Source organism: Tiliqua scincoides, chromosome 5 (genome assembly GCF_035046505.1).
Source record: "Tiliqua scincoides isolate rTilSci1 chromosome 5, rTilSci1.hap2, whole genome shotgun sequence".
NCBI classification, from domain to species: domain Eukaryota; kingdom Metazoa; phylum Chordata; class Lepidosauria; order Squamata; family Scincidae; genus Tiliqua; species Tiliqua scincoides.
In genome coordinates, this window is record NC_089825.1 from 118339747 (window position 1) to 118441446 (window position 101700).

The 101700-nt window shown below is 46.9% G+C and overlaps 6 protein-coding genes and 1 pseudogene across 10 annotated transcripts; all 7 read right to left on the bottom strand.

The window, feature by feature from the left end:
• Positions 1–2196: 2196 nt before the first annotated feature.
• On the bottom strand, positions 2197–29235 carry LOC136651699 (calcium-binding protein 5). 2 transcript variants are annotated; one of them, XM_066628325.1, is made up of 7 exons: positions 28883–29235; positions 14672–14801; positions 12847–12877; positions 9658–9801; positions 8918–9027; positions 6438–6585; positions 2197–4106 (listed from the first exon to the last, which is right to left on the bottom strand). In XM_066628325.1, exons 1-7 carry the CDS (start codon positions 28903–28905, stop codon positions 4081–4083), a joined length of 612 nt encoding a protein of 203 aa, XP_066484422.1. In that variant the 5' UTR covers positions 28906–29235; the 3' UTR covers positions 2197–4080. The 2 variants fall into 2 exon arrangements, with proteins under 2 accessions (XP_066484422.1, XP_066484423.1); XM_066628326.1 differs by lacking the exon at positions 28883–29235 and adding an exon at positions 25527–25600.
• On the bottom strand, positions 27035–27151 carry LOC136654570 (5S ribosomal RNA; annotated as a pseudogene).
• Positions 29236–30154: 919 nt separating the features above from the next.
• On the bottom strand, positions 30155–39863 carry LOC136651644 (ADP-ribosylhydrolase ARH1-like). Its single transcript, XM_066628229.1, has 8 exons — positions 39738–39863; positions 36873–37102; positions 34952–35050; positions 33158–33263; positions 32654–32733; positions 31687–31870; positions 30542–30756; positions 30155–30420 (listed from the first exon to the last, which is right to left on the bottom strand). The coding sequence occupies exons 1-8, from the start codon at positions 39746–39748 to the stop codon at positions 30257–30259; spliced, it is 1089 nt and encodes a 362-aa protein (XP_066484326.1). The 5' UTR covers positions 39749–39863; the 3' UTR covers positions 30155–30256.
• Positions 39864–43578: 3715 nt separating this feature from the next.
• Positions 43579–57067, bottom strand: LAT (linker for activation of T cells). 2 transcript variants are annotated; one of them, XM_066630927.1, is made up of 13 exons: positions 56948–57067; positions 52225–52424; positions 52074–52101; positions 50678–50730; positions 49063–49105; positions 48471–48526; positions 48011–48037; positions 47687–47717; positions 46664–46722; positions 45496–45564; positions 44270–44323; positions 44044–44112; positions 43579–43873 (listed from the first exon to the last, which is right to left on the bottom strand). In XM_066630927.1, the coding sequence occupies exons 2-12, from the start codon at positions 52316–52318 to the stop codon at positions 44045–44047; spliced, it is 582 nt and encodes a 193-aa protein (XP_066487024.1). In that variant the 5' UTR covers positions 52319–52424; positions 56948–57067; the 3' UTR covers positions 43579–43873; position 44044. The 2 variants fall into 2 exon arrangements, with proteins under 2 accessions (XP_066487024.1, XP_066487023.1); XM_066630926.1 differs by having other exon boundaries at positions 45496–45567.
• Positions 57068–60761: 3694 nt separating this feature from the next.
• Positions 60762–73923, bottom strand: SPNS1 (SPNS lysolipid transporter 1, lysophospholipid). Of its 2 annotated transcripts, none has more exons than XM_066627501.1 (13): positions 73902–73923; positions 72316–72563; positions 72067–72132; positions 71803–71939; positions 70566–70717; positions 70281–70347; positions 69936–70078; positions 66875–67012; positions 66321–66510; positions 66082–66147; positions 62453–62551; positions 61476–61647; positions 60762–61039 (listed from the first exon to the last, which is right to left on the bottom strand). In XM_066627501.1, the coding sequence occupies exons 2-13, from the start codon at positions 72539–72541 to the stop codon at positions 60945–60947; spliced, it is 1551 nt and encodes a 516-aa protein (XP_066483598.1). In that variant the 5' UTR covers positions 72542–72563; positions 73902–73923; the 3' UTR covers positions 60762–60944. The 2 variants fall into 2 exon arrangements, with proteins under 2 accessions (XP_066483598.1, XP_066483596.1); XM_066627499.1 differs by having other exon boundaries at positions 73837–73920.
• Positions 73924–77206: 3283 nt separating this feature from the next.
• NFATC2IP (nuclear factor of activated T cells 2 interacting protein) lies at positions 77207–83396 on the bottom strand. Its single transcript, XM_066628988.1, has 8 exons — positions 83306–83396; positions 83094–83216; positions 80272–80417; positions 80114–80179; positions 79153–79342; positions 78662–78806; positions 77668–77774; positions 77207–77587 (listed from the first exon to the last, which is right to left on the bottom strand). Exons 1-8 carry the CDS (start codon positions 83315–83317, stop codon positions 77429–77431), a joined length of 948 nt encoding a protein of 315 aa, XP_066485085.1. The 5' UTR covers positions 83318–83396; the 3' UTR covers positions 77207–77428.
• A 5056-nt stretch (positions 83397–88452) lies between these two features.
• LOC136654060 (programmed cell death 1 ligand 2-like) lies at positions 88453–98190 on the bottom strand. 2 transcript variants are annotated; one of them, XM_066630922.1, is made up of 6 exons: positions 98056–98190; positions 94761–95093; positions 93938–94237; positions 92059–92346; positions 91828–91950; positions 88453–90293 (listed from the first exon to the last, which is right to left on the bottom strand). In XM_066630922.1, exons 1-6 carry the CDS (start codon positions 98108–98110, stop codon positions 90229–90231), a joined length of 1164 nt encoding a protein of 387 aa, XP_066487019.1. In that variant the 5' UTR covers positions 98111–98190; the 3' UTR covers positions 88453–90228. The 2 variants fall into 2 exon arrangements, with proteins under 2 accessions (XP_066487019.1, XP_066487018.1); XM_066630921.1 differs by having other exon boundaries at positions 88464–90293; positions 91828–92346.
• Between the last annotated feature and the right edge of the window lie 3510 nt (positions 98191–101700).

The following is a 101700-nucleotide window of genomic DNA, read 5'->3' on the forward strand; positions in this document are numbered from 1 at the left end:
GTTTCCAATGAGCATGGACTGACTAACTCTTTTTCCAAATGCCACGAAAGAAATTGGGGGGCATCTCTTGTCAGAAGAGTGATTCACATACAGGAGTGTCTTCTGGCTCACCCCCTTTTTTTTTTGTTATCTTTAAACTATTGTATGCTGCAATTGTATAATTCACAACACAAGATGGGCTCAGATGCCTTTGCTCTGCCCTATGGATTATACCCTGATAAAAATGAACACTTCCATAAAGTTTAACTGCTTTCTATGGATTTTGTATTGATGGTGTTTTTGCCAGGGATTTTGGCAGTTGGGGCAATCAATCACCTTGTCTCCTCTATCCTGGGGCCATTCATTGGCGTCACTAAGGTTTGTGTCACCCGGTGCAGGAGATCAGCATGTCACCCTGTGGAGTTCTTTTCTCTCTCACACAACCCCTATAATGGACCTCCTCCCATGCAATGGGCACAGCAGTGCTCCGGGTAGTGGGAATGGTGCCATACCATTGCTCCGTCCCAACTGGATTTTTTTGGCTATAACTTTTGATAGAATATAGTTATTTCAACATGGTTTGTTTTCATTGCTTTTGGCATGAAATTATGCATTGAGTGATATATAACATGATAGAATTATCCAAAAATACCAAGACTTTAAACATTTTGGCAAGTAGTGGTGTCACCTGCTGTGCGTGTCACCCAGTGCGGCCCGCACCCCCCTAGCGATACCACTGCTGGCATTGAAAATGGGCCTCTGCTGAGTTGTCATGGTGATAGACTTGCCACTGCGGGCGCATTTCAGCTTTCTGTGGGCAGGGCCGCTGAGACCTTGCATTGGGCTTGGGGCAGGATGCTAGACTAGGCCCTCCCTTCCTAAATTTACCTCCCATGGATTTTGTCCCCCTTCCCTCCCTCTCCTCACTCCTGTCTGTGGGCAACTTATAAAGTAACACACATGCTGGGATGACTGGTGTGTGTGTGGGGGGGGGGTGTGAGGTTGACCCTTCAGTGGCTTTCTGGCCAGTGTATGTAGCTTGGTTTTTATGCTGGCCAATGCCTGGCTCAGGAATGCAGACTGAGCAGGGAGGGGAGTAGGAAGCTTGGGCTTTATATAATGGGCTTAATGACATTTGTACTGTAGCAAGCTAGGCTCCCACACATCCGGGAGGAATCAGTGAATTAAACCTGCACTCTCTCGAAGAGTTGTCTAAAGCCCTAGACAGCAGAGTGGGTCTTGAAAGCAGCCCTATCAGTCGTAGTGATAGGCAAGATGTCTAGGGTTTTCATGGAACAGGGAGACAAAGTGGGGTATGGACCCCACATTAGAGGGGCCCGGAGGGGGCAGTGTTCCCTTATCCACTATGACAGCCTTCTGAATTACTGTTTTTGGAAGGCTAATTGGGGGGGGGCATGATTGGACTATGAGCCCAATCCTATGCATGTCTACTCAGAAGTCCCATTATAGTTAGTGAAGCTTACTCCCAGGTAAGTTGGCTAGGATTGCAACCTTAAATAGAAAGGTCAAGTAGGGTGGAGTTCATTAAGGGCCCCCCATCTTTCCCCCATAATTTGAGCACTACCCTAGAGTAGTAGGTTCATGGTGGGGCTGGGAGGGATGACAGGCTCAGGGCCTTGAGGCAGAAGTGGAATGAAATGTGACTGCCCCGGAGTGACCCTGACCTGTCCTTGCTGCCCTGTTTGCCACTCTTCCTCCACCCACATGGGCATGGCGATTAGGGAGGTGGAGAGGTGGAAGCAGCTGCTTCGAGCCTCATGGCCGATAATCTGCAAAGTGTCATTTGGTAGAAACAAGCAGGTTATAATCCCTCAAATGGGTTACAGCTGCTGAGAAGCCAGGAGTCCTCGCCCCCCTCCCCCACTCTTGCAATATTTTGGACCTTCGCTTGTCTCCTTGAAACTGGTGATCCGACCCAGGTGTCCTGATTCCCAGCCCTGCTTCAAAGGTTTCGGTGCTCCTGCCCCAGACCCCATTTCCTCTGTAATCCCTTTATTCCTGCCCATATGTTGTTCTCCCAAGCAGCGATTAAATGGGATAATCTGCTTTTGGCAGGGTCAGACTTGAGCTGGCAAACTGTTTTTCTGACCTCTGTGAAGGCCAGCACAAAGGGCCATCCTGGCAGACAACTTTGAATTGTTGAGCAGCAAAGAAATGACTGCAAAGCCGGGAAGATCCTATACAAGAAAGCCTTTATTGCACATTTGGTGGGGGGGGGGGGTTGTTTGGGGGAAGAATGTTATGCAGGGGTGTATTCGGGTGGGGGGGGGGAAGTAGAATTCCAGGACTTCTGCTACAGCAGGAGCGCTTAAGCCTTTGAAACCTTTTTCAAAAGAACCTTAGCCAAGAAAAAACATCTGGCTCAGCAAGAGGAAAACTGATAAATATGCCTAGGGGCATCTATTAATTAGACCAGGGGTATCAAACATACAGCTGCTGTGGCCCACAGCCTGCCTGATAGCTGGGCTTTCCCACCACCACCACCACCACCAGCTGCTCTCGGCTGCTGAGCTATGAAGCGATGCATTGGCAAAAGCAGCACTACTGAAAGGGCAGCACTGAGAGAGCCCAATTACCATGCAGGCCACCCTTTCAGCAGCCCTGAGGTGTTATGGCTGAAAGTGTGGCCCACATGATAATTTATAATGAGCGCTGCCCTTTCAACAGTGCAACTTCTGCTTAGGTGCTGGAGAGAGAGACACGGAAGGAGGCCTCAGAAGGCGAAGAATAGTACGGGGGGGGGGAGGCAGACCAAGAGGTATGAGAAAGGTGAAAGATACTCTGAGGGAACTTAATTATCATGCAGGCCACCCATTCAGCAGCACTGCTTCTGCCAAGGCACCACTTTGCAGAGCTCCTCCCAGTGGCTAAGTCCTTCTGCTGAAAGGGTGGCCCATGTGATGATTAGGCTCTTCCATATCTTGAAAATATGATCAAGATTTGCATATCTTCCTCTTCTGTCACTTGCGGCTAATGCATTCCTAAGTAAGAAAAAAAGTACTTATTTCTGATCATCATCTGCTTAAAGATACCCATCACTTCTGTCATTAGCAGGAGCCATGAATGCTGTTTGGCCCATTGTATGAAACAGGTTTGACACCCCTAGTCTAGACCAGTGTTTCACAACCAGTGGTACAGATATCACCGGTGGTACATGAGGTGGTGTCTGGTGGTACATGCAGGACACCTGCCGCCCAGCAGCTAGACCAGGAATGTAACGCAACAAACAGCTGTAGGAGACTTGGTTCTGCAGACAGAGCTCCAGAACATGGTTTTCCACACTTGTAAAAGCCCTTCCATCCACCCTGAGCTTCTAACAGGTGTTTGTCACATCACGTTTGACCTCCCAACCTGGAAGTAATTGGCAATGATGTCATCACCAGTTACTTACAGTAGTAGTTCCAATAGGTGGACCGTGCAAAGTGGTATGACAGAGGACAAATGTTAAGAAACACTGGCTTAGACTATTGTCTTTCCCAAGGGCTGCCTGAAGGACAGTATGTAGGCTTATGTTAAGGCTACACTTCTATAAAAACTTAGTAAGTTCCATTGAACCCAGTGGGGCTTACAGCGATGTGCTGGAGTCACTGCACCCAAGTTGCGAGTCACCAACCACCTGACTTGACTCAACTCATGAGTCATGACAGGCGGCCATTACAACTTGGCCTGTGCCCCTTATAGAGTCATTTTTACTTGAGTCACAAGTCATTACGAGAAAAGAGTTGCGGCATGAGTCAGGCGTGACTTCACAGAGAAAACGGAGGTGCTGGTGGGTGTGTGTGTGTGTGTGTGTGTTGGAGAATGTGGTAAGTGAAACAGGACAGATTTGATGGGTGGAGTTAGATGAGAAAAGGAATGTCAGGTAGTCAGGAGGACTTTGCAAAGCTGTGTGTTTTTCCCCCCCTCATTAGGGAGGGAGTCTCTCTAAGGTGTCCCCCCCCACTCTGTCATCCTATTCTGTCTGATTTTTGACCTCATCTCTCAGCTGAGCCTGGGATTTGAAGATGATGTCCAGACTTTTTTTTTTTTTTCCAAGCAGCGTGGGTCTCATGTTTGGTCCTTGGACTGGAGGGAGAGCCATCAGCGTGACATCATTCTCACAAATTCTGCAAAGCAAGGATCATGAAGTACATCAGTCTGAGAGCTATTTAGAGTGATGGGCTAGCTAGGCCCAGAGAGAGTCGCCAAGACCCATTCTACACAGTACGCTGAGTGAGGTGGTAGAATTCTGGGCCATTCCACTTCTCAGATTGCAGGCGGGGTATCGATTTTAGACTGTTTCCCCATGCAAAACATTACTGATGGCTCACTGAATGTAGTAAATAAGTGCGTTGAAGGAATGATAAAGTGCATTTGGATTTGCTTGGTTTACACACAAGATGCTTTCTTCCTTGTCTTCGTTGTCGTCTTCTTCTTGCTGGCGGTAAGATTTGATAATATGTCTCCCCACCTGCAGTCTGAAGTAAGACAGTCCAGAATTCAACTGGTTACCATTTGCTCTTTGTAATGCACGGATTAGGTCTGACTCTCCACCATGAAGGTTGCATGGAAACTTTAAGCTAACCATTTTCCCTCAGCCTAGCCAACCTCACATAGGTGTTGTGAGGATAAACCACTGAGCTTAATGGCTGAGCAGAGACTTAAGACAAGGCTTTTCCCTGGCCTAATGAGACACTCCAACTACACAGGACTCTCCTATCTTTCTTCCATGGAATATATCCTGCTTTTCTTCCATCAACCTCAAGGCAATATAGGTGTGGTTCCCAAATCATCACCAATCCAGGCATTGACCTGTTTATTGGCAGCAAATGGCTGCATCCTGTACTTTAAAGATCATGCCCTGAGGCATATGTGATATATATATGCAAACCCTTCTGCAAAGTTCTCCTTCTGAGACTAGCTGTGTAGCCCCCATATTCTCATTACATCCTTAGCAAGTATGTCTACTACATGATTGAGAGACCTTTCTTTGCTGCACAGCAGACACCAACATTCCAAAACTCTGGAAGCCAGATTTTATCAGTGGGCTGAACAAATGACGCAGTTGCTTTTAATTGATGTAGAAATGACTCAATCCGTCAGGAACTGCAAGAGACCTGTACCCAACAGAAGTGGCCGCGGTCTGTTTGAGATAGCATAGCTACCACCATTTCACAAGAAACAGTTGGCCATGAGACCTGCCACAGCTCAGGCTGATTGGCAAGGAAGAGGGGAACAGAATGGAAGAGGATGCTTCCTCACATTATACCTTTTCTAATCCAGGTAGTAGGAGGAATAGGGTTACCAAATACAAAGGGGAACAGAGTGCTTCTACCTTTAACTATTGTATAGAAGAGGGAATTTTGGCAGGTGCAGTTCAACATGGAAGGGCTTAAAAAGCTGTACCTGCCAAAATTCCCTCTTCTATACAATGGTTCAAGGTAGAGGAACGCCGTACCATTTTGCATCTGGTAACCTTAAGGAGGAACAATAGTGGAGGCAGCAACTGGTGGATCACCAGATAAGGAGGTAGCATTTGCTGGGCTGCCTCAGGTGGTAATAGGTGGTCCTGAGGCTATGCTGGGCATTTGGCAGCCCTAATCTCATCACTAAGCTTTGACTGTCCCTCCATCTGTAAGATTTTTCTTGAAATCTGAGTTGATAACCCAATCCTTATATTTCTCCAGTTCTTTCTCAACAGTCCCTAACTGCAGCTCTAAAAATGGCCCTTGTTTCTGGTTCCCTGTCCCTGTTAAATCATGGTCCCTATTTGGTCTCATTTTTGCCTTTTGAAGATACCCAGTTTTGTTACTCTGGGCCAGTGGTGTAGCTAGAGGGGGTGCAAAGCACTAAGTTTTGCAGGCGCCTAAACATGCCATGCAAATGGCCCCTCCCGCTCCCTTTGGAGCCATTCTGGGAAGAGGGAGCCAACAGAGGTGTTTGCCTCTTACCTATACACATTTTCCTGAATGTGGGGCTTACCTATGCCCACTTTTCTGGATGTAAGCCCCATTGCGCTCAGTGGGGCTTACACATTCATAGGATTATGCTAAGTGTCATGTCAAAACATGTCACTTTAATCTGTGGAATGTCAGAATGTAGGCAACTCTTCACTCTGTAACTTTGGGATCCCTAAAAACATATTCAAGGGAACACTGAGCTTCTTCGTATTACCATAACCTTTGAGACCTCAACTGACTCTCGAGAGTGAAAAAAAACAGACTTATTTCAACCTTGTGCTGCAATCTTAATGTAATCTAATAACAGCAGATTAACCCTTAATAATAATACTAATAAAATTCTAACCCTATTATCCAAACCCATTTAAGCCTACATGCTGTAGCTCTATGCTCCTAAATCTCTCTCCTTAGACTTTTAATGCCTTAATTTTGCACCCTATATCCCCCTAAGCATATAATCTCTCTACATCAATCCTATACTCTCCAATCACATCTCACCCTCAAAATCCACCGTCCCATCTCCATTGACATCGGCTTCTTTCACTACATCAGCAATCTCCCGGTCGGTCAGGCGCTCACCCATCAGCCTTTGCATGGCCTGATACAACTCATCCAGAGTGATCTCCCCATCCCCATTGGTGTCAAACTGGAAAGGAAGAAGAGAGAGAACCATCACACTTTTTGCTTTTAAATCAGTGGAGGACAGCCTGTTTCAGAGAAAATGAATACAGCAGGGCAGCAGTGGCACCACTAGGCTTTGCAGCACCCAGTGTGGGAGGCCAGCTTGTCACTCCCATGATGGATAACTCTCTAAAGCACCAGGAGAGGCAGCTTTCCAGTTGCCTCAGGGGGTATGTCGCTCAGTTCCTCCTAGTCCCGAGTGGGGGAGGAAGATCTAGCTTTGATGAGAGGCATGGCCAGGGTCAGCAATGAACAGGTTTAGGTGCTTGTTGAGATCCAGAGCCTTTTGACAGATCCAGAATGGATCCCTGGCAGTGTGCACAGAGGGGCTGCAGTCTCCTCCATCCATACCAGCAGAGGAATTTTTGGTGCAATCCACAGGATTTCATAAATTTTGTAATTCATGCAGAAGGTGATGCATTATATGAGAGTTCCTAAATCCTCAACTCAGGTGCTTTCAGGCTAGTTGTGGTTACACGTGATTTGGCTGCTGAACCTACAGTAGACTGTGGAATTTAGGTTTGTAACTAATAGTGCAATCCTATGCAAGCTTACTCAGCTTTGAATGCATTGAATGCAATGAAACTTAAAGACCAGTCCTGCGCATGTCTACTCAAAAGTAAATCTCTTTAAAGCCAATGGGACCTACTCCCAGGTAAGTGTGTATAGGATTTCGGCCTTAGTTCCTCGTAAGTGTGTTTAGGATTGCAGCCTTAAATGGGCTATTGAGTTTTGTACAGCACTCTGGCAGGGCTCCTAAAGTTCTGCAGTAGGATATCTCTGATGTCAAGACAGGGAGAGGGGATCCTCGTGGTCTTTAAAGGGACAACGCACAGGTACCTCATTAAGTCTGAATAAGTGTAACAAAATTAAGTGGTGACGAAAAGCCTTTTGTATATTCTTTACTAACTGGGCAAAGAAGTAACTTTTAAAGTGGTTTCCTCTTATATTTAGCAGAGGGAGGGCAACTAAGAACATAAGAACATAAGAACAGCCCCACTGGATCAGGCCATAGGCCCATCTAGTCCAGCTTCCTGTATCTCACAGTGGCCCACCAAATGCCCCAGGGAGCACACCAGATAACAAGAGACCTCATCCTGGTGCCCTCCCTTGCATCTGGCATTCTGACATAGCCCATTTCTAAAATCAGGAGGTTGAGCATACACATCATGGCTTGTAGCCCGTAATGGATTTTTACCCCGTTACCCCGTAACTGTCCATCATCAACCCAGCACAATGTCTTTTCAGTGACTGTTGCTGGTGGGGTTTTTTTGCATCTTTTTTTTTTTTTTTTTTCAAATTGTGAGCCCTTTGAGGACAGGCAACTATTTATTTATGTAAATGTAAACCGCTATGTGATCTACTTTTTCTTATTAGTGTTATTTTCTTTTTGTATTCTCTACTTTTTGTTATTATTGTGATCTACTTTTGTAAAAAGGTTGATACTATTAAGGATACTTATATTCTTAATAATAACAGCCTTTTGTACATGCCTGGGAGTGAAACGGGACCAGGGAGCAAACTGACAGCCTCTTGCCCCAGGTATCTACAAAATAGTTCAGGAAGTTCTCATAAGAAGTCTGTGGGAGTGTTTCTTCCTTAGTGGTGGTCCAGTCCAGACAGGGATTATGGTAGGGGTAGAGGGTTACAGCAGCCCTCTTCAGCCCCACTGTTGCTCCAATCTTGATCAGGGCTCCAAGCAGCTGCTGTGCACACTTTAAAAAGCACAATCACACAAGCCCCAATAATATAGTAGGAGGCATATCATCTAGATCAGGGGTGCTCAATAGATGGATCGTGATCTACCGGTAGATCACGAGGCAAAATGAGTAGATTGCGGAGTAGATCTGGGAGGAAACGCTGGGAGTAAGGCCCATTGTACTCAATGGGGCTTACTCCCAGGTAAGTGTGGCTAGGATTGCAGCCTCACAGCCTAATCCTAGGCATGTCTACTCAGGAGTAAGTCCTGTTATACTCAGTGGGGCTCAAGGTACACCAACATACATTGTACACCTAAATGTTATATGTTATGATGGCGCGAACATTGTAAAAAAAAACTCTGGTAGATCTCCGGGCTTTGCTGGGTTTCAAAGTAGCTCTCGAGTCAAAAAAGTGTGAGCACCCCTGATCTAGATTGTTCTTTAGAAGAAGATGAGGAGTAGGATTGAATTATGGGGAGTGAGCGGGGCTGGGAGTCCTCAGGATATCGCAGAATGACAGTGGCAACTGCTGGTTCTTTACAAAGGAACGAATGGGTGAGCCTGGAAGCTGGGTCTCCTTTCTCCCTCATATCTCACCTCCTTGAAGGCGTCCCTCATTTCCTGAAGTCCGATCATGCCCGCCGTCTCTGCAAGCAGCTTTGGTGTCATCATCTCCACAAAGTCCTCAAAGTCCACACGCCCCCCAACTGCAATAAGGGGAGTCAAGTTGATGAGTTGCGGTAGACCGGAAAAGACCTCCAGCAAGAGAGCACGGCTGGCATGGCCTCTCCCATCCTGGATAAGGTTCTGTCACAGGGCCACTTCAAGGAGAGAGCAGGAGCTGGCAGGCCCAGGCGCAAAGCCCTGCCACCCCCAAACTGGCTGGTCAGCCCGTTTTTAATGATATTTGCATCCCACACTTCCTCCAAATGTCCCCTTCTATCTTCAAAATAGCCCCGTGAGGTACGGTCAGCAGAGCGAGAGCGGTCACCCAGTACGCTGAATGGAGATTTGAACCCAGGTCTTCCTGGTCCAAGACCTACACTCTAGTCACAATACGACATTGACAAGTCCACTTCCAACTCCTGTAATTCCCTACACACCTGTCTCAGGCCTCTAGAATGGCAGCTGGAGCAAGATTTACTCTAGGAGTTGCCAACTGCTATTCTCCAATACAGATCAAATTCCCTTGGAAGAACCAGAGAATAAAACCGGGAGGATTTCTTCCAAGCCCCCCCTCCCCACCACCCATATATCTTCACTCCCGTTAGTCCCATTTTTTTTACCCAGAAACTCCCTCCCTCCCTCACTCCCTCCCTCAGAAATGTGGCACTCACGATTCATGTTGATTTGCTGTGACAGTTCAATGAGCTCCATCTCTGTTGGCATGTACCCCATTGTCCTCATGAGGTTGCCCAAGTCTTTGCAGCTGATGTACCCGTCTTTGTCCTTGTCAAACTCGTCAAAGGCCTCCCGGAGCTCTGTGGGGTTTTTGTTTGTTTTTGCAAATAATAATAATAATAATTAATGCAGTCTCTTATTGCTAGCTTATGGACAACCCAAGTGGCTCAAAGCAAAGGCTTGCCTATTCAGCATCTTGCTTCCTGCCAAGGCCCACCTGTTGCCTCTGCAGGGTGTCTGAGAGAGATATTTTATCAGGGAGCACAAAGTTTCTTCTGGGCTCCTTTTGGGGGTACAAAGTTTCTTTCAGGCCCCTTCCCCATTGGATCCTAATTTCATATACCCATATGAATTATGATATATAAAACTGAAACAGAGATGCCTGCGTTGGCTCGGTCATGCCGTGAGAATGGATGATGGCCGGATCCCAAAGGATCTCCTCTATGGAGAACTCGTGCAAGGAAAGCACCCTACAGGTAGACCACAGCTGCGATACAAGGACATCTGCAAGAGGGATCTGAAGGCCTTAGGAGTGGACCTCAACAAGTGGGAAACCCTGGCCTCTGAGCGGCCCGCTTGGAGGCAGGCTGTGCAGGATGGCCTTTCCCAGTTTGAAGAGACACTTGGCCAACAGACCGAGGCAAAGAGGCAAAGAAGGAAGGGAGCCAGGGGAGACAGCCAGGGAGACAGACCAGGGACAGACTGCACTTGCTCCCGGTGTGGAAGGGATTGTCACTCCCAAATTGGCCTTTTCAGCCACACTAGACGCTGTTCCAGCCACCATTCAGAGCGCGATACCATAGTCTCTCGAGACTGAAGGTTGCCAACTACTATGTAAAACTTTGTAGACTTACGCAAAACACGAATGCTAGTCTTCACCCAAGGTATGCAAACATTTTCCAAGATCCTAGGAAATTTCCAGCTCCCCTCCTATGGTTCCCAAGCCACCTTTTTGACGCCATACCCAAGTATGATGTACCCCCTGCACACCCCTCTCATGGGCCCTGGTGGGATTAGAAAATGTAAGATTGCAGGAAATTTGGGGGATCCCTCCTTTGGTTCCTGGTCCCTCTTTCAGACCCTGGGCCAGGGTACAATTGACCCCCTGCACCCTCTGTCATGGGCACTGTGCCTCTGCAAAGCCCGGAAAGCCTCCACAAAGCCTCTCCTGTTCTTGTTGACCAACTACTGGTTGGAAATATATAACTGGGTTAGTAACTGGGTTTTATACTGCTCACTGGCAGGGCTTTTAACACAGGTCTGTAGCAGAGTTTCTCCTAAGCTCAGGAAAAGGAGACAAGAGGGATAAAGAGCCTGGACACTGGGTTAGCATTAAGCGGACAGGGCATGGTTAAGACCACACAGATGTGCATGCACACCAGTGCTCTCTAGGCACACTTCCCACTGGAATCTCCCATTTTCCTTTAACAACAAGCACATGGAGTTTGGATGGATCCCAGTCAGGACTACAGGGGAGAGGGAGGTTTGCTCTTCCCCATGCACCAGTTTCAAGCTGAAAATGGCCTCCTTGGCGTTTTGCTGCGGAAGCCCCACTTTTCACATATTGCTTCTTCAGGAGCAAATCATCACACTGATGATCACATCATAAGAACATAAGAACAGCCCCACTGGATCAGGCCATAGGCCCATCTAGTCCAGCTTCCCGTATCTCACAGCAGCCCACCAAATGCCCCAGGGAGCACACCAGATAACAAGAGACCTGCAAGGCTTCCTGGGAATTGTAGTTAAGAACATAAGAACAGCCCCACTGGATCAGGCCATAGGCCCATCTAGTCCAGCTTCCCGTATCTCACAGCGGCCCACCAAATGCCCCAGGTTGCACACCAGATAACAAGAGACCTCATCCTGGTGCCCTCCCTTGCATCTGGCATTCTGACATAGCCCATTTCTAAAATCGGAAGGTTGCACATGCACATCATGGCTTGTAACCCGTAATGGATTTTTCCTCCAGAAACTTGTCCAATCCCCTTTTAAAGGCGTCCAGGCCAGGTGCCATCACCACGTCCTGTGGCAAGGAGTTCCACAGACCAACCGCATGCTAAGTAAAGAAATATTTTCTTTTGTCTGTTCTAACTCTCCCAACACTCAATTTTAGTGGATGTCCCCTGGTTCTGGTGTTATGTGAGAGTGTAAAGAGCATCTCCCTATCCACTCTGTCCATCCCCTGCATAATTTTGAATGTCTCAGTCATGTCCCCCCTCAGGCGTCTCTTTTCTAGGCTGAAGAGGCCCAAAAGTCATAGCCTTTCCTCATAAGGAAAGTGCCCCAGCCCAGCAATCATCTTTGTTGCCCTCTTTTGCACCTTTTCCATTTCCACTATGTCTTTTTTGAGATGCGGTGACCAGAACTGGACACAATACTCCAGGTGTGGCCTTACCATCGATTTGTACAATGACATTATAATATTAGCCGTTTTGTTCTCAATACCTTTTCTAATGACCCCAAGCATAGAATCAAATGATGATTTCAGCTTGCAAATGACATTGGAGAAGAGCGAGCTTCCCCCTCCCCATGCATCCTGGTCCTGACCAGGGCCTCCACTCCCACTCTTCAGTAAAAGGTTAATGCTGAAGCACACCTGGATAGCAGCACATTTTAACCTTTAACTCACTGTGTGGGAATACCACCCAATCTGGTATTCTGTTCAGGGATGACAAGGGCACAGCCCTCTCCTGCTCTTGGAACTCAATAACTGGCTAGGAACTGAGTTCTAGCTCCCTGCCTCCTTCCTCTGAATCTGGAAATTCCTACATCTTGCCGCTACCTCATTGTTTTCAGCCTCTAGGTCTGTGATTTTCATAACTTTTCCTCCAGGGAAACATCCTACCACCAATGTCCTGTTGAGATGCACCTGAGCATCCCCTACAGAACTCCTCTGGGTAGCAGGGATCTGAGTCTGTTTTAGGGACTCACCATCACCCTACTAGGCTAAGAGCAGACCCAATACCTACTGCAGCTGCCTATGATGTAGATAGAGGAAGTTTGGTGGTGGTGATGGGCAAACTATCTTTCAGGGCAGCATATCTGCCATTGCTCATTGTGGAACCCCTTCTAAACGTCTTTAGAGGCTCAGAGTTGGAAAAACAAGCCACCAGCCATCTTACCTTCCATTTCGTCTGGTCCCAGTTCCCGTTCCTGCAGAAGAGATGCAAAAACATCCATTTTGAAGTGTGCATGGAGGGGGGGGGAAGCAAACCTCCAGAACTCCTGGCTCACAACCTCACCCAACCCCATGAGAAACTGCTCATTCTCCAAAGGGTGGAGAAATGTCCCGATTTCCACCCGACCTCCATCAACTCGGCCTGATTGGCTTCCCTGGGGCCAACCAACATTTTAACATTGAACGCTCCAAAGTCTCTGATGCTCCAATTGTTATCAGATCAATATTTAGTGGCAAAGAAAAGGACAAACCAAACCGGCTGATGAGCTGGAACTCTGCCCAGAACGACAGAACCAGCTTTCACAGCATCCCAGATCAAGGAAAGAGGGGGGAGACCCTATGTGATCCGACAGTTCAGTAGAACGAGATGGGACATGCAGAGTAAGAGTGTAGCTACAGAGATCTGGAGAGAGAGAGGCTGAGACCATTCCAGTAGCCTTTCTGATCCAGTGATCCACAGACTCATGAGATGCTTCCTCAGAACTTCAAGTAAGTTCCACCAAAGAAACCAGGAACATCAGTGATCCTTGAGACCCTCCAAGGCATCTTCAAGCTACCAAGTCCTAGAGAGTTTAGGGTGGTCTCTTAGGGTGATGTACCTTATATTTTTGTCGGGGGGAAAAGAGAAATACAGTTGTTTTTAAAAAGGGTGGACTGGCTGGGGTGGACAATGAATGCTGTTGGGGGAAAATTTAGAAGATGATTGGGGTGTCCAACCTCACGCAAAAAGCCACAACAGAAATCCTAGAGAGTTCAAACTATCTCCTATACACTTTGTCAGCATGTGGGTCAACCAAATTCCTTTCAATGTGTGGTTTGGCCCTGTCTGTAATAGCATGCAGAGGACAGCTCTTGTTGAACTATAGCAAGGGGGAAAGAGGGACTTTGGCCCCATGGTGGTCTCAGCCAGGAATTGCATCTCTACCCCACACAGGCTATCTGCATTGAAGAAAAAAATAGGCCCATGTGTGTAGCTGGGCCCATGTGTCCCAGGAGGCAGTGGTGTAGCTTTCCAACTGCCTTCAGCTTTCCAGAAGAAAAAAAAAAAGCATCAAATCTAACTCTCTGAATTATCTCTGACAAGAACCCAGGAGTTCTGATCCCCCATTGCCTCCCTCTCTGATGCACTGCCCTCTCCCTGGTGGAGTCTTGATTCCCGCACCTATTTCTAATATAGCATACTACACACACTAGACACGGAGTCCGATTCCTGGATTCCTACATCTTGGCATGGCCTACATTTTGACTACCATAATTCCCTTGAGAAAATGGAAGTCCAGGAGATTCTTGGCCTCTGCTTGGCATTCTAGATCAGTGGTTCCCAAACTTTTAACATCAGGACCCATTTTTGAAAATGACATTGTATTGGGACCCACCTAGGTTTACCAGACTTTTAAAAAAGGCTTTATTTTATTAAAAAATAAAGCAAAAAACAAATGCTTTATTTATTTACAAGTAATAATAATCAGAAAAAGATCATCAAAGATTTATCTCCCTATATTTACACATGCTTGCAAACTGCAGGCTCTCAGCTCCTTGCAGGGCAATTAGCAGCTATCTGATTTTTGAATAGCTTCAGGGCTTGAGGCAATTAGTTATCTGATCTTTTCATCACCCTTACAAGACCCACCAAAAATCAGGTTGCGACCCACCAGTAGGTCTGGACCCACAGTTTGGGAAGCACTGTTCTAGATCATTTGATCAGCCAACAAATAGGACTGCACATACACACACCCATCTCCCATCCTTCCACCCTTGGGTGTCCATACCCCTTGTTTCTCAGCAATGCCCTTCCGCAGAAAGATGCAGGCAGGTCCCAGAGTATTTTGCATGGTGCTCAGTGATGTGTATCCAGTCCAGTGCCTGTTTACCCACTGCGGTCTTCCTGATGCCAGTTCCCTTTAGCAGAAGGAGAGACAGCTCTTGACGAGGATGATTTATAAAGGGGAAAAGGGGATTATCTCTGCCCTGACTCTTGATCCACTCCCCCCTTCCAGGCCTTTTGCTCTCCTGGCTGTGACATCTGCTGAATAAGTTTCCCCTTCCCAGATTAACATCTGCCACATGGTAAAGGCTGGCAGATAAGACTCCTGGGTTCTTATGCTAGATGGGAGCCAAGGATCCAGAGAGGGAGAAGGGGAAGAAAATAGACAGTCAGGGGGACAGGAGTCTGTTATGCCTGCATGTCTAGGAAGGGGGAGTGAAGTTTAGGGGAGAGACAGTGGGTCTGATCCAGATGTCATGAGTCTTCTTGCTCCTTCTGCAACACCCACCACCAATGAGCAGATTTCAGAGTGGGGATTACTTAATGTGTGGCTGTCTTGTGGTTTCAGTGTGGTGGATGTTCTTTTAGAAGGCTGATGCTATGATCAGAGCTCAAGGGCTTTGGGTGGGAAAACTCAAGGAAGTGGCTCTGGGGGATACTAACCTGTCTCACAAACTAGTCTTATCTGATACAGAGATGAAGACACGTGGAAAGTTTCACCTGTTGAATAGCTATCTGCCATGTACCTAATAAAGACATAGGTAGTCTGCCAGGAAAATAGATTGTCATCCTGGGTGTGGGGAGATAATATAGGGCTGGAAGCAATTGGGGTGGGAGAGGTGGGAAGTTCTCTGTGTGTAGGGGGGAGAACAATCTTTTTCTTAAATTATGGTAACAACCATTCTGAAACAAAAAGAATTTTTTGTTTGTTTTTAGATGGGGTATTCACTCCTGTGAGAGAGAAAGAAGGGGGAGGAAACAATTAAAACATATTTGAATTCTGCTACCTAAGTAGTTGGGGGTGCCTTTTAAATTTGTCCGAAGGCCTTGAATAGGTTACTTTGAATAAATTATACATGGCAGCCCCAGTTACTATATGACAAAGATGCCAATCTGTTACAGCTTCTTGTGCACAGGCTGCCTCACCAAATGGACCCCTGGGAATCGGGCACCCCTTCCTACCAAGTCTTTGGAAGCTGGCTATATCTGATTTAACCGAAACATGGCGCATAACCATGGAGACGGTGGGATGAGTGCCAAATTTTGATCAAGCAGGCCATGGGGTGATGGTGGAGGGAAAGCAGTGGTGAGGGGACTAGATCCGGGGTTCCCCTGGTTCGCTCTGAACCATCCAGGTGCTGTGGTGAATGAGTCATAGGTAGAGGTGTTTGAAAATAGCATTATTTAATTTACTCAGAAGTAAGCCCATAGTGTTCTGTAAGACTTAGGTTGTAAACCTATCTTACTCACCAGAAACAAACACTTCTAGTCATAGGAGGACAGGAGTATGGGAAGTAGAGAGTGTCTGGATTGCCTGGATGCCAGGACTGTGGGAGTCAGTGCTTCTGAGTTCTTGAGAACCTTTGGCCTCCCTCCGTAGCCACCATGGTAACCAGGTGGGTTCTTCCATCTCCCTCTTTGGTTGCTAGGAGCTGGTGCAGAACCAGAGAGAGTGAGAGAGAGGAAGAGAGAGGGGGAGAGGCCAGTGCAGGGATGGGGGCAGCAGGGTTTGGGGGAGCTGGGAATATGGGGCTTGGGGATGGTGGGGCAGAAAGGTAATTTGTATGACCGGAGAGTTGCTGGTGGGCATTATGGATATGCATAAGAAGAAAGGGCATTGGACAGCGGGGGGAAAGTCTGAAAGTAACTACACAGAGGAGCAGGAAATGTCAGAGAAGTGTCCAGTAGATGGGAATATCAAAGAATCTCTAATATTGTCCCTTGCTTCCTTTAAGACCCGCACCCCGGGCCATGCAGTCCGCCGCACGCCGGGGCCGCCTGTCCACGGCAGGGCCAAGCAACACCCAAGATACTGTCACAAGCAGCCCCTCCATCTCTGGTGACCTTCGGCTCCTCCACACAATGTAGGTTACCAAGGGGACAAGGTAAAGGATGTGATGTACCCTCCTCCCCCCCCCTAAACTTGCAAAGACAATCTATGTATTTTGACTCCTTTTCTCCAACAGAGATTGTGGAGATCAGCTCCTCTGTTGCCAGTTCAATAACGACGGGTCACGGGTTGCTGCCGGCTTGCGCACTGGCACCATTAAGGTCAGTCTTGGGGGAGATTGTCTGAGCACCGCCCTGCAGAAAAGGCACCAGCCCTTCAGAGTACCCTCTTTGACCTCACTGTGATGCTTGAGACCCAGCCAGCACATGGTCAAGCAATGCCCCCCAGGAACGAGAAAGGAGTCACTTGGGAACCAGAATCCCAGGTAGACAAAGCAGAAATCCGTGCCATGATCTCAGCTCAGGATTACATGTATTAATAAGACTGGGGTCCTCAGGACCAACCTATGTATAAAGAAAATTGAAGCAGCTGCCTCAGGCAACAGATTGGTAGTGGATATCCACCTCCAGGATTCCTTCCTCTCATTCCTCTAACCTTAAAAGGTAAGAGGAGACACAGCAAAGGAGGTGTGAGAGGAGACACTCTAGCCATCACACTTCTCTCCTCCATACCTCCTCTTCTCCCCTCCCCTCCCCTCTTCCTTTTCCAGTTCGGGGTGGGTGGGAGGAGGAGTAGCTGGTGCACCACCAGATATGGGGAGGCTGGCTCCAGGTGCCAGGAAGTGTTGGACTGGCCCTAGATGTCATCATCAGTCACATAGCAGAATGTTTGGCCCTTTTGCTATGGAATGAAGCTCTAGATCAGGGGTTTCTAAACTTTTCAGCCGAAGGGCCGCATCAAATATCCGGCACAGTGTCAAGGGCCTGAAAAAAAATTAAATATAAAATTTGAATAAATACATTAGAGATGGAACTTAGACAAATGAATGGGCTCAAATGTCCATGATGTCTCCAAGCACCAACACAGCCCAAGAAATACACACTTTAATGGACCCCCATTTACCCACCCCCCAAGCACAGCTCCGGTTGTGTTTGGTCAACTGGCCAGAGCTCTCAGAAGATCAGAGGCTGGCTGTGGGCCGGACACAGGCTCGCTACAGGCCGCATCTGGCCCCCATGCTGGGGTTTGGAGACCCCCTGCTCTAGATGCTGAGTGGCTAAAGTAAAAAGGAAGCATCTTGATTGCTTACAACTGTGCACAGAGTGCAATGTCTTGTGTTCTGTAACATTCTGAACTAATGGTTAACTGGTGCTGACTTATTCAGGAGAGTCTGGGTTGTTGAGGAGCAATCTGAGGAAACTTTGACTCTTAAAGGGGCAAATGACCATGCTTAGAGAGATGCCTCCTTGCCTTCATGAGTTGAGGGGACTTTGATGTTTGCCTCCTGAGAGGAGTCGTGCCTGAGGCATGGAATACATTGGGACATTCAAGCCAGATGAGGAGGAGTTATAGCATCAGTCTCTCAGAGATGCAGTTTAAGATTCAAAATGAAGTTTAACCACACAAGCTGCCTACCTCAGTGTGATTTCGTAGATGGAACCGTGGCATCCAACATCCAAGAGACAAGTGCTACCTTCAGGGTATTGAACACACTTTGTTTGTCGTAGCTTAAAAACACCTTTCTTCCCTCATGTCTGAAACTGTAGGCAAACCTTATAGCAAACCTGATTCAAATTCCATAGAGCTACCGGGAATCGGATCTGGCTTGGAGGTCACATCTGGCCCACAGGCTGCTAGTTGGCCAAGACTGGTCAGTAATTATCTTTGCATTACTGATTGTGCCACAGCTGGGTTTTTGTATGTGTGGTGTGGTTTTTTTTGACTCCATAAAGAGCTCTGTTTCATGAGTTTGGCTTCCCTTTATTCCATGAAATGCCCCTGGCATGTGTTCAAGTGTACCACATATCACACATATCAATGCTGTGTGGCTTACAGAGCCATTTCTTGTGGGTTGCCCATCCACCTGGACTCCTGATATCTGTCTCTCCCCGATCAAGGTTTTTGCTGTCAGTGATGGATCCCTTCATCATGTTCTTGCTGACAGTGACACCGGGAAACGTGGGTTGCCCGCTACTTCCCTGCGGTACATGCCCCGTGGCCCTGCCCATAATGGAGATGTCCTGCTTACCACCTGTGAGTCATGTTTCTTGTCTACTATTCTTCCCCCTTCCTAGGCACCTGTGAAATGAGCTAGACCCTCTTTTCCATCTTGTGTCTCTCTTACTGGCCTGTCTCCCTGGCACTGAAATCTGTAGTCATTTTTTACACATGCCTGATCTTGTCTGATCTGGGAAGCTAAGCAGGGTCAGGCCTGGATAGTACTTGGATGGGAGACCGCCTGGGAATACCGTGTGCTGTAGGCTTATACCTACAAAGGAAGGAAGGAAGGAAGACCTCGCATTGATACCAGCAAGACCCGGGATCAGAGAAAAGTGGAGGAATTTGCACAAGCGCTTGAGGAATCTCTTCCAGGCCCGGCCGACGCAAACGCATCCAACAGATGGGAACATTTCAAGAATACCGTTTACAACACCGCCTTGTCCATATTCGGCAAGAAGACCAACAAGGCGGCAGACTGGTTTGAAGCCCACTCTGAGGAGTTGACACTAGTCATTGAGGAAAAGAGGAGAGCTCAAGCAGCATACAAGGCCTGTCCCAGTGAGCGCAACCTGCAGGTCCTCCGAACTGCTCGCAGCAAAGTCCAACAGACTGTCAGGAGATGTGCTAACGACTACTGGCTCCAGCTCTGTTCCGAAATACAGATAGCAGCTGACACGGGCAACATCAAGGGGATGTATGATGGTATCAAGCAGGCCCTAGGTCCAACACAGAAGAAAATTGCCCCTCTGAAGTCTGCCACAGGCGAGGTCATCCAGGATCGGGCGCAGCAGATGGAACGCTGGGTGCAGCACTACTCTGAGCTATATTCCAGAGAAAATGTAGTCACCGAAGAAGCACTGAACAACATTGAGTGCCTGCCTGTGCTGGAAGAGCTTGACAGTGAACCAACCCTAGAAGAACTTCACGTGGCCCTGGACTCCCTTGCCTTTGGCAAGGCACCTGGAAAAGACAGCATCCCTGCTGAAGTCCTAAAATGCTGCAAAGAGATCATAGTCACTGAGCTGCATGAAATCCTCTGTCTCTGCTGGAGAGAAGGTGGAGTACCTCAAGACATGAGGGATGCAAACATCATCACGCTGTACAAGAACAAAGGTGACAGGGGTGACTGCAACAACTACCGCGGCATCTCTCTCCTTAGCGTTGTAGGAAAGCTGTTTGCCCGAGTTGTACTAAAGAGGCTGCAGGTACTTGCAGAGAGCGTCTATCCAGAATCGCAGTGTGGATTCCGAGCCAACAGGTCCACCACTGATATGGTATTCTCCCTTAGACAACTGCAGGAGAAATGCAGGGAACAACGACAGCCACTCTTTATAGCCTTCATAGATCTCACAAAGGCTTTCGACCTGGTCAGCAGAGACGGCCTCTTCAAGATTCTCCCCAAGATTGGATGTCCACCCAGGCTCCTCAGCATCATCAGATCTTTCCACAAGGACATGAAGGGCACTGTTGTCTTCGATGGCTCCACATCAGACCCTTTTGACATCCAAAGCGGAGTGAAGCAGGGCTGTGTTCTTGCACCAACCTTGTTTGGGATTTTCTTCGCTGTCCTGCTGAAGCAGGCCTTTGGAACTGCAACAGAAGGCATCTATCTCCGGACCAGATCAGACGGAAAGCTCTTCAACCTCTCCAGACTGAGAGCAAAATCCAAAGTCCAGCTGAAATGTCTGCGTGACTTCCTCTTTGCCGACGATGCAGCTGTCACTACCCACTCTGCCAAAGATCTCCAGCAGCTCATGGATCGTTTTAGCAAGGCCTGCCAAGATTTTGGACTGACAATCAGCCTGAAGAAAACACAGGTCATGGTTCAGGATGTGGCCTCACCTCCCTGCATTACAATCTCTGAACATGAACTGGAGGTTGTCCATGACTTTGTGTACCTTGGCTCAACGATCTCCGACACACATTCTCTCGATACCGAGCTAAACAAGCGCATCGGTAAAGCAGCTACCACGTTTTCCAGACTCACAAAGAGAGTCTGGTCCAACAAGAAGCTGACGGAACATACCAAGATCCAGGTCTACGGAGCTTGCGTCCTGAGTACACTTCTGTACTGCAGCGAGTCATGGACTCTTCGCTCACAACAGGAGAGGAAACTGAGCGCTTTCCACATGCGCTGCCTCCGACGCATCCTCGGCATCACCTGGCAGGACAAAGTTCCAAACAACACAGTCCTGGAACGTGCTGGAATCCCTAGCATGTATTCACTGCTGAAACAGAGACGCCTGCGTTGGCTTGGTCATGTCGTGAGAATGGATGATGGCCGGATCCCAAAGGATCTCCTCTATGGAGAACTCGTGCAAGGAAAGCGCCCTACAGGTAGACCACAGCTGCGATACAAGGACATCTGCAAGAGGGATCTGAAGGCCTTAGGGATGGACCTCAACAAGTGGGAAACCCTGGCCTCTGAGCGGCCCGCTTGGAGGCAGGCTGTGCAGCATGGCCTTTCCCAGTTTGAAGAGACACTTTGCCAACAGTCTGAGGCTAAGAGGCAAAGAAGGAAGGCCCATAGCCAGGGAGACAGACCAGGGACAGACTGCACTTGCTCCCGGTGTGGAAGGGATTGTCACTCCCGGATTGGCCTTTTCAGCCACACTAGACGCTGTGCCAGAACCACCTTTCAGAGCGCGATACCATAGTCTTTCGAGACTGAAGGTTGCCAATACAAATAGGCTTATACCATAGTCTTTCGAGACTGAAGGTTGCCAACCAGTTTTTAAAAAATTCCAAATATTTATTTTGAAATTTGGTTTTGAAGGGCACTTTTTAAAAAAAATCCTTGACACTGAAGTCTCATGTGTTTGTTGATATATTTTAAAGCAATATTTGCCAAGCTGTGTATATGTTGCAATTCTACAGAAGCTGCAGAAGGTAATAGGAGGCCCAGAAATTAGCTTCCTGAGAATCGCACCATTCTTCTCTTGCCTCTGTTTTTCTAACAAGAAAGCAAGGGTTGTGGGCAAAGAAAGTTAGTCATGACTAAGTCCTATTGACATGAATGGGATTTCATTTGGTCATGACTAACTTGCCTAGTTGATTTCAATGGTGCTTAGTCGAGACTAACCTTCTTTCGATACAACCCAAAGTTTCTAGCCCCTATGGCTGCAAAGTATGTATAAAAGTGTCAGGGCAATGCCTGCTGAAATCTCAATAGCCAGACAGCTGACTGAGTAAGATTTTCATTGGTTGGAGGGTAGGGCTACACTGTCCCTTTTCCCACCTGAAATTACAGTATGCAAAACAACAAAAATTGTAGAATAAATTCTGCAAAACCAAATAAATTCTGTAAACTTGTATATTCAACACTCAGGATCCAGCATTTCTTGGTGCAGAAGCTGGATTCCAATGGTGCACATCTGTTTTTTCTTTTTATTTTATCTTTTTGAACATTATGAAGCACTGTTGCCAAGATCAGTGTTTACAGTCATCTGTTTGGTTTTTTACTCCCTCCTAAATCAAGCAGGCTTCCTTGCTGCAGAATGTTGTTTAGCCAGACCAAGTGGCATTTGAACTTTTGTTTGCTAAATCTAAGGAGGATAATTTGGCTTGAGAATTTTGTGCCCTCCACCCTTTCCTCTCCAAAAGGCCTTGGGGCTGCTCTGGACCTTGTAATAAACTCTGACCTCCCTGCCACTCACAGATTCTGGTGGGATGGTGAAGCTGTGGCACGTATCTTCCCGCACCTGTGTGCGCACCATGATAGAGGACCGCCAGTCAATGATTTGTTCCTTCAACCCCTCTGGCTCCAAGTTCATCACAGGTGGAGCAGGACCTGGGCTTTACATGTATGATACTCAGACCTGGGAGAGAATGCAAACCTTTCAGCCAAGGTAAGCTGATGGAAGCAGAATGGAAAGCATTGCCCACCAAAATTTGGTAGGAGTTGCCGTGGCTAGCTTCTGGTCCCCTAACAGTGTCCTCCTGTTTCCTTCAGTGACTCCCCAAACAAGATGGATGGGCACATGTCCCGGGTTTACGCCCTGACTTTCTTCCCCGAAAATGATGAACGTTTCGTCTCTGGAGGATGGGACGACACAGTGCAGGTGATGGGGGTAGCGTCTGTAACATGGGAAGTTGGGCAGAGGTGAGGGGGAGGTAAAAAGGATGGTGGGACTGTGTTGCAGGGGTTTGGAATAGGTGAAGGCGGTAGTGTAGCTACGGGGCTGGCGTGGTAAGTACTGCAAGCACCGCAATGCACCATGGAAGCGGCAACACAGTTGCCATTGGTGCCCAGAATGGCTCTGATGTCAAGTGGGAGGGGCCACTTACATGACATGTTGCAGCATCTGCAATACTTACCTTGCCGCCCCCAATAGCTATGCTATTGGATGATGGGAATTGGCAGGGCCAGCTCCAGAAGCTAGAGGGTAATGCCAGTGTCTCATGGCTAGCAAATGGCCCCCCAAAAAGATCAAAGGCAACAGGAGAGAATTATCATCTCCTGCCTCTGACAGTGCCATGCCCAAGGACTCCCAGATCCTGCCTTCTGGGGTGCACTCTTGGTTGGTCGGGGGGGGGGGGGAAGCTAACAAAATTATGGATGGTGTGTTGAGAAAGTGATGAGAGGTAAGTTTTTCTTCCTCTTCACTAGAAGTCAGGCATCATCCAATGAAACTGACCCACAGGAGATTCAGGACAGATAAGAGAAAGTACCTTGTCCCATGATGCATAATGCACTTCTGAGCTGCTGTGGTGATGGCCACAGATTCAGATCGTTTTGAAGGGAGAATTAAGCAATTTTATGGGGGAAGAGATCAATCCTTGGCTGCTTCATCATGATGGCTATGTGGAACCTTCATCTCTGAGGCTGTATATCTCTGACTACCAGTTGCTGGGTGGGGGAGCAACAGTGGGAGATGCTTATTGCCTTCAGCGTCTGTCCGGGGGCCAGTGGTTCCCAGAGGTATCTGGCTGGCATCTGTGAGGAACAGTTTGCTGGACTAAGTGAACCTTTGGGGTCTTCTTTTGTGGGTTTGGCCAGCACTGTGCATGAACTGAATTTGTGTCTTAGACTGGATCCCAGAATCCTTTGCAACACACAGCACTTTCCAGCCCTCCCACATGCTGAGAGGGTTACTTGAGGGCAAGAGTTTAAAAGCTGCTGCACTGTATCCCTCCCTGGGCACTAGGCAATGGCAATTTTTATCAGATGGGTATTGGACGAGAGAGCCCCATCTAACCTCAATTCTCTGGCTTCTGTCCCCCCAGTTTTGGAGTACGCAGTCATCACAGTCCCAACGGTACGCCTGCACATCACCCCCCAACTTTCCCTCTTGCTCTCCCTTTTCTTCTCACACTCTTTCTGTGTCCGCCCCACTGTCCTTCCTTCCTTTTGCTCTCCAGAGTCCTCAACCTTTTCTCCCCGTCTGCCTTGCTCTTATCTTGCTCTCACCTCCTCCTCTCACTTGCTCTGCCCTACTTGTAGGCGTATCTCTGGGCCTCACATCTGTGGTGATGCAGTCTCTATCGACAAAACTGGGACGCAGATCCTGACAGGCTCCTGGAGGCGGAACAACACCTTGCAGGTGAGAGCTGGGAGAAGGAAGCTGGACTAGATGGGCCTATGGCCTGATCCAGTGGGGCTGTTCTTATGTTCTTATGGAAGGGGTCTCAGAGGCACTAAACTCGGAAGGTGGGTTTTAAAGACCGAAAAGAGGGTCTGGGCCTGCTTTGGTGTCTAGAAGGGATGTGGGGCTAGTGGGTGAGAAGGATGAAGGGAGGAAAGCAAGTTCTCCTCGGTTTAGGAGGAAGTAACATATTTTTGCTCTGGACATCCTATGTCCATGAGCAGTGGCATAGCTAGTGGTGGCGGGGGGGTGAGTGCCACCTTTTGGGGGGTGACACCACTAGTGACCAAAATCATGAAAATCTTGGTTGTCAGGAATAATACCATCATGTTGTATTCCAGTTGATGAGTAATTTACAGCAGAATGCAATGAAACAAAACCAGAGTGAAATATCTCCATTCTATCAAAAGGATTAAGAGAGCTGTGACAACTGAGCTACTCTTGCTCCCCTCCCCCCCATTTCCTTCCCTTAAGAAAAGTCATCATGTAAGATTCAATAGGAAAGAGGCTTCCCTGAGACAGTTTAAATCAGTGCTATTGAAGAGAGACTGCATGGTTAAGCATTTTCTGGGTCTGTTGTCTTCTTCATCTGGGAGCAACCAAGACAATAGCCCCAGCCAGCCCACTTGCTGAGATTGGCTTGCACTAGCTGAGTGGGCTTCCAAACCCACCTCACCAAGTCTGAGGGCAGGTGGGGATGCCCAGATGCTCATAAATTACAAAGCCAGATCGATCAGCGACATCATCAACCTCCTGTTTCTAAAGGTCAAAGAAAAGGCTGCTTAGGTGTAGTTCAGGTCGGTTCCCTCAGAAATTGCACCTCTGTGTGGCGAACCCCTTACCCATGTCCTGGGGATCAGGCTCATATGATGGACTCCACAAGCTGATTTTGGACTAAGAACCAGTTACAGAACCATGTGATGTTTAGCAAACTATTCTGCTTTTTAAACGTGCCTGTTTTTGTGTGTGTGTGATTATCTTGCACCTGGTCACTGCCAGCACCCCAACCATCTCCCAAGGGTGTTTTATTCATCTCTCCTTATATTATCCAATTAGCTTGCATCTCTCTCTCTCTCTCTCTCTCTCTCTCTCTCTCTCTTTACCTGCTTCTTGTTGGCTGAATTCAGTCAGAGCCTTGTCCAAGTCCTTCTAGGTCTTGGGCTCCATGCTCCAGCCTAGATCTGTGGAGAATTAGCTACATAACTGGAAGGGTTTCAAGGATATCCTTTCTCTGAGTGGCCTTGTCTCCATGGTGGCAGTGAAGAGTCTCCTGATTTTGGCTCTGGCAGAGGGTCAGATCTGGGGAAAGAAAGGAAGCATCCCAAGGGCTTCTGACCACCACAAGTGCACCGCAAGTGCAATAGTTTTGTAATATTTGCTGAATTTACAAATACAGAATATAAGCAGAACAGAATTTAAGTAGAACATAAGTGGAGGCAAACCGCAGACACTCTGACAATCTGCTACTCCACCCAAGATCCTGAGAGAGATCTGGAGATGCTTTGCTTTCCTAACTCACCATTAGCTTCCACTGATGAACCACCTACCAATGATTCTGGGCCAGTGTTCTGCTTAACAAAGGAACGATCAGTCAGTTTGTACTATATAAGGGCCATTCCATATAGACTACCTTGCCAGGAGTAGAGAAAAGCTAGCCTTCCTTGCCCATTCTCCTTCTGGAATATTGCTTTTTTGTGGGTGTGCGGATTGCAGGCCCAAAGATTAGCAGCAGAGTCCACTGTGATAAAGCACCCCAGCCCTTAGTGAAGTTGGCAGGCTGACTTATGAGTAAATCCAGTGACTGGAAGACCCCTACCTTGCTGCTTGAAACCAAGCCCCTCCAGGCCAGCAGTTCTGCATCCAGTGAAGGGTCACAGTAGTTTTGGTGGTTCAGAAAGGTTCTATCTGTAGGGGGAGGTCAGTGTCCTTTTATTGATCTATTTGACTATGTAAATTGCTTTGTGAACTACGCCTGTTGACAAGCAGTATATAAATATTCGTAACAATACTAACAACTTCATTGAATTAGATGCTCTGGGGAAGGGGGCAGCATTATGGACTCCTGTTCACTAAACACTTGGAAAACAGGGCTCTTGGGTTATTTGGAACAAGATTTGGTGAGAGCTAGGGGTGGGCATTTGTGGGGCCAGCCACAGCATCTCTAAGGATCATGCTAGCTTTTCGAATATCTACCACACTGCAGTGTAATAAATGAACTAAACCTCCTCTTCTTCCCTAACCCAGATCTGGGAAGCCGAAACTGGTAACAAAATCATGGACATTCCAGAAGACTTCCGGGGGCACTCACAGGTTGGATTTCCTTTTCTGACCATTGCCTCAACCAATCCCCTCATCAGCCCACTTGCCATCATGATGCCTTCCACTATAAGGAAGTGACATAAAACATACTCAATGCACAGATGGCCTTATTCCCTATCTTTTCACCCTGAACTCTCTTGGATCTCCCATCCCTGGAATCTATTAGCTGCCCTTGTAGCTATTTATGTCCCCCACTCCGGTTTTGTGTCCCCCACTCCAGGTTTTGTGTCCCCCACTCCCCCAAATGTGACTTAATGGTTGACAACCTTCAGTCTCGAAAGACTATGGTATAAGCCTACAGCACCCGGTATTCCCAGGCAGTCTCCCATCCAAGTACTAACCAGGCCTGACCCTGCTTAGCTTCTGAGATCAGAAGAGATCAGGCTTGTGCAGGGTAACAGTTGCTAATGTGACTTAGCTCGCTTACTTAAACTGCACGGGGAGCTCACTGTGGTTTAGACTGCATAGAGTTGCAATCTGTGAAGGGCTGGGCTTTCCTTGCCGTATGGAATGATGCAATTCACCATTTCCCTTTTTGTTCCACCCAACTCTATGATTCTCCTTCCCTAGATTTATACCTGCCACTTCCTTGGCATGGACCACATAATATCTGGTGGGAGCCGGAACAACTTATGTCGGCTCATTGACAGGCGAATTCTCATGGTATGATTACTTAATGGGAATCACTTGTGGGAAGCAGCCATGACTCATTGGCAAAGTTATGTGCATTGTGTGCTTATGATCCCTGGATCAATCTCTCCCCATCTCCAGTTACATGATGCAAATAGTCCCTTGGAGGGGGGGATTTTCAGTGTGAAAACCATGGAAGGGGAAGTGTTAAACTCTCTTTGCCTTATATCAGTGTTTCTTAACCAGTGGTATGGATACCACCAGTGTACTTGAGGTGGCGTCTGGTGGTGTTTGTGGGACCCCTGGACACCTGTTGCCTGGCAGCGAGGCCAGAAACACAACAAACATAACAAACAGGGGTAGGAGACTCCAAAGCATACTTTTCCGTCCATGAAAAAGCCCTCGTGTCCATCCTGAGCCTCTTACTGGTGTTTGTAGTGTCACATCTGGCCTCCCAACCCAGAAGTAACTGGCAATGATGTAATCTTTTGGTGGTACTTCAAATAGGTGAGCCATGTAAAGTGGTATGGTGGAAGGCAGACATTGAGAATCACTGCTGTATATCATACTCCTGCACCAAATCAAGGACACCCCCTGTTTGGAGACTTAACTGGGCTGCTTCCAGTTCACTTCCTGCTATAAGTCCATTTCTTAAAGATGGTTTAATGTGTAATGAGACACTTACATAGAAAGATTAAAAAGCATCTCTGACTGAGGCCCTGAAGATCAGGTACCAGTCTCCGTTTGAGTTAGACAGGCCAGTGAGCTGCCTCATACACTTATAGAATATTAGTGCTAGAAGAGAACTTGGAAGTCACTCCCTTGCTCCATGTGGAGGACTGCAGTATACCCAAGAGGTGGCCATCCAGCCTCTGCTTGAAAACCTTCAAGAAAAAGACTGTTAAGGTAGCATCAAATGTGTAGCAAAGAGATAGGGCTGGAGGGGTCCAGAACACAATCATTAAAGCTAATGATTCCATGGCCCATCATGCACTAGGCCAGTTTGGAGGATACTTTTGGTACCAAACCAGCCCTGTTTGTTTAAAGATCTGCAGACTCACAGGGTGTACACTCCTTGGCCCCTCCCCTGGCACTTGGGCCAGTTTCCATAACGGTGTGTGTGAGTTAATCTACACACTTTGAAAAATGAACTTAATTTCACAGTGTGTAGAGGGGCCATTTGGATGAAGCCCATTAAGGAAACCTCCACATCCAGTGACAGTGTATCTCTGCATGTCAGATACTGGAGAAATACAACAGGGAATGGTTTTAGCTCGGGCTTGCTTGGGAACTTTCTGCTTGCAAGGGTCTAGTTGGCCACTCTTGGGAACGGACTAGAAAAGATGGACCTTCCAGGCTGCGCAATTTAATAATGATAGAAAGAAGGGATGCCTTCTGGGATAAAAGTTTGGGGGCAATGAAGAGGTTGGGTGAGAGAGTTACAGCCTTCTACTTCTCTGATGCTTTCTTTCCCTTTTCTGCCAGAGCACAGGGGTACTGAATGACTTACCAGGAGGTGTCTACAGCACCCATATCAGTTGTCGTGGGGTCCTAGCAGCTGCCTCTGGCAACAACCTTTATCTTGCACAGACTCCGGTCCGGCCCTGAATCCTTCCCAAAGAGAGCAGCAGCTCAGTACAGGCCTCCGACTATGACCGAGTGATGCCACAGACTTCTTCCCGCTCTGCTTCTAATGATTCTCACCAGCCTGCCTGTGGTTTTCCGAGCATCCTCGGCTTCTAGCGAAACCTTCCCATCATGCTCTGCCTCTTAAGGACATGTTAATGTGCCTGCTGCCTTCTCACAAGCCTCTGCTTCTGCAGACTCGCACGTCGTGCTCTGCCACCGAAAACAGATGCCTGACTGGATGTGGCCAATTCCATGTGCGGCTGACACTTCTTATCATGCTTTTCTACTTACAGTGCACACAATTGTGCTCAAAACCTTCCCATCAAGCATTGCAGCCTGAATACCTTTGATCCAATGCCAATTTAACTATGATTATGTCAACATTCTCTTCTTCCGTGGAACAGATGGTACCCAATCCCATTATTCCTATAGGCTGCGCTACCTGTCCCATCATGATCTGCTGCGGCTGGGATCAGCTCCATCATGACACATTGCCAGGGACCTGAATGCTGACTGTTGCAAAGTGACCCCTAATCCGGCTGGGATTGTTTCCAGGATACTCTGGATTTGAAACATTTCCCATAATTCCCTATTGTGGACAATCATGACAAATTAACAAGTGGCTCATCATCTTCCAGCAGCCAGAACTACCTTCCAATCACATGTATCTGTGCATGAATTTGCCACTGCTTCCAGGGGGTGAAGGTAGCAGGTACTTTTCTTTTCTCTCTCCATCTCTCTCTCACTCTCTCTCTGTTCTTCAGATCCCAGCTTGGCTACCCTAAAACACTGCTCGGTGCCAAATTAAACTATCTTGGCTGGGCCTCTATGTGTGTCCAGGACTCCTGGGTTATTTGGGAAAGGAATGGGACTTAGCCATATGGGAGTGGAGCAGATTTTCTAAACAAGTCGGGGGGGGGGTTCCCCCTTTGACAGGGCCTAGTCATGGAATATGTGAAGAAATAATAAAGAGAGTACTCTCTGGGCATGTGCAGAGTGCATTTCCCTCACTGCTGAATAATCACAGCTCTCCTCCACCCCTTTGAAATTAGGGGGAAGGTTTCCCAGAGCAACAGAAAACTTAAGCTCTGGCAAGTTTCTCTTTCAAAACTCAGCACCATTTCCCTCCTGCAACCCCAAGACACTCACAGAATTGTGAACAGAGCTTCAGTTTATTCTACAAATCGCAAATTTGCAAATCAACCTCAGATCCTCACCCCAGAAGTCTGGGATGCTAGATAGGGGGGATGATCTTTCAAACAGGATTCTGCCCCCAAGCAATATTATAGAGTTGATCAGCAACAGTCACCATCCTGTCTCGATATTCAAGCTTCATGTGGTTTCCCTCTGGGATGCCCTTGAATCCATGAGCAAGACCCCAACAGCATGCAGCAATCACCCCAGTAGAATCACTGTCCCCTGTGAAAGAGGAGGGGAACACGCAAGCACAGAAAAATGTGAGATGCAGCCAGTTCTGGGCTGGAGCATTTTTTAAAATGGGGTTCCCAATTGTTTTTTCTATGTTTGCCTTCTAACTCACCTCCATGAAACATGGCACGCCCACAGAGCTCATCCCAGCTGTCCCCTGCACCCAGCAGAGCATCATAGGCAATCATGGGAGCATCGTGACCACTCCGTCCAGCCCACCCATCCAGGCTGAAGGTTTTGTAGATGCCATCACGCTCAGTGGGGCCATAGGCAGGAGGAAACCGGGCGGGGCCTCGGCCATCAGCAAGACCCCGCTCTGAGAGGTACCTAAATGGAGGGAGTGGGAGCAGGTGACATTAACTGAAAAACCTGAAAGTCATCAACACTTTGTCACCTTCTTAACACAACAACCTACTACTCCTATATATATATGTGTGTGTGTGATATATATATCACAACAGAACTGAGATGAAGATATTTTTTCCCACAACAATGGAGAAAATATTTTCTAAATTCAATCTGAAATATTTTTTAAAATCAAAATAAACCCTCAATCTTGTTCTAAGGCAATCACACTGTGCAGTTAACTGGCCAGCATTTAAGCTTTCTTGTTTTGTTAAAAGCCCTAATTGAATTGTGTCCAAAAAAAGAGAGAAAATTGGAGGGGTATGGGGTGGTATCAATGCAAAATAAGTTCAAATGTTGGCATGCAAATCTTCAAATTTTCTTATCCTCCCTTACCCCAGATTCACTGCTGTTCTGAAATAATTATTGCAAGCTTCTGGATAATGTTGAGCTATCATTGACATCCATTTACACACAATTATTTGTGTGACTGCTAAACCACAGTCATGGCTGCTGTTCTATGATTATGGACTTCTTACATCTTTTATCTCACTCATCCTTTGTTCACGGAGCTCAGGGTAATGTACATGGTTGTCTCTACAACAAGGTTGTCCTCATAATTGCGAGGTAAGTTAGGCTGAATGAGAGTTGATTGACCCAAAGCTACTCAGGAACTTCATAACAAGGATCTGAATCCAGATCTAACCACTACACTGCACTGACTCTCAGTTCTTTGCAGAATCTGATGGACAACATTCTTTATTATTCAGATAAGCAAGTTTCTAGCCCTCTTGATGAAGGACCGCCTGAATGTAGAGCCTGAATCAGCTGCACCACTGGCCTTCGAACTCCATGATCTTAAAGGATTTTAAATCCTACTCTATTCCCCCAAATACTCCCCAAATTACTTACCATTCCCATTTCTCTTGGAAATAGGCCCAGGCCCCCACATTGGAGTCGCTCTCAGCTGCAGCAGTGCGAATGTACTCTAAGGCAATGGGTAAGGTCTTGAGCAGCTCTGACCCCCAGAGTTCAAGTGGGAGGCCCTGCACTGCATAAGCAGTAAACAGGGCGGAGGCCAAAGCACCCAGATACCCTGTAAGACAGGAGGAGGAAACCTGTCATCCTTCAGACCTGACGTTGTTGTACCCTACTCTTCCTCAAAGATGCTCAGGGAACCATTTGTGCAAGTATCTCATTTTAGACTCACAACAAGACAGGGAGCTTTCCAGAGTCACCAGTAAGTATCATGGATGAGGGCAGCTCAAAAGCACCCTTATCACTATGTTCATTTCTGAGAGACATAGTTATGTCACAGAGTGAGCTCTGAAAACTAAGTCTGGAAGTTTTATGTGGGTCAGTTTAATGGATAGTGCCTATTGCACAGTTCCTGTGAAATCACCAACACACCAACCTCCAATTCCCCAGGGCAGTCCTGTAACCTTTTTGAAAATGTTGGTCTATTTTCTTTGCGCTTAATGATATATGTTTCAGTGTGTATATGCCTATAAACACACATAAACTGCTTTAATTTTATTCCCCTAAAAACCAGCAGGTGACCCACCTGAAGCACAAGGCATGAACAAGGCATAAAACACAAGGAAGGGGCAAGTCTACTTACTGAACTAGCCTTCAGCTTGCTAGCATGTACTGTATGTGTGTTAACTGGACAAATGGATGATGAATCCATAATGAACATAGTTAAAATGTCACATCTGCCTTCATTCTCAGATCTACCTCAAAGCCCAATACTAGGCACAAAACCACCCACCCACACACCAGCCTCCCTTCCTGGACAAAGCCCCTAAAGTTCTTTTCTGCTTACCCCCTCCTGGAAGGCATCCCATTATATAGGGCTCTGCCCCACATATCCTTTTACCTGTGGGGTGATGATGCGTCATTCTTCCACTTTCTATGCTGACACAAACCAGGGTGGTCAAATCTGAGGGGCGTGGATACCTGGGAAATATGGTAGCAAGGGGTCAATCAGTTTGAAGTCTACAGAAGTGGTTCCCAAACTTTTTAGCACCAGGACCCACTTTTTAAAATGGCACTCCACTGGGACCCTCCCAGGCTTACCAGTCTTTAAAAAAGGAAATCTAGAAAGAAATAATATTTTTATTTAGTTTTTTTGTATTTATAAGTAATATTAACCAGAAAAAGACTCTCCAATATTTACACATGCTTGCAAACTGCAGGAGCTCAGCTTCTTGCTGTGCAGTTAGCAGCAATCCTGCAAGCTTGAGGCAATTACTTCTCCGATCTTTCCATCCCCACTGGTGACCCACCAAAAATCAGGTTGTGATCCACCAGAGGAGCCCGACCCACAGTTTGGGAACCACTGGTCTACAGCCATCCTCATTCACACTGTACACTATTTTACCTAAGCCCAATACACATGGATCTCATGGCAGCACCACAGCCTGTCGCAGTGGGGTTGAAAGGAATGCGGTATCCTCCCAGTTCTCCCGGTCGCAACTGGGAGGTCCCTGCAGGCAACAGCAGAAGAGTGGCATGAGATGCGCTGTTCAGGGGCCAAACTTCACATGACGCTCAGTTGTGTGCAGTTCAGTCTCAGTGTTCTTTCATTTTACAGTGCACCTATGAAGGCTGCAACTTAAAGCTGAAGACTTATGTTGGACTGGGAAAAGATGAAGAAGTCCTTTCATCTGCCCACCATCCTATGCAGGTCTTCCAGCTTAGATCAACATTCCATAATTGCAAAACTATGCTTTAGAAAGCAAACACATGCATTTGTGCATGCACGGGCAACACGCACACCATGGACAAACTACATGCAACCAAGTGTCTTGTGCAATTCGGCCCTCAATGTAGAGTTTGTGTGGCTGCAGTGACTCAGATTGCGAGCCCTGAGCCAGGAAGTCCCTGATTCAACTCTCGTCTCAACCACAAACTCATTATGTGGTTTTTAGGTCAGTTGGCTCTTTCCCACCCGCAGCCCTTCATCTGCAGTATGGTTGTAGAGGTAATAAGCCCAGTGACGTAGCTAGAGAAGGTGCAGAGGTAGCAATTGCACAGGGCTGCGGGCTGCCTAGGGGCAACAGTCTGGCCACCCACCTGTGCAATTCCCCACCCCGCAAACGCTGCTTGTGCCTCTTGCAAAAAGTGCCAGAAAAACGGCAGTCCTTGCAAGAGGGGCAGCGGGGATCACAGTCTCTAGCTGCCCGCTCTCCTTGCTCTGGGGGCTTGGAGGGAGATGGCAGAGCAAGGGGAGCATGTGGCCACAGACTCCAATCACTGCTTGCGCCTCTTGGGGGGGCAAGCAGGAGGGGAGCTGGGGGGGAGGTGCTGGATTTTTTTATTTTTCAATTTTAAAAAACGCAGGCGTGATGTCACACGTGGGTGTGATGAAGGGGGCATCTTTTTTAACTTTGCTTGGGTTCCAGGGTGGCTAGCTGCACCACTGAATAAGGCTGATCTGTTTTGTAGGGTTATTTGAAAGATTACTGAGGTACAGGATATGAAGTGCTTCTAATGCTTTGGAAAAGCGCTCTAAAAAGGAGGAGGGAAATCCAGAGATGCACAGGAGGTAACACCTCCAGCATTGACAAGTACCCAGCAGAGAGACTGCCACAGTTACTTTTACTTTCAGCCCATGCTGAGAAAAAAAGCCCATGCTGAGAAAAAAAAAGTAGCACTTATGCTATATTCTCTTGTATTAACAGAAAAGAAGAACAAACACTTGAAAAGAACCACCTTCCTGAGGGTAGGAGGGAAAATTGTCCTTCCACAAGAGGTTACATCTGAGTTACCTGAATAAACATTTCATAAATTCTTATAAAAACAGAACTAGTATCCAAACCTTATTTTCTAATTGAACTGGCTGTCTGCAACCAATGGTGTAGCCAAGGGGGCCAGGGGGGTACAGGATCATGGGTACCACACTTTGAGGGGTGTCAAGTTGCCTTCTCCTCCCCTGCCCCGGGCACTCGGAGCGGTCACAAGTCTCTCCAAATGGTTGTCCGCTTTTTCCGCAAAAAACCAGTCAGCTTCTCAGAGCGGCACACAACTGCTTCATGTGCTCACAACTCAGAAGTAATTGGTTGTGACATCATCAGGGCATGATAATTATTTCTGGGTCAGGCACTTCACGACCCTGGGTGCCAGAGGGGCCAGCTGCACCACTGCCTGCTTAGACAGCAGAGGTGGACATTACCTAGAATACTGGTGGGCCCCGGCTTCCTCCCTTCCATGTCATTCATGGCATCCACGTAGCGTCTGGCCAGCTCCTGGAATAGTGGCTCTCCATCTTTCCCTGAGTGGGGTATGGAAAACATAAATAAAAGCTGTTTTCTCTTTTAAAGTCTGCCCTCAATCTTTTGCCACCACCTACCCCTCATTTTGACCATTGGGTGAAAATCCATGATTTCCTCTATTTTTGGTCCTTTTTTCATCCACTTTAGACTTTCGCGGACACTGTCCTTTCCCAAGCTGATTGCACAGCCAGTGTTAATTCAGCAACAGTGTCCCAATTGTCAGTACTGTAAATCACTACAGTATTTTCTGACACTCAAGCTTCCATCAGCACTGTTAGGAAACCACAATTCTCACTTCAACAAGCGTGACCATGGGACAGCGACCACGCCACCATTGCCAGGAAAGTCATAAATCCCTTTCTCTTTATCAATTCTATGTCGAACAAGCAGCAATTTTTGAACTGCTTTTCTGATTTGGAAACTCACCTTTCCATAGCTCCAGCACATCTCATATAATGGAGCACAAACCAACCAACCCAGAATTCCAGTGCTCCAGAAGGGTATCACCCAGTGGCAAGGTTGAAGGGGGATCATCTGCACAGAGCTAGACCTGCTCATTAGGCAGTAGGCGGCAGCTGAATCATGAAGTGGTGGAGGGGACTTTAGTACTTCAGATATTGGACGGAGGCGCCATTGTAGTTTGCTCTCCCCTGTATCAAGCTTCTTGAAAGTTAAACAGCATCCCAACAACTAGCATATCAGGGGCAAAGGTTCTATCCCAGTCTGGTCCCTGCGGTACTACGCTTCTACTTGCAGAGAGCCTTTGCTATAGGAAAGCATTCAAAGATATGATCCCTGACCACAGTCTGAAATGATACCGTCCACTCCACCACCCTTGGGCCTTTTCTACCTTGTTACCACTTTATTCCTCTGCATGCCTGGACCAGCCCTGGCTGGCTCTCTGCATACAGCACAATGAGATGCTAAAAGTCTGGTTCTAGGACCAACCATTTGCCTGATGTGCTAGCTTTCTATCCACAATTTTTCCCCAACCCCTTGCAGTCTGGAGTAGTTCAGGCCAATCTACTAGCACTGTGGTTTTCAAACTCTCCCGGAGTTTGAAACCCACTGTAAGTCTTAGCAGGGGCGGGGGGGGGGGGAAGGCAGTGACACGATCCCCAGGATTGCATTGCTCAGGATGCACTCACCAGTCCCTGCAGCACACTGTCCCTGTGTGCGGGGAGCCCTGTGCGAGCGCCTGCAGGGCGCCCCAGGTCAGGGAAAGGGAGAGTGGAGCGATCTGCTCTGCCTCCACAAAAGCGGAAGCGGAGTGCGATCACCCCACTCTCCCTTTCCCTGACTTGGAGAGCTCTGCAGGCGCTCGCACAGGGCTCCCCGCACACAGGGATGGCTGCTGCAGGGACTGGAGGGTGCACCCCAGTCCCTGCAGCCCCGCCAGAAGGGAAAGCGGTGCAATCGTGCTCCGCTTCCGGTTTTGCGGAGTGGGGCGCGATCACTCTGCTTTCACTTTTCCTGACCAGGGGAGCCCTGCCGAAGGTTGCGCAGGGCTCCCCGTACCCCCGGGAGGCTTGGGCAAGTGCACCCAAGGCCCTGCAGCCCTGCTGAGTGGAGCGATCCTGCGGATCGTGCCGCTACCTTTCCCCTGTCTCCTGGCTGCCCCCGCCCCTTAAGGGGGCAGAGGCCAGGACCCACAGGCTGAGGTGTTGCGATGCCCCAGTTTGAATACCGCTGTACTAGCACCTCATTCTCTGCGCTGGGCCCTCGTAAAGTGATGCAAAAGAGAAAGCTGATTCCCCTAGGAAAAAGAGCATGCATGTCAAACAGGGCTGTAAACCTGCCAAGTCTTTTCCATCTACTCACCAGTGGCCAGGGCCTCAGCAGTGGCCAGGTGCAGCACAGTGTCATCACTGACAGGCCAATCAGGGAGGGCTACACAAACCTTGCCGAGCCCACCGAGTTCCTGGAGCTCCTGGTGGATCTGGGGCCCCGAGGTGCAGTACTCCCAGCGCTGGTTGCGATATCCAAGGGCGTCCCCTGCACCAGACAATACCATTGCAGCACGATAGACTTCTCTGGAGGGTGTTTGGAGGCTGCGGTGGCAAAGTATAGACTGAGAGCATGTAAGCCACTATCTACTCCAGGGGGGGGTCAAACTCGTTTCATACAGAGGGCCGAATAGCATTCATGATGCCTGTTAAGGGCCGGAAGTAATGTCATTAGGTAGGAAGTGATGTCATTAAACAGGTCTTAACCAAAAATAAGCACTTTTTCTCACTTAGGAACTCATTAACTGCAAATGACAGAAGAGAAAATACGCAAATATTTCAAGATATGGGAAAGCCCAATCTACATGTGGGCTGCCCTTTCAGCAGCAACACCTGAGTACTGCTCAGCAGCTTGAGAGCCTGAGGGCCAGATAAAGAGCTTCCGCGGGCCACATCCGGCCCCTGGGCCTTATGTTTGACACCCCTGATCTACTCTGTACTTGGAGAAAAAAAATCAAATTTTGTGCCAACAAAACAATTTAGTACACTACTTAATTCAGTGGCATCTATTTGCCTGTATGATTTATTCCATGTATAGGAAGCATGAGGAAGACACTACGCCTTGCTCCAAAGCCTGATCAGCCAATAGGTGCCACTGAGACACTGGTGTAATGGCCATTTGTACAGCATCAATTCCTATGATCACCACACCTCAGGGGGAAAAATGACAGGTGGCAGGACCAGCCTTAGGGCAATTTGACCAATTGGCCCGTAGCTGCAGCCAGTACCTAGCTCTGTAGCTGATAATCCAGCACAGTATTTTCCATGCCAAGGTGTTGCAAGGAGCGTGTGCCGCTCAATGGCCCTCCCTCTCTCCTCCCTCCCTCCCTCCAACCCCTGGGTCTGATTAGCTTGAAATTGCTCCCTCCAGAAGCAGTTGGCAGTGACATTGCTGACAGGTGCCTTGTGGCTGTCACTCATCCTTATGAGTAGGGGAGCATTGCAGGGGTGAGCCCCCCACGGAAATGCTTTATGTTGGGCCCTGCATGTCCTAAAGCTGGCCCTGCCAAAGGGTAGCCATGTTAAGTCTGTGGGAGAGGAAACCTTAATTCCAACTTAGTCCTAAATAATACAATCAATCTTGTTGATCAGTTCTAGAGCCCAGAGTTTCCTCTCCTCCACACTTCCTCTTCTGCTCCATTCCCCTCTTCCTTTTCTAATCAAGGGAGCGGGACAAAGAGTAGTAGTGGCAGGCCGGTGGATGGAGGTGAGCACCCTCTGTCAGTGTGCCATCAAAGGCAGCTACCTCCATCGGTTTAATGGTCCAGGATAGCTCTGGGCTCTGGAAGACACCAGTCTCTTTCTCTCTTTCTCAGCCTCGCCTACCTCACAGGATTGTTGTGGGGTACAAAAGGAGGGGAGGAACTATGTACACCACCCTGAACTTCTGGGAGGAAAAGTGGTATAAAAATGTGAAAAGTAAATAAATAAATGTGTACCCCAAGAACAACTCGTGTAATTTGCTGAGCTGCGTGAATGCATGTGAATACGGCAAAAAGCAGGACTGGCAAAAATGGAGTACAGCAAATGACAGAATACAACCCCTCCCATATGCCTCCTTCTAGAATGAGAGCTAGCCCAACCAAGACTACTACAATGTACAGTATATTCCTCCCCAGTCAACTCTCCTATGTCTTTAACACAGTGATTTTCAACTTTTTTTTTTCATCAGATTTTCAAGGCACACCATCAGTTTTTGGACAAATGACAAGGCACACCATGCAGCTGGTGGGAGACTCATATCCCCCAATGGTCCAATTAATAAATGACCCTCCACCAAACTCCCATGGCATACCTGGGGACCATTCGCGGCACACCAGTGTGCCACGGCACAGTGGTCGAAAATGGCTGCTTTAACAGTTGCACGGCAGGCAGGAATTGCACAGGCAACACTCTCCCCTATTAGAAGGAGAAATAACCCATTTCTGCCCAACCCACAGGTGTACACAGCCCAGATGGTGTACATAGCTCCTCCCTCCTTTTGTCCTCCACAACAACCCTGCGAGGGAGGCGAGGGAGGGAGGGAGAGAGAGAGACTGGTATCTTCTAGAGTTCATGGCTATCCTGGACCATGGAGGTAGCTGCCTTTGGTGGCACGCTGGTAGAGGGTGCTCACTTCCATCCACTGGCCTGCCACTACCTGATTCGATCCCAGTTGCGTATATGCAACGTTGCGTATATGCAACGTTCAGCCACACTAGACGCTGTGCCAGAACTACCTTTCAGAGCGCGATACCATAGTCTTTCGAGACTGAAGGTTGCCAATACAATACCAATACAATATGCAACGTTGGACAGAAATGGCTTTTAAAGGCACAAGAGCTCCAGAAAAAGAGGGCAGCTCTCCCCTTCTCTCTTCCCACCCAATCTTCCCTACTGATCAAGCCAAGCCAACACACCCGCCCCATTCTGAGTCTTTAGAGATCTAAGAGGCCAGAGTATTGCTTCCATTACGGTAAAAGGAACTCAGAACTACCAACTTCACATGCAGATCGTCACCCTTAGATAAGGGGGGGGCACCAACTCTGGTATACTTTTAGAGGTGCGCGTATTTCTGGCATTACGGCTGCGTCTCCAACACACCCCATCCTAGAAGCGCAGAGCGCAGGGAGCAAAAGGACGCGCCTGGCATCGCTCCCTTCAATGCAACAGGCAGGGGGGTTGCGATCAAGCTGCTTACGCTCCTTCCATGGTGGGGGCCTGGGGCGGCTGCACGGCCTGTGGTCAGTCCCTGCCAGGCAGCCCTTGCGGACACTCCCCCTTCCCTCCCACCAGCACCAGTTGCTGCCTCTGCATTTTCGCAGGCTATTGATGCCCTCCTTGGACCCTAGCCAGAGTCCAGGGGGAGGCTCTTAAAGAGAACGGACCCAGACAAGTAGAAGCCATGCGTGGTGTGAGAGGTTTAAAAAAAATGCCTCTGAACATGGGCAGAGTGTTTCTTACCACAGACTGCACAGCGCCCACAACAACCCATCCACACATCAGGAATGCCAAAGGGTTTGCTGAAAGTGTTCCAGCCTCTCCTTAAGCATTAATTTAGTACAGTGTTTCTCAAATTGTGAATCAGGACCCACTAGGTGGATCCATTTCTAATATATTAGACTTGATGCTACCATGGGGTGTGACTTTATTTGGGGAAATGTGACAGATCTGTACTTCGAACAGGCTACTATGTACAGTATATGCTTTTAACAATGATATTAAATGGGACTTACTCCTGGGTAAGTGCCGACAGGATTGCAGCCAAGGGGTGTTAAAAATTTTCCTGCTTGATGATGTCACTTCCGGTCATGACATCACTTCCAGTGGGGTCCAACAGATTTTCATTCTAAAAAATGGGTCCTAATGCTAAAAGCTTGAGAATCACTGATTTAGTGGATACTTCATTAGCCGCACTCAAAGCCCAGCTGGAATAAGCACACTTTGGGGGGGGGACGGGACAATGTGAAAAGAAACTCCAAAATACTCTTCAGTTCAGACTGCATGTTTATTTCAATGCAAGCATTCAAGTCTGAAACATGAAATAAATGAAAGCATCCCAATGAAAATATAATTGTCTTGCTAGTTCAAATCAAAGGCCCATCTTGTCCAGAACTGTCTCCGCAAGCAGCTGACTACATCCTCCTTGTGAGCTCATAAGCCCGGGTGGAGGTGAGAGGACACTGGTTAGCCCACACATTATTTGTCCCCTATTTTTGGAATTCATAGATAGTCTGCCTCTGAGTATGGAGGTTCAGTTAGCCTTTGTGGCTAATAGCCTCCTTGTAAATCCCTCCATGCCTTTTGACAGATTTCTTTTTGTTTTGTTTTGGTTTTTTTTTGAAGCCACTGATGCTAGCAACCATCACCACAAAGAGATTCATGCATTACTTCTCGCTGGACTTCCGTGAACCTACTACTGACAGTTTGGCTCTAGCAGAGAAAGAGAGAAACTTTCCAGGTCAATGCAGCTGTAATGCAGTCCTGAGGTAAGGGAACAAATGCTCCCCCCACAGCAGGATGCATCGCATGCCCCATTGGTACAACTGCAGTGGCCTGGAAAATTGAATAGGATTGTGCCCCAATTTGTCCCATTGTTTTCAATGGGACCCACAGTGTGCATGTGTGAGGTAAATCTCGCTGCTGGGGTTGGCAACGAGTTGCACAGAGGACTGTAGCCTTTTAATTGTGACTAAAATTTCACAGCCACATTTTTCTAAACGTTTTTCTAATTGAACTTCCAAGTTACACAGGAAATACAGTACATATCCTGTGCGATAGCATTTTCTGCAACTCATTGAACTTTTCTGCTGTATCTGTGGGGCTGTGACCTAATGCCTCCTGCGACACTCTTAAGAGACTGACAACAAAGCTTCCATTCATAGCAAACAGGGCAGTTTAACAGAGAACTCACGATTACATTAAAGCCAATAATATTATATATTTCTTAAGTGCCTAAAAAGAACACAGTGCTTTTACCATTCGTACAATAAGTTTAACAAAACCTTGATGGCAGGGATAGCAAACTAATGCATGCGCCACAAAGCTTCCTGGGTGACCTTGGGCTAGTCACTTTCTCTCAGCCTAACCTACCTCACAAGGTTGTTGTGAGGAAAAAAGGAGGGGAGCACATGTGTACACCGCCCTGAGCTCTTTGGAGGAAGGGCGGTATAAAAATGTGATAAATAAATAAATAAAAAGGAAGGCAGGTGGAATAAGGAAAGAGATTGGAGGAAGAGAGAGATTTAAGCCAAATCTCTGCACTGAAAGACTTCTGAGGATTAGAAATTTCTTCGGGTTCTTCTTAAAGAGATTGGATACTATGAATAACTGAAGGAAATGAGTTCCAACGATATGATGCCACCACAAGTGAACAGAAGTGCAAGAATCTTTGTGCTTTGCTCTCGGATACCCGAGCAGCTCTGTGTAACTCGAAAGCACAACCTCAAAAATGAACAACTTTCAGTGTTCAGTAAGACATGCATTTTGAGGGACTGGAGAGAAAAATCGTCCCCTCCTGCCCAGCAAAGAGTGCTGTATGGCAGGGAGGGGCAGGTCAGCTTTGTGGAATCTACTTTGTGGTTTTTAATTAGAATCTTGAGGTCCACCAAACGGAGCCAGATGCAAAACTATCTGTAGGGAGATAGGAACATGCACTTTGCATAGAGGAACAAGGTACCTACGAGCACAAGCTCTGCCTAGGAATAAGCTTTCAGTAGCAGATCAGAGCTCAAAGTCCTTTTGAAAATCAGCTCCTGCTTTTCCCCTGACACTTCCTTGATTTCAGCAACCTAATTCAGAAAAGGGGGGGGGGGAATCCTCTTATGGCAAGGAAAGGTGGTGTATAATTATTGTTTTACAGCTGCATTGTGCTACTGGCTCACTTTCATCCTGTGGTCCATTCAGACTCTTAGATCCTTTTCACATGTGCTGCTACCAAGCCAGGTTCTCTCATCCTGTCTTTGTGTCTCTGGTTTCCTGTACCTGTATGCAGGGCCTCTGATTTTAGTACCTAAATCTGCGCCAGCTCTGGGTAGATCTGCCCTGTTTTTCACCGATATCCACCTTTGACATCTGCTTTATTGTTTCATGGGTTAGAGATCGGAAACTGGGGCACAATTTAACCCTTAGCTGAGTCTGTGATCACAGAGAAGTCACCACACTGCCACCGCTATGCACCATTATTATGTCCTCCTGCATAGCAGTGAGACATAACCCAAGGGCACCTTCAGCTGCTTCTGCTTCCACACAAGCAAAACCAGGCTTTCAGAGAGGTCCCTACCTAGCTGCTCACTCCTGGGGCATGAGGGATGTCACAGGGAAACAGGAGGGCAAGGATGCAGAAGAGAATTTTGAGAACGCCTGTGTTGCTGTTCAGAGAGAGAAATACAGAGGTCTTCCCTTTACTGTGGCTCATGCATGAAGGAGCCAGTGGGCAGAATAAATGTTTAAATGCTCTTGCACAATTGAAAGAGACCTCCTGTTAAAAATTAGCTGCTGATGCCTGGGTTGGAGTTAGTTGAAGTTGCTTCCCCCCCCCATCCTAGCAAAGGAGAGGGGACAGAAATAGGTGAGGGAGGGAGGGAGAGAAGTTTGCAAGAGAAGTGCATGCTGGGAATGAAGGCATCTTGAGGGTGCCAGGTCTCTCTCTCAGTCATGTGTGGTTGTACCTTTGCTGCCTGATAGATGCACCTGATATTTGCTGCTGTTTAAATTCCACTCATTGATTGGTAAAGTGAATAGGGCAAGACATCTGCCATAAGTTTCCAGAGTTCTCCCATCCAAAGGAAACCAAACCCAGGTAGTACTGGTCCCTGGAACTTTTCCCCACTCAGTGAGTCCCTGACATTGATTTCATTTTAGAAAGACATTCATTCATTTTAGCAGAAACCATATCTTGGATTCCAAAGCACTGCTTTATGATTTCTGAGATTCATCCACCCAACAGATCCCACAGACTCTCGCTACCATTTGTTATTCCACCCAAGCCTCTCCCCATTCTTCACCCTGCCCCAATCCCCCCCTCCCCAAATACAACTCTGAAGGATTTCCTTGTTCTTTATTTAGCCAATTGTTTTGGGAGGGGTGTTACATGAGCAGATCCACTTGAACCATTAAGCTTTCCAAGTCTCAGTAGTGAGAAAAGCAGGGTCACAGGTCATTCTCAGGATGTGTCACAGTCAAAGTGCAAAGAAGGACAACAATAAGTTATGGCAACACTGGGGGTGATGGATTAGGGAGGGGGTCTCCTTAGGCCGACAAATTCAGTAGAAGTTCATCCTGCACAGAGACGACTGGTGTGACCACAGAATGCTGCCTTGAAATGAACCTTTCAGCCTGAGGGGGAAAAATACATGGCAGTTAAAACTCTACACATGCTCAGAGACACTCTCCTCATTACTACAAAATACACCACATGTATGTGCTGCCATTAAAACTTGATTCCAGGGTGGGGTTTTGCTCTGTCACAGATCCCCTTCTCAACTCCCTTCCCAGAGTCCAAATACCTCAAACTCCAGAGCAGACATTCTCATAGTCAGGAGTGTCATCTTCGCTTTCCCGATCACTGGTGCAAGCTGCAAAAAGGTAACAGAAGACATGATGCTGGGGTAACACTGAACACTTGTAGCCCTCAACAACTAGCAAAGGAGCATCTTGATAAAGGGAAATCAAGCATATTTCTGAAGAGAAAGAATTCCCTCCCAGCCCACACTGCAGATTTTTCTCACTTACTCAAAAACATATCCGAGACAGTGGCATCTGGTTCAAGTACATTGACGTATTCACCTTAGGCAGGGAGGGAGGCAGGAAGAAAAGAGGAAATTTTACATTAAGATTCTGAGATGAATTAGCAACATTCATGAGTTCAGCCAGGGACAGCCCAAGGTGACCTGCCACCTGCCTCTGCCGATGACACCCCCCAACCTACTGCAATGCACCCCTTCAAGATATTGGGTGGAAGACAGTGATCCAGCCCCCTACTTCCTCACCTTGCCACTTCTCATGCAGTCCCTTTAAACAAATCTGGAATGCTCCCAGCATGCCCTGCACTTCCAGATTTTTTAAAAAGGGAGAGTGAGAAAGCAGTGAGGTGAAGAGGTAGGGATCACACAGTGGCAGTAGCAACCTGCTTTCCTACCTCCTTACATTGCTCCTGCTTTGTGTGGACCCTTTAAATGAAACAGGAAGTGAGGGACCCACTGACATGTCTGCTCTTCCTGGTTTGTTTAAAGGGAGCACAAGAGAAAGGAGGAAAGTAAGGGGGTAGGGGACTGGATTGCCACCTCCTGTGTGATTTGGGGAGGGCAGATGGTGAAGAAGGGGGAAGCCGTATCACCCTTTTACCATCTTTTCCAGCCCAACTTGGAGATGCCAGGATCCCGCCCTGAATTTTATTTCATTTGTTAAGAGTAAGTCTCTATCCTATTTACATGTGGGGATTCAAAGGAAAGTTTACAGGAAGTATTTACATTTATGCAAGGGTATACACACCTACCACCTCATTGGAAGGTCTTGAGTAGGTCAGTGCAATGTGATTCCCCCAGTGTACGCCACTCTGAGATACTTGGAGGAAGCCCAGATTAGAAATGAGAACTTTGTATAATTTTCTTAAAAATTGACTGTGTTTTTAAAATTCATATCCAGAATTTCAAACATTCTGAATTTTTATCATAGAAGGCTAATTCTAAAAGACACCTCAGCTAAAACCACATCTTTGTTGATAAAGGCCAAGGCAATCCCTTTAAATTTATTAGATGTAACCCTTGATATTTTATTTTTCTGAAAACCCTTGAATCCAACTGTATTGGCCACTAGAAATGTTGTCAATGAAGAAGACAAAAGAAAGAAAACTAGCCAGCTAATTCAGTGTTCAATTATCTTGCCCATCCCCAGTTTCATCTGCAATGCAGCCTCTTGTGCCTTCCTTGCTTGCTCACCCAATCACTCTTCCCACTTACCAAGACTTTCAAGAGATTGCTGCAGAGATTCAGTCTCCGGCATATTTTCATACGGCTCCGCTATGGAACCTGCTGAAAAAATGAGGGGCAAGGTGCCCACATTTAGCCCAACATGACTGATAGGTGAACTTTGACAGTGCGAAAGTGTGATAATTACTCACTTTCATTAAGGGCCCAATCCTATTCCCCCGGCGCTGAGCTGCAGCACCAGGTGTTGCAAACATGCCATAAGGCATGTCTGTGGCACCTGAGGAGGAGGGGCTGCTGGTGCTGGGTCAGCGCCAATTGGTGGTAGGTCTCAGCACCGAGTAGAGACGCTGTGACAACGTTCGGGGGTAAGTCGCACTGCCAGGCAGCGATGCGGGTTTTCAGAGCGGGGAGAGGTGTTCCGAGGCAGGGGAAGGAACTGGTCTGGTAGGAGGGTGGGACAGGCAGAGGCCTGCTCTGTGGATTCTATCCTCCATGTCAGGCTGCAAAGTCCAACGTGGAGCTTCTCCAGTCGGCAAAAAGCCTGCACAGACTTGAGTACCCTCACTGCAGGGCCTGTGCTCCCATACGTTTTTTCATGGAAAGTTATAACAAGATGGAGAGGGACTTAAAGAAGGAAGGAAAGGTCTCCCTCTCACCAAAATAAAAAAAAAATGGGTAGAAGCACTATTCTCACTAAATTGCGCAGCTCAGAATCAAGTTCTGCCCAGCTCAGAGCTTGGCAACTAGGAAGTCCAGGGATTACATATGATGTCATCACTGAGCATCCAGTATGTAGCATGATAGTGATAGATAGCTGTAGGGCTCTCAAAAAAGCCCTCCCAACTGCCCTGAGCCTCTTCCCAGTGTTTGTTGCGCTGCATCTGAATTCTCAATCTGGAAGTAACTGGCGATGATATTCGGCCTCTCCACAGCTATTTCTTATGGAAAAATCAGGCATGCAGGACCCATTCATGCAACAGGCATATTTGCTAGCTTGACCCTAATCACATTCTAAGACTCAAGATCTCAGAAATTTCTGTTTAGAGACCACTCCTCAGATACACCCAGGAAGTTCTGAGTAGTTCTCCCTTTATTTACGTGACCTCCAACTTCAAGGAGGGTTAGCCCAGCTCTCTTTAACAGACCTGTCTCAGTCCCAATGCTAGGGTGAGTGGATTCATACCTGCTGCTAACTCACCTGAGGAAGCACAATCTCCATTTCCTTGATCTGTAGGTGGAGGATCAGGCAGTACCTCTCTGTGGTGGTGAAGGGAGACCCATTTAGAGCAGCACTGAATTATAATGTTATGAGCTGATGTCTTATGCTGAATCAGACCATTGGCCGGGGACAATCGCGCTTGAGGCCAGCTGAGGCACTTGCCTCAGGCAGCAGATTGGTGGGACACCCACCTCCATCTGCCCGCCCACCTCTATTGCCCTCCTTTCACTTCCTGGATGGGAAGAGGAAGAGTGGGGCAAAGACTGGTGGGCTAGAATAGCATCAGAGACACTCTAGCCCACCACTCTCTTCTCTTTCCCACTTCCTCTTCTGCTGTACCCCCTCTTTCTGTTCCAATTCAGGGACTAGGAGGAGGATGGACTGGCACATCACCAGGCAGCATTTGGCCCACCCTGCCATTGGCCCATCTAACCCAGTATTGTCTACTCCGACTGGTGGCAGCTTTCTAGGGTCAGGGCTATCCCTGTTTCTATCAGCTGGTTGGGACTAACTGCCACCCATTTCCCCTTCTCCTGTGTTTCTTTCTATTGGCAGCCATTCCTCCTGCCTGCAGTGGAAGGAGATGTGCGGCAGCCAGGCCCACTCCCATTGACTCAGCTGGCTCCTGGCCTCCCAGAGCTGCCTCCTGCAGTGGCTGCGGGGCCCAAATTTGCTCACATTCTTCTGCCCTTCCTATCCCTTTGAATTGCATGAGATGAAGGCACAAGCCATTATATTAAACAGCAAACAGCCTCACATGCATTCACATTAAGGCAGTACAGGAGATAAAAGTGTAGGAAATGAAATAAATAAAACTGATTTATAAAATAATTCATATAATTATAAATAAAAATAAAATTCATTATGCTTAGATTCCAGGAAACAAACTTGGCACTTATAGATGCAAAGTGTCTACTCTGCCAATGAGCTGCTACAGCCCATCCCTAGCTACGATCCTGTGGACAGAGCTAAACTGTCTTGGGGCCTGAGCCCAAAACTTACATGTATCCAGTGCCATCGTCACAGGCATCACCTGGAGGCAGGGAGACCAAAAAAGCATCAGTCATAAGCATCTTTAAGAAGCTGAAAGAGAATCCTAGGAGTCGGGTTGGAACAGCCCCATTCTCTCCCACCCCAACCCCAATCTCAAGATACTGGTAGTACAAGGTCACTTGCAGAGATCAGCTCACTGAGCTGAGGCAGAATGTACTGCCAAAAGAAGCCTGCAGAGGAGAGCCAATTGCTCCAGCTGGCTCCCGCACATGAGCCAAGCCACTGTTTTAGGAAAAGGGGGAAAGCTGATCATTCACACCGTTTGTTACTCACCCTCATTCTCATAACTGGGAACGCTTTCTGAGAAAATAAATTGCAAAAAAAAAAAAAAAAATTCACTGATTAAGCCATCGAAAATATCACCACTTTCCAATTCTATCCTTCTTGCCCTCCACCCCTGTTCAGCTTCATAGAACCAGATTCTCAAGCGTCAGATCATTCCAGGGTGGCCACTGTAGGGAGAGACTCTCTCCATGTTTAGCATTTGCAACCACAGGCATATGCTGGTTGTATGGAGGGGAGGGTGTGAAGCTAAGCACATGTGTCATCAATAGGGCTGGCAGAGGGGTATGCCGGGGCTCTCCATGCATTCTTATACACAGATTTGGGGTGTCTGAAGAGGGACCACGGTGGGGACAGCCTCCTATCTCATTTTAAAGGCTTCTGTTGGAAAAGAGGTCCTCGCTCTACCTTTACCACTTCGGTCCTCACATCTATTTGCTTTGCAACTCACCATTATCACCTTCATTCATCAGAATTGGAGTTGTGGCAAGGATTTGTGCGGGACATCTGCAGGGATCAAAGAGGGAGGGTTATTTTGTTGTTGGCAACCTTCAGTCTCGAAAGACTATGGTATTGCGCTCTGAATGGTGGTTCTGGAACAGCGTCTAGTGTGGCTGAAAAAGCACATTGGAAGGGGCCTGAAGATCTGTTGTCCCATCATTAGAAGGTGAGTGATAGGTCTCTCCCTTTCACATCAGGCCACTGAGTGAGAGGAGGAAAAGCAGTGGAAGTGAGTGGGTAGATGGAGGTGAGCACCCTTTGACAATCTGCTGCCTGAGGCAACCATCTCACCTGGCCTCATGGATGGGCCAACCTTTGCTGGACTGAATGATAATTCTAAACCAGCAGAACTAGTCTAATGTCCGTATATTCACATGCAAAAGAAAATTTCTGTGGGTAGACATACTGGCTGCAGAAGACTTCATGTCTGCTCCTTCACAACCTACACTTGCACACTCATACAAAAGCACAGGGTGGGACGGGGGGGAGAGAGAATGACAGACAACCAGCAGGCACCTGGCAAATGCTCAGGGGTTGCTCACCTCCGCAAGTCTGGCTGGGGCTGGATAGCAGACCAAGGCGGAGCTGCAGGATCAGGGGAAGGAAGAACACAGAAGCAATTAGCAGTGGGGGTGGGCAAGATCTTCCTTCCTTCCCTCCCATACCCAGAAGAAGAAGCAACAATATGAGATGAGATGGGGCCGAGGGGTGCATCTGGCCAAACAATGATCAGTTAAGCATTACAGGTTGGGAGGAGGGATCCCTATTGTGAAACACAATGCCACTCTCTAGTATCTCTGTATCATCCCATGGAGGTCTGTTTCAGGGCTAACCCATCACCTCTTGGCCCCGGAGGCTGTGCACCAAATTCCATCTCTCCTTACTCAGTGATGCCCTGGCTGCTGCCTCCACTTTTCCCTCTCCTGCTCTCTGGATTCAAACAGGAACTGGGAAAAAGAGTGGAAGTAGGAGGACTGAGCTAAAAAGAGGGGCAACAGTGGTGGAAGGTGCTCCCCACAAATCTGTTGCCTGAGCTCCCACTTCAGTTGGCCTCATGGATGGGCCAGCACTGCCTATTTGGCCCCAACACCTGACTTTTTCAGGCGGCAAGTAAAGACTTTTTCCAAATGTTTTTTGGGATCTTTACATTGATTGTGGCAAAGTGTCTTTTTGCTGGCTTTGAGATCGTTCAGTTTAGGATAATGGTTTTTAAAAAAAAATATTTTCTGCTGGTACTTGCTGTGTCATTTAATTTGTTGTACTTTGCCAAAGTTTGCTTTTCTTCATTTGTCTGTAATCTACTTTGGGCTATATATTAAAGTCAAATGGGATATATGCATTTTAAAATAAATTATGGAGGAATATTACAACCTAAAACAAGAATTTATGGGAGAAAAAAACACCCTAATTCAGTATTTGCACAGTAGTCTGTATGATGGATGCAGTAAGATGACTATGATATGGCTGTGTATGGACACCATTATTCTGCAGGAATTCAGGGGGAAAGTCAGACTAGGGTGTTGCTTGCAGAATTCAGCTTCCTGGAGGATATATACTGAAAGATCATTATGCAAAATATGAGGTTATACGAATTTGTTCAACTTGCATGGTTTATGGAAGCTCAAAAAACAGGAACATAAACTGTGGGTGCCACATTATTTTAGAGCAAATATATACTACATGCAATGAATTTGGCAAGTTACTAGCTAATATTGTTGTCTTAAAATATCATTAAGAGAGAGGTTTGCTCCATTTGAAGGATTTGTTTTACAAAGTGTTTTGTCATTTTTCTCACTGCAGTGGCCATCCATCAAAGTTTCCAGGTGTCAGATTTCAAAAAGTAAGCAAAATGTGGAGGAAGCCCAGCCAAATTGTGTACCATGAGAAAGGAAAAAAATATATAACAGCTTATATAACCTTTGTTCTCATGAACAAAGGTTCTTTGTTCTCATTAGTGTGATGAAGGCTGGCACATCATAGGAAGGTGTAGGGTTGGGGTCAGGAAAATTATGAAGGTTGTGACTCCAGTGCTGGACCCACTTTTGCTACCATTTGACATCCTAGACAATCTTTGTAGCAGCATCAAAAGTAATGCTACAGGAAATGAATCACTTCAAGGCTCCATTTTGAAAAAGAATAGAACAAACAGCTACTCACAGGGAGGGCGCCTCACCACCCTGAAGGTTGGGGAGCGATCACAAGTTTGGGGCCTGTGGGGATAACAATGGATCAGGGTCCGTTTCCAAGCACCAGGCTCTTACCTATCCCTCCCCCATGTACATTAACCCCACCAGAATTTGCTTTCACTCTACTGCTTTGGGTGGGACCCAGGGATCCAAAGTCTCTTCTGCACCCATTCCCTACCCGTCTACCAAACCCACAGAAGGTAGCCTTCACATATATGTTCTTCCAGTTCTTGGATCTAGCAGAGATGGAAACTTCTGTTGTTTTGTTTTAAAGATACTGTTATGCTGCAACAATACATACAAAAGTGATTTCTTCTCTCATTAGCTTTCATGTGTTACCCAGGCGTGGAAGTTTGTCTTGTGTACTCTCCTATATTGTCAAAGTTACAGCAGCATGGGAGTATGTTAGCTGATCATCAGTGAAGGAACAGCATTAATTACATCAGGTTTTTCCCTTTCTTGTGGCTTAATGTACCACTTGAGATAAAGCAACTCCCACATATGAGAGAGAGGGAGAGAAGAACATGTGCAAGGCATGCACACACACTTCTTTTAAAGCTGGGGCTGGTTGCTTGCACAAAGGGAAAAGTACTCTGCCTACATGCAGGGGCACTCCATCCAGATTACCAGGTTTCTTTTTAAATCAGCAGTTGACAAACTCATCCCTGCAACTGACAGGCACGCGTGGAGTGATGAGCTGTGGGTGTAGGCTCTTGGTCCTTTTCATAGGCCAAAGTGCTGCCAAAGTGCAGGAGTGCCCAGTTACATAATGAAGGCAAGGCAATGTGGCACAAGGATGCTCCTGCAGCAACCATGTCTGTGTGAATCAAGGAAGTGAACAAAACCAGCCTAGAGGAACCAAAGAAGGGGGTATGTCTTCAAATGAAAGTTCAGGTCCACAAGTTCTCCAGCCTAGTTCAAACTAGGCTGGAGAGGAGGTTGTGACATTCTCCCAGGACTGTACCACTAAGATGAGGGGAAATCCTATGCTTTGCTCTCTGATACCACATACTTTTGGATGATTCTGGCTTTCCTCTTCAAAAGCCTTAAGAAATGTCTTCTGAAAGCGGGTGGGATAGATGCAAAGATTTTAGGCAGGGTTCCTAAAGCCTTTTGGCTAGAACAGTTTCAGAACGTGCAACTTATAGGGAACAAGATGGCTGATCTTTGTGCAGAGACAGCTTATGAATCATCCCTGCTCTCTGCAAGAAAAGCTGCACCTCTGAAAAATGTTCTCTTCCACCAATATAGGAGTACTGTCTTTCTGCTGCAATTAGGCAGCCTAGGTGATACTTTTCCTTTTCAATCCACCTGATTTCTCCCCCCCCCCATTTTGCCCCAAGACAAACAGATAGAAATAGACTCACTTATATTGGTAATCATCAATAGGTGGTGCTGTTAAAAAAGAGAGAAAAGAGATATGCCAATGAAGTTAGGAGGCTCTCTACAGGTTCACTAGTAGCAGTCAAACTATCAGAAAGGAATGATTTGGCGAAGTGAGGGAGGAAGAGACTTAACTGTCTTGTTCAGGGTCCCGGCAGCCAATGCAAAGCACAAGGAGAACCACCAGAGCTGGGACACTAAGTGCCAACAACCAGAAGGAGGCATCCATGCCACCTGCAAGGGGGGCAGTACAGATACTGTGGTCTTGGGGCAGGTACAGACTCCGTAGGGAAGAGCAGCATCGAGCAGGCTAGAGAAGCACTGTACAAAAAGCCCTGTAGGAAACAGCCAAAGTCTCCACTCAGTTCGTTAACATTGATAGAAACCTGTGCAACTTTGTTTGCTTGTTAGAAAAATTATGCTATATATTTTTATTTTAGAAAACAAAAAATTTCATCTGCTTGCATATCTTGTTTTAGAACTCCACATTGTGTCTTCGCAGGACTTGGAGATTCAGGACAGAGAAAGAGCAAATAGAATTGGAGCCCTCAAGCACTGAATTGGCAAGGGGCCGGCAAGAGCATTGCAAATGCCCAGCCCCTAGGGTGGAATACATCTTAGTCCTTTTCTGCAATTGCCACTCTTTGTTCATTCATTTTATGAAATCATAGGTGGCTGTTTTGATCTGTTAGAAAAAGAAGCTCCACAGTCTGAAGTAAGAGAACACTTTTATCCTACCCAACCAAAAAGTCCCAAAATAGCATTTGCCTCCTATTGGCTTTGTCCTAAGGCTAGACAGTAAGCAAACAAAGAAAGGAATATAGTGGAAGCATGTTGTCCATCCCCTGCAAGTCGGCGATTTGTAAAATCACAAGATGGAGTTTAGGCAGAGTTTCTACAGACTTGCATCAGCCCTGGAGGGGTATAATATGGTTTCAATATGCACACACAGGACTGAGAATCTAGCTGTTGATAAAATGCATCTCACTGGTTTCTGTATCGTAAATACTAATATATTTTACAATAAAATGCAACTGTCCAATGTGGACAGGAAAAGAATTGTTAATTTTTAAAGCTAATGAGTCTAACTATAAACTTCTGCTTTGCTGATTCTGCTGGTTTTTGATTTGTGGTCAGTGCAGCTTAACAATTAACAGTGAATTCCCCCTCTATTAGTTTCTGTCCCTTGCTTTGAGTGGAGGGTTTCAATCACTAAGTTTCTTTGCAAAGTTTGCCCTTTCTGACTTTCATAGCAACAGTGCTATTTCTCTATAAAAATAAAGGACCAATGCCAGAAAAGTAGCCATTGAAGCTCTGCTTTGTAAGGAATACTGATTAAGGAGCAATAGTGATTAAGGGACAATTCATTATCCTTCAATCACACTGAACAGAAAGCAACAGTATGAGGCAAACCAACAAGAAGGGAAGTATTTTAATATTGCCAAGGACCTTGCTTAATGAGGCTTACTTGTAAGTAAGCATTACTTAATGTAGATACATTCTACAAATCCATTGGGGGGAAAAACATTGCTGGAATATAGTCTAATATAAAGTACTGTGCTGGAACGTCTTCTCATTACTAGCTAATTGGTGAAAAGCAGTCATGCTAAATAACCATGGTTGGGAAGCAAGCATTGAATGATGCACAACTTCCACGAGAACCATTAGGATGGTGAAAGAAAAGCAAGAGAAAGACAGACCGTCAAAATAGCAGATGTTCAGAAGAGGTTTGTTGGATTAAAATACACATGCCAAACACGTTTCAGCAATGACCTTCCTCAAGAGACCCCATGAAAAGAGAAAACCTGCATAGACAAATGCTTGCAGAACAAGCAACATTACACAAGTAACTCTGTGGAAAGGAACAATTTTTAATAAGTACAGTGAAAGCAGAACTAAAATTACATTCGGTAAGTTATGAACTAATCAAACATATCAAAATTATTGTGAAATCAGTAACTGATGCAAACAGTATCTCTTTATACATCCAATCAAATGTTTCAGGATACGTTTGATTGGAATATGTATTTATTTGTTCCCATTTCTTAGCAGATGCCTAAATGGAGGTGAGCGTGTGCATTACGTTTAACAGATCTTGCATTGAGCACTTACTTGAGGCTCTTCTGTTTCTCTCCCCCCCCCCCATTCACTCATTCTGCTGGCGCTGCCACCCCCCCTTTTCCCCTATAAGACAGAGCAGTAGCCTGGTGCCCATTCTCTCTCCAGTAGGTATTCTACAAGCAGCCAGACAGCGGCTCAACTTCTGTCCTTGGCCAATTGAAAACAGCCCTTTCTCAAATACCCTCGCTTTAGGGAAGCCATTGCTGCAGTCACCTACCTGCCAAGGAAACATGTGCATCCACCATGGTGCCCCTGCATGATGCAGAGTATTCTAGGAAGTGCAAAGTTTGATGCTGCTGCCCTAGGCAGTTTTTAGAAACTTAACCACTTAACACAGCATAACCAGGGCATATTGTGAGCTAGGTTGACTGGGATGCCCCCTTATTTTCATAACTAAATTGTAGTAATTTTAACTGCTGTGCTTCACATTCATTGGCCTGGGCTAAATACTAATTCCAGATCCTAGACATGAATAGATTAGAATCCCCAACATAACCTATATGTAGTCAGGTAGAGAGAAACCCCGGAATACTGGCAGCAGCTTGGGTAGGTGTGCCTGGAAGTTTAGAACCCTGGAACTAGGCCTGGGCCAGTCCAAGGGGTACGTTCTACAGCAAACTCACAGGACAGCATCTGGCCCTGCAAGGCTGCGTTGTCACACTACACAAACTAAAAGTGAGCCCACGCAAGATTTCCCAGCAATTGCACAGTCATAAGGGAGCAAGCAGCAATGGCAGGCGAACCACATTTCAGGAACTCTATCCACCATTACCAATCCCATTATTGAAGAATGCCAGAGTTTTCCACAATATCTTTGAACAGCAAAAGGGCCACATGCAGCAGAATTGGGGTTGAAGGAAAGGGGCTGTAGTATTCCTACTGAATCATGGATTCTATTCCACACATTAAGGGTTATTAATTAAGCAAAATGTTAGCCAGGCCCAGGGATTCTCAGCTGCAATAAGTGATACCTGTAAAGTGGTCAGAATTCTCAATAAAGTCAAGGCAAGGCAAACTTTGAAGATAAGATTTTTAGACAATGGCCAGAAATGTCCATGCTGATCACATGGGATGAGGAATACATGTGTGTCCAAAGAAACAGGAAGGTAGTTTTGCGGGAAAACTGAGCCACATCATTGGCCATGAAGTTTAGATAGTTGTAAAAGAAGGTTAAGAGCTATTGCCTTCATACCCTGGCCTCATGGAGACATCCAACTGGCTGCTATAGCAAACAGGTTACTTGCCTTAGGGCGCAATCCTAACCCCTTATGTCAGTGCTTTCCAGCACTGACATAAGGGCAATGCAGCTCCGAGGTAAGGGAACAAACATTCCCTTTGAGGATGCCTCCATGAGTGCCACCCAACTGTAGGTTGCAGCACATGTCCCATTGGCACCGCTATGCCAGTGCTGGAAAGCACTGACATAAGGGGTTAGGATTGAGCCCTTAGTTGACTTTTGCTCTGATCCAGTAGGGTTATTATGCCCTATGTTAAAGCAGGCAAATTGTTTGCTATGGTCTAGTCACTTTTGCCGATTCATTTACCAAATCAGACAGACCACTGGATACAACTACAGAAAATGGAAGCAGTTCCTCAGGGCAAGTGCGGTCTTGCTACTTGGATGCTTACATGCCCTATAGAAATTGCCTCTGTGCTTGGCAGAGACACTCCAGGCTAGGACTGCTAACTCCGGAGGGACAAAAGTCTCAAGCACATGTACCAGGTGTCATGATCCATGACACGTTTATTCATGCACTTGGGTACCAGAACTCACTTGGATAGGTTCTCTGGGAGGGTTCCTCACCCACCCACCCCCCTCCAAGAGTGTGGGAACAGTGGAGAGAGCAGGGGTGACTCATGCCGCAATACGACCCAAAGCCGGGTTTTGGTGCTTGCAAACAAGAGTGTTGCTCTGTGTTGTGGGTGTCGTGGGAGGGAAATTTGCAGCTGCGACTTAGCAGCTGCTAAGTTACACAGCCTGCTTGAAGGGAACGGAGGAGGGTGCCAAAACATGTCTTGTTCACCACACAGAAATAGTCATCTGTGCTGTAAATGGGAGGGGGTGGGAAGAAAGAGGTCCAGAGTTATAACCCTGGTTGTGGACCCCTGACAGCTTCAGACTCTGTACACACACCCAACCTCCCTAAGTTTACCCTGCTTGATCAGCACTGGCAACAGGCCAACGTAACCACAAACCACGGGTTCCGTTACAGGGCGGAAACGGGCACCACTTTGGGAGCTTGTTGGAGGGAAATGGGGCAAAACATAGAAGGGTCCTTCTGGCTAGAATACGAGGGACATCACTGTGGATGTTTTAATGCTCTACTCTGTCCACCTGTTCTTATATCCTATTCTCCAAGCTAGCCTCAGTTGTAGAGATGAGTATCTTAGAGCAAGAGAATGTGATCACAAGACAGGAAAAGAAGATTGTATCAGGACAGAGGGTGGGGGAGGCACAGAGGGAAGAGAGAAAACACTCAATAAAAACCCTTTGCCCCCTTCACCGAACTAGTTTACTCAGTATGATCTTGCCTCCCCTCAAAACATTGCACCACTGTAATCTTTCTTCTTATCCCCCAAACCATTACAGAAGCCCTAGATTCTGGGACAGCACTTCATTCTACAAAGGGCCCAGGACCACAATCTGGCAGCCAAGACTATAGCATTGCCAGCATAGCAGTCTGCTCCTAATTATCATCCACCCCACCTTGCTCTCATTCACGTCTGAGAAACTCACATCTGTGGTTCCAAGTTCCACGTCTGGAGGAAGACTTCTCGGCTGTCACACAGACGATGCTGCTGCTCAATTGCTCGAGCAGAAAGGAAATGCCACCGCCACCAGCAGGAAGTAAAGGCAGGTGCACTAGAAAACGACACAGGAACTCAAGGACCTGGGTGGGGTAGGGGAGAAGCCGATATACCATGGCACCTCTCTCAAGGAATCATACCAAGGCATCTAGGGGGTGCCATGAACTTTCACGACTCTCCAGAACATGCCCCATTTCTGTGGCTAGAGACATCAGCCATCCTCTCAAACAAGACCTCCAAGACTTTGCCAAGGCAGGAGTGTGTGGAGGGCCACATACTTACCAAAAGGTTCAGATAATTTTATTCTGTGCTCCAGTGCCTCTTGAGATGGTTAAGTCTGAGCAAGTACCACTTGCACATGGCGAGTAAAACATACCTCTGAGAGGAGGCAAGATTTTTCTTTGCTAGACTTACCCACCGTACATGTGCCTAATCAAAACTTTTAGAGAGGGAAATCAGGCTGCCTCCCAGCTCTCTGTTCCTATTTTGAAGTTGAAGTTGAGAAAAAAAATTGTTTTAATTCCTAAGGACTTAAATAATACAAAAAAGTAACAATCATAAAAGCCTTAAGTGTAATACATGGCATAAGATCCTATTACTGTATGGTGTTAAAATTCCTAAGGACTTTTAACACCATACAGTAATCGGATGTTATGCCATGTATTACACTTAAGGCTTTTATGATTGTTACTTTTTTGTTTTATTATTGTCCAAATTTGGACAATTATTATATATAACGTTTATTGTCTAATTTTGTTTGCAAGCTGCTTTGGCACGTTTGTTACTGGGGAAAAAAATTCTATATAAGCTTGTTGCAATCACCACATCCTATGGCAATGAAAGCCAAAAAATTAAAATTATTCCCAATTTAATGCAGGCTATTTACAGGCTGCTATTTATTAACAGGCTAAGGTGACCAAAACAGACACTGACAGAGTAACTGCATGCATATTTAATAAGAAACAAGTCCCATCAAGTTCACGGGGCTTACTCGCAGCTATCTGTGCTCAGGTTTGCAGTCTGAAGCATTTATTGGGGAGGATTCCTATGGAGGTGCCAAATCAAGTAAAAGTTATCTAGACTTGCACAACAGAGGCACTCCATCTAGGAAAGAAGCTGATACAAGAGAACACATGGAGAAGAAACCTTCACAAATCAGAGCCAAAGACTTTCACATGGAGGGAAGGCATGGTTTTCAGGCACAGAAGCAGGGACTAGCAAGCTTATGTCATCAGAAAAATCAGGCAGCACTGCTTCCCCTGAACTGTACCATTTCAGGCAGGAGTTATGTTCCTTGCTTTTTGCTTCCCCACCCACACCCAAATTGTTTCAATGCGCCTCCAGGAAAACAAAACTTCCCCAGTACATAGACATTACTGCATATCGGGGAGAAGGGCTCAGCCTGCTCCCAACATGCTTTTCTCTTTTCCCATAGGTAGGTTTGCAAATACATCATATGCCCTACCTGAAGTGCTACTATTCAGAAAGAACTTTAGAATTTTAGCTCTGCTGACTGTGTGCAAGAGCTATGAGCAAGAGCTCCACCACCCTCCCTCATGCAGCTGTGGCACACCGAAAGTCACACTCGGCTATAGCAGGATGATGTTCTCACACAACCCCCCCCCCCCAGCAAATGACGAAAGGCTGACTTGCAGATCCAAAAATGCTGACAGATTACTAATCCTGGTTCTCTCTGGGTGCCTGGGAGTTTCTTCCATCCCCTCCGAGATGCAATTCACACCTTCTCTACACCAACATCCAGCATAGCTCTTAAACTAACCTAGGTTATAAACCTAGCTTATGAAGGACATCCTCTTTTTACCAAACAGGAGTGCAACTGTGCAGGTATAATAAGCCAAATTCTGCTTGAAGCAAAACACAAAATTCAGACCTGAACAATTTGGCACATATTCACTTGTTTCATATACACTTCCACCAAGGGGAATGATTGCAACACCAAACAGGACTGAAGGCCAACCTGTACTAATCCCCCACAAACTTTCCTTAGCACCTCCCAGATGGCTGAGATGTCCGTAGATATTATCTGCATGTTTTCAAGTGATCTCTGCCACTACCTGGACTAAAAACTTGCATAACAAAACAAAAGCGAAAGCAGAGGATCTCAGGACAAAGATTTCTGTAACCAATACCAAATCCTGTATCTATACATTGCACACGTTGCCTAAAACACATGGCTTACGTTGCATAGATAAAAAGAACACCCAAATTCGTCAACAAATACTCTAGTGGCTCTTCAAGTCTGACATATTTGTGTGACATAAGCTTTCACAGGCCACAACTCACATTAAACACATCAAGTGTTCTCTATAGTTGGCAGATTTCTAAAATTCATATATGCACACATACACATGGGTATAGAAAAACCCTGTAAACCACAGGGAGGGGTAAACAACCATGAAGTACAGCCTGTGACAGTTCGATGCACATTTCAGAAGTTTACAAAATAAGCCCAGGCAATACTCACAACTGCACTGTATACATTCTACAGCCTAAAAACTTCATGCATTGGACCAATGGGGCTCCGACTTACAAAAAAGCTTATGCCACAATGAACCTGTTAGTCTTTAAAAAGTAGCTCCAAAGGTCTACTGACCTATATGGACCAAGTGTCTTCTTCAATGGAAGACAGTTAATATATTCATAAAGTGCCCCAGTGACACACACTGAAGACCAAAACATTCACTGCTCTAGAATTAGCCGCTATGGAAGCCACCCAATTCACATTCTTTGTGCACTACAGGCTGAAAACAGAAGAGAACCCATCACAATTCATCAAGATGACTGCAGTACAGGCAGCTCCAACAGATCGATCAGGCAAGCCAGCCAAGCCACCAACCACAGGGGGAAACCAACCAGTGCCACCAAAAATTATTTCTAACCTCCCCACACTTGGAAGAGTTCACATAATATTTCCCACTTAATTATTACAGCATCCAGCAATAATTTCTAAGCACAAAATAGCCAATAATAGCTATTACCAATAGTCTGATATTGCCTCACTATGTGTCTTTTTAGCCAAAGTGGTACACACATTCAAGAGCAGCCTATTTTGGACTGAGGGGGATAATGAGCAACTGTCACACATGCATCTAAATTGCATCCAACAGAAATGTTTATGCAATGCAAGCAGGCAGTATCCCAACTTCTGAGGAAGGTCTGGGAAGGGTAAAGGCAGAAATGAACTTTTTCAGCCCTTAGAGTGCGCCATTGTAAAGACTTTTTGTTTAAAAGTTCCGTAAGTTATTCTTCACAACTTTAATTCTGGTCTCAGTTGAGTAAGATTTGGGTCACAAGACTAAACCAGTGTTTTCCATAATTGCTAAGGACCTTTTTCCAGTTTCCTGCCTAAGTTTATTAGTGACAGATTTAGAGCCACTCTATTTGCTTCCCCTTATCTAAAAGCTTGTGAATGTTGCCTTTCTGACAGACATGAACTAATAAAATTCCACTGCTACCCTCATTGTTTGCAGGCCAAAGCCCTTTCTCATGCAGACTGGAGGCAAATGATGCAGCAATCCTTATTGAAACCAACCAGGTGAGAATCTGGGTAATGCTTGGAAACCCAACATATACTGCCTTGAGTGCCATTATTGAAAAAAGTTGAGGTATAAGTGTAGAAAATTAAATCACCCAAAGTGGAGGAGGCAGGTGTAGCAAGGAGAGATCCCACCATCTCACCCCATTCATCTGGAAAACACCAGAACAAAAACAGAACACGGGACTCTGGACAAAGTCTGTGCTTTATAAAAATTCCTCATACATAAAAGTCCGATTCTTCCCCTGCTGTCCACAAGACCACATGCCTGGGTCCTTACAGGGATATGACAACTCTCTGGATTAACTGTGCATGGAGTCCACAAGTCCATTCTCCTTTCCCAGATTAGAGGAGCAGGATGGCAACAGGTTCAAATCAGAACGCTGGAAACAGGGACTTTTGTTGATCGGCCACATTGTGGAACAACAATGCGATCTTCGCCCTCCAGCTCCTCGTGGAACTGCCCTGGGGGAGAAAAGAGCATATCAGGGCACAAAGAAAATGTTTTCGTTTGCATTCTCTTGCACACCCCTTTCCAATACAGAACTCCTTGTAAATGCATTTCCCTGATGGAGAAACATATCCGAGCAGTTTCTTAGTGAGGCACCTGCTTGGGGCTCATCCCCCCGCCCCAGTTCACTTTTCTGGCCATTTTTGGTGCTGCCTTTGCTTCTCTTTTTCTTCCTAAGTAGCATCATGTCTGTCTTATTATTCCCTTATGGGAGGATTGTTAATCTGCAGCAAGATGTCCAGCAACTTACCTATAGTATGAAGACACCCTCAGGCAACTCTGGTACTCCACAAAGCATTATCATGAGGTCCCATTTTCTACACCTTGGGTGTGGTCACACAGAGCCAAGATTCCTGGACTTTACACTGTAAGGGGGAGGAGGGGGTTTACCTTGTGCATAGAGCTCTGTGCGCTTACGATCTGCCTGGATGAAGCAAGCTGTGGCCAGGAAGAAGGCACCACCAATAACTCCCACAAAAGCACAAACCATGAGTGCGTATTCAAGGCTTCGGAACTGTGACAGGTGCGATACAGGATGACCTTGCTGAATCCGGTCACTGATCTGGGGCAAATGCACAAAATCATTAGGTGACATGCAGAAGGTAAAAAGCAAAGGCACAGCTAGTAAGCAGGCCACCTTAAGTGGAAGGTATTCTGTGCCAACTGGCTGGTTGCCAAGAGGGAGCAGCAATTAGCTTCAGGAAAAGAAACAAGTGGCTAAATTTGTCCCTACAATTCAAGCCCTTTCCTGCATTAGCAAGAAAGCTGTTCGTCTAGAATGGCTGTGTCTAAGTCAGTTCTGAGCAACACCACAGGAGAAGGAGGAATGTGCTGATGGGAAAATATTGTATGCATGCAAGTTCTGTACCAAGAAGTCCCCAAGGCAGTTCACAGACAGGATAAAACTTTTCACATGTACCCCAACATAGGGAGACAATGACAGTAAAAAAAAACCAAAGATTTCTACTTGACTCTTAAGGCCTGACTTTAAAAAAGCTCAGCTCCTGCTGGAAACATGTCTTCAGTCCTTAAAGGGGGACACCTAGAGTAGAGCCCAACAGCTGAGCTTAGTCTTAGGAGGTTCATTTGGCATAACACTGCAACAAATTGTCCCTGGGTCTCAACAAAAATTACAAGGCTCTTCATCCCACCTCTTCCAGATTTGATGAATCAAGAGATCCATTTATACGATCCTTGTACTGACACTCCCAGGCTTGTTTCAGATGTGGGGTAAGGGAGTCAGACAATAGCAGCAGGGGAAAAAGGGAACAGTTTGAATAGTGAAATGACTTGGAAGCTTTGCAAAAGTCATCAGAAGTCTCTTCACAATACCCAAGACCAGCTGATAGCCTAGCCTTGGTACCTACCAGGCCAATGAGGTAAGGGCTTCCAGCATCACCCAGGAGATGGGACATCAGGATTTGGAAAGCCTCCGCTGTGGATCGGCGTGTGGGGATAACAACGTACTGTAGAGAAAATAAAGCTGACTTACTGGTGCCCTCTAGTGAGAGGCCCACAGATTTTATAACACAGCTTTGCACATCATCAACATAATAGGAAACACCTTCCTCTTGCATTGCTGGGCTTTCCAACCTCTCTGTAACAAGCTCACCCCATTTCTGTCCATACACATATATGCATGTGTTGAGTACAACACATCATATAACCAAAGGTTTCTGCCATAATAAGCCTATTAACAGCATAATCCTGCACTAAAAAAAAGTTCTGAGAGGCATAGGCTATGCCACAATCCCTCAGACACCAGCAAAACTGTTCAGATGGAAACTGGAGAAAGAAGACCTTGCACACAAATGGAGCACAACGCAGCTTTGTGTTGTGCTCCATTACTTACTTACTGCCCTCAAAAGATGTCTGGCAAGAAATTTTGTTAACACTTGCCTTCCCAGAATTCTCAGTGCAGGTTTTCTGACCCAGGGGGATACTACACACAAACAGCCAACTCCATCATTCCTACAACAACTGCAAGAATAATGAAAGCAATCCACACAGATAAGGGGGGAAAGATTCCATGCCTCATAGTATGAATGCTACATACACCTGCCAGTTCTTGCACGTACACCTTTCGCCCGGTTAAATGCATCTGTAATAAGTTGTGTTGCCAAACTATCCTTTTCTCCTGCAACAGCTAACAGAGATGAGTATCCGCTCTTAGTGAATGAAAGGATCCCAACCATGGCCACTGCTAGCTTAACGCTCATCCCAAGCCCTTCTTGTTTTGCAGGACAGCTGCAGTGCCACATCATGCAGATCAGTCATTCCCACACAGGTGCACTGCAACTACCAACAGGGGAACAAAGATAATGGTCAGGTACGGCGCTCTCTCCCACAACAGGGCTCTACTGCGGATGTACTCAGGTAGTACTACTCTCACTCACCGAGTGCACAGACCATGCAGTACTGCTCCACTGCTTGCTACCCCGAATCCCTCTTTGTTCTCCACAGGCAGTTTTCCCCAAGGGCAGAAGTCACAGGACCTTCCACATGCCCAGCCATGCAGACCACAAGGGAAGCCTTCAGGGTGCCAACCAGGACTGGCAAGTTGGATTCCCATTGTTCCTCTGTGGTGTGGCTGACCTACTTGTTCCAGACAGGCCCTTACTGTTCTACAAACTGCATGACAGACAGTGCTATAACTGATGCAGTCAGATGTCAGACACCCCTTCTACTCTGCTATCCATCATACAAGTTGCAAAGGCACAGGAATCCTGCTGGGATAAGATGGATGGCAACTCCATTTGTGCCTTTCTTTTTCAGATGCTGCTCCAACTCAGATGCAGTTCAAGAAAACATTTGACTCGATCACACTTGTTACTACAGGTATCCCTTCTCCTCCAAACCTAGTTGCTTCTTACCAGAACTGGCACCAGGGTAGGACTCTGCAAGGATTCTCCATTTACAGGGCTCAGGCTCTGCATTGTCCCCACTCTTATTCTTTAGACTCCAGCAGGGCAAAGGGAAAGGGAGAGGCACCTCAGGGTTTATAAGCAATTTGCTAACGCCATAAAGAATGATGCAATCAGTTGGGGAGGGGAGGGGAGGCAGCACAATATAGGTATGTTCAAGAAAATGTGTAGGATGCAAAAAGCACCCTGTTGTCACAAGTCCATGCAGTGCTCTTTCCAACTGCTTCATGAGCTACAGACACCCAGTCAGACACACCTGTGTCTTGTGCGCTCCCAAGAAAACGGGCTTGGAGGAACATGTTGGATTTGAACTTGTAGCCTCCCTTACAAAACATATGTACTCTTCCACTGTGTTACTCCATAGGCAGGACCTGTATGTCTGAATACGTGCCTGGAAGGGGTACTGCAGAAAGCTGAATACTCAATGAGGTGTTCTTGGAATGTTTTCTATTGTGCCCTGGAGGCTGATCATTGTGAATCTACAGGACCATAGGCGTTTCTGAACAGTTATGCAAAACTTGAGTTTGGTCTTATAGCACTCTTGCTGGCTGAACTTGAATCTGGCTTGCCTGGATCTCTATGTAGTGAATTAAGAACATTCCTGTTTGCTTGAGTGCAGTTGGGGCTTGTCCCAGTTCCTCTCCTGACAAAAATGTTCTCTCCTCTTGAGGAGCTCTCCCAACAGGCATGTGAACCATTCCCCTGGAGAGGAATGTTTCTCTTCTATATACCTGCCTGCCCTCTCCCACAGGAACAATCTCCTTTCCATGGTTTGCTACAGTAATAAAAGTATACCTGGCAGTGTGTTTGTGCAAATAGTGAAAGTGAATTCAGGCTCTCAAGTGCTGGAGTTCTTGGCTGCTTCTTGCCCTCTTGATGCCTGTGCCACAGAAGCTTCTATAATAAAGGCACTTGAAAGTCAGGCATGTGCATGTGCATGCACATGCTTGGATATCAAGGGGAAACGTCCATGCTGTGCACCAATTTGTTCCTTTCAACCACTGCCCATGGGGGTGCATTGTGAGCATACCACCCCATGACTGGCATGAGCTGAGAGGGTTGCCATAGGTGGTGGAGGAGAGGCTGTCTGGGTTGCACCTGTCTGGGATGTCCAATGCTCTTCTTGGCTCTGCTCAGTTTGTGCTGGATTAGTATAATATAGGATATAGACTACAAGTTTACCCAACTCGGTAGCCTATCTACTGTGGCCTCAGATTGCACTGCCAGTCCTTAGACCAGGGCTTTTCACACTGGGGCGTAGCAACGCCCCAGCCTGCGGGCCCTGGCCCCTGCCCCCTTAAGGAGGAGGCAGCGGTGCGATCCCCAGGATCACGCCGCTCAGGGGGGCTGCAGGGGCTTGGGTACACATACCCAAGCCCCTGCAGCCTCCTGGGGGTAGGGGGAGCCCGGCACAACCTGCAGCAGGGCTTGCTGCAGCAGTGAAAGTAGATGTGGAGCGATCGTGCCCTGCCTCTGCTAAAGCGGAAGTGGCGCGCAATCGCTCCGCATCTACTTTCACTGCTGCAGGCTGCGCCAGGCTCCCCACACCCCCTGCAGCCCCCCTGAGCGGCTCGAACCTGGGGATCGTGCCACTGCCTTCCCCCGCCCCTGCTGCCTTCCCCATCCTGCCCACGCAAGAACTTAGTGGCTCTCAAACTCTCCCAGAGAGTTTGAGAACCACTGCCTTAGACTGTTATGTTTACTGCAACAGAAGGACATGGCTAGCCCTCTGGAAATCCATCAGTATTAATAATAGTGTAGTGCCTTTTTGCAGTGCCTAATGCACTGCCAATAGTTATTTTATGGTTGCCGCTTGGGAGATGGGGTGGGAAGAGGGAAATGGAGAAACAGTTGCTTTCTCAAGGGTACTTACTGAATTTAAGACAGAACTATACTAGTCTCTGGGACAATTTCACCAAATAATGCACACAGTTGTGAGCCCATTAGAAGACAAGAAGCAGCTCTTTTCAGGGATGCTCACGCATCTCCAAGCTGATGCAGTCAGTCACCAATGGCAAGAGGAAGGGGAAATCATGTAGGTTTGCAATTATAATACTTTGCCATATCCTCACCAGTAGCATGTCAGCCACTATGGCCCAGTTGAGCGAAAGGAGGGTCTCGCCAATGAAGATGAACACCTGCAGGACAAAGATTTGGCTTAAAAAATTTTTTTCCCCATACTACATTTCTAAGATGTTTCAAAGCCACACACAAAAAATACAAAAATATACTAGGAAGGAAGGAAGTACCACCATGCCATAAGAGAGCTGGCAGCATCCAGGGACTCCACTAAAGTGACAGATAAACTCACATAAGTGAAAGTGATGCTACTCTGAGCAAACACCAACGCCAGGAACAGGAAAGGGGCAGAGCCAAGCAGTCCAGCTGCACACACCAGGGGATCGGCTCGGGGATTGGTGCGGTGCCAACGCCGGGAAATCTCCACCCCGCTGCTGACACCCAGCACGCCAGTCACACATGTGATGATGCCAAAGGTGAGGCTGCAGAAACAAGATATACAATATTTACGTAACACATAATAAGAGTGTCCAAAACCTTCACATACATTAGCTTGTTTTCATTACAGCAACCCTACAAGTTAGTCAAGTATGATTTTCTCCAGACAGCAGGCGGAGGCTGAAATAGTAGTTTGCCTAAAGCCATCAAGTGAATTTAATGCCAAGATGAAATTCAAATAAAGGACTTCCCGATTTGCCCTTCATTCTCTTTGCCACAACACTAGAAAGATGAGAAAAGTAGTGTCAAAAAGAGCAAAAAGGGAAATCCTTCACAACTGGGTTAATATGCTCCAAAACCGACCCAACCTGGAGCACCTTTAACTGTGGCCTCCCTCTGTTAACTCACCTATCAGAGTTGCCCAAATGTGGGGGGCTTCCAGTGGCCTGGCGTGAGCGGTACAGGAATGCTGGTGCCCAGAGAGCCAGGGAGCCTGTTACAAAGGCCACAGCTGTGAAGCCCAGTGATGACAGCACAAAACTGCGGCTAATGGTCAAGGAGAAAGAAAGGATGTGAACATACACATTATCCCCAAAGATTCCTACAGCAAAATACTTCAAATCAGTTCAAAGCATGTCATCCCAGGGCCCAATCAAACAGGTAAGTTATTTCAGCAATAAATGCGATGATGACCAGCATAGGTGACTGATATTCTACCGGCATGACGATCAATCTTTAGGAAAGAAATCAGGGTTTGCAACATATTAGGAGAGGACAAAGAGCTAGTGGGCCTAACTAAGGCATCTCTCCAGATTAGTAAATTATAGTAAAAGAAAAAAAAATCACTCTAAAGCACTGGAAGCTGTTTATGGAGCATACAGGCTGTCTTAAATAACACTTCACATAGGTGGGAGAAAACAGTGACAATGAAATAGAAACACTGCTTTCTGCATTTCTCATTTTGATTAAAAAACCCAACATCTGTGAAAAAATAAATCCACTTTATTTGACTTTTATTATTTAATGGGGTAATGACAGTGGCTGCATCAGCCAACACTATACCACCAACCTAGTACACTTTTACAGATTATAGTTTATACTGTAAATTTTTAAAACACGTAACACCACTTTCTGCACTTCCAGCTTTGGAAAACATTGAAATTGCAATATACACAACTTTTCTCCCACCTCTACTTACTACACACTTGCCAATAAGACTAACTCCCACACAAGGATTTAAAACAATGGCCTTCAACTTTCTACCTTCAAGAATACTTTTCATGCGAGGTTTGTCTTTCATTTCTGATCTTCTTATTGAAGCTCTCCGAAGTTCTCTGAACACTACTTGAAAGACACTGGCCGAAGGGATTCAGCAGGGGCCTGTTCACTCTTGCTTTGAAAAAAACCCTGCACAAGCTCCTCAAGCAGCTCATTTCACTTCCATTTGTTGCCCTTTCACCATGAAGGACAGGAAGCTAGTCCAGAGCAATTTTGATTAGAAGGGCAGGATCTTATACAATGTCCCCTACTTAAGTACATGTTAGGCTCCAGAAATTGCACTTAAGTTGAAACATCTGGTTCTTACAAGTCCAGAAAGCACCACTGAAGGACTACTGCACCTGCACAGAAGAGCCAACACAGCTGCCATAACTCAGGGAGACTGTGTAATTCCAGACTTGTCTATGGGCAAAGGTACAACTTTTGGATGACTAGCTGGGCCAAAGCGACATCATCATAAAGGGTACTCTCATAAGTTTCTTTGGTCCTGGCATTTAATCACATCAATCAAATTTATTTATTTATTTACTTACTACGTTTATACCCCACCTTTCTCCCCAAAGGGACCCAAGGTGGCTTACAATAGTAGTTAAACAATTAAAAACATGATTTAAAAACAAGATAAAAAACACATTAATAGCAAAAGCATCTTAAAAACAGTGATCAGACAAAAAGGTGTAAAAAGAGCGAACAGCAGCAGTTTATAAAAAGGCCCCAAGCCTGTAAACGGATGTTAAAAGGTGTAAGATGTAAAAAAAGATGTTAAGAAGGCCTGGAACTCAGAAGTCTTGTCTGAAAAGAAATGTCTTCAGGCCTTGCTGGAAAGTTTCAAGAGAGGGAGCAGTTCGTAAATCAAAGGGGAGAGAGTTTCATGGTGCCACTACTGAGAAGGCCCTATTTCTTGCTGCTGCCCCATGTACCTTCCTTCTCCAATAACCTAAGCAGATGGATTGTATGGGAGTAGGTGATCTCCAAGATACCCTGGCCCCAAGCAGTATAGGGCTTTAAAGGTCAAAATCAGCACCTTGAATTGGGCCCAGAAACAAATGAGCAGCCAGTGCAGCCGCTGGAGAAGCGGCCCCACAGAGTCAAAACTGCCTACCTTCAGAAACTACATGGGCCACTGCATTTTGCACTAGTTGCAGTTTCCAAACCATCTTCAAGGGCAGTCCCACATAGAACGTGTTACAATAATCTAACCTCAATGTCACTGTGGCATGAATCACCGTGGCCAGCTCTGCAAGATCCAAGTACAGCTGCAGCTGGCACACCAGACAAAGCTGAGTAAAGCCCCCCCCCCGCCACAGCTGCCACCTGAGAATCCAGGAGCAGCTGTGAGTCCAGGTGGACCCCCAAGGTGCAGACCTGCTCCTTCAGGGGGAGTGCAACCCCTTTCAGTGCAGGCCGATACTCCACCACCTGCACTGAGGATTTCCAAACCAGGAGAACCTCTGTCTTATCCGGATTTAATTTCAGCTTGTTAGCCCTCATCCAGATTCCCAAAGCCTCCAGACAGCGCTCCAGGACCCCAACTGGCACCCTGGAATCTGGGAGAGATAGAGCTGGGTGTCATCAGCATATTGAAAGCATCCCACTCCAAATCCCCAGATGACCTCTCCCAGTGGTTTCATGTAGATGTTAAATAGCATGGGAGACAAAACTGAACCCTGTGGGGTTCAGCCTAAATAAGATTTAGAATGTAAAATTTGCTCTTCATTTGCTTTTTGAACAGATGGCAGCTGCAAGAAGACTTGATCAAACTCTGCTTTAAACCTCCCTTCCCCCCTTTCCTACTTGGAAGTGGTAAAAGGTGGTGGTTTTGTGTCATGCTGCTGTTGTCTCCATACAAGGCCCACTTTCTCTCATACAGTGATCCCCTGCACTTTGCAATATCTCAGCTGTCCTTGAGCCCAGTCAGCCATACTCCTTTCTGCTCCCAGGAATCCCCAGATTTTCAATGTTACCAAGCTGCTGTTTTTTCCCATTGCTACAGCAAGGGGTTGCTATTGTAAAAGTTCCTGAGCTGCTGGACTGTATCCGAGCAGCTTCTGTAGTCTGTTTTGCCGACTGTCTTCACAGCTGTGCCTGCTTCAAAGCCCTGACCGAGCGCATTTGCAAATCAAACATTCATAACTTGGGGATGATCTGAATATGCCACAGGAGCCAATTAAACCTCTCCTACATTACTCACTTGTGGATGAGGGCCCGGAGGTCAGTTATCCATGAGGTATACCGCAAGGGGGCATCAGAGTGTGTCTCCACAGCTCCCCGGGGTGGTTCACGCACCACAGTAACCAGCAGCACCACAGCCACTATCCCCAAGCCAGGAGTCACCTGCAGGGGAGAATATAGAAGATGATCTGATTGGGGCACCGAAAGAGAGAGAAACAAAGCAGCCTGTATGGTGGCAGGACGCGTGCATTACCATTTTATGGAAGAAGCAGTTTTACTATCTCAAAGGGGGACTGTAAAAATTTATAATGATCATAACACGTAACATGCTGACAAATGTAGTTGACACCTCCACCCTACTTACCCGCAGGGCCCAGTGCCAGTCGCCAGTCACGTCTCTCACCTTTGACCCCACAATATAGCCCAGCCCACTGCAGGGGAGAAAAGGAGAGCAGTCAGACCCACATCCAAGTAGGCTCTCCAACCTCTGCATGGGCTAATTAAAACTTAATTTGGGTCACTGGCAGAGTACATTCTACAAGTTATTAATATGCACCATTGCAAACCATTAACTTCTGATTTACAGTAAACAACTACATTTAATAAAGAGGACATGCTCCAAATCTATGGGTACACAAAATATTCCCACCTGCCCACAGGTATAGCGAAATAGAAGATGCTGAGCATTCGGGATCGCCGGTCACCCAGGAACAGGTCAGCAATAATGGTGGGGGCAATGGTTGAATAGCTAGCCTCTCCTACACCCACCAGGCCTCGCGTCAGCAGCAGCAGCCAGAATCGCTGAAGTGAGAAAAACAGACAAATACTAAAGGTATAGGACACATTTTGTTTCTATAAATGTCTATAACCTTCCCTGAGGAACTCTAGGGGTTACAGTCGTGTGTGTGATCCAAAAGTTCTTTGTGAAGCATTCCTAACTGCTTCTCAGGATTTCAGTTCTGTGCAATCCTATGCAAGGTTACTGTGAAGTAAGACTCACTGTGTTCAATGAGACTTAAGGCGCAATCCTATCCTTGTGTTAGGCCAGTGCAAGACCCTTGCGCCAGCCCAGGAGTGTTGCAAATGTACCGTAAAGCACATTTGAACCTCCTTGTGTGTTGGCTGGGCCAGCAAAAGGATATGCATCCAGTCTCTGTGCCAACCTGGGGAGGGAAGGCTGTGCTGGCAGAGCTCAGTCAATGCAGGGGAGGAGGTGGGAGGGAGGTTCTAGGTTGGGGGGCAGGCAGAGGAGGTGTTAGGCCACCTCCTGAGGGGGAACAAGTCTGAGGTGACCCATTGGGGCTGTGGTGGCTTACCTGGGGGTAAGGGGAAAAGTTTCTTCGTGCCTCCGGCTGAGTCAATTCTGGCCCCAATCTTGTGCTGGATACAGTGCAAGCCTCCTGGCCTGCCTGTTCCAGCACAAGATAGTATTGTGCTGTTACTCCACTGCCTTTTTTTTAAAGATGCAGCTGAAGATTTCTGGGCTGCAACACCATGAGTTTAACAAGTTTGAAGCCAGTTTAAATGCACTCAGCCCAGCAGGCTTGTAAAGAGCCACTCAGCCAGTAGCCTGCAACAAATAATCTCCTCCAGACAAACTGGCAAGAACCCCTGACAAGGCTTCCCATGGGCTAGAAACCTATGTGGGTTTAGGGTTCAACTATGCAGAGCAGAAATACAGCTTCAATGAAAGAAAGACTTTCCAAAAAGTGATTGAATACCCAGTTTCAAAGGATAATATCAATACCAACAGGCCACCCCTGTCCCACGAATCCCAAGAGTTGAGGTCTCAAAGGCAAACCCAGAGCCCCCTCCCCATGCCCAGGAGACAAGTTCTTCTGGGCTACCCCAAACTTCTGGACTACCTCAAACTTCGAACTCAGTACCTCCTTGGGGATGAAACTGCTCCCGAGAGTCACAATTGACCAGAAGGTGATGCCGACGCACATCAAGTACTTGCGATTATAACGATCCCCCAAGTAACCAAAAATTGGTGCCAGTACCATGTAGCTGCTAATGAAAACTGCCAGGAAAAAAGAACGGTTAGGCAATACAAGAAATCTTAGTGGCTTCCACTCTGTCCCTGCTCCCAATACAAAATTCTGAGGCAGAGAGAGAAAATAGACAGAGAGCCACCCTTTGTTTCTCACCTGTCTGAAGGAGTCCTGATTTACTGTCATCAATACTGAAAAAACCCTCAATGTCAGTGAGAACACCTGATAAGAGAATTGCATTGTTAATACCAGTGAGACAAGACAAACTGTCCTGCCCCATAGAAGTGGGGATGAATTTAGGGGCTGAATGCTCCTCACTTTCCAAGTTACATGCCAACCTACAGCTAAGAGGGAAAATGGGAAAACCCAGGCACCATCCTGACCTGCCCACCTCAACATCCTTACCAGCCACAGTGAAGCGGTCCATGTAGTTCAGTAGGTTGACAAAAAAGAGGACTCCCACGATGAAAACTGCACGTGGAGAGGAGATCCCTGTGAGGGCCAGCACATCTCCCTCCCCATCCACTTCATGTCCCAACTTAACACCCTCTTTTTCCTCATCCTCTGTGTCATCTGGCTGGGCCAGGATCGGGGCTGTATCACCACCATAGGGTTGCCGCTGGGATGTCATGGCCGGGGATGAGAAGGATCCACTGGAAGGGACAGAAGAGAAATTGGTCAGCACATTCCAGACTCTTGCAAATTGGAGAGGGGGGGGGGTGAAGATGTCTTTAACATGAACCCCCCTCCTGGGGAAGGGGAGTTGCTATCCTCATCCTAGTGGGGAGAGAAAAATATACTTGGAGAAAGACAAAGACAAAACATCTTCCCCCTCAGAACCAGCTTTCGCACTTTGCCAGCCTGTTATGAACAAAGCTAGGGATACACCTGCAGCTGGGGGTGTGTGTGTGTGTGAGTGAGAGAGAGAGAGAGAAAGGGGGGCCAGGGCGTGTGTGAGGGAGAGGGGGTGGGTGTGTGTCTGTGTGTGTAAGAGAGGGGGGGCAGAGGTGTGTGTGTGAAGGGGGTAAGGGTGTGTGTGCGTTTGTGTGAGGAAGGGGGGAGAGAGAGGCAGGTGTGTGTGTGTGTGTTTGTGAGAGAGAGAGGCAGGTGTGTGAGGGAGGGAGAGAGAGGTGTGTGTGTATGTGGGAGAGAGAGGGGGGCAGGGTGTGTGTGTTTGAGCCTGTGTGAGAGAGACAGGTGTGTGTTTGTGAGGGAGACAGAGGTGTGTGTGTGTGTGTGGGAGAGAGAGGGAGCAGGGTGTGTGTGTTTGAGCCTGTGTGAGAGACAGGTGTGTGTTTGTGAGGGAGACAGAGGTGTGTGTGTGGGTGGGAGAGAGAGGGGGCAGGGTGTGTGTGTTTGAGCCTGTGTGAGAGAGACAGGTGTGTGTTTGTGAGGGAGACAGAGGTGTGTGTGTGTGTGTGTGGGAGAGAGAGGGGGCAGGGTGTGTGTGTTTGAGCCTGTGTGAGAGACAGGTGTGTGTTTGTGAGGGAGACAGAGGTGTGTGTGTGTGGGAGAGAGAGGGGGCAGGGTGTGTGTGTTTGAGTCTGTGTGAGAGACAGGTGTGTGTTTGTGAGGGAGACAGAGGTGTGTGTGTGGGTGGGAGAGAGAGGGGGCAGGGTGTGTGTGTTTGAGCCTGTGTGAGAGAGACAGGTGTGTGTTTGTGAGGGAGACAGAGGTGTGTGTGGGAGAGAGAGGGGGCAGGGTGTGTGTGTTTGAGTCTGTGTGAGAGAGACAGAGGTGTGTGTGTGCCTTACTCCTTCCCCCCACCTCACACGGACAGGAAGAGAAGCCCCCTTGTGCTGCTGCCCTGCCCTGGGGCTGTAGCTAAATCTGGAAGCCCCAACGCACACCCACCCCTAGGCTCACCCACGAGAGTGCCTCCACCTGACCCCCAGCACCCCCCACCGCCCTCCCCCACAAACAGACCCGGTAACCGTGCCCTCCCCGGTCAGCAGAGCCGCCGGCCAGTCACGTGAGCTCTTTTCTCTAACCCTCACTCAACATATGACTCCTCCTCTTCCCCGCCTTTTCCGCCAGCGAGCGGCGGCCGCTGTTGCTATGCGGTTGCTATGACGTCACTTCCTGCTTCGTCTCTCTCTCTCTCTCCCCCCCCCCGCGTGGCTCGTCTTACACCTCCAGAGCAGCCAATGAGATCTTCCCTTTCATGAGCTGTGTTCCGTTGCCGTGGCTACCAGCCCACCACCAGCCTTCTTCTCTCCCACCTCGAATCCCATTGGTTGGGATGCTTAGCGGCGCTGTACGCCTCTCTTCCTACTAGCCAGGCAGATTCTATGACACCCACCGCCCCGCTGTCTCCATGGCAACTAGCCAGCTGTCTTAGTTTCACGCCCCATTCATTTCTATTGTTACCCCCTGCGCTGAACCTCACAGTCGCTACAATCCCCCCACCTTTCCCAGTAGCAACTTAAAGCACAACCCTAGGCAAGTCTACTCAGATTGGCTTAAATTGGGCTTACTCTCAGGAAAGTGTCCATACCTGCTCTCTGCAATCCTATCCACACTTTCCTGGGAGTAATCCCCATTGACTACAATGGGACTTACTTCTGAGTAGACCTGCATAGGATGGGGCTCTGAGACTGCAGTCCTATCCACACTTTCCTGGGAGTAAGCCCCCACTGACTACAATGAAACCTTTCTTCGCTCAGAGCCTTATCCTATGCATGTCTACTCAGAAGTCAGTCCCATTATAGTCAATAGGGCTTTCTCCCAGGGAAGTGTGGCTAGGATTGCAGCCTCAGATCACAGTGCCCCTCCAGTCTTCCACCTCATGGTGTGACTGTGTTACAATGTACCACAATAAAATCCAGTTCTCAACCTGGTCATGGAATAACACCTTTCAGCACATGCATGGAGCACTCCCTTCAATGTTTAGGTCCTCATTCCCAGAGCTCAGCCTAGGGGGAAACAGGCTTGGGCAGTTTTGCCTTTGTGACAGACAAAAAAAGTCAATGCAATGTAGGAAGTAGGCATAGGTGTGTCCCATCACAATGCCCAGCCCAAGTGGATACAGAATTCAATTAGTGAAAAGTATTCTACAGTGTAGCATGACACACCTACATGCTACATGCTACATGCTACATTGCTTGGGTTTTGAGTCCCATTTGACACACACACACACACACACACAGAGGAAAGGATGCTAGCCCACAAGTTTGTTTTGTGGCATAGAATCTTAGAGTGAGAAGTAACCTATGAGGTCATCTAGTCCAACCTCCTGCATTTTAAATGCCCACTAACCAATTTCTGGTGGTGAACCTTTCATGGACTAGAGCCCATTTAATCAAATTAGATCATGTCACATGGTCCACCTATTCTAAGTACCACCAGCGGCAGGTGTCCAGAGATCGCGCTTGTACCACCACACCTCAAGTTGCACTGGTGGTACCTGTATAACTAGTTGAGAAACACTGCATTAGATTAATGAATTTGCACTTCATGTAGTTACATTTGATGCCTTCTTTGTTAAGTTTCCAGAGGGAAAGCAGTGTTTGGCAATTGCAACAAAACCAACACAAAGTATTGGTGCCTTCATGACTTATATACCAACTGTGGAATACGTGATCAAGCCCAGTGGTTGTCAAACTTTTTAATGCTGGGACCAACCTAAAAAACAAGTTTCACTTTACAGAACTTCCTAATAGCTTGCATAGTTGCACATGCCATGTGTGAGATTGTACAGAGGCCATTAAGGGCTGATTCCCCAGAGGCTCAGGAGTCTGTGGCTATAATGATGACTGGGCAGTAGAAGCTCCCACCCCAGCAATATTTGATGCATATAGCCTAATCTACCCTGTTAGTTTCACAAATCACCAAAAATTGGGTTGTGACCCACTGCTGGACCATGGATCCTACAGTGTGAGAACCACTGACCTAGCCCCTTAAAATTTAAGTCACAATAAATCTGTTAAGATGCCACAAGGTTTCATTGCTTTTGCTTCAACAGGCAAATCCAGCAACCCCTCTCCTACTATATACCTCTTCCTCCTCCTCCTCCCATGGGAACTAACACTTCTCTTTAGAATCCAACAGGACTGAAGACAGAATTTGTGACTCCCGCTTCTGACCACCCACAAACTTCCAGCTACAACTGAAAGAACCTTACACATTCTACAACTTTTGGAACCTTACACATTCCACAACTTTTCTACATGTATGGCTTGTCTCAAAGTGCAACAACAAAGGTGTTTTCAATAATGTGACAAGGCAATAAAAGGTAGCTAGTCAGTTGTCTTCAGCTTGATGGTTCACAATTTCTGTGAGCATCTAGGAATCCTGGGTACTCCTCCCTAAGTTCCAACGTGAGATAAAGACAGAAATCTAGTTGTGCAGGCCTCCACAACTAGATTTAGCCAACAGTAATCAGTGGCATACTACCATAAATTTTTGGCACCCTCCTATGAGACAAACTTTCTTTCAATAATAGTCACGTCTGTTACAGAACCAAGAAAGAAACTTAATAAATGGAAACCCACAAAAAGTACAGGAAAGAACAAGATTGTTATTGAAAGCCCTGAGGTGTTTGAATAAATTAATATTTCCACCTGCTTGCAAAGACAAAAATAGTGTTATGAAGCATATATTTCAAAGGATTTATTTTGTTTTTGTTTCCATATGAGCTCCTGAGATCAGGTTGGAGGCACAACTGGAACCCAGCATATCCTCTCACCTCAACCTATTAAAAGTCTTTGAATTAGTAAAAAACTAGGTTGAAGATGAGATAATTTGAGATGAAAGAACAGGTAAACACCTTCAAAGAGTGCAAAAATTACTTCCTTGTTTAAGATGTCTTTAAAAAACATTAGACTTTTATGTGGACTTGTTAGACTTCAGCCCAAGCCTATGCATGTGCATGAAATAAGTCCCCATTGTAGTCAATGGGGCTTGCTCCCAAGTAAGTGTGCACAGGATTGTTCAATGGTACCCTATCATAATTTATTAAACTTACTCTGCCTAGTCCAAAATCAGTATCTTGGAGCTGCTCTGAGAAAGTCTGAGAATTACAGAAAAGTTGCTATACAACTAAAGTAAACATAAACGAAGAGAAAAGACAAACTTAAAGGGAAATTAAGTTATTCAACGCATACTGGTCCCCAACATTTGTGTCTTACCCACAATGCCAGATCCCCATTTATTTTCACAACACCCCAAGTTAGTGGATGGGATCAGTAACAGCGTCTGATTTTATTAAATGATTCTAAACACTGAAGGGGAGAAGGGAAAAAATTGGGTAAAACTGGAGTAGAATTTTTTATATATATATATATATATATATATATATATATATATATATATATATATATCTTTGAAAAAGGAGAAGAATGAGCAGAAAGTGTTGAGAATTCCCCCACCACACCTGCCCAAACTTAAGGGAAGTTAGGGTATCTCTCCCACATTAAGTGCATTCAGGGTTACAAAACAAGTTTTTTTTAAGTAGGATCTTGGAGGAGACAATGAGATTCCATGAACACACAGTCTCTTTGAGAGGAAAGGGTTTCTTCTAGTTCCACACTTCAATGACATCACCAGACTCCATCCCCAACTCTTGTGGGGTCCAGGTTTCTGCCAAACACTGTCCATCAAAATAGAAGGAAAGTTTGTGTCTGCCAAGGTTTTGGGCTTGACGGTAGCGAGTCATCAGTGCCTGCAATGGCTCCCCCTGCAAGAAAGACGAAGGGCAGCTGTAATATTCACCAGACCAAAACAGAAACCCATCTTGCCCACCTTCAATCCTCTCACCCTCTGCACAGTGATCTCCATCTGGGAGCTTTTGTCTTTCCCCTGTACTCTAAGCTGCAGATTCCCAGAGTCATCACTCTCTTCGCTAGTTGTCTCTACTATGCAGTCTGCAAGACATCCATGAAGAAAAGTTGAAGAGTAGAGCTGAGGAGTTAGGTAGGAGAGCAACAGGGTTGTGGTTGTTGGGAAGACAAGTGGGACATCAGGAACTAACAGCTGGCTGCTTCAGCAATGAGCTCAGGAATGTTTCCTCTCACCATGCAAAGGCCCAGAAAGCAGGCAGTAGCGGCAGCTCAACAAGTTCATATCCAGCCATTCAATTGAAATAATGTTCAGTGATAACAAGATATATTAAAACGCATACAAATTTCAGACAGCAGATAAAATTCACCATAATTACAGGCATCCAAGCAGCAGGTAATCCTCACACTAGACAGAACCCTACCAAATCAACAGCAGTTAAAAAAAATACCCAACAAACCAAAAATGTTACAAATTAGAAGCTTTGTGCAGCAGCAAAAAGTCCTCTCTAATAAAGAAGATTCTCTAATAAAGGAGTTTCAAAGTATGGGCTCAGCCACAGAAGAGGTCCTCTTCCATGTCCCAACCAAGTCAAGATCAAATGTTGATGGAATGTGGAGGACGGCATCTCAGCATATCTCCAATCTGAGAACTTGGAACATCTTAGAACTGGAGAAAGGTCTGTGCTCCTATCCTGTACCTTTTGCCTCTGCTGATAGGAACCTCACAAGACTTCAGCAGAGGCAAGGGCAAGGAAGTTGGATCTAGCAAGAAGCACTAACATCTTGATTTAAAATGAAATAGACAATGGTAAGTGGCCCTGAGAACCTCGGTTAGTAGGAAGGGTAAAAAATATGCACACACAATTAAGTTAACAAGTGAGCAAGTAACACCAGCAGGGAGGACAGGATGGCAATAGTGGAACAAAGAAACTCAAGCATTATGGAAATAGCAGGACTCCTCAACTACTAACCAATGATATCAGCCACACCCAGGCCCAACCCACGTGGAGTGGCTTCAGCTGGAAGTTCACGATCTCGGAGCAGGAGAAGTATTCTGCTGGGGTGAACCTTCAGCGTCTGTCCCATGTGTTCAGCAACTTGCTGAAGAGGGTCCGTCTATAGTGTGTGAAGACAGGAGTTGTGTTGGAGAGATTCAATGCCATGGGCCACAGGGAATATACCACAACCCAGGACGACTGACACAGCATTTTTTTCTAATTATGCTATTCCCGAGGGTATCACAATTTTGCACTGGGGTACAGGCCAAGGCAGGTGCTTACAGGAAGTTCTTTCGGGAAAGAAGGAAGATGACAACAATGACTTGGACCTATATGGAGGCATTGGGGTGGAGGCTTGGTGGGAGAACAGGAGAAACAAGAATAAGCCAGCCAGAGTGACAACAGCAAAATAGAGACGAGGGCAGGATTCCTAAGGAAAGGAAGCTGATGTCAAGGCAGCTCACCATCCGAATTGATAATCTGTGGATGTCGGTCCGGCACCGGATTTTCAGCACCAGCTCTTGCGACTCCGAGGGCTCCATTGTGTCAATCACAATCACATCGTCTTCGTCAGCCCCTAAGCCCTGGCCCTGCAAGCTCTTCTTGGCAGCTGAGAGGGAGGAGGTCAGATGCCTCAGTTTTTGAACAAAGACTCTGAGGCAGGAGTGGGAGAGTGGAAAAAGAAAGAAATGAGAAATAGATCAGAGTGAGAAGCAGAAAGGAAACAGTCAATCTCGTCTTGACATTACTTGAATGGCCTGTCATGCCTTCTCTGGCTAAAGCAATCTCAGCCTCTGTTCCCTATGTTTTAAACAAGAACACCGACCTACCTCACATGCCTTTTGAAAGGAAGTACACTGAACAAACTGTTTATGACAAAGATGGATATCCAATTTTGTAAACCTAAAAGTGTTGTACAGTGATCAACAGTGGAACACAGCTATGCACTAGCAACCCTAGTGGGAGCAATTCCACATTCTGGCTCCCGGCCTCAGCCCCCCTCAGCCACCTGAGATTCTGATCTACTGCAGAATATAAGAACAGAACACCACAAGTCAGTCAATTGAAGAAGTGGTTTGGGATGTTCTGGCCATGGCGACATGTTATTCTGTCCAATTCACAAGAACTCTGTCCACATATGATTTTGTCTCATGCCAAAATGATGTAGGGAGCACAACCTTCTTCAGACCTGTGCAATTTTCAGTATGACATCACTGAGCATGCACCAGTTTCAGGTGGTCCCAGTGCAGAGCACATAGGTGAAAAATGCATTAGAGATGTCTCACACTTGCCCACACAAACAAGCTTTGCTGGAGTTACCAGGTATCACACACTCCATTCCTGTATCACAAAATGTAGGATCCTTTTCCACATCCACACTTCATGTAACCCTGTAATCCATGCAACCCCACTCTAGGCTCTTACGGGGTTCCATGGTGCCGCTTTCTTAGTTGTGGTGGTGGTGGAGGTGAAGGTGAAAGTACTGGACACCTGTTGAGTGGAGAAACCAGATAGGATTAGGTTATCAACTGGTGATTCCTGAGCAGGTAAAAGACACGGGGGAGCAAGAGAAGAAAGCAGACCTTGGCTCTTGCTCTCCTTGTTCTGTAGAAGCCTTTGCCTCTTCCTCAACATCAGAGATGCCAACAACTTGAGGTGGGGGGGATAGTGCTGGGGCTTCAACTGGCAACTTCAAAGATTCAGGGAACAGCTGGAGACTGTTCTGAACCTGGGGAGAAAGGGAAAGGAAGCAGGAGAAGAGAACTCAGGATTGCTTCTAGTTTTGATACACAAGAGTGGTCTAAAAGAGAGTAACCAAAATAATTACTGGGCTGGGGTACCTCTCTTATGAGGAAAGGTTACAGTGTTTAGGGCTCTACAGTCTAGAACAGGGGTGCCCAAACCCTGGCCCTGGGGCCACATGCGGCCCTCGAGGCCTCTCAATGTGGCCCTCAGGGAGTCCCCAGTCTCCAATGAGCCTCTGGCCCTCCAGAGATTTGTTGGAGCCCACACTGGACCAACACAACTGCTCTCAGCGTAACAGCGACTGTTTGATCTCTCGCATGAGCTGTGGGATGATGGCTTCCTCCACTGCTTGCTGTTTCACATCTGTGATTCAGTAGCAGCAGCAAAGGAAAGGCCAGCCTTGCTTTGTACAAGGCCTTTTATAGGCCTTGAGCTATTGCAAGACCTTCATTCATTCATATAAGTTCATCTTTAATATATTCATTTATGTGTACTTATGTAAATGTATTCAAATTTTAAATGTAAATTAATTATTTTTTTCTCCGGCCCCCGACACTGTGTCAGAGATGAGGTGGCCCTCTTTCCAAAAACTTTGGACACCCCTGGTCTAGAAGAAAGATACCTCAGGGGGAGCCAGGGTGGTGTAGTGGTTTGGGAGGTGGACTTAGACCTGGAAGATCCAGGTTCAAATCCCCCCTCAGCCATGAAGCTTCCTGGGTGACCTTGGGCCAGTCACTTTCTCTTAGCCTCACCTACCTCACAGGGTTGTTGTGAGGACAAAAGGAGGGGATCAGCTGTGTACACTGCCCTGAGCTCCTTGTTGGTATAAAAATGTGGAAAAATAAATAAATAAAATATAATTGAGATGTACAAAATTATGCAGGGGATGCATAGGGTGGGTGTAGGTATGTTCTTTTCCCTCTCACACAACACCAGAACCAGGGGACATAGATTAAAATTGAGTGTCGGGTTAGAACAGACAAAAGAAAATATTTTTTTACCCAGCAGGTAATTAATCTGTAGAACTCCTTGATGTGGTTATGGCACTCGGCCTAGATACCTTTAAAAGGGGATTGGGCAGATTGATGGAAGAAGAGTCCATCACAGGTTACGAGCCATTATGGGTATATGCAGCCTCCTGGTTTTAGAAGTAGACGACTTCAGAATACCAGATGCCAGGGAGTAGCACCAGGATGCAGGTTTTGTGTGCTCCCTGAGGCATCTGGTGGGCCACTGTGAGATACAGGAACCTGGACTACATGGGCCCTTGGCCTGTTCAAGCAGGGATCTTCTTATGTTCTTGCAGAAGGGTAATTAGGAAAAAAAGATGATGGATTAATCACTGGAGTTAAGGTGAGGCACTAGCACTCAAAGATTCTTTTCTCAGCTCTGGCAAAATAGCAGAGAGTGCACTGATTGAGGATGGGATGCGAAGGAGGATTTCTGAATCAAATTCTCAAAAAACAAGGGACGCTATAGAGCTGCAGTGTTTGCGAAGCAAGTCTATGATGAAAAGCAAGCATTTGAAACCTTTGTGGAATTCTACAGGGCAAAGATTTTTGTAATAAGCAGGAGGCTTTCAAACTAAAGGATGTCTTCTAAGGTAAGGGATTATTCAGCAATCCAACTAGGACTGCAGAAGGACGTTGGCCCTGGGGGAAAAAAGGGCAGAAAGGACCAGTGCCTTCCATGGAGAAGGCTATGGTTCTTTCCCCAGACTTGTTAGAGTCTGTTGGTCAAGGAGCCAGACTCCAGAGCAAAGAGGGCAGGAGGAATCTGGCCTCTTCCAGACAGAGAGGCAGCAAGTCACTTAGGGTGTAATCCTAACCAACTTTCCAGCACTGGCATAGCTGTGACAGTGGGGCATGTGCTGCATCCTGCAGTTGGGGGGCAGTTACAGAGGCCTCCTCAAGGTAAGGCGATGTTTGCTCCCTTACCTCAGAGTTGCATTGCCCTTATGTCAGTGCTGGAAAGTTGGGAAGGACTGCGCCCTGAGCTTTACAGAAGTCTCCTAGCTTTATCTCCATCTACATCAAGGGAATGGACACTGTGGTCCTGAAGACCCGGACTCCCTTGAAACTAAAGGAAGAAGTAGTTTCTTGGCAAAGTGAGACAAGGGACCAGCAATCTCAGCCTCCCTTCTTCTAGGTCAGAGTTTCTCAAGGTTTGTCCTCCGCCGTACCACCTCATACGGTCCACCTAGTTCGAAGTGCCACCAGTTGGGAGGCCAGATGTGATGTGACAAGCACCAGTAAGAGGCTCAGGGAGGGCTTTTTGAAGCATGCTCTGGAGCCTCCTGCTTGTTTGTCGTGTCACATTCCTGGTCTCGCTGCTGAGTGGCAGCGTTCAGGGGTCCCGCGAGGACCACCAGACACCACCCCAAGGACCCTACCCACTGGTGGTGCCCGTGCACTGGCCGAGAAGCACTGTTCTAAGTGGCTGCACCGTTCACACTTGCAACTGTCTTCCTGCAAGCGCCACTCATGCCCTGCTGGGGCTGCGCAGCCAGCAGAGCGGAATGAAAACAAAGTAGCCACAAGAACAGCAGCTGTTCCGCAGGAGGAGGGAGGAAGAAGCTCAGCCAGCAGTGGTCTGGAGCTGGGCGCCTCCTCCGAGGAGCGGGGGGGGGGGGTCCAGGACTCCCGGGTCCTCTGCCCACCTTGTTGGAGTAGACGGGCACGGTGGGCACCAGGCTGGAGCCACTGAGCAGGCGGCGCCGCTTCTGGGGGGGCTTCTTGGGGGGGCCCTCCTGCTCTGAGTCGCTGCTGGGGCAGGAGTCCGGCTAGGGGAGAAGGAGACACCAAACAGAGGGGTGAGTCGCCCCCCAAGAGTCGCCCCCATCCCCAGTCCGCCCCCCTCCAGCACCCCTACCGCCTGCTCCATGGCCGCATAAGGATCTTCCCGGTACTTTCAATAGTGACTTCTCCCCGACACCCGATTGGCCGCCACTCCTGTCTGTCTCTTTCCGAGGGGAAGGTTCGGAAACCTGTTGAACAGCACACGCCTTTACCGTGCGCGCAGGATCCTGGGAGATGTAGTTTTTAACCCTACAGTCCATGCCTAACAGAATAGTGCTATGTTACGTGTGCGCGCGTGTAAATATATAGTGTGTATATATATATGCATACATACACTATATACATATACGTATATATACATACACACACATATAGTGTGTGTGTATATATATATATATACACATATATGCACACACTCACATATATACATGTATACAGACACACATACACATATGTGTGTGTATATATATATGTGTATATATATATATATACACACACACTTTATACATATAATATAAATATATATAATATATACATAACATATATATGTAACATTACATGTATACTGTATACACACACACACGCACACACACACATAATGTGTGTGTATATATATATATATGTGCGTGTGTGTGTATCTATATAATAGATACACACAATATATGTATATGTTGTAAGGTGTTGCCTCGCCACAGAACCTCACGGGGTGCGTGGGGTTTAGGGTGAAAACCGACAAGCGGATTGACAACTCTGCACCATACAACCGAAAACAGAAAACTCCTGCCCTAAAGCTGGGCACCTGGAACGTAAGGTGCGCCGACCTTGTTTGGGATTTTCTTTGCTGTCCTGCTGAAGCATGCCTTTGGAACTGCAACAGAAGGCATCTATCTCCGGACCAGATCAGACGGAAAGCTCTTCAACCTCTCCAGACTGAGAGCAAAGTCCAAAGTTCAGCTGAAATGTCTGCGTGACTTTCTCTTTGCCAACGATGCAGCTGTCACCGCCCACTCTGCCAAAGATCTCCAGCAGCTCATGGATCGTTTTAGCAAGGCCTGCCAAGATTTTGGACTGACGATCAGCCTTAAGAAAACACAGGTCATGGTTCAGGATGTGGACTCACCTCCCTGCATTACAATCCTTCGCATGAACTGGAGGTTGTCCATGACTTTGTGTATCTTGGCTCAACGATCTCTGACACTCTTTCTCTCGATACCGAGCTAAACAAACGCATCGGTAAAGCAGCTACCACGTTTTCCAGACTCACAAAGAGAGTCTGGTCCAACAAGAAGCTGACGGAACATACCAAGACCCAGGTCTACAGAGCTTGCGTCCTGAGTACACTTCTGTACTGCAGCGAGTCATGGACTCTTCGCTCACAACAGGAGAGGAAACTGAACGCTTTCCACATGCGCTGCCTCCGATGCATCCTCGGCATCACCTGGCAGGACAAAGTTCCAAACAACACAGTCCTGGAACGAGTTGGAATCCCTAGCATGTATGCACTGCTGAAACAGAGACGCCTGCGTTGGCTCAGTCATGTCATGAGAATGGATGATGGCTCTATCCCAAAGTATCTCCTCTATGGAGAACTCGTGCAGGGAAAGCACCCTACAGGTAGACAACAGCTGTGTTACAAGGACATCTGCAAGAGGGATCTGAAGGCCTTAGGAGTGGACCTCAACAAGTGGGAAACCCTGGCCTCTGAGCGTCCCGCTTGGAGGCAGGCTGTGCAGCATAGCCTCTCCTAGTTTGAAGAGGCACTTGGCCAACAGACTGAGGGAAAGGGGTAAAGAAGGAAGGCCCGTAGCCAGGGACACACACCAGGGACAGACTACATTTGCTCCCAGTGTGGAAGGGATTGTCACTCCGAATCGGCCTTTTCAGCCACACTAGACGCTGTTCCAGAACCACCAGTCAGAGCGCGACACCATAGTCTTTCGAGACTGAAGGTTGCCAACTAGGATGTGTGTGTGTCTATTTCACAATATATGTGTATGTGTGTATTTAGTGTGTGTACATATATAGAAATATAATAAATAAATAAATAAAATAGATACACAATATAGGTGTGTGTGTATTATGTATATAATGTGTATATATATTTTTAAGCTCAGGCTGTGAAAATCCTGATCTAGCAAGGGCTTCCTTCTCATCAGCGTGGCCTTTTTATAACTTCCATCTGACAGGACATGTGGCATCCTTATTTCAAGGTATAAGGCTCAACTGCCCTTTAGTCAGAGGACTTCCATCCACCACTTTTGGACTAATGGATTTTGCATTTTCCTCCAACCTGTAAGCCATTGTAAGCCTTGAATCAGAGAATGCAGCAATTTCTGACTCTATTCGATGCTGACTCTCCAAAGCAAATTGCCTGAAGAGGGAGCTACAGGTATGGTGAACCAATCACAGATGGTGCTGCAGACAGACATGGGTTTCTTGTCCTCTCACAGGCTTCCCTTCTTCCTCTCATGCCCTCCTTCATGTCTGGAACTGCTAAACTCCTGCCACAGCAGCACTGTTAGGAGGCAGGGTCTGGAGGGAGCCAGAATCCAGACAGTGCTGCCATTCTAGAACTTCTCACACCACTTGGAGAAGTGGGGCACAAGCACATTGACGATAGGCTTTTAATGAAATGATGGTTTTGCATGGAAAAGGAATGGTCGTTTTGTCTGGGAATTTTGCACGTGTCACAACAAGCCCCATCATAAGAGCCAGCCCCTCTGTTGGTCTGTACCTATTTCAGTTCCCTTTTCAAAAGTGGGAATGAGCGTGATGAATGATAGTGGTTCCTCCTCTCACATCATCAGAGGGGACCCTTCTGATTATGCTGCAACCAGCAGATGTGAAGGGGGTGGCAGCTAGGAATAGGGTATTCTCTGTGGTGGCTCCTTGCTTATGAAATTCCTTTCCCTTAGAATTAAGAACAGCTCCCTCTCTGGAGACTTTTGGTGGGGCCTCAAGACCTTTCTATTCAGGAAACCTTTCAACTAACACTGTGGACTGCCACTTTTAATGAAATGCATTTTAATTGTTGTGATCCTGGTTGTTTGCTCTGTTTTAATGGTTTTTAATCTTTATGTTTTTAGTATTGTTGTAACTGAATTGTCCTGGTTTTATGTTGCTAGCCACCCTGAATCCCCTTCAGCGCGGGACAAAGACTCGATATAAATAAATAAATACATACCGCAGATACTCGCCTATAAGTCAATCCCACCAATAAGCTGAGGACAGGTTTTGAGCCAAAATTCATGGAATTTTCTATGACCCTTGGATAAGCCGGGTTTAAACTTAGGCGGGTGTCTAACTATAGTTTTGTCTGATTTTACCCGAGGCCAGATCCTGAAAAATAACCTACCACTAATTGTTACCTAAGAACTGTAGTCTCTAATTTATTTAAAACATAGTAAAAGATCATAAGATACATGTTTATTCTTTTTAAATTCTGGTCTTCACCACCTTTTTGTAAACACGATCAGAGTAAGTGCACTGTAAACAACATACAAGTAAAACAGTGGTTCCCAACGTGGTATTCATGTACTCCCAGGGACACTCAACAGGACCTTTAAGGGTACTTGAAAAAGAATGGAATAATGGCAGAAAAAGGCAGGTCGTGCTCCAGAATGCCTTGCAAGGACCAGCAAGGCAGGAAGGCAGGTAGCTAGTTGGCTGTGAAAGCACCACCAATAGCTAGTTTTTGGTCATCACTTCATGTATGAACCAGTGATTGAAAACTGGCACAGTAAAAAAGCTGAAACATAATATGGAAAGTGATCAATCACCCAGAATTTCTCAGCACATTTCTGGTGCAAAACAGTGCAAAGGCAGAGTCTTCTGTTCTTCGAACAGATGTAAAGAGAAAATATGTGATGAATACATGAAGTCTGCGTTTTCATAGAGAGGAGATGAGGGCTTGTATTATTACAAACATTTTGCTAAAATGAAGGATACAATTTATGGAAATGGGCTACCAAGGGATATGCAAGTGAAAAAGGTTGGGAACCACTGCAGGAGAACCATGAATCAAATCCACCTTTAAGATGTCTGGTGTGTTAAGCCATATATAACATATAACATACAACTTATAACACATAACTGGGAGTGTGCAATTCAATTCACAGCAGAGAGATGCAGCTGCATATATTTGCAACCCTTTTAACTCAGAAGTAGACCCACTGCTTTCCATGGGAGTTATTCTTAAATAATGGTGCACTGAATTGTAGCCTGGGACTTTGTTTCAAATGGAAAGGAGGATCCCATCCTGGGGTTGAAAAAAAAAAGACCTCTGCCAAATGCATGTATTTGCAAAAAGGAACCAGGTTGCAGCAGCATTTGCAAAAGGGACCAGAGGAGAATAAAAGGTTAACTTTGGCTGGAATTTCCCAGGTAAGTTACTATAGAAACAAATGATCTCTGTATTGTTTCTAATGAGCCTGCTTCAGCAAGAAAAGAAATATTTCAGAGTTGAAAGGCTCTGCCCTCTGATTGACCTGGAGATAAGTCGAAGTGATAACTGGAGCTTGATTACTTGGCAAAAATTTTAGGTACTATAGGTGTGTATCAATAAATAAAAATGGTAAAAAAATAATAAATCAGTGCTGGCACCAGGTTGCCTGCAGCCTGTTGTACAACCTTACATATTGAAGAGCCACACTGCAGGCAGCTCCTGGATTATTAACAAGATTCTGTGCAGCTCCCTGGCTGGGCTGTTTAATATGCACCTGATAACGCATTTCTCCATACTAGGACCCAGGAAGAGAAGAAGGGATAAATCAGGAGTCTCTAGGTAGTGTCACGGCCAAATCCTATCCAACTTTCCAGTGCTGGTGCAGTTGTGACAATGGGACATCACTGCATCCTGTGGTAGGGGGGAATCACAGGGGCCTCCTCCAGGTAAGGGAATGTTTGTTCCCTTTCTTTGGGGCTGCATTGCTGCAGCATCGGCACTGGAAAGTTGGATAGGATTGGGCACCACCATTTTAGACCTACAACAACCCTGTGAGATAGGTGCAGCTGAGAATCGTGAGTGACTGGCCCAAGGTCACCCAGTGAGATTCCCAGGTTTGGGATCCACCACTACACTACAGAAATGTGACAATCCCAACTAGTGAGGAAGGCTGGCTATGACCTTGTCTCTGCCATGGCTAGAGGCAAGTTCAACTCATTTAGCTGTGATGGTAAAAGACCTGGGTTGGCCAAACTTTATTTATTGACTTGCATATTTACAAAAAATGCAAGTCATATTTGCATATTTGCAAAATTCATAATGTTTATTTATACAAAAAGATACAAAACATGAGATATAAAATCAAGTTACATGGCAGCCAGACAGGAAAATCAAAGCAACACCAAACACTAAAAAAGAATAAAAAATTCGCAGCAGATAAAAGAGCAAAACAAAACAAGCTTATTAGAAGCTCCAGCAAATAGAGCAGCTTTTTCAACCAACGTGCCACAAATGTTCCACAGGTGTGCTGCAGGAGTTTGGGGAAAGGGTATTTATTAATAGAAAAATTGGGGGATATGAGCCCCTCACTGGCAGTGCGGTGTGCTGTGTCAATTAGCAAAAACTCATTGTGTTCCTTAACAATTTTAATGACTTGTCAGTGGGCCGTGAGATGAAAAAGGTTGAAAATCACTGGAATAGAGATATTGACAAAGAAAAGCTTATATTTGTGGCAACAGAGACACTTTACGAACAATTAAGAAGGCCTAAAAAATGAGAACGTAACCACTTGGCTCTGAAATGACATCAGCTTATGTCTCTAATGGTCAATCTCCTTGCAGAGAAGTCATATCAGCGCTTTTTTCACAATCCTCCTCGTCCACCACCCCCGACTGGAAAATGGAGGCAGAGTAGAAAAGGAAGTGTGGAGGAGAGGTGAATGGCAGGCTAGGTCTCCAAACCCCGGCCCCGGGTCCAAATGCGGCCCGCAGCAAGCCTCTTTGTGGCCCGCGGCCAACCTCTTGTCCCTTGAAAGCCTCTGGCCCACTCAACTGAACAAGACCAGAACTGTGCTCTGATTGTGCCTGGAGGGTGTTCTGAAGGCCAGAGAGGTTGAAAGAATGAACCCATCCATTCATTTATTCAAATTTTATATTTAATTTTTTTTTCCGGCCCTCAACACCACACCAGATATTTGAAGCGGCACCTCTGGCCAAAAAGTTTGCAGACCCCTGGGCTAGAGCATCGAGACCTTTCTCCTCCACACTTCCGCTTCCACTGTTTCCCAAGCAAGAGGAGCAGGAACAGTGGAGGTAAGTGGGTGGGCATATCCTGCAAATCTGCTGCTTGAGGGGACTGCCTCAATCAGCTTCCTGGATGGAATGATCCTGGTTCTCTCACGCCAATCAAGGAGATTGTCCCCTCAGTTGCTACCCACCTCACCTGTGATGGAGGGCCTCTAAAGAGGATTTTTGTTCACCACTGTTTTTCCATGAGTGCAGAGAAAACCAAACAAAAACATGTCTCTTGCCTCTAGCAGACTTCATTCTGCAATGTACATGGTATGGTATGTCCAAAGTTCTTGGGTTGTGTGGCCCTCAGGTGGTATTGTATACTGGCTTAATTGTGTAACAAATCAGTGTCTTTTCATGGTTATACCAAATGCTGAAGAGTGTGTATGCTTGTTCAAGAGATTAAAAAACTGCAAAATGAGAGGCGTGATTTGATTCAGGCTGCAATCCTAACCACATTTTCCTGACAGTAAGCCCCACTGAACAAAACAGGACTTACTTCTAAGTAGACCTGGTTGGGATTGTGCCCTCAGTGGTTTAACATTGCCTTGACTCAGATCAATCTTCCTTGCACTGATGTTAGTGATTGAGGGCCCAATCCTCTAAAATCTTCTACCGCCGATGCAGCCATCCCAATGAAGCATGCGCTGCATCCTGCAGTGGGGGGGGGGAACATCATGGAGGCCTCCTCAAGGTACGGAAACCTTGGGGCTGCATTGCAGCTGCACTGGTACTGGAAAATTGGATTGGTCCCCTAGTTCATTATAACGGCGTTGTAGAATCATTTAAATTTTCTTTCTCAGAACCACTGCTCTTCTTCTGCTTTCCTGCAAAGGGAGGAATTAAAAAAAAAAAATAAGCAGGTGCCCCAGAACTGCTATCCAAACTCATACACCTCACATTTCAGCCTCTCTTTCTTGCTGGGTCTACTCTCCTGCCCACTCTTCTCTCTCAGAGAACCCTGTCCTTCCTTCCTACCATTTATGCATCAGACTGCCTCCCAGTTCATGTGCAAGATGTTTCCTTGCTTTCTTCAAATCCCTTTCTTAGGCCCCATGCTGTAGTCCCTGTTCCCTTCTGCAATGTTTACGGATCGGAAATGGAGAGCATCTGATGAGCAGCCCAACCTTAAGCTTCCCAGCACCCAGAGGAACAGCGGCACCAAAATGGTGACCGCTGTATCTCATGGGCACCAGGAAGCCGCAGGAGGTCTCCTCAGGGGAAGGGGACTTTAGTTGTGCCGGCTATTTTGCCGGTGCAGATGAAAGAACCTGTTCATCTTTGGGCTTTCCAGTCCAACACAGAGGATAGGATCCAGTGGAGAAAGGCTCTGCCAATCCGACCCCCATCCTGGGCTGGTTCCAACCCCTGCCCTGGAATGCCCCCCACCCGCCCAAAACCAGTATCGCCGCCTGGAGCACTTACCTTGCTCCGGGCAGCGTTCTCCCAGCGCTGGACCCAGTGCTGACTGGTGCTGGCCCGGTGCCACTGGTCCTTCCTCCAAGGGCGTCATAAAATGGTACATTTACAACACCCAGAGCCAGTGCTGGAGCTCAGTGCCGGTGCTATGGCCCATTAGGAGTGGGCTCTTCCTTCATTCTGTAGTCTCCTTTGTGTAAACACCTAGATTGTAAGCCTCTCAGGGCAGGGACCTATTATTATTATTAACAGTATTTATATACCGCTTTTCAACTAAAAGTTCACAAAGCGGTTTACAGAGAAAAATCAAATAACTAATTGGCTCCCTGTCCCAAAAGGGCTCACAATCTAAAAAGATGCAAAAGAATACCAGCAGACAGCCACTAGAACAGACACTGCTGGGGACCTACCTCTTCATGCTATGTAAAATGCCCTGGACACTGATAGCACTAGACCAGGGGTGCCCAAACCCCGGCCCTGGGGCCACTTGTGGCTCTTGAGGCCTCTCAATGCGGCCCTCAGGGAACTCCCAGTCTCCAATGAGCCTCTGGCCCTCTGGAGCCCACATTGGCCCAACGCAACTGCTCTCAGCATGAGGGCGAATGACCTCTCACATGAGCTGTGGGATAAGGGCTCCCTCCACTGCTTGCTGTTTCATGTCTGTGATGCAGTAGCGGCAGCAAAGGAAAGGCTGGCCTTGCTTTGTGCAAGGCTTTTTATAGGCCTTGAGCTATTGCAAGATCGTCATTCATTCATATAAGTTCATCTTTAATATATTCATTTGATGTAAACGTATGTAAATTTATTCAAATTTTAAATGTCAATTAATTCTTTTTTCCCCCGCCCCCCGACAGAGACGATGTGGCCCTCCTGCCAAAAACTTTGGACACCCCTGCACTAGACAAATAATACTACTGCCAGTTCTCATAAGTACCAACTCACCTCGAGTTTTATAGCATAAGATTCCAGCTGCCAAGACAATCACTGAAACAATCAATGCAATTGCTAATCCAATCACATATGGATGGACACACAACTTGGAGCGCTCTGGTGAGGGAGAAGAGCCTGTTGAAGATGTAGGAGTAAGTGCGGGCTGAGACTCTTGGCAGGTCAGTTTCTTCTCTGTACTCTGAGAGGTCGGGGAGGTGGGGCAGATCATCTTTTCACTCTCACCTTTTGGATGCCAATGGGCTGTTAGCTTCAGTGGGTCAGCCAAACTTTCATGAAATACCTGGCAGACATAGCTGGCTGTAGGATCAGTCTCTGGCTGTATGATGCTACTTTTAATAGTGAATGTCCCATTAGGCATCTGCCGTGGTTCAGACTGCATCGTCTCCTGTGGATTCCCATTTCGTAGCCACTGCACTTTAATTTTGGGGGGGTAAAACCCACTCACAAGGCATCTGGCCGCACTCAGGTTCCTCTCTTCTAACACTATGAGATCCTGAATGACTGGGCGAGCTGCAGGAAAGAAGACACAAGTTTAAGGACTTCCATGCTGATACTGCACCACAGTGGGATGTGCAAAGCTCAGGCAGGCTCCCTGCAGATCTGGTGACAGCCACTAGAAGAGACGCTGCGAGACATAAAGGCAAAGTACCTACAGCTTCTGAATTCCACAGCTCACAGCCACCAAAAGATGGAATCGCAGAACAATCTTTATTGGCACATTTGCTATCAAACTGAACTGGTTTCCACTTTAACAGACAATGCCAAGGCATTCACCGTAGACATTCAGGAGATTCAAGAGATACCCTTACTGGCACCCATAGAACATAATTACCAGTGGTAGATTTTAGTTTAATACCAGATGTTCAAGCTGAGATTATTTTTCTTTTTATTTCATGGCTCCAGTTTTCACCTGGACCTTGAAGTAGGGTGTCAACTCCTGATGACAATTCAAGGTCTCTAACAGCCCAGTCTTAAGCATGGATGTTCAGAAGCAGCCCCCTGTGTTTAGTGGGCCTTATTCTCTACAAAGTATGTTTTGGATGGCTGCCCAAGGGTGTTTTCCATCCATGACATTTAGGCTGGGAACACACAGAGTGGGGTTCATCCCTTTCCCCTATAGCAGGGGTCTCTAAACTTTTCAGCCAAAGGGCCACATCAAATATCTGGCACACTGTCGAGGGCTGGAAAAAAAATTAAATATAAAATTTAAATAAATACATCGGAGATGGAACTTGAATGAATGAATGTGCTCAAATGTCCAGGATTTCTCCAAGCACCAACACAGCCCAAGAAATAAAGCACACACTTAAATGGACTCCCATCCCCGCAACCCCACAAGCACAACTCTGGTTGTGTTTGGTCAACTGGGCAGAGGCTCTCAAGAGATCAGAGGCTGTCTGCAGGCGGGATAGAGGCTGGCTGTGAGCCACATCTGGCCTTCAGTCTGGGGTTTGGAGACTCCTGCCCTATAGATTTTTTCTTATCAAATCCTTCTCCTTCCCAGAAGGTGCTATTAGTGCTGTTGGGAGAAAATGTCAGATACACCTATTCATATCTTTCCTTTATCTCCAGGAGCTTCTGATAACAGCATTTGAAGGGGGGATTTTGACTTCGAAAACTGCAAAGTGAGGAAAGGTACTCCTCTGCCACCCCCACACCTCTACCAATGCCGATTTCCTGGTCAAATTACCTGCCCCTTCCAGCTGCTTTGAAGTGTAGAAATGAGGCTGAAAGATTCAATTATGGAACAAACAGGGACAAACAATGTTGGCAGGTTTAGAGCTATCCTGCCCTGCTTGGGAGCATCTTAGAAGTTTCTGGCTGTTAGGTAAAATGGACCTTCAAGTCTTCTGTTTAATCCAGAATCTTTGTATAAACTAGCAGGTTAGATCAAAGGTCTAGCCTAAATTAGACTAGCAAGGATCAGGTCTCCTGAGTTTTTAAGAGAGAAGAACAGGTTGTGATAAGAGCTCAGTAAGGGAGTTGTGACCCAGGGAGGATTCATAAATTTTGGGGAGAAAGAGAAGAGATTATTGGTTAGTATGGGAAAGGGGGAGACAGAGGGTGAAATCTGGTGTCCTCCAGAAAGCATCTCACTCACCTTGCACTTGTAGCTGAAAGTCTTTTTGGAGCAGGCCATCCAGGGCTTGGTGATGGACACGGCACGAGAAGTTGGCACCCACATCAGCAAGTAGTGGCTTGAGCTGAAGGATGCTATATGCATTGAAAAGGCCATCATCTGTTCTCTGAGAAAGGGGCGATTCAGGGCCTTTATCCACCACATCATTTCGCAGCCATTCCACAGAAATGCTGCTCGGATAAAACCCGGACATGGTGCATGTCACAGCACTCACCTCGGCCAGCTGCACCTTTGTAGAGCTGAGAGTTAGGTGTGGGGGAGCTGGAGGTAGAAATGAGATTTAGAAGATCTCATCTTCTGGGGATACACTTGAAGCCCTCTGACACTTGCATAGTCCTCCCACTGAGTCCTGACCTACTACTTGTTGAAGTCGATAGAGAGACTGCAGCTTAAGGCTTTGGGTTGGGTTGGTTCACTTGATACCTTCATTTAGGTACCATGAAAATACTAGCTGAACAGGAGGATTTTCCCCCACCTCCTGTCTTAGGTAACAGTAGCAAGGCAGCCTTCCCTAGGAGGCCATTTCGCATCTTCCGAGTCACACAGAAAAAACACTGCTCCTCATCCACATGGAACCAACTTCTCCGAACAATGAGACATTCAGCAGCGCTTGTCCCCAAAATCTAATTTATGATGTATGTTGAGGAGAGAGTAGCTGGCAGAGGAAAAAAATTGCATCCTCCCCATCACAGCACCCAGGGCATGTGCCCCAGCTTCTTTTTATGCCTCTAGAGGCAGGTAGGAATGTATGAGCCTCACCCCTGGGTTCCAATGCTTTCCTTACCTTCCACTTTCAACTCCACACTCCCCTCTCCTCTATTAGGCATATGGATAACAAAACAAGAATAAAGAGAAGCATCGCTATCCTGTACATCCTGGAGGAGGAGAGAGGCATCGCCTTTCAGCAGCTGCTCCTTTGACATCACCGCTCCTTGTCTAAATGGCTTGAAGTTATCTTCATATTGAGCAACAATTTTCTCGCCAATCTTCCACATGACAGCCAGGTGTGAAAGGCTCAGGGGACCAGAAGAGTCTGAGATGTTGCAAGGCAGCCGTACATCAGAGCCCGGCGGAGCACGGATTGGGGAGGAAGGTACAGAGACGATCAGAGCTGCCCCTGAAGAGGACCAAGATACCCAGAAGCATTACAGCTAGGAAGGCAAAAGTGAGACTCTAACAAGAGCAGATCTAGGTGACTTAAACCCATTTTAAATCCCTCTACGTGTCACGGCATTTGGGAACTATAGTCCTGTTCCCTGTAGTCCTGTGCACAAACACCGGTGTATACTTGAAACCTGTTTAAATAAAGGACTGATGAAGAATGTTAAGAAGAATACATTAATTTGATACTTTTTGTCCTCTCCTTTGTTCTTTAAATACCATGGGTGGGAATCATAGGAAACATTACAAAGTCACTGTGGGGGCCTTTTATTTCTTAGCTCCTATCACAGTTTCTATCCCAATTTCATGCTTCACCTGTGTGCTATTTACAGTAAAAGAAAAAAGTAATGACCTTAAGTAAATGATCATTTTTTGTTTACCCTAAATGGGATATGGACTTGAGAGTAAACCCCACTGAACACAGTGAGACTTACTTTTGAGTAAACAAGTACTGCACTATACAAGTTTGCACTGAAAGACCTCCTGTCCATCCATGGTTTCATGGCATAATGCAGTGGTTAAGAGTGAGCTATGAATCAGGTTCTCCCCACCATGAATTCACTTGGTGGCCTTAAGCAAGGCCCTGTCCTGCATTGCCACCCACAAACTCACTTCTCTGATGGCTGGTCAAGATGGAACAGGATCTCTATAGAGTACCTGAGGGTTCATACCAGATACTTTTAATATGGGAGCAAGTGGACAAATGAACCACACTTAACCTTAGCCAGGACTCGGCCCATGATCTCATTTAGAAGGGCGGAAGTGTTCTAAATTGTAATGCAAGTATAAAAAAGGATGTGCCTTGGGATAAACAAAGGACACACTTCCTTCACCACCAAATAACCCCAGCTGCCCTCATAACTCAGATGCTAATGGCCAAGGGTTCCAGGTCACAGAGTTTTTGTTACTGGCTGAAATGCAGGTGATCATGGACAGAGTATTCTTGTAATGGCAGCACCATTAAAAAGTTAGGGTGGAATGGACAAAGTGAACTGGGGAATGGGGGCATCTTGCTCCACATAATAAACTGAAAATTTATTTATTTAAAATATACTGAAAATTTATGGTTTATTTTGCTCTCATCCTAAACATTAATGGAAGTGAGCCTATGGGGATTTGCTCTTTACATACTATAGACAGAAAAATTAGATAGACTTTTTTAAAGCATAAGAAATAGGAAAAGCATTCGAAGAGTTCAGTCTTATGCACATCTACTTAGAAATAAGTCCCATTATAGCCAATGGGGCATACTCCCAGGTAAGTGTAGAGAAGATTGCAGCCTAAGAGCCCAAGCCTAAGACTATCTACTCAAACGTAAGTCCCATCATAGTCAATGTGGCTTTCTCCCATGTAAGTATGGATAGAATTGCCACCTCAGTAGGAGAAAAATGCTTTTCCTTCAAGTTACCATGGAAGTGGGAAGGTGACAAGGGGCCAAACTGCTTGATTGGGGGCCTTCTCCAATGTCACCTATGCTTTTTTTTTTTTTTGAGGCGGCCCTCTCCTGCAGAGCTCCTTTCCAAGAGGGATTAATTGGGCTGACCCCCCCCCCCCATTTGCCATATTCAGGAATTACCTGAAGATTTATGTGTTCTCTCTATGATGAATTTTTATTCTGGCTGTTATTTTATTAGATTTATTAATGATCTTCTTTTACTGAATTGTCATCTTATTTTGCTTTACTGTGTTGGCACTTCTTTTGCAAACCACCCTGAATTTTATGAAAAGTGAGATATATGCCTATTAAATAAAAATGCAGGCTTCATCTCCGCCACATCTCCAATGCTGGATTTAGAGGCAGTAGTAGACCATGTCAGTGGCTGGGGTACAGGATACGGGGAGTGTCAAACATTTCAATTGTTCTTAAAATGAAAGGAAGCACCTGTTATGACATAATAGTTTTGACAATAGCATAAAAATAGTTTTACTGTTCCATTCATGCAAATGTATTAGCTAATAGGAAAGAAAAATTCAGGCAGACAGTGCACCAAGATCATGAATGGGGCTTCTTGGGGTGGGCCCAAGACTCCAAGCTACTGAGGCAGTGTGGTAAATGCTGCCCCCTTACCTGGCATGGAAGTGTGGTGGGTGAGGAGGCAGGTGAGGCAGAGCCTCCCCACTGGAGTCCTTTGAAAAGCTGTGTGAGGCACCCTGTGAGACAGGAGAATCAGAGCCTCCCCATTGGAGTCCTTCGAAGAGCACCGCCACCATGTGATGTGCACAAGCACTCACAACCCATGTGCAGAGTTGTGAGTGCTTGTGCGCTTCACAGGGCGGTGGCACTTTTTGAAGGACTCCAATGGGGAGGCTCTGCCTCACCTGTCGTACAGGGCTGTGGTGCTCTTCGAAGGACTCCAGTGGGGAGGCTCTGCCTCACCTGCCTCCCTGTGACTTGGGGATGCATTCGCCTCTGCTCCTCCCACTCCCTGGACTGGAAAAGGGCGGCACCAACCCAGAAGTGTGGAGGAGAGAGGTGGCTGGGGCCACGTGACACTCTCCTCCACCTCAGCAGCAGCCCCCCGCCTTTTCCAGTTCTAGGAGGAGGAGTGGGGGGTGGTGTCCTTCCCCGCTTGAGGCTCCTGCAAGGACCGGCCCTGGGTCTGCCTGGCCAGCGTGAAGGCGGCGTTCGCAAAGCGCAAAGGGTTCCAGGCGAAGCGCGCGCTTTTGGAGCTGCTCCCCCTCCCCGCCCCGCAAGCGAGCCTCCTACTTTCGGGACCAGCCACTGGGAAAGCCTCCCCCACGCCTGGAAGCCTTGGTCGCCGCCTGGGCAGGGGGCAGCCGGGCGGGCTCCGGCGTCCTCCTCAGCAGAGCCCCTCTTGCCCCGAAGGCGCGCCGGGTTTGCCGCCAGAGCCCTCCTGGCCCCAGCTGGCCAGGGCAGCCCAGGTGGCGGCAGCGCAGCGGGCCGTTGTGCCACTTACACGCAGGCGGCGGCAGCAGCAGCAGCCAGGGCAGGAGTCCGGAGCGTCCCGGCATGATGCGGCTGCCGCGGCTCCAGCAGAATTTTGGGCTGCTGCCCGCCAAACCCCTTCGGTTGCCTTTTGGTTTCGTTTCCCCGAAAGTCGGACGGATGGGCGTCGTTGCGCCACGATCAGGAAGCGGCGGATGTCGCCCGCGGGAGGGGGCGGTGGCGCAGCTGGAGGGGGTGCAAAGCACCAAGTGGTGCAGGGTGCAGGCTTCACCCTTCCCAGCCTCAACTCCCTCTTGCCCCCAGCTCCTCCCGGGGGAGGGGTCCCTTGCACACTGCCGGGAGGCTCCCTGCAAAACTTAGGGCACGATCCTAACCCACTTTCCAGCAGTGCAGCTCCAAGGGAATTGAACAAACATTGCCTTACCTTGAGGAGACCTCTGTGACTGCCCCCCAACTGCAGGATGCAGCACATGCCCCACTGGCACAGCTATGCCAGTGCTGGAAAGTAGGTTAGGATCGGGGCCTTAGTGCTCTGCACCCCCACTAGCTAAGCCATTGTTGGGCACAAAATACTTTGAAACAGTGAAAGAAACTAAAGCAGCAGCATGGCTGTGTTGGGGGGGGGGGCATGTGAATCACCTTGGGTAGGGTACTGGGGCTTCAGTAGTTCCCTCTCCATAGGGTTCCTGTGCCAAACACAAGCCCCCATATTGCTGTTTACAGTCAATACATCTTTTTAAAGTATCAATTGGTCTTTGTGCCTATAAGCTCACCTCCTCTTCCCTCTCCCCACAATTTTAAAATTTGTATTCATTTATAAACCGTGCCAAAGAGTTAAAAGCCGTTTCTGCCTAATGTTGCATATATGCAACAAGGACTAAATGTGTACACCTGTGGGTGGGGCAAAAATGGTTAATAACCCCATGTGACATAGCAGGTGGGACTACCTAGGTTATTAAACTGTTAGGTGATGGCTAGTACAATCCTCTTTATGTTTACTCAGATGTCAAAAAGTAGAAGTCCATCACAGGTTACAAGTCATGATGAGCCTATGCAACCTCTGGGAGTAGCCTATCTCTGAACACCAGACGCAAGGGAGTGTCAACAGGACTGAGTATCATCATGTCTTGAGTGTTCCCGGAGGCATCTGCGGTGGGCCACTATGAGATACAGGAAACTGAAGTAGATGGGCCTTTGGCCTGATCCAGCAGGACTCTTCTTATGTTCTTGTGTAAGTCACCACTGAGTTCTGTGGGACCTACTCCCTATAAGTATATAGGATTGCAACCTAAAGAGCCGTGTGGTGGATGAGTAAGAAATGATTCAGTCTGCGTATATTTGTTGCTGTTGCTTTCTTTGTTTCCAAATGTGGCAAACAGATTTCAGAAGAGAAAATAATTTCCTCTCTGGGTTTCTCACCTGCCTTTCTTTTTCAAAGCAGGAAGGGCGGGTGGAGTGGAGCTGATGTGCCCCACACCCTTGTGTGGGATGTGGAACCATCTTCACTGCTGTTCTCACAGTTTGCTACAGCTTGTAATCTGAATGAAATGCATTTGTGTATGTGTATACGGATGTGGATAAGGAATTTTGAAGGGAGGCTCAATATATTGGGGTATAGCAGTGCTTGCGCCAGATTGCTGGGAGCCTGGCAGCAAGCCTACACTAGGCTGCTTATAGCATTCCCATTTGCCCTTGCTGGATCATCCAGCACCACTGCTGCCCTCAGCCCTGAAGGGGTGTTACTGCCTCAGGGATATGGTGTTGTGCTAGAACATTTCCAAGATTTACGCTGTCAGGACTGCGTCTTCAGGAACACGACAGCATCAAACATGAGTGCGTTGGGCATTTACTGGGGCCTGTCAGCCAACCCCTATTTTCCTGCACCGTATGCTGGGTCCTAGGCAAAAGGAAGCAAGAGACAGACTGCTCACTCCCTTCTGCTTACCAGTCACCTGGCTGGCACTTGGCCAGTAGCTTCCATAGCTTGGGGGTAGTCAGCACATGTAGCCCGCAGTCCTCCCATTTTGTCTTTTTGCTTCCTTTTTCTGAAATGCACATATTTTTTCTGCTCAGCTGCTTTGGCATTCAACAGCATGATATGAACTGCTGCCTGAAAGTAACAGCCTTTCTCTGGAAAGTCTTTGCCCTAATCTCAGCGGTTTACACAGAAACAAAACAGGGTGCTTCACACATTCTCAAGGGCATTGGGGAGCATGTCTCATGGCAAAATAGGGTCTGGGGCCTCGCCAAGAGCCTCTTGCCCAATAACCACCAAAACCTAGAGCTGGCTCTTTTTGTACTAGGAGATAAAGCTTTAGGAAGCAACAGATGGTCCAAGATACTGAAGCTAAATGCAGAATATTTTTTTTTAATTTTACAAGAGGTGGGAGCTGCCAAACCAAACAGCAACAAGACAGGAAAAATTCCTATTGTCTGGAACCATGTCTCTTGATAACCCTTCCCTATATGAAACTACAGTGGTGGGCTTCATGGTGTCTCCAAGGCTGGAGACAAGCAATTGGTTTTTCAACAGAGCTGTAGGCTTCGCGTGGGTGGTCATCCCACCTTCATTTCTGGCAGAGTTCATGCAGATGTCCCTTTCTGCAGGAGTCAATGCAGTTTTCTGTCCAATGCACAAAAGGTTGTGCTTACCTGTCTTGTTTGTTGCTCTAGTGACATTTATACTTGGCTCTAAATGCAGCACCAGTTTCATTTTTGTCTGCCCCTTATCCTCCATCCTTTGTGCAGATTTTTTAGGTGCCAACACATCTGATGCTGATTAAATGTTTATTCAGCATTTACAAAATGAAATCCAATCCTGTGTTTATTTAAAACGTCAAACCCTGCTCCAGGCTATGACTGTGTTGCTGAATGTGTGGCTCCAAGAGTTTGAGAAGTTCGGCTAGTCAGCAGACTGCACAGCTAGCTTCTACTGGAAACAGGAAGAACCAGTTAACTTCTGAACTGTGGTGCGCTTGGCAGCAAATGGCCTGAATGCAAATTCACTGTGAGCTATGCAAATTATGCACTTATAAAAACATGTCCATCGCCATGTTCTGTATTATTCAAATCCCTGTTTGACCAGAGGAGCTAGTAGGACAAAAGAAATGTACTTGAATACCTCTCTCAAAAACATATTGTTTCTTCCCAGCCCAGTCCCTCCTGTCTCTCTTAGGAGTTCATACTCCTTCCACTGCTGGAGGTGGTACCCAGTCCCATCTCTCAGTCCCTTTAGCATGATAGAAACACACTGCCATTTCTCTCCTCCAACAGGATCCAGGTGTGTGGAGACTTCAGATGAGAGGGTGTGTGGTCCCAAGTTCTGGATGACATCATCTTAGCTTGAGAGAAGAAAGGAATTTGAGAAGGTCAGGCTCCCAAGCCTGCCCCCATCCCATTCTAGTCTGAGCACAACTGCCCCCCTCTGAGATCAAGTCCCAAAGCGATGGGGAGATTTTGCCGTATGGAAACAAAAGCAGCACCTGTAGAAGGAAATGAGAAAACGATACAGGTAACAAAAAGGAGAGAGCTCAAATATCTGAGTTCCTAATCTAAATATGACCAGAACTGCCCACATACAGTATTGTAAATGGAAGCTTGAATCGGGGTCACAGAATTCTGCAACTTTAGAATCTCTCTCGCTCTTGCTCTTTTT

Coding starts and splice junctions, on each gene's coding strand:
- LOC136654060 (XM_066630921.1), bottom strand. CDS start 98,110: ATGCCGGGACGCTCCGGACTCCTGCCCTGGCTGCTGCTGCTGCCGCCG. Junction 94,238..94,760: donor TGTGGAGTTGAAAGTGGAAG/GTAAGGAAAGCA, acceptor TTCTACCTCCAG/CTCCCCCACACCTAACTCTC. Junction 92,347..93,937: donor CTTTCAGCTACAAGTGCAAG/GTGAGTGAGATG, acceptor TCTTTCCTGCAG/CTCGCCCAGTCATTCAGGAT.
- LAT (XM_066630926.1), bottom strand. CDS start 52,318: ATGGATGCCTCCTTCTGGTTGTTGGCACTTAGTGTCCCAGCTCTGGTG. Junction 48,038..48,470: donor GATGAATGAAGGTGATAATG/GTGAGTTGCAAA, acceptor TTATTTTCTCAG/AAAGCGTTCCCAGTTATGAG. Junction 44,113..44,269: donor TGTCTCGGATATGTTTTTGA/GTAAGTGAGAAA, acceptor ACCTTTTTGCAG/CTTGCACCAGTGATCGGGAA.
- SPNS1 (XM_066627501.1), bottom strand. CDS start 72,541: ATGACATCCCAGCGGCAACCCTATGGTGGTGATACAGCCCCGATCCTG. Junction 72,133..72,315: donor GGACCGCTTCACTGTGGCTG/GTAAGGATGTTG, acceptor TTCTCTTATCAG/GTGTTCTCACTGACATTGAG. Junction 71,940..72,066: donor ATCAGGACTCCTTCAGACAG/GTGAGAAACAAA, acceptor TTTTCCTGGCAG/TTTTCATTAGCAGCTACATG.
- NFATC2IP (XM_066628988.1), bottom strand. Junction 80,418..83,093: donor TGCCCGTCTACTCCAACAAG/GTGGGCAGAGGA, acceptor CTTTCTCCCCAG/GTTCAGAACAGTCTCCAGCT. Junction 77,775..78,661: donor GGGTGTGGCTGATATCATTG/GTTAGTAGTTGA, acceptor GATGTCTTGCAG/ACTGCATAGTAGAGACAACT.
- LOC136651699 (XM_066628325.1), bottom strand. CDS start 28,905: ATGGGTGCTGTAGACACCTCCTG. Junction 12,878..14,671: donor GCATTGCTGAGAAACAAGGG/GTATGGACACCC, acceptor TCTCTTCTGCAG/GAACGGGAACTGGGACCAGA. Junction 9,802..12,846: donor GGGACCAGACGAAATGGAAG/GTAAGATGGCTG, acceptor AAAACCCCACAG/AGCTCCGGGAGGCCTTTGAC.
- LOC136651644 (XM_066628229.1), bottom strand. Junction 31,871..32,653: donor GACGCATCATCACCCCACAG/GTAAAAGGATAT, acceptor CCTGTCTTACAG/GGTATCTGGGTGCTTTGGCC. Junction 30,757..31,686: donor TTCCAAGAGAAATGGGAATG/GTAAGTAATTTG, acceptor CCCTCCATTTAG/GTACCTCTCAGAGCGGGGTC.